At 48.6% G+C, this 142,094-nt stretch overlaps 1 protein-coding gene and 1 pseudogene across 1 annotated transcript; both read right to left on the bottom strand.

The window, feature by feature from the left end:
* Positions 1–24,516: 24,516 nt before the first annotated feature.
* Positions 24,517–110,857, bottom strand: Igsf3 (immunoglobulin superfamily member 3). The gene is made up of 11 exons (XM_038311552.1): positions 110,604–110,857; positions 60,068–60,445; positions 57,411–57,821; positions 52,938–53,327; positions 51,509–51,568; positions 48,836–49,237; positions 44,486–44,890; positions 32,674–33,084; positions 29,531–29,938; positions 26,640–27,113; positions 24,517–25,202 (listed from the first exon to the last, which is right to left on the bottom strand). Exons 1-11 carry the CDS (start codon positions 110,644–110,646, stop codon positions 24,952–24,954), a joined length of 3,633 nt encoding a protein of 1,210 aa, XP_038167480.1. The 5' UTR covers positions 110,647–110,857; the 3' UTR covers positions 24,517–24,951.
* A 16,250-nt stretch (positions 110,858–127,107) lies between these two features.
* On the bottom strand, positions 127,108–127,320 carry LOC119801426 (annotated as a pseudogene).
* Between the last annotated feature and the right edge of the window lie 14,774 nt (positions 127,321–142,094).

Below are 142,094 nucleotides of genomic sequence, written 5' to 3'. Positions count from 1 at the left end.
CTCCAAGTGTTTCCTGTGGAGGAGAATCAGCTGGCAAATTTCATTTTGGTGACAGCTGGTGTCAACAATTTGCCCCTCCCATTTTTCATCCTGGTTAACATCCTTCAAGACTTAGGGGGTTCCCCGTCAGCAGAAAAGGACAAGCTGGGACCAGGTCACCCGTCCTCAAGGTGCATGGCTTCCTCTAGAGCTCCCAGGGGACAGAGAAATGAGAAGTGATACCAGCAGGATAGCTGCATACTTCAAGTTAGCATCCCCTTTGGTCCCTGGACAACCCCTTTGGTCTCTGGACAGCCACCGGAGCCATCACATGGAAGTGGGGTGAGTGGCAGGCAGGAGAACCAGGGCTTTGGCAGAGTCTGGCTCCAGGCCAGAAGTAGAATGTGTGTTGAAACAGACCATGGTCACAGGGAGGCTCTGGAGCTAGTCCCGGGAATAGTGAGCTGTGTGCCCCCCCCATCCCCTGCCAGCCAGTCCCAGTCCCAGAAGCAGTAGCCTGTGCCCCCACCCCGCCCCAGCCACTCCCAGGAACAGTAGGCTGTGCGCCCCCCTCAACCAGTCCCGGGAACAGTAGGCAGTCCCCCGCACTACCCAGCCAGTCCTGGGACTAGTAGGCTGTGTTCCCAGACCTGCAAAATACTTGGGACTCAAAGCGCTGGCATTCTGCTGAGGGACCTGGCATGCGTGGCAACTCCAGACAACAAAGAAAACAAAAAAGCTTTTGTTTCTTTTCAACTGCCTAAAACGTCAAACTGAATTCTTCTCTGAGACATTTATTTTCTAGTCTTTGAAAAGTCAAGTTAGGTTTGAAATTAATTTTCTTAAGAAGCATTTGCATCCTTTTAAAAACAGAAAAACACTGGTCACAATGACAAGTAACGGTGCTGTTGTGAACAGTAGCCGGCACCCCAAATAAACTGCACAAGTAAAGAAATAGAATCAGCCAGGCGGTGGTGGCGCACGCCTTTGATCCCAACACCCGGGAGGCAGAGGCAGGTGGATCTCTGTGAGCTCGAGGCCAGCCTGGTCTGCAGAGTAAGTTCCAGAACAGCCAGGGCTACACAGAGAAACCCTGTCTGGAACAAACAAACAAAAGCATTAGCCAGACTCATCGAAATAGACACTGTCAAAGCTGGACATACTGCTATCCCGGCATGGAGAGACTGAGACGGGAGCATTAGTACAGAAATCATCCTGGGCTATGCAGCAAGGCCTTGTCCCTGTCACAAAACAAAACGAACAAACCACACACACTGTGGGCCAGAGAGGTGGCTCAGCGGTGAAGGGCACACACTGCTCTTCCAGGGTGGAACCTAAGTTCAGTTCCCAGTATCCACGTCAAGTGGCTTACAACTGCCTGGAACTCCAACTCCAGGGCATCTGATGCCCTCTTCTGGCCTATTCAGGTACCTGTATTCACATGTATGTATGTACACACACACACGTACACACACACGGGGTGGGGGGGAAGAGAGAGAAAGCAAGCAGCACATTCCTACTTGAAATTTGCCTCTTTGATAATATTTATGTGTATTCTCTGAATTAGTATTCACCGAGGCCATTCTCAGACATGAGCAGGGCCCCAAGTTGCCCCCAGAACCATTCTCAGCTGAGTGGAGCCCACCAAAGTGCTGCCTTTGACTTTAGCTGTTCTTAACAAGTATTGAGGTTACAGTCAGTTTAGAACCATGCTTTTTTACGTTTATGATTTTTGTGTTGATTTCTTGGTTTTAAAGGGTTCCCATGTGTGGTGCTGAGAAGGCTATCATACATTACTACAAAATAGCCAAGCTCTATCCGGCCCTAACTGTAGTGTGGTTTACTGTGAATTACTAATGATCCATTACTAATGAATCAACAGTGTGTATGTTTTGGTTGCTTTTCTCATCTATGGCAAAACACTAGACAAGAGTAACTTCCAGGAAAAGGAGGGGTTTACTCTGTCTCACAGTTTAAGGATGCAGTCCATCATGGTGGGGAAGGCGTGGATGGCAGCAGGTGCGTGAAGCCGTTGGTCACTTAGCAACCACAGTCAGGAAGCAATGAGAGATACTCATCCTGGGACCCCAGCCCTCAGGCTGATGCCACCCATCTTCAGAGTAGATTTCCTCTGTTTATGAAGTGTTTATGGATATACTCCTTAGACATACCCCGAGTTTGTTTCCATGGTGATTCAAAATCTCATCAGGTTAATAGTAAAGATTACCAATCTTTTTTTTTTTTTTTTTTTTTTTTTTTTTGGTTTTTCGAGACAGGGTTTCCCTGTAGTTTCTAGAGCCTGTCCTGGAACTAGCTCTTGTAGACCAGGCTGGCCTCGAACTCAGAGATCCGCCTGCCTCTGCCTCCCGAGTGCTGGGATTAAAGGCTCACAACCAAAAGATTACCAATCTTTAAACAGAAGCACACACAAAACAGACCTATGTGGGGATTAGCGAATGGATATGCTCTGATCAGAGGCACCTGGGAAGCTGACCCTGTGCTCCTTAGGACCAAGAGGTGCAGGGCTCAGTGATTCAATGTCCATTGTGACTTTATGGGACACAACTGAGACAGAAGAATAGACAGGTCTTTGTTAAGGTGACTATTGCTGTGATAAAGCACCACGACCAAAGACAGTTGGGGAGGAGAGGGTTTATTTGGCTCACACTTCCACATGATAGTTCATCACTGAAGAACATCAGGACAGGAAGTCAAACAGGGCAGGAACCTGCAGACAGGAGCTGATGCTGAGGTCATGGAAGGGTGCAGTTAACTGGCTTGTTTCTCTTGGCTTGCTCAGCCTGCTTTCTTATAGAACCCAGGACCACCAGCCCAGGGATGGCACCACCCACCAGGGTCTGGGCCTTCCCCATCTACCACTCATCAAGAAAATGCCTTACAGCCCGATCTAATGGAAGAATTTTCCTCAATTGAGGTTCCCTCCTTTCAGATAACTCTAGTGTGTCAAGTTGACATAAGACTAGCCAGGATAGACTCTAACTTTCCTCTGAGGCCTTAGAAAACCCCATTCCTCTCCAGACAGCTCACTGTATCCACTCCCAGAGTCTGTAGTCAGAAAACAGGGCATTGTGTGTGAGAGAGCATGTACTCTCTTTTTAAAAAATTAAAAAAATATATATGTATATGAGTGTTTTGCCTGCATGTATGACCATGAGTGTATACAGTACCTATGCAGGCCAGAAAAGGGCTTCAGATCCCCTGGAACTGCCATGTGTGTACTGGAAACAGAATCTGGGTCCTCTGGAAGAGCAGCAAATACACTTAACTACTAAGTCTTCCTTCCAGCCCACAGAAAAAGTTAGTTCTGGTCATCGGGGCACATGCACATTTACACAGGCATGCCCAAAATAAATAGATCAAAAAATATAAAAACAGTTTTTAATGGAGGGTGCTTGAGAGAGAACAAATGTATTTAAAACATGAATCACACATAGGCACATGCAGGTAACTGTGCCAGAACGCAGGAGAGTCCTATGTGTGTTTTCACCCAGTCTTATCAGAACTTTGTTGTTTGTTTTTTGTTTAGATGCCTTACCCTCCCCATACGTGCCCATAACAGCCTCTAGTTCAATAAACTGTATTTTAAAGCCTCAGTGGGTAAAGGCACCTGCTGCCAAGCCTTATGGCTTGAGTTTGATCCCCAGGACCTGCATCAGGAGAGGAGAGAGCCGACTCCTCCAAGTTGTCCTCTGACCTCTACACATGGGCTGTGACTCATATGCACTTGCACACATACACATTAAATAAAACAATTTATCTTAAACCTTAGGGTATATCTCTCATTATGTTGATAGTGTACAGACAGGTGTGTATCACATATAATACACGTGTATGCATTGTTTCATTAAAGTGGTCTTATGTATATGTTCCTTTAGCTTTCTCCTGTCTCGTGTGTGTGTGTGTGTGTGTGTGTGTGTGTGTGTGTGTGTGTGTGTTCAAAGAAAGGGTCTCATTATGCGGCCCTGATTGTCCTGGAACTCACTAAGTAGACCAGGCTGGCCTTGAACTCAAAGTGATTTGCCTGCCTCTGCTTCCTGAGTGCTGAGATTAAAGGTGTGAGCCACCACACCTTACTCTTATCAATAATCTATGACCCCACCCAGTCAAATGATCTAGTTATACAATATTCTAAGGTGTTCATAAATCATAACTTGATGTGGGATCCCCCTCTGTATGCTGTGAATGTGGTTTGTTACCATTGGTTAATGAAGAATCTGCTTTGGGCCTATGGCAGGCAGAATAGAGCAAAGCAGGAATTCCAAGCAGAGATAGAGGAGAAAAGAAGGTGGAGTCAGAGAGACACTGTGTAGCTGCTAAAGGAGATAGATGCCTGCCCTTTGGAACCTTACCAGTAAACCACAAGCCTCATAGTAAAATACAAAATAATAGGAATGGGTTAATTTAAGATGTAAGAGTTAGTTAATAAGAAGCTTGAGCTAACAGGCTGAGCAGTGTTTTATTTAATACAGTTTCTGTGTGATTATTCTGGGTCTGAGTGGCCGGGAAACAAACAAGCAGCCTCTCTGTCTACAGAAACTGGTTGGCATGCCACAATAGTGAGAATCCCCTGCACCCCAGCCCACTGATGTGCATAGTGTTTGCCTGTATGTGTGTCTGTGCACTGCTTATATACCTGGTGTCTGAGGAGGACAGAAGAGGCATTGGCTCCCCTGGACCCAGAGTTTCAGACAATTGTGAATCACCCTGTGAGTGCTGGAAACCAAGCAGCACCCGCGCTGTCAACCACTGAGCCATCTCTAGCCTGCGAAGGGCCCTTCTGTCCCTGGATTTGTTCACTGCAATAGCAATGACATAACTTTATTCATGTGTGTGTGGGCTTTGTATTTATAAAATGATGATGCCAGAGTGGGGATGGGGTTGCTGAATCAAAGAGCAAATCAATTTTGTGTTTTAATAGAAGCTGTAGTACAAAAAAGATGTTGCAATTCCCATTTCCATTAGTGATGTCTGAGACATATTTTCTCTGTGCCCTTTGGTTTAGATTCTCACACTTTGCTATTGGCCACCAGCAACTTTTTGTTGCTATTTGAAGATGTGCTTTTCTGACCTTCGGGCTAGAAGCATCTTTCCTGTTGATGGCTTATGTTGCTTTTTCTGAGATCAATCTTTTCACATCCTTTGCCATCTTTTTTTTTTTTTTCCTGTCAGATTGCTAGTCTTTTTCTCATTAAATTTGAAGAGCTCCTGGTAGAATATATAGAAAAAAAAATAGATGTATATTTCTTGTTATAAGTCTTACACTGTTTTTAAATCCAGCTTTGCCTGATGGCTTCAGTAAATGGATGTCATCTGTACAAAGCTTCTAAATCTTCACATAATCAAAATGTCTATGTGTTCTGGCTCGGTGTGGGAGACAGTGGAGGAACATGGGGAAGAGAGCGAGAGGCCAGTCAGCAGCAGGCAGATTCCGTGTCTGCCTCGAGCAATGGTCTCCTGGTCAGTCCGGAGGTGGCATGGGACTAGGATGGGTAGGCTCAAGAGACATTTGGGAGGTAGAACTGACAAGACCAGAGGAATGACAACGCGTAAGGAGGGGAGGGGTGTCGGGTACCTTTTCCCGGGTGGATGGTGACGTCATTTCCTATGGGGCGGAAGGAAGAGGCTGCAGCTGGGCTGGACGCCGGTGCTCTAAGCTAGGGTCAGTGCAAGCCTGAGGGGCCCTGTAAACACAGAGTAGCTATCTAGTGACTACTGTGGACTCAGGAGAAGGAGAGACCTTTAGGTGACTCAGGGAGAGCCTGTGAGGTCCACAACCTAGGGAGAGCAGCTGAAGGGAGACAGGGAGGCCCACGGTGCTTTCTAGAAGTTGGCTGGAAAGGAGCAAAGACCAAAAGTGATCTGAGATGGAGATCAGGAGGGGATGATTCAGTAACCATCCTAAGTGACACATTACACGGGGCTGGGGAGATGAGTAACAGATTCGGAGTTCTAGCTCTCCAGTCGTGAGGACCAGAGTTCAAATCCCACAAAGGCCTGTAACCACAGCTTCTGGGGGTGGGGGTGGGGGGAACACTGGATGGTTGTATGGCTTGCTGATTTCCGGCCTAGTCAAGAGTGAGTTCCAAGTTTAGGAAGAAAGAAACAGAAGATTGGTAGAGGGGGGTACCTAGCGCCCTCTTCTGGATACCTTCCGCCCTCACAGGCATGCACACCTAATGTACACGCACAGACACTATGCACACGGGTAAATGTATCTGAGGGAGTCAATGGAGATGGAGATAAGCACTAGCAATAGGACCTGGGAAACAGAAAAAAGTGCAAGAAAATTCAGAAGCAAGCAGGACTGAACACACACACAATATGTATTCATTTTTAACTTTAAAACCATTTCACCCACATGACGGCTCACAGCTATCTATAACTCTGGTCACAATGCTCTCTCTTGGCCACACAGACACACATGCAAGCAAAACCCCATACACATAAAATAAGAGATAGGCAGATCTCTGTAAGCTAAGTAGTGAGTTTCAGGTCCGGTGGGATACACAGTGAAACCTTGTGTCAACAACAACAAAATGTCTTTGCAACAGCCCCATTTTTATCCATCATCTTATTCATGACGTAAGTGTAATTCAGTTTTTAACTTTCTCATTTTGAAAAGTCGATCACCACCATATTCTTTTTTAAAAGATTTATTTATTTATTTAATGTACACAGTGTTCAGCCTCCATGCCTGCAGGCCAGAAGAGGGCACCAGATCTCAGTACAGATGGTTGTGAGCCACCATGTGGTTTCTGGGAATTGAACTCAGGACCTCTGGAAGAGCAGTCCGTGCTCTTAACCTCTGAGCCATCTCTCCAGTCCCCTCACCACCATATTTTTAACTCTGCAGTTAATGAATTAGAATCCCTCAGTGCTGGCCACTAATCCGTCTGTGAGTTCCTCCCTGGGTTCTGAGGTTGCAGCTGACGCTGAAGGCGGCTTCCAATAAGACTTGAGTGGTACTTGCTTAGAAGCAGGCTAACATTTCTTACAGAATTTGGAAGGCAGGATTTCTTTGAGTTTGCTCTTTAAAATGAATGAGGCAAGTGTCGGGGTCTGGTGCCAGCCTGGACCCTAAATTATTTCTCTGGACCAGACCCCAACATAAACTATCTCTCTGGCCCCGCGTGGAGGAGCAGGAATAAAGACACAACTCACATGGCTTCATCAGGAGGGAGAGTCTCAGTGATCCCTCATGAAATCCTGCGTTCACATCCTGAAAAATTCCTCTCTTTTAGTCTCCAAACAGCCTTTATACCAAAAAACGTAAACTGAGGGGGAAATTCATTAGCATTGTTTCCTAGGTAACCAGGTGAATGGCTTTAGTCACATCCGTACCTTTGACCACACACACCTTTCTGTGCCTATTTTGTCAGTCTCCCTATCTTCCTGCCCTGTATGCCAGCTCTGTCACATAGGCCTGAATTAGCATCTCTATCCCAGGCATCCTCCAAATTACAAAGGAGCAGAGCAACATCCTGATCTTTTGTTAGGGTAGCGACAGGCTGTCCTGGAAGGCTAAGTGACCACCTCAGGTGCGAACTATGGCTTGAGAGCCTGACCTCCATACCATGTAGAAATATGGGCCTACAGGCAAGCATAAAAATCTTATTCTCCTGCTCTTTGTGGCTTGTAGATTTAAGCAGCTTTGATGCTTAATTTTAACTGTCCATGGGACGCAGTCAAGAATCACCCGGGGAAGGGGGTCTCAGTGAGGAATCGTCTAGATGGTGTTGGCCTGTGGGAGTGCCCGTGTGGGGTTTTCTTAACGGCATTTTCGGGGTAGAAAGACCCACCCTGAATGGACACCACATCATCCAGGATGGACCCTGGAGTGAGTGAAAAGGAGTCAGCCCATGCACGCATGCGCTATCTCTCTGCTCTTGATCACAGAGACAATGTGGGCCGTGGTTTTGTGTTCTGGCTGCCTTGGCTTTCCTGCTGTGACAGAGGTGACCTGGAACCATGAGTGAAAATAAACCCTTTCTCCCCTAAGGTGGTTTTTGCTGGGTTACATCGTCTTTGTACCCAGGCAGGTGTGAGCAGCCTGCTTCTTCCACCAAGCTCTCCAGAAATCCATTGCTTTGAGACAGAGGCGATGTCCCCTCAGAAGCAATGTTGAACCATGGAAGCTGCACAAACATTGACAGAGGGCTCACCACGGGCCAAGCACTTCTCCTCTGAGGTTTACTTATCAGCTAATTTAATCCTCAAAGCTCGGAGAGTTGGTCTTATTCCTTTATTCATTCATCAAATGTTTGCGGAGTCCCTGAGAGGTGCTGGGCTCTGTAGTAAATGCTCAAGGCATCCTAGAGGGCCAAGAAAACAAAGCCCCTGCCCTCTTGGAGTCTACCTACAGGGGGCGCAGGGCACACAACAGCAGAGTCTCCAGTGCTGGGTGATATTAGGGGCTGGTGAGAAAAACCAAGTGAAATGGTAGGACTGGAGAGTACAAATAACCAGGGGGATGTGGTGGAGCAGAACCGAGTGACGTAAGAGTGAATCTGAGATTTAGGGGGTAGAGGGTAGAACACCCAGAGGGGGAGAATTATCAGGCTACAGGTAAAGACTGCCTTAGAGTTCTGTTGCTGTGAAGAGACCATGACCATGGCAACTCTTATAAAAAAGAAAAAAAAAAAAACCATTTCATTGGGGTTGGCTCACAGGTTCAGAGGTTTAGCCATTATTTAACCCCGCCGGCAGGGTCAGCTATTCAGGGTCCTCTGAAGGGGCGCTAACCTGCAAGACATGAGCTGAAAAAGAGGAAGGAAACCAAGCAAGATTCTATTGTCAAGGTCTCCGTTTATTGGGGTGAAAGTTACAGCTTATATACCCTTGAATGGGGTGGAGGTAGGGGGTAGGCAGGAACTCTGCCGGGGTAACTGAAGGTCATCAGCCAGCACCTGGTGTAAGCCGAAGCATGTGATTCATTAACATTGGAGTAAGGAGTGGGTTCCGTTAACAGAATGTTCTCAAGATAGTTGGGATGAGGGGTGGGTTCTCAGTAAACATCTTTAGGGCAATGACCTCTGCTATCCCTGTAAGGACGGTGGCCCCTGACAAATCTATCCTTTAGGAAAATGGTCCCTGACAATTATTGCTATGGTGAGAAGCATGGTGGCATGCAGGCAGACATGGTGCTGGAGGAGGAGCTGAGATTCCTCCATCTGGATCTGCAGGCAGCAGGAACAGAGAGGGCAGTGCCTCTGGGCCTGGCTTGAGCTTCTGAAGCCTTAAAGCCCACCCACAGTGACACACTTCCTCCAACAAAGCCACACCTCCTGATCCTTGTCAAATAATACCACTCCATAATGACCAAGCATTCAAATCTTTATAAGCCTACAGAGGCCATTCCTATTCAAACCACCGCAAAGACTGCGCTCAGAGGGACTGGGAAGTTAACAGTGAGCACTCAGCAAATCAGGGGCACAGCTGATGTCCAGGCTCTGACAGTAGCTTTGAAGCTAAGTGTCACCTTGGGTGCGGTCATCCAGGCCTTACCTTGTCCTTTTATCCTTAGTCCAAGTTCATGACTTCTCTCTGATGGCCAAAGACAGATCTGCCTGCATCAGCCATATTGTCACAGCTCCCCCACCTCGCAGTCATCTGTCCTCTCAGCTGGCGACAAACCCTTGTACCCCAAGATTAAGACTTCTGGAAACTTGCCCTACATATACCCTTGGCAATCAACTTGTTTCTTGAATGGCTCGTGCAGAATTGAGCTGCCAAATCAACATCCTTTTGTGCTCTTTTTTTTTTTTTTTTGAAAAGGTTTTTTTAAAGACTCCTTTTATAATTGTGTGGTTGTGCACGTGAGCTCACAAGACATGAGTGCATGTTCCCGAAGAGGCAGGAAGGCATCATATCCCTTGGAGCTGGAGTTACAGGTGGTTGCGAGCTACCTGATGTGGCTGCTGGGAACCAAACTCCTGTCCTTTGCAACAACAGCAGGGCATACACTCAACCCCCCTCCTCCCATTGTTCCTGCCCATTCCCATGCTTTCCTGTCTCCTATACAGCTGATTAAAGGCATGCCCCACCATTGCCCCACTCCTTTTATTTCTTATCCTTGGTACTAAGTCCTTCTTCTTCATGATGTTTCCCTTTAAATCTACATGATCCAATGCAGCAGCCACTAGCCACTCACTGCTCGGGCAAACAGGAATGTGGTGTGAGAGTGTAGCCCACACCAGACGCTGAAGGCTTAATAGGAAAGAGCAGAATAGACAATCTCTCATTAACGTTTGCTTATAACAATGTTGAAAGGAAATGCTGTGGATTGAGGTTAAATAAAATGCATCATTAAAATTAATTTTAGTGGGGGCCCACAGATGGGGGAGCCTGTTCTACCTTGACTAAAGGTCAGAGAGTCTGAGTTTATTTTTACTCTTTCGGAGTTGTTGACAACAGGTGTGGCTCCAAACAAAAGATCCTGACCTAGGGTGTGGCTAATTAGTATTTTGAGTAGAGATGTGGATCGGCTCCACCTTGCTATTCCTGCTCCTTCAAAGGCAATTGGCAGGAGGTTCTAGGCAGTGGCTGCCTGCAGGATACTTGGTCCATTCCTTATATCATGCTAATGAAGTCTGTTGCCTCCCCCCCTCCCCCCACCCCACTCCCGCCTTTTGGAGTGAAGTAAATAAACATGTGGAAAATAACCCGTGGGTAGTTCAGTATTCACTGAATTTCCCTCTCCGTGCTGTCCCATGTTTCTGTCTTGTATTTCTCTCATCTCTTTGTTCCTTTTGCTTAATAATTCTAATCCTCGTGCTTCTACCTGGGAACGTGCGAACTCTGGACCCTGACAGATGGCCCCCAACGTGGAGGCTTACGACAAATTTTACCTGCTCCATATTCTATCTGCATTTGATGGCTCTATTCCAGCCTTGTCCTTTCAAGATACTCAATCCCAGCATGCTTGAAGATCATGTCTACTTCCGACTGTTCCTGTGTTGGGTACAACAGAGCAGAGAGCTACAGAATGCCTTGGGGGATCCGATTCTTATAGGGCTATTTAAAACTCCACAAGGCGTTTAAAGTCTGTTCTCCAAAGTCTGATTCACAGCATTCCAATACATTATTGATCATTTTATTAAAATTCCTATAATCCCTGCCACTTTCCAGACACTCGGTCCCTCGTTGGGAAACTCCACGGCAACTCATTTACGATGCACGGGATCATTACCTTATTCATCTGAATGTCTTATCAGTCTCTGACTTTATTTATGGAACTTCGTGCCTTCCTCTCATTTTTAGTTGTTGCATAGGTGAAATGCACACAAAGCAATGGGCCAGCAGCACAGTGGAAACTCAGGCACACACTGGAGAGCCCACAGCCGCACTAAAGAATACTATGTGTTTTTGTTTGTTTTCATAATGCTGGGAGTTGAGTCCAGAGCCTTAAGCATGGTAGGCAAGTGCTCTTCCACTGAGCTACACCCCTAGCCCTTTTATGAAAATAAAGCGAAAATCAGGAGGCTCAAGATAAGTTCATTTCCTGAGAAGTCGCCTATGTGGATCCCTCTGATGGACATGGATGAAGAATATAATTTAATATATGGCGGTCCCACTTCGAGGCGGGGAGCAGGCATGCAGTCATTTCAGTGCCCCGAGGCAAGAGGTTCTCTTACTTGCCCTGGTCTCAGTTTGATCCGAGGAGCCACGGACTAAGGAATCATCAGCCCAGCACAAGCAAGAGGTGAGAACGGCAAGAAGCAAAAGCAGCCAGGGGCAGGGAATGAAAGGATGAGGTCAAAGATGACCTGGGTCTACAAGAGGATGCAAAGCATGTTCCTCCCAAGGAGCAGCAGATGTTGGGGGACCTCACACAAGAGCTCCACAGCTCTTTCCTGAGGGTTTCCTGGTCACAATGTGGGGGCAGCCATGATAAGCTACTATGGACAGGTCACCCAAAGGAAGTTCTTTATTTCCAACCATTATCACCTGCCAGAGTAGAATTCGGCCCCCAATAAATTTAGTAAGAGGCCCCGCATCTCAGTAGTTTACCCTGAAGCGATACCTGGTAGCAGGAACTGAGATTACCTGGACCACCACCCAAGGAGCAGACCATTCAAAGGAAATGCCTAACATTCCAACTGTGGTAGATAGGATCACTTGCCAGGGCACCTCACCAGGACACCCCTAGACAAATGTCAGCCTATCAGGGGTCCTGAGCCTCAGAAACCCCTCACCCCCACCTTTACTACTATAAAAACCCAATTCTAACTGAGCTCAGGACTCTCCAATACGTTGGACATGCGGAGAGACTGAGTTTGCAAACTTGATTAAAATAAAGGCTCTTTGCTTTTACAGACGGGACTGGGTTTCCTTGTTGGCTTGTGTGGGGACTTCGTGGAATTGGGCCTAACAACATGTCATATGTAAATGGCTGTGTCAGGGTTTCAATCCCAGGCCTGAGATGGAACGTTTGTGTCTAGAGAACGTGAAGGGGCCCCTCAAGTACAAGTTTCTGGTTACCCCACAGAAAAAGCTATGGATGGTCTTCTATACCAGAGCAGAAACTACCTAAGAAGCGAGAGAGAGTGCAAAATTGTTTTGTTTTGATAGTAGATAGGTTCATAAAATATATTTGATATCGAAAGTGAAAGATGGAGCTGGGTGTGGTAGCACATGCCTTTAATCCCAGCACTCTGGAGGCAGAGACAGGTGGATCTCTGAGTTCAAGGCCAGCCTGGTACAGAATGAGCTCCAGGTCTCAAAAACAAATACAAACAAGTGGAAGCTGTAGTGGGGAACGCCACAGCTTCCGTTCTGAATGCTAACTCTAACTGCACACGTTCATTAAGTTGAATAGTCTTTGAGTCTTTTTAATTTTGTCGTGTGATGCTTTTATTTATCCCCAAGGTTTCTTTTCTAATAAAAAAAAATAAAGGAAGAAAATAGGTCTGGGAATTTGTGTGATTGCCTTACTCATCCCCAGTGTGTATGTGTCTAGTAAATCCAGGTAATGTTGGTTTCTCTGCATCAGAGTAGGAAGTCTGCATAAACCAGCCCCGCTTGGCACAGTTTCTGCCTTTGAGGATCACGTGTAGTCAAGTGAACCAACCAACTGACAAGGGTTGTTTACATCACCACAGGTGACAGCCCAAGAGAGTTGCTGCATCCCTGAGGGTGTGCTCAGTTTCAGAGGAAAGAGCCTGGCACCCAGCCCTCCAGCCCCCAGCAATCGCTCACTGTTTTTTCTAACCCTGGGCAGAAGAGGGGGAATCCTGTAACTTTCCTAACGTCCCTTCTTCCTTCCTCTTCTCAGGAAGGAATATTTCAGCTCAGTGGACATAGCTACCTAACACCCCAGCCCTTCCTCTAGCTCACACATTCTCCCCGCCCCTCTTCCACAGTGTTCCTTAAGGCTTGGAGTGGGTAATATAGACGTCTGATTAACTTCTTCCTTTTAGCTATGAGTCTCTGTGGTAGGTACCACCTACTGCACAGAAGTGGTTTCCCTGCCTGTGCAAAGGAAGCCAGCAGCATCAGTGATCTATGGGTATAAACAAACTAGCAGAAGTCAAACAGAAGGCACATCACACCCATTTAACAAAACAGCAGTAATGGCCTCCCTGATGGGGCCTATGACCTCCCTAGTCACAGCTTTTACCTTGTTTTTATCTTACCAGACGTGAATTCCCTCCTGTGAAGTGGGCCTTAAATCCAACCAGAAAGCCACTGTCTGCATTCCTGACGATCATGTCAGATTGCACCATGCAGGCACATCTTTCCTGGCATGCTGGTAGTGCAGCAGCCAGAGTCCATAACCAAGCAGGATGGCTGATGACCACCCTCTCCTTCCCCAGTAGCACACTGGACACCATCCCTTCCCACAGACGCCATCATCCATCAGGGAGGGAGCCACCAGCTGAGTGCCGGCTTGACTTACTGCAACCAAAGCACGCGATATCTTCAAGTCATTCTAGCATAAAAACAATAACTGCAGTCATAACGTTCACGGTTTATGGAACTTCAGGGGGCCTCCACGGCTGAAACTTGCAGGGAGGTTAACTTGCCCTTGACATTGGGATTTCTGCCTAAATGTGTGAGTTTTGAGACTGCCTCTTCCCACCCATGTAGGATGCCTTGGTTCAAATACTCCAGCTTCTGTTTCTGCTCTTCTTTCAGATGCTTTCCAAATCGGCCGCTCACTCAAATGTTAGTGTTATATAATGAAACTCTTGCATGGAGCATGGGCACCAGTCTGCCAAGCAGGCTCCTGTTGATCAGGCATGGCTAAAGAAATACTAGACCGGAAGTATTAGCAAGGTCCAGGACAGCATGCCAAGGGTCCATCACTCCTGCCAATCGTTTCACCACAAGAACAAGGGGTAAAAGGCACTACCACCATCTAGCCATCCGAATCCAGTCTTTCTCCATGATGTATCCTGCTTCCTATGCCCAGTACCATTGCTCTTGCAGGGCTACTAGGCCTCTCTTCAGCAATATTGGTCTTGGTAGGGCTGGCTTATGTTGCTTAGCCTAGCCCATTGTGCCTGCTACTAGTGTTAGTCCTGGACCTGACAGACTCCAGGCCAATATTGCGGCTCTGGCCACAGCTGGCCACACCTGGCTGGTGAAAGAGCCCTGATCTAGCAAAACAATCTCTACTCTCACCCTCCGGTATACTTAGCTTTGGGGGAAGACATGTCTGCCTTACACTACCAGAGGTCACCTGTCTACTCCTCAGGCACGCTGCAGAGGACTCCACAAGAGCAGGCCCTCTCTCCCAGTAATCCCTTTCTGCTTTTATAATCTCGGGGAAGGGCCTTACACACCTTGCGACTTCCTGCATTTCATAAGCCTTGTAAATTGTGATAGTCCGTTGAGTCTTATGACTGCCCCCCATCCAGGAATGCAAAGGAAAAAGCTACACACAAGTAGGTTCAAGTTACTATGCCATTTTGTGCTGTGAGAACTAGATTGAGGTACTGAACCTGTCTGAGCTTGTTCTCTTTACCCGATATCCTGGTGCAATAGCAGGGACTTACGGCCTCGGCTACTTGGGAAGCTGAGACAGAACGACCGCTTAAGATCAGAAGTTCAAGGACAGTATGGACAATGTGGTCTGACTTTGGGGGAAAGGGCTGGGGAGGGAAGGAAGGAAAAGATAGGAAAAGGGGGACTGGAGAGATGGCTCAGTGCTTAGGAGCATTGCTGTTCTTCCAGAGGACCCAGGTTCAGATCCCAGCACCCACGTGGCAGCTCGCAACCCTCTCTAACTCCAGTTACAGGGAGATCTGATGTCCTCTTCTGACCTCTACGGACACCAGGCATTGCTTATATTATAGATAATACACATTTAGTAGACATTTCAGAGAAAAGGATTTAGCACATTTTACAAGTAAAAGGGTAAAACACCCGTACCCACAAAATAAAATAAATTTAAGAAAGAAAATGATATCTACACAAAGCGTTCAATAATATTATGTTGCTGCAAAGCACTACTAACTTACCCCGCTACAACAGTTATGGTTTGACTTTACTATTTCTCAAGAAAAACTGAAGACTCTCCGAGCGTGACTGCAGCAAATCGTGCGGACATATGTCGTGTGAAAATGTGAACTACCACAGATGGAGAGACAACAGCTGACAAGCTGGATCCTCCGAGGCTCCCATCAAACGCTGAGTGGGGACGCAAGAAACTAAAGTGAGCCAATAAAGGGAGAGTCTGAGAGAGGAATCGGTGCCTGAGTACAAGGGCTCACTTTCGAAACGGGGAGACAAAGGCAAACTCAGCCACAGCCACAGCCAAAGATGCAGGTCTGCACAAACTGATGGGTAATGAATAATAAAGCTGCTAACACTTTTTGTCAAGGTCAGGTTAACTGCTTTTGTTTCAGATTTTTTTGGCTTATATTTATAAGACTTTTCAAATAATTAGCTTTAACATTTTAAAAGCAAAAACATAAAATACCTGTGCAACAGATTTGTATGTTGTATAAGGTAACATCTGGACTCCTACTGTCTTTTAATTTTTTTATTTAAAAACATGCATATTGGTGTTTTGCCTGCATGTGTGTCTTTATGAGGGTGTCAGATATCCCGGAACTGGAGATACAGACAGTTGTGAGCTGCCATGTGGGTGCTGGGAATTGAACCTGGGTCTTCTGGAAGAGCAGCCAGTGTTTTTAAACACTGAGCCACCTCTTTTACTTGTAAAAAAATTAAAATACTCACATCATTACCCTTTCTTTTCCTCTCTGGCCCTTCCCAGGCCCCTTTCTTCAGGTTCTTTCATATCTGCGGCCCCTTTTTCTTTATTATTTGTGTATATTATATATTCACACATATATGTATATATATTCATGCATAAATATATAAATCCATCCTTTATCTATTTACTGTTGCTTGTATGTGCCTGATTTCAGGGCTGACCACATGGTGTTGGATCGTCTGTGGGGAAGACTGATTGTCCCCCTCAGCAGTTAGTCGCCAGCAGTTCTAAGTCTGAGATGGGGTCCCACAAGACTTCCCCCTTTCTACATTAGGTTAGCATGCTTACTGGTGTTGGCATTGCTTGGGTCTTGTTTTAGCAACCATACGGTTACAGCATCCTGAGAACAGCTTCCCTGTCGTTTCCAGGAGACGCGATCGCAAGGCTGACTTCCCACCCGTCCTCCCTGAGTCTGGGGTACAGAGGCAGTGTTGTGGATGTTCATGTCGGGGCAGGCACCCCATGACCAGCTGTGCTCTGTGTTTACAGTCGTAGTTTTCTATGATGGTATTTGTTGCGAAGAAACTTCTTCGATGAGGGGCTATGTTGATCAGGAAAAGATGGCTCGCGAACCAAAGCCTCCAGCTTTTAAACTCTTGCTTGGTCCTGTCCATGTGTCACTGAAGTCAGCCAGTGCCAACCCATGCCAGCGCCACCTTCATAACAAAGCCAGGCGTTTCTCACTCCCTCCAATGCCAGTCCAAGCTTCCACTCCTTTTGTACCTGTGTTGTTTCTGGGACCCCTGCTCCTCTCTACGGACCAGTCTCCACTCAGCGGTGGAATTATTAAAATACACGCACACTTCATATTGATAAGTCAACATGTGCTCTTTAAACCTGTTGATAAAAAGACTCTGGGAATGGGGGTGGGTGGGAGGGGGATCTTTTGTCTCTTCAAGATAAAAAACAAACCCCATCCTGTTCCAGGTCAGGTTGGCCCCTGACTGTCTAATGGGGAGAGAGGAAAACAGTACGCAGCTAAGGGTATTAAAAATGTCGTGTCCTTGAACACAGCTACAAAGGAATCCTTTGCCAGCAGAGGTTACTATTGCTTACTCCATGATATAGCAATGCCTGCGGGAACAGGAAGCTGCAACTCCAAATGACCGCCTCAGCTGCCCCAGTGGATTTCTGCTGAGGTTGGTATACAGCCCTGAGTGATGTTACCTCAGGCTAGTCTGGTTGCGATGCTGAGTGCCATAAACAGTTTCGAGGATGTCTTGCTACCTCTCTGCTGCTTTGTCTTCTACTGAAATCTGTTCATGTACTTCTGCTTCTAAGCACTTAATAGATTCATTTGTTCAAAACTGAAGCTACAGCTATCAGAGGCCATTTCCATACTGTAAATTTAATCCATTTAAAAGCTCTAGAACTTTCCATTTTACTGACTGATTATCTTTTTGTTGTTGTTGTTGCTGTTTTTGTTTCTTGTTTTCCAAAACAGAGTTTCTCTGTAGCTTTGGAGCCTGTCCTAGAACTTGCTCAGAAGACTAGGCTGGCCTTGAACTCACAGAGAGCCTCCTGTCTCTGCCTCCTGAGTACTGGGATTAAAGGTGTGCACCACTACCAGCCTGACTGTCCATGTTTAAGAGTTCCTAAAACTCATAGGAAAAAAAAAAGTCAGGTATGGGACTTGCGGGGCAATGAGTATATCCTTTGTGAGAATGCCCAGAAAGACATTCTCTAGCTGTGGCTGCAGGAAGTGTTGGTGTATTTGAGTCCACAAGGAAGAGGTAGGGAGAAATACTGGCTTCCTTTTTTTTTCCAGTTTGAAACCACACCCCATGGGACAAGTGCTACAGGCACTCAGGATGGATCTTCCCTGTTAAATCTCTTTGGAAATTCACTGATAGACTTACCCAGAGGTGTGTCTCCCAGGTGACTCCGAGTCCATCTGAGTTGAGAAGGAAAATTACTAACTTGGGTGATTGTCATTTGTGTTTGTGAAGTATTTCTATTCTTTTCCTTCCTTCCCTCCTTCTCCCTCTCTTTAACGTAAGTGTTATATGTTTGGTCTAACTACAGTTTTAGGACTGTTTCCTATGTTTCTCAGGTTTCTGGGGATGTACTGTGGGAGCACATTCTGATCCTTCAGCCAATAGCCTTTAAGATATCAGCCCACTTGGGCATGGTCTCTTATACTGTAAACGCAGCTGTAAAGTCTACAGCAGGCTCTCTTGCTTCCAGCTCCCACTTCCGGCTGCTAGACTCTGTTCCTGTTTGTGCAGAAGACTGTTTGTTATCTAGGACAGTGATCTTTAAGTTTTCCCCTTAAGTAACCCTTTTATTATGTATAATTCTGAACCGGTGTGGGATTGTTTTGTGATTTATGTCATCATCAGGATGCAGGCAAGTCTCCCGGAGGGCTCACCTCTAATGGGGCTACAACACTCAGTTGCAAAGATACATTACAGCTCAGTAAAGCAGACCTTACACACAGGTCTGCTGGCTGAAGTGACCTCTGAAGGGATTAATGGATTCAAAGGGACACCATTTCAGGAGCTTTTAGGGTACAAGCCTGGGTTCCAGAAGTTTCAAAAAAAAAAAAAAAGGGAAAGAAAAAAACCAGGAGTTCAGATACTCATCCCAATATGCCAATGAAGGTGGCAGAAAGGAGGAAAGGAAAGGAAAGGAAGAAGGAAATTTGATGGAAAGCAGAGGGAGACTGATTCAATGTGGTCATATTGGGAAGAGGAACAAACACAGGGGTCCAGTGACCCCTCCTAGTCCCTCTTGGGGAGTTGTGACATAAGGTTTAGTTTTAAACATCAGACGAAGCATATGCACATAGCCCATCACTTCTCCTGCTGCCCTGTGCGACCCCCTCCCACAGCCATGCCAACCCCATGAAGGCAATGAGGAGTGGAGGTTCAGGCTGGGGCTGCCACTCCCCGTAGGGCTGGCCCTGAAGAGACATGATAATACGCCAGCATGTTTCCCCATCAAGAGGTGTGTTTCCTCTTCCCCCACGACTCAACCCACACAAGATAATGTCCTTCCTACTTTTTCCTCAATATTAAAAGGGGTCCTTTGAGATAAGTGCTAGAAAGTGGGGTTCCCTGGAGTGCCTCACACACGCATGTCCTTTCCTTAATCTCCCAAGGACTACCAGCAGCCTTGGTTTCTCTCTTCCGTTGCCCTGTTGTTGGGTGTGGTCTTTATTATTATTATTATTATTATTAATATTATTATTATTTACTTTCATATCTATATATGTGTGAGTACATGAGCAACATATGTATGCAGTAGTCCTAGGAGACCAGAAGAGGGCACCAGATCCCCTGAAACTGAAATCATAAGCCCTTATGACCCACCTGGCTGTTGGTGTAAAGAACTGAATCTGTTTCTCTATAAGAACAAAGAGATTAAGCACTCTTAACCTCAGGGCTATTTCCATAGCTCCTTGTTCCTTCTTTACAGACAGGGTGTTCTGTAGCCCAGGCTAGCCTAGAACTTGTGAAAGCTATCCTTAAATTCCTGATACTCCTGTGTCTATCTCCCAAGTGTTGGGCAAACTGATTTCTCTGTGCCCCCAGGGAATCCAAGGCAGGAAGGCACTGCCAACTGAGCTCGGGCTGTCAGATCCATTCTCTCCCTTGGGAGTGACACTCCTGACCCCCAAGCACCCAGCCTGAGCCTGTTGATTTAGCTTTCACAGGCTTAGACTCTTCCAACCCACCAGATCCCAGGCCAAACGACTAGTCTCAGACTTGCCCCTCCAGATCCTTCCTGGCTGTCCCGTTTCATGCAAAGAGAAGTATCAAGCTTGGCCCCAAGCAGCTGAAGGAGTAAAGGCGTTCTTGTCTTGGGAACAGGACTCTCCGCTGTCCAACCAAGGCATGTTGCCAGTTGTGAATATGAAACACGCTTCTTGCTAGCTTCTCCTTCGTCCTTAGGTGGTGCCCCAGGCACACAGACATATGAATGGGAACTCATAGGTGTCTCAAACGTCTGTTACTGAATTCCTGGGACTGAAGTTCCACCCCATGGAAACCTTCATTTTATCACCTGTAGATCCTGGGAACTAGGCAGGTGCAAAGCGTGGCCCAGAAAGTGAGAAAATAAATTCTCCCTGCCCCTTGATTGTCAGAATGCCCCCACCTGGGGAAGGCAGAAGAGGTGTACTGGGCAGCTGTAGAAAGCCTGTCTTGGAGCTGGGAAGGAACAGCGAGTGTTGTATGTGAGCAGGGGTAAGGGTATAATCTGGCTGCTTTTCACAGGGTTGCTGCTTCTTTCTTACAAGAAAACTGACTTGGGGGAAGATAAATGGCTTGCCCAAGACACAGCGAGGGGCCGAGTCCAAAGCCTCCCCTTTGTTCTGCCACACAGGAAGGGGCTGAGAGGAATGGGGTTGGGACTGAGCTGCAAGGGCTGTCAGTACAGGCAGAGGTGAGCTGCAGAATGGTCAGCCCTATCGCCTGAGGCCGGGCAAGCGCCTCAGGTCGTGGTCTCCATTACTGGGTGAGTTTGACAGACTTGTCAGACAGAGCCCAGTGACCAGTTCCAGGCCTTTCATTAAGAGAAAGGCTGTGTTCCCATTGAGAATCTCTAGATGTGCCGATGGGCCCTGCATAGCAGACTTCAGGAATCAAAAGTGGCTTACGATGCCCCATAATGCACTTGGCAGAGAGCCAACAAACTCCCTCACAGGCTGAACTGTTTCTACTTCTCTTTCTTAAAGGATTGTTTGATGTGTCTTTATCCTGTGACTGGCATGGTGTGGTCCAGTGTTTCCTTCGTTACCATGGGGAATTATGGATGAGAAGGTAAGAAAAGATGGCCCGAGGGGCTTGGACCACATTTTTGTGGCAGGCTATTCTCTGTTGCTCTGGACTTTGGTTTCACCAAACGCTGGGAATTACAGTGTAGGAATCTGGGACATAGTGACAAGACACAGTCCCTGAGCCCAAACACACAGATGGTCATTTTCATCATAGGCCTCATGGGAGGTACACATTCGCTTAAGCCCAGGGTTTAATGGGGCAGTCTACTCCATTATACTCTACCCCCCTTGAAAATTGAGTTCCTGGTGGAAAGAGGGCATGGGGGAGGGGGGTCAAGCAAAAATAATGTGTACGACTTAGCTGGGGGCCGTTTTATGGGTACCTAAGAAATCAACAGTCACATTTTCACCTCATAAGCAGAACTAATGCAGAAGACTTAACATGGAATCACTGTGGGCACCGAGGGATCAGCAGCCGCAGTTTAAATGGGGCCAAGCTAGCGGCTGCACAAAGGCGATAAGAACACAGCAAACGGGGCTGGGAGCAGAGGACAGCGCATGGCCCAGCCTTGGTGAGGCGGACTGAAAACGGGAGATGGGAGGGAAGGGGAGGGGAGAGGAGGGGAAGGAAAGGGCGCACCTCCTCCTTCTGCGCCCTCCTCCTTTGCGTCTTCCGTGAGCTGTAAAGACCCAACAAGGTGTGACCACTGCCGGGCCTACACTATCCCAGGGCTTCGAGCTGCCCGTCGGCTACTCACAGTGACTGGTGCTCAGTCTCACTGCCTGGGACTGTCCAGCTCCCGGCCTTATGTCTACCCGGGAAAATGCCCACTTCCATTCACGAACACTAACAGGGCTTGAGATGGGACGGTAGGGTCTGCTGCAGAGGCCCTAGTGAGCCGGCAGGTTCTTTGCATCAGCGTCTTCTCACCCTAAATTTCCACCCCCCCAAAGGAAAACGAGTCACATAACCCCTCACAACGTCAGCTTCTGGTCATCCATGTCTCAGTGCCTGGGGCAGCAGTCTTAATGGGGCACGCACAGAGCTGTAATACACTTCAGCATGTGGCAAAAGGATCTTGAGAAAGATTTTTTTTTTTTTTATCATTTGTACAAAAACATAATTTAGGCTGGGCGAGGGCATGCATAGAAAAGCTACAGCTTGTAAAACTTGAATCTGGTACAGTGCCAAGGGCAGAATTCCAGGCCACCCACCAAGCACAGCCCTACAGCCGGAGGTGGCTGGTTCAGTGAGGGGCAGGAGGGCATCGGACTCCAGAAAATGTAAACAGCATATTGTCAACATAATTTACTACAGTCTCTGCCGTGTATATAAAATGTCTTAGTGCAGCGGCTTACAAATAGTTTTTCCTTTTTAAAAAACTGAAACAAACCAACAGCTCTCTACTTCATGCACGGATAGTCTTTTTAACCCATCCCTCCCCAGCAATGAACGCAGAGAAACCGTTGTTTCAAACGAATATGAAAACTTGCTACAGAAACACCCTGGTGAGAGAGGGTGTGGTCATGGAGTGTCCTGGGACAGGCCTAGCACAGTGGACAGGACAGGTGTCAGGAGTCTCCATGGAGTCCTTTTCTCTCTGAACCCAGAAGACCAAAGCCCAGCACACAATGTGCAGTGAGGTCATCCAGCCACTGGAGGGCACCATCACCATTCAGCTGACAACACATGTCCATGGAACCAGCCACAGAGAGGCCCTGTGGTTTTTGTTGGTTTGTTTTTCATAGAAAGCTCAGAGTTCAACTTTGATTGCATCCCCAGCCCCCAGAACATACACACAAAAAGCAGTTGTTAAAATACTGACTTCGGTTTCTTTGCTCCCTCGAACGTCCTGCAACCGTTTTGCATATTTATGTGAAGCATCAGTTTTCTGCGGCGAAAGAAGCCATCAGAAACTTTAATCCAGGCCAGCCCTCTGGCATCTTCCCATCCAGTGGCGGAGTCAATCTTCCCTCGCTGACTCAGCCTAAAAGCCAGGAGTCAGCAACTACCCACCAAGAGCCCACACCCATGAAATGAAGGAACAGAACAAAAGACATTCCTTTCTTCCTGACTGAGCCAATTTGGTCCCTCTATTTGTTGATGCAGCATAAATGAGAACCAGCAGGGTAGGCACCGGAGGAATTAAGGTGCCTGGACACCTCTCAGAGAACGAGAGGAGCAAGAGGGGAGAGGAAGGTTTGTCTTGCTTCCCCTCTCCTCCTCTGGCACCCTGCAAGCAGCCCACACCCAGGAGACTCCTTGAAGGACCCATAACCACATGGTCCAGTGGCATTCTCGTTAGATTTACTTCTACAATCTTGGGCAGCTTTTCCCATGGGGCTCTCCATCTTGGGACTCAGGATGCAAATGCCCATGGGAAGGTATGGCTAGTGAAGATGGGGGAGAGCAGGGTCGGGTGGGGGCTTCACAAGGTCTTCAGAGCGAGCAAAAGGCAAAAGGCAGGATTCGCGATTGATATTGAGGCTTTAGGGCATCTGGCCTAATGGGGGAGGGGCAGTGGATTTTTGGATTTGTGGGCTGAAAATTAAAAGCCACCAGCACAACCAGACAACCTGAGCACGCGTGCACATGCACACACACACACACACACACACACATATCCAGACAACCTAAACCACACACACACACACACACACCCTAAAACCACACACATCCCAACACAGGTGACTCAACACCTGTGTTCCCTTGTCTGTTGAGACTAGGGGACAGCAAAGATCACAAAAAATTGCTCCTGGTCCTCTCCTAGGACAAAATCCCCACAGCAGTGAGATTTGGGGAGAACAGTGACAGATAAGGAAGACCTCATCATCTGGAAGGAAGACAGAGAGAGGTGAGAATTCCTCCAGCCTCTCCAGCAGGCTCTAGGGACACCCCCATACCGGTCCATTCTCCCAAGCTCAGTGTGATACAGCTCAGCACCCTCCACGAGGCCACGCACAGCCGCCACTCTGGCCACAGAGCTCCACTCAGGCAGTCCCTTCTGGGTTCATTGGACCTGTCCCCTTGAAGGTTTGGCAAAGCACCTGCAGATGAAAGCTATCTGCTCAGTCAGGAGACTGAGCTTGCCAACGACAAGCCTTCTTTCCTCCCTCCCTAATCACTGGCTTTGGTCACTACAATGGTAGGTATGTATGCTCTGGGGAACCCTCAGAAACCAGGCGTCACCGTCTGAAACGCTGGACCCATCCTTCAAAGTGGTTTGCCTTTTTTTTTTTTGGCAAGGACCGGATCCCCTTTCGCCCCCCTGGCAGAGTGGCTCCCTGGACACCATCGAATCCTAATGGGGTTCCGCAGGGTTTCTTCTGCACATGCGCAGTTCTTTGAAGCAAGATTCAATGCTTTCATCTTGACTATAAAGTGGTTCCAACAACTCCAGCTGAGGGAAAAGATAAGATACAAATTGGGCCCACGCTACACATATTTTTCAAGTCTTGCTAAGAAAGTAAAAAAAAAAAAAATGTTTGGGTGTATTTTGATCCACGGGTGGCATTTTCAAATGTGCAAAAACAAAAATGTCTTGGAAGAGATTTCTTGTTACTATAAAGTCGTCTTCCTCTTGCTTTTCAGTGGTGAGAGAAACCCTTCCACAACACTGTGAGATCCACACGGAGAGGACCAAAGGGGCTTAAAAGAGTACATTACACAGAACAGGAAACCCCGTAGCACCGATCTGAAAACACGAGACAGACTGGCGAGGAGATGCGGCATCTGGAGCTACGCACTACGGTACCAAAACCAAAAACTAGAAACCCAGGATGTTGGGTGCAAAGAGCTGACCAGAACTGCCGCCTGGAGGCAGTCATCTCCGTGACCGAGATCTTCCAACACACTCCAGGTCTGACTGGTTCCTGCAGGGAAACCGCAGAGTTCGGGTGCCGTCGCCTGTCCAATCACAGAGCATGAAGCAATGAGGAAAAGCCCACAGGGCTCCTCTGACCCGACCCTGCCACGGGCAACGTCTGCTGGGGGTCACCTCCCTTAGTCTATGGCTCCGGGATGAATGCTGAGTACAGGGGGCTCCAGGCAAGTCGGAGAGTAGTTGAGGTGCGGCTCCTTGATCCACAGCAGGGGCACCCCGTTCTTGCCCTCTGAGTTCTTGCTGGAGTTCCGGCTTTTGAAGCGCACGAGCAGAATGGTGATGATGAGGATGCCGAAGATGGGGAAGGGGTAGAAGAAGACAAAGTAGAAGAGCGCGTCGTTGGAGCAGATGAGCGACTGCAGGGTGGAACCTGGAAGGCAGCAAGAACTGTCAGGGGGGAGCCTGGACTCCAAGGAATTGCTTCCTGCTCCTGAGAGGTCACCTGCCCTATGGAGCTCGTCCACACACTCTCCTAGCCCTCCCCCTGCCTCCAGTGGCCGGGAGACTTTTCCCTGTTATGTCTCTCACAACACCCAGCCATTCGTTCCTCTTCAGTTCAAATGATACGGTGCTTCTATTTCTACTGGGAAAGTCATAGACTAAAGTTGACCTTATGGACCGTGAACTCCATGGTGTCTGGGGTGGCAGAGAAGCTGACCTCACTCATCCTCACTCCCCTTTGTGGTAAGCAGGTATCTAACACGTCCTTCTGCGCCCAGTTCTGCTGTAGACGCCTCTCTCGGGGAACCTAGCACACTCCCTGCCTGCCTCAAGGAGCAACTGTACGGGAAAGACACTTGCTTAACACTCTTCACTCAGTGTGGGCCATGGACAGTGTCCAGTGTCTGCCTGCACAGGGTGGGCTTACAGCAGACATGGTAGAGAATGGAGCAAAAGCCCTGACACCAGGCCAGGCTGCGCGGTAACTATTAGCCCTTGGCAGGCAGCCGGTCTCCCAGTGAGCCCTGTGTTCACGAAGCTTATTACAGGGATCCACAGAGCAGGCCTGACACTGGAGCACATCGGTTCAGGCTCTCTCCATTTCCCTTCCGCCGGACAGTTGCACACCAGCAGAACTAAGTCAGCACGCGCTTACACGTATGGTTTGCAATTCTATCAAGTTACTGGTGGCCAACCACTCTCAACCCATAAAAGCTTCAGTTTCACGTAACATGAGGTCAACAGGAAGTGATACGGGCAGAGATTTCCGAGCAGCCTGAACCTCAAATCAAGATGACAGAAGACAGGATGAGCAAACTGACTTGAAAAGAGGTTGAAAACTTGAGATTTCTTCGGTTTCTGAACTCTAAGCCGATTCTACTGGAGCAAACACCATGCTCAGCCTCATCTACTCTACAATACTCACCCCTAAGTAGCCTCCAGAATAAAAGTGACATGAGGGAAGGCATGATTGACATCGTCCCTTCTTCCCTCCCTCCTGTAGTCTGGAAACACTCACTAAGTCACTGCAGGCTGACTTGGCATTCTAATGTGTAACAAAGAAACACCAAGTAAGACACGCCGCGCAGTGAGATCGTACTGACTCAGGTAGAGGTCAGGTTGATCACACAAGCCATATGGTATGTCATCATTTTAATTCCTAGCCCTATTTTTTTGCATGGGTAACTAAGGGTCAGTCAGCAATGTGGGCTAGTGTATCAAATTCTTCCACATCTCAAACCCTACTAGTAAGTGCCCATCGCAGTGAGGAAAAGTACTAATTAACCCACAACCAAGCTCTGAATTTACTTTCCAGACACTGCATGGACAACAGGGACACCCCTCTTGTGTAACTGGGGAGACTCACTTGTGTCCAGAACCCGGATGCCAATGGGGGCTGACTCCTCCTCGGTTAGCCGGTACCATTCCTTCTGAGGGCTGGGCAGCCACTCTTCCACACGGCAGGAGTAGTTGCCTGTGTCGTGGGGGCTTGCCTCCAGCACAGTGAGCCGGTACAGCAGCGGTGAGAGTCTCTGGAAGCGCAGCCTGCCCTCCCAGGGGCTGCCTTCGGGACCAAAGACAGCATCAGGCCCCACACTTAGCAGGACCATCCTCTCTGTTGGGTCTTCACCGTCCTCTTCTTCTGATACCGCCTCCTCCTCTTGGTCCTCAATGCCAAGGCTGCCCCTTCTTCCTCCACCTTTAGTCCTTAGAGAATACCAGGCCACGGCAAAGCGGGAGTCCTGGCTTGATCGAGACAGGATGCTGCAGTCCAGCTGGAAAGCTGCCTTCTCAGACACGGTAGCATTGGGGACCACTGTGTCCACCTGCAGGGCGGCATCTGGGGAGGGACAAGAACAGAGAAGGGAAAAAAGGCTGATTCACTTCCCCAGGAAGGTGGCTCAGAGCTGAAAGGGCTTGCTACACAGACCCGAGTTCAAGCTGTCCCAGAACCCAAGTCAATAAGCCAGATGCCAAGGGTTTGCAGGAGAAGCGGGGGGGTAGGGCGGTGCTGATGCTGGGGAGACAGCTCTGTGGTTAAAAACACTTGATGCTCTTGTGGAGGACTGAGGCCCAATTTCTGGCAGCTATACAGTGGCCTACATCCATCCTTAACTACAGTTCCAGAAAACCTAATACCTTCTGTTGCCCTCTGTAGGTACCAGGCACATGTACACGCTCGCACGCACACACACACGCACTACTCAGACACATAGAATAAAAATTTTTAAGTCTAAAAATTTTTCTTGTATGGTATGGTGGCACACATCTTTAATCCCAGCACTTGGGAATCAACAGCAGGCAGATGCCTGTAAGTTCAAGGCCAGTCTGGTCTAAGAATTCCAAGACAGCCAGGGTTATATCGTGAGACCTTGTCTCACCACCTCCATGAGAAAATTAAATAAATGCATATATGAACAAGGGAAAGGGAGGGCAGGAGGGAGGAAAGATGGAGGGGAACTCTTGACTGTGTACGGGGTCTCGGGCTTAGGGGCCACACTGGGATCACGTCTGCGGCAGGACATAAACCTGCATCCACTCTGTTGGCTCTCATCAGCTGTGCGGAAATTCTCTTCAGGCTCATTTCTCTTGTTAGAGAAATCTTCCAGGAAGACTAGACATCATTCTAACTGGCAGGGACCTAGCTGGTTCTCCATAAATGTTTGTCTCCGCCCACTCCATGGGGGGCTTCCCCAGTGATTTGCCAAATGGGTAGGAGTTGGGGAAGTGTGTCCAGCTGCAGTTCTCTACACTTTACTTCCAAGCAGCAGCAGCAGCAGCAGCAGCAGCAGCAGCAGCAGCAGCAGCAGCAGCAGCAGCAGCAGCAGCAGCAGCAAAAGGAGCAGAACAGCCAACTATGTACACAGAAAAAGAAAACTCAGGGGGTTTCTCCTCCAGCAGGGACAAGCGCAGGTGAAGTCAACCACTGCCCTCCCCTGAGACAGATGGCACACAGCACAGCTGCTGACTCCAACGCCAGCTCACATCAGATGAGACACAAGGAAAGGAACCTGCAATGCTACAAGGACCGCGGGAGTGCACATCAAGATGCCCGGAAGATACAAGGCTAGGCGTTTACACTGACAGGTCGCAAGTTCAGTTCCATGCCATGTCCTCAAGGGATGGGTGACTCTTTGCTGATAAGGCTCAATGGTGCTGTGGTGCTACAGGAGGCACGGGGACGCTGCACATCTCAGTCTTAATTATGTGTTAAATGTAACAATAATTACACCCAGTAATTATATGCGTTTACACGCTTTGGAAATGGCAACAGGGACAAGAGGAACAGAAGGCCACATGGAAAAGTCATTAGTGCCAGTGGGGTAATTGGAAGCGAGAGTGGCGGCTGGAGGTCCTTGCTGCTTCCTGCTTAAAGAAGCCAGCCTTCCTGCTGAAAGCCCACCGGCACAGCTTCTGAACGCAGGGCCAGTGTTTCAAGGTTTCTGTCACACTAACCACCTGTTCTGATCTGAATGTATGCTTTAAAAGGAAAATAGTCTTATGACCTAGAATAATTAACTGCTGGCTTTTATTCTAATTAAGAAATCTAATCACCTGAGGAGAAAGCCGCATGTGCAAGTTCCCGTTCACAGGAAAAACAAGTTGAGAGAATTTAGAATACAGTGTACAATACAAATGTTCATATGCTTAGCTGCAAACCATTTCTTCCTTTCTTTAAAAAGGGATTTATTTATTTTTATTTTATGTGCATTGCTTGTGTGAGGCTGTTGGGTCCCCTGGAACTGGACTTACAGACAGCTGTGAGCTGCTGAGAATGGAACCTGGGTCCTCTGGAAGAGCAGCCAGTGCTGCTAATTGCTGAGCCATCTCTCCAGGCCCTGCAAATCATTTCTTAAGGACTGTGACAGTTACCCTTTACTTGACTGTATTTGGAATCACGTAGGAGACACCACCTTTGAGCATGTCTAGGAGGGCTTTTCCAGAGAGGGTCACCGAGAAGGGAAGACCCACCCACTCCAAATGTGGGCAGCACCACCCTACAGGCTGGGGACCTGGTGAGCAAAAGGAGGGAAGGGAGCAAGCCAGCTAAGCAGCAGCATCCACATCTCTCTGCTTCCTAAATGGATGTCACGTGATCAACTGCCTCATACTCGATGGCCCCCCATGATGGGCCCTGTCTGTCTTCCTCCCTTAAGTTCCTTCTTGTTGGGCATTTGGTCACAGAGATGAGATAAGTGCCTATACAAGCATCCAAAATATTCTTAACATGGAAACACGGAAGGCTAGGGGCCTTACCAGGTCGCATGACGGTGACGACTGTCTGCCCAGCTGTATCCTCAGCTCGTTTATACCACACACCACTGGGGCTGGGCAGCCACTCCTCCACTCGGCAGCTGTAGGTCCCACTGTCCTGGACCGCCACATTCTGGATGAAGAGCCTATACACGCCAGAAGAGGGGCTCTCTAGGTGCAGCCGCCCCTTCAGGTTATTTTTGGCGGCCTGTTCACCATAGTGGAAGGTGGCATCCCGGCTCAGGTGGGCCACTACTTCTCGCTCTGGGTGGTTGGGCTTCCACACAAACCACTCCACCATGAGCTGGGAGGTCATGCTGGTACGGTTCAGGACCATGCACTCCAGCTGGATCTGCCGGGTCTCCAGGATAGACAGGTTCCCCTGGGCTTGGCTGAGCTTCAGGCGGCTGTCTGAACAGGGAGAAAGAGACACGGTGATGTGACAGCAGGCAATGCACAGCACCCTCGAGAGGGCAGCTAAACAGGTGTCCCTGGAGCACAGGAGGGCATCCCATGCACATTTCTCAAACATGGCACTCTAAGTATGTTGGATCCCTGGCTGTGTGGGAGTCCAGGGCCCAGCAACAGCTGCCTCTGGTCCAGAACCCTTCCCTAAGAGGTTTCGAGGTTTGGGGGAGGAGAAATGAGCAAGAAAAGACTAACGACAGAGACTCCAAAGTGCGCAGTTGACAGAAGAGGCAGTTAGCAAGAGAAGGGGCAGGCGAGGGCAGAGTGACAGCCCCCTCCCAGCAGCGATAAACGTGAAGTTGAACCCAGGGCCCTGTACATGCTAAGTATGTACTGTAATACTGAAATATCACTGCGGTGGTATGAATGAGAATGGCCCCATAGTTTTATTTATTTGAATGTTTGGTTCCCAGTTGGTAGAACTATTTGAGAAGGAATAGGAGGTGAGTCCTTGCTGGAGGAGGTCTGTCACTGGGTGTGGGCTCTGAGGTTTTAAAAGGCTACACTGTTCTCATTCTCTCGCTCTCTCTCTCTCTCTCTCTCTCTCTCTCTCTCTCTCTCTCTCTCTCTCTCTCTCTCTCTCTCTCTCTCTCTCTCTCTCTCTCTCTGTGTGTGTGTGTGTGTGTGTGTCTGTCTCTGTCTCTCTCTGTCTCTGCCTGGGGTTTGTGGCTCAGATCAGATCAGATCAGCAGTAGTTGGGAGCCATGGCTCCAGCCCCATTCCCGCAGCCATGTTCCTCATCATGATGAACATAGACTCACCCTCTGAAACTGTAAGCCAGCCCCCAATCAAATGCTTTCTTTTATATGTTGCCTTGGTCATGGTGTCTCCTCTCAGCAGTAGAACAACAGCAGACAATCACCAACCCATGGAAAACTGTTTCACGAAGTTGCCCATGCTGGCCTTGAGCTTCTATAGCCTAGCAGGCCTTGAACTTGGGATCCTCCTGCCTCAGCTGTCTAAGAACCCAGGATTATAGGCCCACACCACCAGGCCTGTGCTAGCGAAAAACTTTTAAGTCTGACCACATGATATATGGACTATGCAGAGAGCCAGAACCATAAAGGAACTGGCAAGGAAAACCCAGTTTAATATGCACAGACAATGGGCCTCCAAATTGCTTCTTTTTCAAGGCGGAGAGAGAACAACATGACATCAGCACAGAAAAGATGGTACTGATGGGGCTGGGAGCTGTAAACAGCTGCAGAAAAGGCTTCCTTACATTGAAGAAGTGTACAAACCATGGCTCTTGCTGATAGCATCCCTGAAACTTCACAAAGGACCCTTATGAACCTCTCTATACCAGAAGATGCTAAACAAAAGAGCTTTGGGACCAGCATCCCAGAGTGACTTATAGAGAGGAGAGCCTGACTTGCTCACTCTCTATGCTTCAGTGTTGTCTAAATGTTTTGTATGGCATAGAAGATTGCTGTTGCAAATAAAAGGCTAAAAAACAAAATGGTTCTATTTTTAAACAGCTTGGCTAAAATATATGTATGAGATGTTAATGCTGGCACTATATCTGAGTTGCAAGACTATGATGCCTTCTATCGTGAGTCCCTGCAAAGGCTCAGTAATGTATGCTTGCTTATCAGGAGAAAAAGACAAGAAACGGAAAAAGATAGAGATGAGGATGCGAACCATAAAATCAACTGAAAAAGCAAAAACAGTCATAGTCAGCACCCTGTGAGCTTTCTGTACTGAGTTCACTGTAGAGAGACATCACTGGGCTTGCTGACGGGGATCCTTGTGACCCTTGGCACTGTCACTTAGCTCGACAGCAGCTTTAGGTAGGGAAACCCTTTCAATATATTTAGGACCCAAGAAGACCTGATGGAGGCGGGTCTTCTATCAATCTGTTGATTTCATTGGTTAATTAATAAAGAAAACTGCTTGGCCTAATAGGTTAGAAAATAGGTGGATGGAGTAGACAGAACAGGAAGAAGGAAGTGAGGTAGATGGCTCAGACAATTGCCCTGCCTCTGCAACCAGATGCGATGAAGCTCCAGCCCAAGATGGACGTATGCTAGAAACTAAATGGTAAGGCACCACGTCGTGGTGCTACACAGATTATTAGAAATGGGTTAAAGCAAGATGTGAGAATTAGACAATAAGAGGCTAGAAATAATGGGCCAGGCAGTATTTAAAAGAATACAGTTTCCGTGTAATTATTTTGGGTAAAGCTAGCTGGGTGGCAGGACGCAGCCCCGCAGCTCCATTCTACAAAGACCTTCCTGGCATCAAACGAAAGGAAGGAAAAAAGATTGGTGACTAGAAAAGAGACCTGGGAGGTGGGAATCAGAGGGGCAAAAATCATGTTATCCTAACAGAAACAAGGTAGGATGGAAGGCAGAGGCAGAGCAAGAACTCTGGCGGGGCCTGGTAGCAGCTGTCAATCAGGTCTCAGAAGGCCTGCCCTAGTGACACACTACAGCATAGCTGTAACCACAGCCACTTGGGAGGCAGAGGTAGGAGTGCAGCTTGAGTTCATAATGTGGTCCGGCAGGCAGACAGGACCCAGGACACAGTGACCCGATGGCCACAGAAAGCACCTCGCAGTTGGACTTCCTGCTTTATGCACCAGAGGAACAGTTGGCAGAGCATGCCACAGAGCTCCCCAGGCCCTAGTCTCTGCAGGAAAGCCACAGGCCTATGCGGGCCACACACTCCATTCTTACCTGGCTGCTTCACGGTGACCTCTGTGCGCCCCGAAACCTCCTCAGCCAGCTTGTACCAGGCGTAGTTGGGGCTCAGCAGCCATTCTTCCACGTGGCAGTAGTAGCTCCCGCTGTCGCTGACCTCGGCTCTCTGCACGGTGAGGCTGAACAGACCGCCTGACACATGCCTCTCGAACTGCAGCCGGCCTCGCAGGCCCTCCTCCTCGGCGTAGGTTCCGTACTCGAAGGCTGAGCTGTGCGTGGTTTTGAGGATGAGCTTGCCGTCTGCGTCCGAGGGCTTGTGGACGTACCACAGCACGGCGAAGTGGGAGTTCTGGCTGGTCTGGGACTTGACTGAGCAGTTCAGCTGAATAGGCCGGTTTTCCACCAGGGTGAGGGTTCTCTTGGACTTGCTCACCTGCAGCTTTGTCACTGTGAAGGGAAGAGGGCAACTTGGGACCGACCCAGCCACGGAAATGAGGCTCACTTCCCAAGCTCACTTCCAGGCTGGGAGACTGGGTCTGTCCAACAGGAAATATTCCATGAAGTAGCATCCTTCACCCAGTGTCAGCCACCCATCTACTGGTCTCCTGCCACCTCCTGTGCCCATTCTCCTTGCACCATTGCTCGCCCCCAGCCAAGATGCCAAACTGACAATAACTTGACCTTGCTTTAAAAGTTTACTGGCTCCCAACTGCCGGTAGAATCCATAGAAGAAAGTCACTTGGCCAGCACAAAGCCCCCTCAGAACTTGGCCCTTGCCTAACTGTCTTGACTCATCGCCTAGGACTCACCCCCCAGATTCCTCAGCTCCCCCAACTCACCCTTTGCCCTGAGCTCTGGCCACTCCCCCTGTTCTGTCTTTTCTGCCACCTCCCTGCCAGACTCTTCTTTCCATTCAATCTCTTGACCTTTTTGCCTCCCATCCCAACAGGCACGGTCTTTCCTCCTTTGCTGCCTTCTAATACCCAGGCTGTCCCTGCACCCCCCATCTCACCTCTCCCCTAGACCCCGAGATCCCAGGAACAGAGATCAAGCTTTTCCATTCAGACAGCTGGTATTCTCCAGCACCCACTGTCCCACTAGGGCTGTAAAAAGCTGAGGACCCCCCGAGAGTGGGACAGTCCCAGAATCACAGTGCTAACCGCTGGAGGAATTCCTCATTTCTGCACCCCAGAGCCTAGCAGTGTAGGCCTAGGAAAGCAAAGAGCCCTCCCTCGATGTTTGCTGGGATGCTGGAGATGTGGCAACCGACAGTTATGGGAGGCTTGATGAGAACAGCAATGGACAGAGCAGAGCGGGCACCAGCCTTGCTACCCTCACTATCGCAGTCCAAGGCAATAGGGGTGGCCAACTCCAGATGATGATAATAGGGGTGGCCAACTCCAGATGATGATAATAGGGGTGGCCAACTCCAGATATCCCTGCTCAACAAGGGAGACAAAGTTCACCCTTTAAGCGCCAAGAAGCCGAACTCTAGTCAAATGTATCTTAGGATGATAACTGGAGACTCTTCCCCTAGGAATCATTACACTTGTTTCTCCTTTTCCCCACCAACCTCCTTACTAAAACCGAAGAAATACAACAAAAACAAGAAAGGAGAGGGCAATTCTCTTAGTAGGCTGATCATGGAAGCAGGAGTCACCCCATTCCTGTCTTCACCCCTGGTTCTGGACCACTTTGCCAGTTGAGGGTGACAGGGTATGGTACAGGTCCCACAGCAGGGGGGACAGCCGGGGCCCCTGCCGACTGGCCAGGCCCATCTCCAGGCCACGCTGGGCAGCCGGTTTCCTTAAGGCCAGAGTCCTGCAGCTAGAATGAACAGAAACTGTCCGAGTGTGGGCTGGGCCCCTGGTTGTGACCCTGGGACTCTGTCCCGTGTGTTAAGGAAGGAGAGCTCTGACAGCCATAGACTGCTCCTCTGTGTGCCGGGTAACACACAGACAGGAGTTCAGGACAGATTTGAGGCTGTGGGGAAGGCATAGCAGGTCCCCACCCAGCGCCACTCCTACAGGAGCGCCTCTGAGGACCTGTCCCGTGTTGCCAAGGCGGACTTTCTCCTCATGAAGGACCTTTGAATTCACACACAGACCTCGGGCCATGAGCAACACCAAGATGGGTCACGGCCCCACTCTCTAGTGCCCTCTATCTTCTCCAGCCTTCCACTTTCGGGACACCCTGGGACTCCAGGAGACTGGGCTGGCATTCGCCTGCTGGACAACTTTTCCGAGCGGATGCCGGCAAGGCCTGAAACAACCTGTTCCCTTTCATCCCTTCCGACCCAATTCACCACATGCAAATGGTATCTCAATCAGTGCAGACGACACCACCTGAATTATCTGGTGTACGGCCAGATGAACTGGGTTATTCTGTGTGGAGTAGAAAGAGCTTTAAAATGTATTATTAATTGGGGCCAGATTATTTTTTGCAACTGTTACTAAGGAAACCTCAATTGCTATAGTAACCGCATATGTTAAACTGGAATCCTATGACTCAACTTCAAGTCAGTCACATGGTCAGAAAACCAGAAGCCAAGGAAGAGAAATATTTCAAAGCATTTCCAATTTTTCTTTTGTGCCATCCCGTGTCAAAATATTATGAAGTGTTGGGGAGCTTAAAAGAGGGGTACTTTTGAAATCTGGTGCATGTCTGGCAGATGGGCAGCAGGTCAGCTCTTACTCAAAGCTCTGCATTTCCTTCCACGTCTCAGGGGTAGGGAGGACACGTCCTGAAGCCCGGAGGAGTTAGGAGGCTCCACAGCTAATTAGGAAGCATTCACAGGCCTGTCTCAGCATTGCCTGGGGCAAGGTGCGGCTGCTAGCCTCCCCTCACCCCCCACCCCCACCCAGGACAGCCTTGACTTTTTAAGAGCTGGTGTTTTCATCTGCCAGCGAGAGCACCAGAAGTGTGCATCTAATTCACCTAGAGCACCCGGCAGATTAAATGCAGTAGCTACAGAGTCTAGTACCAGGCTGGGGGTACCCTGAACACTATGTAAGTTTTAGCTCTTCTCAACTCCCTTTTGGTTTCTATTTCTGGTCCCTAGATCAAAGCTCATAATTAAATGGGACACTAATATAATTGGCAACCGGACTTTTAAAAGTGCTGTACATATGGCCGTCAAGTTAGCTCAGAGGATAAAGGGGCACCTGCTGCCAAGTCTGGCAACCTGAGTTCAAACCCAAGGACGGAGAGAACTGGCTCCCATCAGTTGCCCTCTAACCTCCAAGGGTGTGTGCTATGCCACATACCTACTTCCTTCTCTCACTCCACGCCCCCACCCACCCCACAAAAAAATAAATCCTAAGTCTGGAGAGAAGAGCACTGACTGCTCTTCCAGGAGGCTGGGGTTCAATTCCCAGAACCCACAAGTAGGCTCACAACTATCTATAACTCCAGGTCCAGGGACTCAAACACCCTCTTCTGGCACCAGGCATACACATGGCACACAGACATACATGCAGGCAAAACAACTATATACATAAAACAATAATAAACAAAACATTCTAAGTGCTATGGACCAGCAGCATGAGATCAACTGGGGGGGGGGGGAGGTTCTTAGAAACAGACTCTGGGGCCCACTAAGTCAGCATCTCCATTTGAAGAAGACCCTTAACAGACTTGCCTTCAACCAGAGAAACAAACGCTGGGCTTGGCTGCTCAGCAAACAGACTTGGAGAACCAATGAATGCCTAGGCAAATGTAAAGACCCTCAGAAATGAGGCTTAGTTAATCCCCCAGTCAATCACCAGAAGAGAGAATGCAGTGGGAGGCCGGAGCAGAGTCAGAGAGGCCGATGGCGGTGGCCAGCCAGGATGGCGGTGGCTGGCTGTGCAGCACACTCACACAGCGGCACCCACCTTCCCAGCAGCTCCCACCATTCACAGGAATGCCCTTTCGTGTGGCAGCTTGACAGTTTCCACCCCAGGCTTGGGATCAAAGTCTGTCAGTGGAGGAAAGGCCGCTGAGCTAAGAGGAGCAGGGCTACATGGAGGAGGGGGAGTGAAAAGGTGGATGCAGCGGTAGAGAACGGCAGCTGCCCTCCTCCCCCCCCCCCCCCCCCCCCCGCCAACTTACCCATCCTCCAGATCGGTTTCATGCGTGTGTTGCCCAGGCAGATACACTTATTCCATCAGCAAACGACTCTCCTTAAACACAACCCTAGCTGCCTCACACCAAGGGCCATTTTGCAAAGGTCTTCTCTTTTTGCGCGTCTGGGCAAAGAACTATGACCCAATCATTACTAATCACATTAATAAATGGGTGATTAAATCAAAACCCAATTAATCTTTTGAAAGAGGAGCCATTAATTCTGACTGTGATGAAAGAGATAACCTTGCAGAACAGCTGCAATCTCTGAGCTGGGCTCTGAGAAACAAATGAGCAGGTGGTCAACAGGTGAAATCGAAAGGGACCGGGCACCAAAAGCAGGAGACAGGCCAACTTCTCTGCGTACTGATCAGGGAAGAGCCAGTGGCCGGGCATGGTGGACGCAGTTTGCGAGGTCAGTGCCAAGACTGTGGGGTCCCAGGACTGGTTCTTGACCCTACCCACCTATAGCTCTCAGAGAAGACTCAGAGGATAAGTAGCAAAGCTACCTGGGAACTTGTTAGATCCATACTGGGTCAGAAACCGGGGGAAGAGGGACACCCAGGGACCTGTGGGTTTGTGAGCCCACAGGCTCTTCCAGTGTATTCAAGTGTGAGAGGCCGCAGGTGTAGAGGTGTGGCAGATTCTGTGCGGGAAGCAAGGAGAGAGCAGAGGAAAGGTGAGGAGAGATGGGTAGAGAACAAAGATGAGGCGGGGAGACTCCGTTCTCTCCACAACATCTGACAGAAATGCCAGGGACAGAGGAGGCCAGTGGCTGGGGTAGGAGATGCTTCAAGTGCAAGGAAGCAGGTCACCCAGAAGACTAGGGGAGAAGGGAGAGCTCTGGGGTACCCCTCCCTCAGCATGCACAAACACATGCGAGCACACTCTGGGAAGCAAGCAGCAAAAGCAGCTGCCACTCATGAAGTTACTGCCATGCCTCAGTTCCTCTTCTCCCTCTGCATGGCCATGACCTCCCAAGCCCTAATAAGCTCTCCCTCAGACCAAGGAGGGCTTTCTAAGGAGCAAGCAGGGGAGTAGTCACTCCCAAGCCGATAGCCGTCCCTGGGACAACAGTTCTCCACAGGCAGACAAGTCCCCTGCTCCCCTGCCACAGACTCCTCATCTTCACAGGGACCTGGAGGCAAAAAGTCTTTTCATTGTTACACTGGTTTAGGGAGTGGGAGAAATTTAATGGCTCAAATTCTCTCCAGTGAAGCTCTGTCCCGTGTCCTCTGTGACTTTCAAATGGCATTCACAGGAGTGAGAATGCTGCCTTTGAGCTGAATCCTACGTGGCTTTTATAGTAAACACAGCACTCTTTTCTCCACATTTTTAATATGTAGGTCAACCAGGAGGGATCTTTATCTTCTTCAGTCGGCCCTTTTGTAGTGGCTGTCACTCTGCAGTTAAGAGTAGCATTCACAGCCCCTCTGGCCAGGACTGGGTCCCCTAGTCACTGTCTCCGAGTACTTATTTATGATGAGAGAGATGCATTTTGCTACAAAAACTTGAATATATGTATATATATATATATATATATATATATATATATATATATATATATACACAAACACACACACACACATTCTTCCTAGCCAGATGTGGTGGCACATACCTATAATTCTAGCATTTGGGAGGCTGAGGCAGGAGGATCATGAGCTGGAGGCCAACCAAACCAAACAAAGAGTACCACTGGGGGACCCTAACCCTGTTTAAAGGTTACATGATTAGAAATATTACACTGAACTTTATATAACTTCATTACAGGCCAGTAAAGACCAACTGTCACCTAACGGGTGCATGAGGGCTGGCGAGGTGGCTCAGAGATTACACGGACTGCTCTTGCAGAGGACTTTGGCTCAGTTCTCAGCACTGGTCAGGTGGCGACCACCTGTAACTCCAGCTCCAAGGGATCTGACGGCATCTTCTGGGTTATCCAAGTATCTGTGTCCCTATGTGCACACACAGAGAGACATATACATACACGCACACAATTAAAAAGAAAATCTTAAATGAAAGGGGTATATGGTCTACACATGACCAAATTCCTAATTCCCCAAGTTAGGGTGCTCTTCCTTAACAGGCTCATCTGGTGCTACCTCCTACCCTAAGCTCTTTACCAATATTAACTGTGTTCCTCGCTAGTCCTATCAAGTAAGTATTAGTCCCGATTTTACAAAGATGCTTTCTTAGCCACAGAGCCAGTGATCTGGTAGACATGGAATCCCACCCAGGTTGTGTGTTCATACTTTTAAAAAGTATGAACTGCCCCATCCCCACATGTCCTTTCTCTGTGCTGGCTAAGTCCACATCTGGAAGGTTTAAATGCCCTGCCTTCTCCTGTCTGTAACCTCTCCCAGACAGTCTGCTCTGGAGTCCTGTGTGACAACCACCTCTGCAGTCCCAGCAGGTGCTCAGACATGCCCACAGGGGTATGGAGGGGCGGAGCGAAGGGAAAGCAGCAAGAGTTGGGAGGTGAGGCAGCAAATTAGCAGAGAGCCTGGCACACCCACCCTGCCTGACCTGTCTGCAGACAGAGCAAGGGACCCTAACTAACTGACACCAGTAACAAGCGTCAGGTAGATACCAGCCGCCACAATGGCAACGAGGCTGAAGCGTGAATGGAGGCTGAGAACTCCTCTTGGGGATCTCACTCACGTGCCCTGCAGAGACAATAGGCAGGCAGAGGCTGCGTGGGCAGGGAGGAGGAGAACCAAGGCTGCCCTGGGAGAATGTCCTGACAAGGACAGCCATGTTCACAGATCCTGGACTCATACAGTCACAGAAAGGGCCCTCAGCTAGCCCAATCTGCCAGGTCAGCAATGAGAACACAGAGAAAACGGATTTGGCAGCAGGCAGAGGGCATTAAATATTCATCCACCTGCCCATCAGTCCGATCCCAGCAGCATGCACCCACTGACAAGCAGCCTTCTACCACCGGACGCTGTCCGCCTGGAGGCTTGTTTATTGCTTTGTCAATTTTAATGCACAATATTTAATAGCCAGACCAAGGGATAGTCATAAACATTGGCTAAGTGAATGCTGACATTTCTCTTATTGCTTCTGTATTTAGCCATGTGAAACTGGAGGGTGTTTTTGGAACTGAAGAAAATCAGAAGGAAGTAAGATGATGCCTCACAGTTAAAAGAAAAAAAAAGAACTGAACAAGAATGGGACACACTGGGCTGGCTAAGTCTCGACTACGGGATCATTCAGAGAAGACTAGACTAAATCAAGGCAGAAAGGGAAGTTAACATTGCCTTGGGGAATCACAGGCTCTGAAGCATGCCTCTGGGCTGGAGGTGGCCAATGATAAATCCATGGCAAGTCACTTCTGACAGCGAGTTGCTCATGCCAGCTAACCAGAGAGCTTGATGAAGTAAGCAGCAGTGGTGTGTGTGGTCACCATCGGTGGCTTTGGCAGGAAGGAGTCTGGGTACAGACCACAAAGAACTTGACTGGGACAAAGGACATCACGACGGTAGAGGCAAATGTTAACCGATGCCTGGGTTTTTCGCTGATTCTCCTCAAATAAGAATATTCCCTAAATTATTCTTTTTTGTTTTTTGTTTTGTTTTGTTTTGTTTTTTGAGACAGGGTTTCCCTGTAGTTTCTAGAGCCTGTCCTGGAACTAGCTCTTGTAGACCAGGCTGGTCTCGAACTCACAGAGATCCGCCTGCCTCTGCCTCCCAAGTGCTGGGATTAAAGGCATGCGTCACCACCGCCCGGACCCTAAATCATTCTTTAGGGGTGGATGGCGACACTTTGGAAGATGCTAACCCGGGCTTGGAGGGAAAGGCTCTATGGGGAGGGTGGAAGGAAGGAGACTGGCACTGGTTTCCCTTGGACCTAGAGCCACCTTGTGGCAGAAGTTAAATAAAGGAACCCGAAATAGGTATATATTTGATTTTGTCTTTAACAACTTGTATCTCAAGGAAGCTCCAAATGCTTCGTAGCCTTAATGCTACAAAGCAAAAGTCCAGGGAATCCAGATGGCAAAACCAGACAGGGCATTCACAGAAAGTGCCTGGTCCTAGGGTGCAGCCATGGGAGTAGAAAAGCCCTGCATCACACACACACACACACACACACACACACACACACTGTACCAAACGATGCCATGGAGAGAAGAAAACACAAGTAAGTATAATTTTGGCTCATCGTCTACAAAGTAGATAATATAATAAAATTAAAAATTTAGCTCTGGGCCAGACTGCCTGTTTAGGCTTGAATCCTGGCTCTTCCACTCATCATGAGTCACTGGGCAACTTATTCACCCTGGGTGGCAGAGTCCTCCTCTGTAAGCTGTGTCAGGCACCCCCACACCCATTGACCCTGTATGGATTAGGGAAGAATGAAGCAAGTCATCAGAAGTAAGGCATTTTCAGTGGTGACAGTCACATATTGCTATTGTTATTTATCCTACCATTGCTGTGGCTTCCACACACCAGGGACCTGCAAGGAAAAATATTCCCCATAAAGTATGCTATGGGGTTGAATGCAGAAGGAATAAGATGTGATTACATGGTTTCCAAAAAGGGCAAAGTCTCTCCACTCCCAGCACTACACTAAGGCATACCTAGCTTCGAATCCCAATCTCCCACTCATTGCTGATGGTGGTGAGGTGGGGGTGGGGTACTATCTGACTGTTCACTTATCAAAAAGAGTCAGTGAGAAAGCACACAGCAAGGACCCAATACTGTCTCTAGCACTGTCTCCCTGCACCCAAATGAAAGCACCTGCACTAGCGGGGCATTTAGGAAGAAGCTCTTTGGAAAGTATTCAGTGCTAAGTGCATAGATAATTACCACAGGAGAAACAGTAACACTTAGGGGATGCGCTCCAGCATCTTAGTCATGCTGGGAGCCGCATACTGCTGCTCTTCCCAATCTCCAGAGAGCCAGCCACATGAGCAGGCCTTGTGACAGCTACTGCCAGGACCTTTGCCCTGGGGAGGACAAAGCAACACCTCACCCTCAAAAGGTCCCAATAGCAAAACAGAATTCAATGCTACCAAAGCTCACCTGGGAGAACCAATGATTTTATTCAGCTTACTTACAGAGTAGTAAGTGAGGGGGCTACAGGCAGGAGCGGGCCGCCTTTAAGGCAGCCACACTGGAAGGTATGCACCCAGCAGGGATGGTGGTTACCACAGCTGTGTAGATGGAGCCCACTTTCCTAAGTCTTTCGCCCAACTATGCACATATGCACTCCCACCCGCAATTAATACAGAACTGCAATACAACTAGTTGGGAGGGGTGCCTAAATACTCAGGTGAGGGTCCCATGACCCTTTCTGACCCCTCCTTCAATGAGGGAGAGTCAAGAGCCAACAAGCCCAGGTGGAATGATCTTTTGCAGGCAGGCCCAGCAGCCTCCTGAAGACAGTGGCAGTTGGGAATGCTCAAAAGTCTCCAGTGCCAAGCACTACTTGGAGACACTTCCCAGGGAAACCACAAACAGTCTCAGTGGCATGCTGATGCTCAAGCAGATGCTATTGCTGGACTCAGCCTTCTCGATGACACTCCAGGTGTGGGGAGCAGGACTGGCCCCTGCTTGGACCCCTCCGTCCCGTGAATCTCATGTGTATGAGACATGAAGGCAGTTCTCAGCCCACAGTGAGGAGACGGATGAGATGGCATGATGGGAAGGTGTGTGGAGTCGAAGGGATCTGGCCTCTCACCTCAGGCTGAGCTTCAGCTCTACCACTTAACTAGCCTTGGTCACGGCTCCTACTGGTCAAAAGAGTCACCATGAATCTGCATCAGAATCCAAGCAATGCGAGCCTTAAAGGACTAAGTACACACATGTGCTTCAGGGCGCCAGTCAATTCCAAGTAGTAACAGAAAAAGCAAACGGTAGGATCTTATTCAGAGGGACAAAGGCAAGCAAGATCTGGGGGGCCACTGTCTCTGCTACCGCTGCAAGCTGCAAAACCATGTGACAGTACTGCCACTCAGAACACTGACCTTGAGTGGCAGACAAGACAACAAAAGCGCACAATTACCACCCATACACACTCTACGCCATAAGGCAGCCAGTGGTTATCCCCGCATCTTCTACAAGTGCTTACATCAAATGGGGTCTCTGCTGAGCCCTCCATTAACCTGAACGCCCACTGAAGAGCAGCCTCTTCTTCAGCATCCTGTTGGTCCAGTTCAGCTCTAATTGGCCAGACACAGTCTCAACATCTATAAAGCCCATTTGTTCCAAATGTGATGGGGTCAGGTAAGGGGAAGGATAAACTCAGACCTTACCCCTTTTAACCTCGCATGCTAAAAACTTCCCTGTTTGTGGCCTCTGATGTGACCAGTCTGGGTACACTAATCATAATGGGAGAACAAGGTCCAAACCATGTTTGCAAAGTGAGTGGGTCAGAAAGACAGGAAAAACAAAACAAAAAAACAACCCAACTATTTGTAAGTTCTAACCACCACCATTGGCTGTGTGGGTGACTTTTCTATTCTTGGGGTACAGCATCCTAGACTGGGCTCTTCTGCTCCATCACCTTCCAACCTAGTCAGTCACAAGACAGACAGAAAAATCCAAGTTACTCCTCAAGTCAGTGGAAAGCCCGGTGAAAGTGTCTGAAGGCACCTCCGTGCAGAATGCCCCCCAAGTTAGTGACTTCTGGATGAATGGACTTCCACAAGAGAAAGGAATTCAGCCCATATGACAGGAAATGAGTTAAGGAAAGATTACTGAAAAAGACCACACGGTTCCTCCAGTGACCAGGCTTATGGCCTTAGGCTAGTCCCTTAATTATTTCAGGAAATGTAAAATTGTAATCAAAGGGCTGGTCTTCCTAATGGGGGTGGGGCAGAGAAGCTCAATAAATACCACTGTCTTTCCTTTCTCTTCTAAGTTCTCTATCTAAACATGGACAAGGGAAACCCCACACACAAAGTTATTGCCAGGACTTTAAGAGATAGGTTTAAAGATTGGAATGGCCTGCCCATATTTTAATGTCAGTGTCTACACACACATACACACACACACACGTAGGCTGGGGACTGTTCTAGATGAAGAGAGTGCAAAGAGACAGAACAACTCAAAGTGCTGTGTGCTCCCTAACTGCAGTCTCCTTAGAGGCGGCGGGGGGGGGGGGGGGGGGGTCACACTGAAAACCCCTGCTGAGACAACTGTGGAATTGTAGGTAATGAGACTACACGAATGATGAATTCCTGAGTATGGCAACGGGGCTGTGGTTAGGTAGGACAACGTCCTGTTCTTAGGGGTCACATGCTGGAGGATCTAGAAGTGTCCTAGTGCCTGCCACCTATGAACACACAGGGTGAAAACGCATGCGAAGACATGAACTAGCCACCGAGGAAAGGGGGTGCGTGTGACTGGAATTTCTCAGAGGTGGGAAGCAGATGCTGCACCAGGGCTCAGTATACTCTTTATTTTCTCACATCTCCCAGTCATGCAAGCAGACGCCCTTCAATGTCTTACCATGCCACATAAGCAGGAGCAGACATCCTCCCGGCTCATGTATCATGGAAGAGCCCGCCCTCGTATATGTCAGGGAAGAACAAGCATTCGTAGCTCACATCATATGAGCACATATCTACATATCACATACACACACATCCCTGTGTACCCCACAGCCTCCTTACTGTGTCATGTAAGGGCACATTCTCATGTATCCTACCACATAAGCACACACCTGTGTCTCTCACCATGTCATGCAGACACACACGGGCCCTACAAGAGGGAGGCCCGGGAGCCTGAGCACCCACCTGGCTGCAGCACCCGGATCTCCAGCAGGTTGGAGGTCCTCTCGGCCAGCCGTGTCCAGGTGTTGTTGTAGTTCCTCCGCCACAGCTCTGCCACACACTGGTACTTGCCTGCCTCCGTGTCACTGGCCCGGCTGATGCTCAGGCGGACATTGTTGCTGGACTCTGCCTTCTCGATGGCAGTCCGAGTTCGGAAGGTAGATGACCTGTCTCCCCACTGAACCCCTCCATCCCGCGTGAAGGTCACCAGATCGTGGAACTCGACCGTGCCCACTGGCTGGAACCGCCATGTCACCGACACAGGGACTCGGGATGGGTAGTGGGGTTTGATGATGCACTGCAAGTCAAAGGAGTCACTGTAGGTCACCCCTGGCGTCCGGGAGATGGCTGTGACTGCAAAGCCCGTTTCTGCAGGGAGAGGAGAGAGGTGAGGCGGACGCATCTGGCTTCTCTGGGGTAGTGTGTCATCAAATGTGGGTCACCTGGCAAAGCTGGCAGTCAGAGTGGAGGCTGCACGTTCTTAAGCTTTCTGGTCACGAGCGAGCTATTTCTTTAGGTGTTGTGCTGAGGCCCAACTCAACGGTTCCTAAGACTTCACACAAAGAGGGCCCAGGCTATTCTGAGCAACCCAGCCCTGTCTCCTCCCAGTGAGACCTGAGAGCCTCAGGTGGGTTTATAGCACTTCCTCCTCCAGGGTAAGACACCAAAGCCACGATCACTCCTAGCAATCCTAGAATTCTGTGCAAAGCCAGTTTCCTTCACTGCATGTACCCAACACCTAGATACCTGTCCCTGGCCGTCTAGTGCATGGTGTCCTGAAGTGGGCACGTGCAAATGGCTGTCAGCCTCTCCTCTAAGTCCCCACAAGGCCTAGGCTCAGACAGGTATTAAGGGACATATGGCAGGAGGGCCTGGTCTTCAGTAGATGGACACCTGAGGTGGGTGGGGCATCACTCCGAAACTGAGGTTCTTGCAGTCCCAGTGGGCTGTGGCCTCCCAATATTTCTTACTGACTGGGAGGCATCCCTGGCCTCTAACGCTCATTCTCCGGTACAAGGGAGGCACATTGGCGAGGATCATATGAAAGTAATGGTGGTTGGTGTGGCTGAATGCTGCGTGCCAAGCCTGGTGTGGGAGGCTCTGCTTTCAGCCCCTCACTGGATCAGCACTGGGAGTTCAGGCGGGTCTGCTGCCCCTTTTGCAGGGTGCAGAGAAGTCAAGTAAACTGCTTGATATTGAGTAGTAAATGCTAGGGTCAGGGTACAGCCCTGTGTGCACCTCACTCCAGGGCCAGCCTGGGGTTGCTGTGCCTGGGGGGAATCATCAGACGGATCAAAGGCACCAACTCTGCAGGCAGTCACCTTCTTGGGACACTTCCTAGCTGTGTGACATTGAGTAAATGATCTAAGTCTCCTCTGCTTCTGTTTTCCTTTCTGTAAAGGGTCCTTGTGAAGTTTAAATGAGTATGTAGGGCATCATATAAAGTCTAGAAAATATGCAGTTTGTTTAAGAAACCAAAGGGATGAGATACTTTAAAGTCTGCAGGTGAAACTCAAAACACAGAAAGAGTCTTGGGGATTTCCCTGGGGAGTTGTTAGAGAACAGGTTGGCAAAAATTGCTGAACTCTCTGGACCTTCAATTTAAAAAGTGAAGACACAGAGACCGCCCCCCTGTGGCCGTGATGGCCACTTAGGCAGTGGTGTGTAGCACACATGGCATCAGAGAGGTAAAGATCAGGGACCTCAGGGAACGGGTCCTGCACTGGTGTTTCCGGCCTCACATATGAAGCCATGGTGCCCAAGGCAGCACAGGCCTACACCGTGGACACAGACCAGAGTGCATATAGCCACTACATAGTATCCCTTCATAGTTACAATGGTCTGTGGGCAGCCTATTAGTTCATCCACACATCTGTGACGGTTGAAGAAGATCCATAATTAATTGTAGCAATACAAATATTTTTGTGCATCGCTGTTTACTTTAGATAAAAGACAATGGTTGGCAGGACAACCTCGGTCCTAGTTCTCCAGGGACTCTAGAGAGAGGGTCAAGTGAGCAGAGCTGGTCTCGGGAATCCAAGGGAGTGCTACTCCGTCCGTCCTGGCTGTGAGAGCAGCCATATACATGGTGAGCTCAACAACACTCCCAGGGCAGATTACCTGAAACTGTAAAATTCCTTCCAGGGAAAGCACCCTGACTCACCCTCCCTGGATATCCCTAATGTCTTCAGTGGGGAACAATCTACACGTAGCAGATCTCAGAACCATCTCCCAGGTTCCCACGTCCAAGTCCACAGTGGTGCCAAGCACAGGATCATCACTGGAGGAAGTTTCTAGACACAGACAGAAGAGCTGCCTGGTGACTGCAGAAGGCAAGCCCATCTTTGATATGAAGCATTCAGAAAGCTGATGCAATCGCATGAGGTGCAGGAGGACACAGGCTGCATCTGGGTTACATGATGCTGGGTCTATTCCAGGGCCTAGACAGCAGCCAGTCTAACCAAACAGGCCCCGCAGAACGGCAGGGGTCTAGAGCAGCTTCCTGTTTCCTGCTGTTAGCATGTTTCTTTTGACTGAATGCCCTCCTTGGGGAGACACCTTGTTACCCTGAAAAGCCCAAGGATTCCTACAACAGTGACAGGTGGCTTCCCCCCTTTGCAAGGCAGCTGGAGGGAAGCCCTGGCACGGGGGAGTTAAACATCAAATGGAAAACGCTTTATCACTAGAAAATTGAAAACAGACATTTAAGAATAAAGCCAGTTCTGCCCTAATCCCAGAAGGGAGAACAAGGACTTGGTCGTGGGCAGATCCACCTTGCACTGCTGTCTTTATTGAGTGCTCAACAGCACCACCAGCCTTACCTGAGGTGGTGACACAGTCCCCAGGAATGGGGACTCACGATGCTTCCTGACAAAATAAGTTATCTTCCCAGCAAAGCAGCAGGCTGGTCTTTTAAAACCGTGATAGATGGACTGCATCTGGCAGATAACACGGAAGAAGCCTCTTTGGCTACCCCGTGAGGCGCAAATCTAATAGTACTTGGTTTCTGCAGATCTCAAGGTATCTTTTCACTCCGTGCAAATGAGGAAATGTTTTTCTTTTTCTTAAGTGGGAGCTTCACAGAGAAAGAGATAAAAACACAGGCCTAAATGGGACAACTGAGCTGAGTACTGAGACTCGGCCAGACGTGGGGCAAATGCTGTGTCATTGGCAATGAGATTTCTATCCTGTTCAGATACTTTGGGGGGTTGGGCTGTGAGCAGCTGAGTAAGACACCCTGTGGGCGGGAGAAACTTATCACTATACCTGGTCATTCCTCTCTTCCAGGCCAGTTTTACCACAGCCGTGTCCTGCTAGTTGATGGCACTTATCCACTAGGATCTTTATACCACCCAGCTCACCCAGTGCCAGGGATGGCAACAGGAGTCCCTAGCCCCAGGTGCCCCACCCACCATCTACCGTTAGTTTCCTCAACCCTGTGCATACTATCCTAGAGTCCCTTCAATGAAACACTCTAGAAGATACCATTATCTCCAATCAAAACTAGTTTTCCTTTTTGCTGTGTGTGTGCGTATGTGTGTGTGCATGTGTGTGATGTGACGCATATATGCATGTATATGCATGTTTGTCTGTGGTTGTGTGCATATGCATGCACGCACAGGCCCAAGACTTATGTCAGGCATTCTCAGTTGTTCTTCCACCTTATTCGATGAGGCAGGGTCTCTCAATCAAACCCAGAGCTAACTGATAATGGTTGGTCTTGATAGCTAGCTTGCTCTAAGGAGCCCATGTCTGTCAGCTTCTGGGGCTAGAATTACAGGTATGTGATATGGGATTCCCCTTTGTATGTTGTGAATACTGTTGGTTAATAAAAAAATCTGTCTTAGGCCTGCACAAGTCAGAACTTAGGTAGGCAGGGAAAACTAAACTGAATGCTGGGAGAAAGAAGGTAGAGTTGGAGAGAAGCCATGTAGCCCCACTGGAGACATTTGCTGGAACTTTACCCTGTAAGCCACAACCACGTGGCAATACACAGATTACTAGAAATGGGTTAAATTAATATGTAAGAGTTAGCCAATAAGAAGCTAGAGCTATTGGGCCAAGCCGTGATTTAATTAATACAGTTTCTGTGTGGCTATTTCGGGAGTCTGGGCAGCCGGGAAACAAACAAGTGGCCTCCTACAACAGGCAGAATGCTGAGCCCACTCAACATTTTACCAGGGTTCTGTGACCCTGGACTCCAGATCTTCACGCTTAAGGAATGCATCTCCCCAGGCCCTCCAACCAGAACACTGCTAAAAAGGGAAGGTGTCTGGCAAAAAGGCATCTACCATTGTCCCACTGCTAACTCACCAAGAGCCGTGATGGAGATAAGGGTACTGGCACGGCGCTCTCCCACGATCTGCCACTCTCCATCCACAGCCCGTACCCACTCTGTCACATGGCATTCGTACTGGCCCTCGTCCTCCTTCCTGCTGTTGAAGATGCCCAGGCTGAAGGAGTTGGGCTGCACCTGCTCCATCTGGATGCCCCCGAAGCTGCTGCGCTCCCAGTAGGACGAGCCCGGTTGCACGGTGCCGTCCCGGTCTAGCCACATGACGTTGCTGCGGCGGTTCTGCCTGTCCACAAGCTGCCAGATGACAGAGAAGCGGCCCTGGAGTCTGCCCACTGTGCGGACGCTACAGGAGAAGTGCAGATCCTCGCCCTCAAGGACGACGCTGGCATTGCTGGCCACCTCCACGGAAATGCTGCTTTCTGGGGAGGAGAGAGAGTGCCACACTGGGGGCTTACGGTCTCCAGGGCTCCTTCCTCACAGATGACACCAAAAGAAGGGTGCAAACCGAATCCCACGACTCTGACAGTGAAGGTCAAAGGAGCCAAACCATTCTGATTTGCTCTGACAACTTACTGCTTTGAGATCTGGCTGGTGCAGACTGGGCACTGCCTCCTAGATCTGGTAGCCTAGAATGCTCTTTGTTTTGTGGAGTGGATTGGGATAATGAGGTCCTAAGACCTAAGAGTAAATCAGAACCTGAGAAATTCAATACAATGACAGGGTGTTGACAGCATAAAATTATTTCTGGGTGACCTGTTCAGATGCAGTTCAAGGCTTTTGGCTCGGAGTTTCGGCATGAGGAAAAACTTCCCAATCCGACCACATCTCAATCTTCCAGCACTTGGAGCTACAGCAGTCAAACAAAAGCTATAAAATCCTTAGTGTGCCATTTGAATTCTTCAGGGAAATATTAGGAAGTAGAAAAAAATGTCAGGAAGTACTTGGAAGATGGCATGTGCTTGTGTGTGGAAAATGGGGCACAGATGGTCTAGCCTTACCAGGAGTGTGTGGAGAGCCAAGTTTCATGTTTTCATTAACACAGATGCTCACCATCCACCACTCCCCTGTTCTACCCACTCATTCGGCCCTGGGGCACCTCTGCTCGCCACCCTGACAGTCTGCCAAGCAAAGGTGGGGATAAGAACTTCACTCCTAGCCTAGCTTGGTCTAGCCTTTGCCACTCCTTTGGATAGCTGGTCTCAGTCAAGGGGATGATTCAAACTCGACAAGCCTCAGCTTCTTCTTCTGTAAGATGCCACTTTTAACTTACAAAAGCTTAAACAACAAGTAAGACAATGCACACAGATTGTGTAACACACTGTGCGCTTTTGAAAGGCGGTGTCCACAATCATGATTGATTTTACTGTACTCGGATATTTCTGCTTTCATAAACAGCATGGCTAACACTTTCCTAATCATGCATATATTATTTTGTATAATTACCTACATTGAGTTTAAAAAGCTCATATAAATTAAACAACACAACACATAGTGTCATAATCAATTTGGATTCAATTTTCTAGGCACCATTGACAATCGATCAAGTCAGACCCCAGATCAAGAAGCACACCCGATCACCACAGCATTTGGAGCCACTTTATTCTCCTCCCCTTCATTTCCCCACAGACAGAAACGGAAAAGAAGAGCACCAGGCCTCAGCGCCTAGCTTTTGTCATAGTGAGGAGGCTGTGCTTGCTTCACCGGAAGTGGATCTGGACAATGTGGGAAGAGCAGCCCTCAAGAGGACAGCCTGCCCAGGGCTAGGCTCTTGTCAGCAGGGCTTCGGAGCTTGGTTGGCTGCACTGCCTGCCTCCTGACTGGAATCCTGGTGTTCTCACCAGGCCTCAGTTATCACGTGCACAGTTGGGACTCTACAAGTGTCTACTTAGGGTCACGACACCGAGAGGAGGAAATGGGAAAGTGGGCAGAACTGAGGCTGAACCTAAGGCCCACGGATGCTCCACAGGCATCCCCACCGCTGAGTTACAGCCCCAGGTGTTATTCGTCATCACCAATATCCTTCCCCTCTGTTTTCAGCTCGAGGTGAGATGCAGAAGACAGCTTCAGGATCAAGGAAGAAAACCCTCTGGTGTGTCTCATACAGAAGAACGACCTGTGGGACATCAGTTGTATGCACTACTGCCACCCCAGTGGACTCCTAAGGACATTCTGGATGGCTATTTGGAGGAAGCCTGGAAAACCTAGATAGAAGGAAAGCCTCTGGCAGCCGAGGCCTGGACAAACATGGATCTGCTTCTGTACTGCACGCTGTAACTATTTATCCAGGTTCCCAGGCTTAGAACAAGGTAAAATCCTCCGGACTGAATGAAAACTAGGACAGAATTATTCAAAATCTGAGTGTGTGTTCATAAATGAAATTTCCAATCAGGAGGCTGCCGGCGGAGCACAGGCTAAGCGCAGAGCAGCGGGTTCGGAGTTAGAGCAAATGTTCCTAATGCAATCGCAAGCTCAACCGCTAACTGAACAACCGGATCAGACACTTCCCTGTGTGTGCTCTGACGTCTCCATTCACAAGATGGATGTAACGCTAGCTCGGACGGAGATTGGAGGATTGAGAGCAGAGAGATCATTTATGCAGAAGCACTTTGGGTTCTTAGGAGGAAAGGTGCCATTAAAATCCAGGGCATTATCACCATTACCGATTGATTGTTGTTCTTCAGTAGACTTACCCAAGTGGCCTTGGGGCAGGATCTGGTGCTGCTGGGGGACTTTAACTACCCAGTTATCTGCTGGAAAAGCAATATAGCAGGCCACAGATCATCAAACAAGTTCTTGGAAGGGCTGAGGGAAATCTTTTAGTACAAAAGATAGAGGAAGCAAACAGGGTGGCTGCCCTTCATGCCATCCTTACGACACAAGGAGAGATTAGTTTAAGAGCACAGTCTGTGGTTAGGGCAGGCACAGGAAAACAGGATAAAGAGAGTGGGCATTCAATCTGATCGTTTCAACTGTACATGTATTCAGCAAGCACCTACTCTATGCAAAGCACCATGCAATTGCAAGAAAAGCACCAGAGTTCAAGTTTACATGTGTGTGTGTGTGTGTGTGTGTGTGTGTGTGCGTGTGTGTGTGTGGTAAGTACAATAAGCATGACAGAAAACAATTCCATTGATGAAAAGAGAGAGAAGGGTGACAGGCCGCCTCAATCGATTTTGGACTTCACACTTAACAGAGAAACATTTCAAACACATAAACGTGTAAATAAAAATGTAAAGGAAATCATTACAAGGCTAAGAGGAGGAACGGTCCTAGGAGCTAAGAAAAGGTTAAAGGTTAGTTCTTAAACTGGACCATCTTGTTTAAAAATCAGAGCGTTGTAAGTTTTGATTAACGTTTTGCTAAAAACAGAACTGTGAGAGAAAAGAGATTAATAAGAACGTCTCGACACCATGGATATTTTAAACACAGCATGCATGCACTCTGTTCATCGCTGAAGTTCCCAGAAGGGCACCACCCATCCTGACACTGTCAGTGTGCACAGAGGCAGCGCCCCTGGAACGGCCTTGAGAGGCCCGAACTCTCGAAGCACACTCCAGTAAGGCAGACACCCCATCCCCTGACCATCTATGTGCACATTAGGATGAACCTATCACTTCGTGCACGCTAGCCGAGTGCTCTACCACCCACCGCCTTCTAACAATGCAATTTCAGTACAGAAGAGACAATTAGGGAACTACCTGCCTTGATACCTGGAAAAACCCAGACAGCAAATCCTTCCTAACAATGCAGTTGATGATACCCAAATCCTCCCATAAGAGATGAGCTCTCCTTAAGTGAGATTTCAAGGCAGGCCTCTACCCACTTCTGGGATTTAACTCCTCCAGAGGAGCAAATGACTTCCTGGTCTTCCCCCAAGCTGAGCTGGCAAGGCTGGTGTTTTACACCAAGTTGCATGAGTTCAAGTCTGCAGGTACCATCTCCAGCCCAGACATGCCCCTGCTGCTTTGTAGACCGGGGGCTGGAGAAGGCAGAGAGGCTTCTCTCTGGTCATCTTATCCCAGTCTGCCCTTCTCCCTGGAGCTATTCTCTCTCCACTGCTTCTCCCATATGGCACTAGTCACTGCACCAGGAACTAGTAAGCGACGCACTTCTACTTACTGAGGGGAAGGACGACGATGGGGATGTTCTTGGGACGCTTGCTTTCCTTGTCGATGAACTCGCCAGTGACAGTCTTCTCTCGCTCTGTCACCCGGCAGTTGTATTTACCGCTGTCTTCCTGGCGGAGGTGGTATATCTTTAGTACAAAGACACCGTCACCCTCTTTGGCCACTTTAAGCTGTCCCTTGGCTTCACGGTGGGCAAATTCACTGTTGAGGACCGGCACAGCGTTAGGCCCCATGGTGGCGATGAGTGAGCTGTTGAAGGCCCAGGAGACGGCAAAGTACCGGTCAGGAATGTTCTGAGCCTCTAGGATGCACCTGAACTCCACTGCCTCGCCCACTGTGTGTAGCCGTTTATCTGTCTCCAGGCGCACGGTGAACTCTTTGTCTGTGAGCAAACAAATTGGATGCATTCTGGGTAAATGAGGGCTGCAACCCAAACTGCTTCAGGAAATCCCTATTTCCCAACCTTCTTCATGACACTAACCACAGAGACGACTCAGTATTCATCTTGAGAGAAAAACCCAACTCCAGCCATGCAAACTCTTAAGAGTCCCAACCCAAACCCAGGCAATCTTAGGAGCTTACCATTTGCATCTAGACCAACGGGACTCTGTCAAGGAGCACACTGCTCCAGATTAAACCTCCGGCGCCCGCCTGCAGACAAGCCTAGTCTGGCTCAGGTGGCAGCTGGCAAAGGTCCAGGCCTGAGTTTCGCTAGAGCAACATGATTACAAGGACGTTTGTTTGCTCAGCAGATCCTGTAGGACTCACCTCACAGAAGTCTGTGAGACAAAATTAGGTGCTGACCCCAGTTCTAATCAGAACTCGGGTGAATTTACTGAGATTCTTCTCTACCACTATAAGAACACTGAAAATTAGATGTGGGCAAGACAAACTAGCTGCGTCCCACAAAATGTCTTTGCACCAGCCTACAACCCACCAGGTCATGACTTTACTCAGACAGAGCAGGACAGAATCTACTTCCACTAACAGTCAAGCGCCTCTGGAAATGGCCAAGGATCAAGGCAGGAACTCTCCCAAGAGCTGGTATCTATCTAGGCCTGGTGGTATCACCACTGCAAACAATGCCATCATCTCCAAGAAACAGTAGCAGTTGGTGGTCGACCCAAGAGGCTTCACCCTGCAGCGGGAGGCGCTCACAGTGGAAGTGAGGGGACAGGAAGAGGAGTTAGGAGGAGTCGGGGAAGCGGCACTATCTCCCCTTGCCGTGGGAGCCCACAGCTCCTAACTCCTTCCAGTTCCAGCTATGCTCCTTGAAGAGACTACAGAGGGAAATCCCATCACGGTGGAGTGTGAGCGTCTAAGCACTCATCAACCTCAATGCCGTAATGGCCTTCCCTCTGCGGCATTTCCGGGCCATCACTACCATCTTTGAGATCCATGCCTCGGCTGTCCCAAGCCCATCCCACATGCTCTTCAAGCACACGAGCGTCCTGTTTCCCCGTGGAAATGGACCGTGTGTGCAAGGAAGCGTTGCTCTCCTCCAGTCCACTCAGCATGTTTTCTCTTCGTCTCCTCCTTCCACACAGACCAGTCTCCTGAGTCAGACACCATTTCTTGCCCGTGACTAGCTCCTCCCTGTATTACCCAAAGCCCTCTCGATAATACCTGCGACATGTCAGCTGTGGCCTCCGCCCCATCTCATACGAAATAGTCCTGGGAGACAATGGCAGAAAGCAAAAGGGTTTTACTCTGCTACCGTCTGCTCGGGCAACGTACCCAGATGAGACTGTGCCCATGTTATCCATTGTCATTAGCCCTCTGATCAATAAAATACAGTACTTTGTAATCCATCATCAACCCTAAAAGGCACTCCTTCCAGGAGACTGCCCGTGTGGCATACCAGGGGATCCCAGGGTCTCAGACCGTCTCATCTGTCCTAGGTTAAGTGGGCTACCGCCAGGGCTTTCCTCTTTTGGCAGCCCCGGATGCTGCCTATCCCATGAGAATGCCTCAAATTCCATGGAGCCTTCACATTTCCTGGAGATGCAAACCCCCCTTTCTGCAGAGCAATCTGCTCTTGCTTATACCCAATCAATCGCCTATGGAATTTGACGTAAGCTACTCTATATCCCTTTTCCTAGCCCACTGACATCTGGCTTCCTGATCCCTTGTCCACTGACCTGGTGAGCAACACCAATGGTTGACCCGACCCTCATCCTCCTGAGCAAGCTCTAGCCTCTGGGGCTGCTCTCCTCCCTTGGTTCCAGGACAGCATCCCTTCTGCCTCTCCCCTGCCTCGCCTGCCCATTCTGCTTCCTTCTCAATGTGGCTTGTTCTCGGACCACCTCCTACTGCCATGGGTCTCTTGAACTTGGCCCTATTCTTGCCCTAAGGGCTCTCCCGAGTCCTCCTCATTTGCGTTCAGTCTTTAGATGTCCATGTCCGACGACACAATGGGTGTGTCATGCTATGAGTGTCTCTAAGAGTCTGCTTACAGAGGACCCCTCGACTAAGTGACAGAGACAAACAGTGCTGCCACCAACAGGTGCACAGCCCTCCCAGCGGGGCTCTGCACGTCCCCATGCCCCTCCATGACTGCACAGGGCAATGCCATGTATCTTGGCACCCCTAGGGCCTTGCACCACACCTTCAGTGCTGGAAAGACTAATGTCTATTAAAATAAACATGAAGAAAAAGGCCGGAAGGTGGAGTTGCGACACCTGAGCCTGAACAGGTACACACCGTGAAGATATCAACGTTTATTTTTTCCATCAAAATTTTCCTTTGCTGGCTTAGTCTGGATACATTTGCAGGGCAAGTTCAAAATGTCCTAATTCTAAACTGGTAAGATTAAAATAAAGAAGATTAGCTGATGCAACCTAATTTAAAAGCATTAAGACTCGAAGGCCCAGACTTTTTTGACACTGATCTTAAAACCAACCAGGAAGGCAAATGATAAACAGGAACTAAAGCCTCTTGGGTAAACTTAATATCAGAAGATCCAGAAGGCACTAAGAGCCCCGGCCCTAAGTGTGGATCAAGCGTGCCCCTCTCACCAAGGACCCCACCTCCATTTGCTTTCACGCCCACTGAGTGTCCAGAGATCCTCCTCGCCTGCTCCCTCTAGAGCTGGGAAGTCCATCAGAGACACAGCTTCCCAGCACTGCCCCAGTAGTCTCTGAGGAGGGACTTCCGGAACGAGTCAGAAAGTTCACTATCAGATAACTCGGAAGCATTGCTCTCAAATGTCCCAGCACCTTCGCAAGGAGGACAAGAGACAGGGCTGACAAGAACACTGCCACCTGGAACACAGAAACATCCTGTCCTCATCAGGGCCAACAGCCCCCAGCAGGGAGAGGAGACAAGGCCCTCCGATGATAATCATCCTCCAACCAAAGCCAGGCCCACATAAGAACCCGCCCCAGCTCAGCAAAGGACGGCCACAGCGGCATCAGTTCTCAATGGAGCTCTGCAGGCGCAAGAACCTAGAGTAGAACCCGGAGTCTCAGGAAATATCAAGAGAAGCTGTGGAGGACTGCGGCTTGCCAGGCCACCATCATCACCACCTCAGCCTGAAGCACACCATTCTTCCCCCTCAGGGACCCTGCGAGGCCTTCCCTTGACAAAGTGTCCACAGCAGGAGCTAACACTTTACATGGGCCTCATGGCACACATCTGGTTCTTGCTGGGACCACACCACAGAGCACTGTATTCACTAGGCTCAACCGCAAGGTGAGGAAGCCATCCTACCTTGCCCCACAGACATAACAACATGAGTTAAAGCATTTTAGAAGTTGTAAAAAAGATGGCAGGAATATTAATATAAAAATAATGGTACACTAACATCTTCGCTTGCTGGTTCACACATCCAACAAAAGGCTCATCATCTCAAATGTCCTCTGCAATCAAAACATCATCAAGCTGGGTGACATCCACGGCTATCAGGAATGGGAACCCAGAGTCATAAGACACAGAGTTTCTATGGTATCTCTCATTTTAAAATTTTTTTTTAAAAAAAGATTTACTCATTTTATGTGCCTGCATGTACATGTGCACATCACTTGTGTACTTGGAGATCAAAAGAGGGCAAAGGATCCCCTGGGACTGAAGTTGAAGAGTTGTGAGCCACTGTGTGGGAGCTAGGAATTGAACCTGGGTCCCCTGCAAGGGCAATACGTGCTCTTGGCCACGCTTCAGCCTTCTCTCCAGCCACACTTTTCTGCAAAATCTCTCATTTTTAAAAAACAAATTTCTTATTCAAAATAAAGGATGATACCATATAGTAAAGAAAACATGATGATGAGCAGGGGCCAGTATGGACAGCTGTCTGTGACTCACTGCAAGTTGGGTCTGTGTGCCCATTTTCTCCAGCCGACGTCACAACCATCCCTAACCTCACCCAAAACCTTACCGTGTTGTCATGGTCACCAAACAAGGTGTCCCCACACCCTCCTAGTGTCTGACTCCCCACCAGGTAAAGGACAAGAAGCTGAGAGAGACTGACCGGTGGGCTGGACGTTGACCACAGCACCCTCGGAGCGCTTCCTGGTCATGGCGTACCAAGAGCCATCTGGATCTTGGATCCACTCGGCAGCCTCGCAGTAAAACTCGCCCTGGTCGGAAGGCTGCAGGTGGAAGATGGTGAGGCGGAAGGTGGTTCTCCCCAGCTTGTCCAGCCGTACCTCCCCCAGGCTCTGCCGCTGGGCGTATTCACTGCTGGAGTGCAGGATGAAGTCTCTGCTCAGGGAAATGACCTCCACCGGCTTCTCGCCACCCTTCCGCCGAAGCCAGGATACTGAGAGGTGGCTGTGCTGGTCGCTCTCAGTGGACACTTCACAGCTGAGCTCCAGTGGGTCCTGTTCCACTTTGTGCAGAGTCTGGGGGACAGCTGTGGTCTGCAGGGAATCTGGGATCACTGTAACATAGAATGTTCCGACAGAGGAAGGTTACAAGACTACAGAATCTGAGACTCACCTTCCGAGAGTCTACACAGAAACCACTATTACTGCCTCAACAAAAGCAGCCCTAACAATCAATTTGAGGCCACAGACAACCCCGAAAGGCATATAAACCCAAATACACTTTTCTTTTATGGTAGCCAAGATGATATTTTTGGCATGGACACCTGCTTGGTATTTTAATAACACTCAGAGCAAAGATGGACTTTATTTTAAAACTGTATACAACAAAAAACTTCCCTGAGAAAACTGTGTAAGAATAATCGCTGAGGTCTAATAAGATTTGATGTTGGTTTTGGCATTGCTTTGAGATACCTGAACCTCACTTCTGACTGGGAATGGCTCCTGGACCTTCCGGCTTTCCATTCCTAAACAGCCCCTCCCCTCTTCCCTTCTGGACCCTCCTTTCCATCCCATCTCCCAGTTTACTTCGTCCACGCACTGTCCTGAGATGCAGGACTGGGGAGTGGGACTAGAAAAAACCATCATCATTCCCTATTTCCCTCTTGTCCTGGGGAAAGAACCTAGGACTTTAATGGGCAAGTACTCTACCACTGGGCTACAACCCCCACAGTCTACCTCTTTAATTTGGAGACCAAGTCTCACAATGTTGTCCATGGTGGCCTCGAACTTGTGATCTTCCAGCCTCAGCCTTCCAAGTGGCTGGATTACAAATGGGCACCACTAAGCCTGGCTGCACCCCTGTGCCTTCACGGGATTCATCAAAGTGGCCCACAGCTGAACAAAGAGGACTCAGGCAAATGAAGACACTGCTGTGTCCAGTCACTGGGGTCTCCCCTCCCTGACCTTTATCTTTCTGAAGACTATACATCACCCTACTCACCACCCCTGCTGCCTGATAAAGGCACTCCAGTCATGACAGGGACATGTTTTCCTCCCTGTTCCTGACCCAAGGTTGATGTTTAAAGTCCTCTTACTTTAGAGGCTCATTACAGAAATGAAGAAGAAGCAAAGGCAGTGTCCTTATTGACAAAAGCCCCACCAACAGGTCCTGCTGAGCGCAGGACTTGGGTACAAATCAGAACAGTCTTGCTATCTGCCCTTTCTCACTGGTAATGGTAACCAGAGGGGCCCATGCTAAATGCTCCCGACTCTTCCAGCTTACATCCTCTCCAGCACAGAGAGCAAGACAGATAGGCAGTCTGTAGCTTCTTAGCACACAGCCAGGGAGGTCTCGGTACCCGGAGCCCTACTCTCTCCCCGCATCTCAAAACCTGTAATTTTTCCTCATCATTTCTGAGAGATGGAGTCCAGGGAATTGCACCCCAAAATAGGGACACTTTTCTGTCCATTACTTCACATTAAAGACAGACCCCTTGGACAGTAGTGGCTGCTTCAAGCAGCGATATTCCAGTTTGTGTCTGCCCAAAGAGCAGGCCTGCTGAAGAAGCTCTCACCTTTGGTTTCTTTGTTGGATTTTCTATTAATTAAACTCAGATCAACAGGGAAAGGAGACTAAAGAACACAACTGTTCATGGGCAGCTTCAGTCACAAGCTCCCGTCTGTCTCTGAGATCCACTCAGTTCCCAAAAGAACCATTGCTGTCTGAGAATCACTAAAATCACTTACTATATCTCAAATGGTCTCATTCCCTTCTTGCTCTCTGTCTCCTCTGAGCATCTGGAACTCACTGGGTTATCTGAGCAGGGGCTCTCCTGAGATTGCCCTCCCACACATTACTGCCGGATCCTCCTGTTAGTGGCTATCTACTACCACCGTCCCTGCCTCTGGAGGGTGGAACTTTTGCTCTTGCTCTTTTAGGGGCTTTGCTCTCTTCCTGCTGACCTTACCCCTTTACCTTCTGAGCCATCCCTCCAAATTGTCACCCACAAATGTCCTTGCCACAGGGTGGTGCCTTGCCTCGGCCTCCTGGATGCTGGGATGACAGGTATGAGACACCACTCCCAGATCTTGCCTTTATGTACTCATATTGCCTTTGACCAGGAAAGGCCTGGTTAATCACTGAGGTTTTTAATGTTTGCACAAGAACTTTCCCAAGTGTCAGCCATCAAATAGTGTTCGCAAGTGTACATGGAAATCGTGTTCACTTATGCTCCCCTATGTATTCCTAAGATATTTGGGGAGTCTGTCTTTCAGTAGTCATACGGTATGCAGCAAAGGTGCATGGCAACAGAAGAGGCTCAGGCCTGACACTGGCCACACAAAAGCAACGTCTCCTTACCCACTAGGTTCATCTTGGCACTGTAGCTTCCAAAGTAGCGCTCATCCGTGTTGGGGGTGTGACATTCATATTCACCAGCATCCCGGGCTTGCAGCTCTGTGATGTGCAGCAAGGCTGAGTTCCCCTGGATTCTCTCCACGTAGATCTTCCCACTCCGGACTCGCTGGGTGTAGATGGCGTAAGGGAAGGACGAGTCCACTGTGCTAACGATCTGGACTTCACGTTCTGGAGCGGAGGGTAGGTAAATGGACCACTGGAAGTTCTGCTCAGAGGGACCCTGGTAGCCACTCACATTGCACCAAATGGTGATGTGGGAGCCCTCTGTGCGGTACAAGGGTCCTTCCTGGACGGTGACCTGTCGCTGTGCTGACACCACACCTAAGAGGGGACAGACACAACAACCTGCTTACTTTTCTGGCCAAATGCAAAACAGACAGCACTCCCCTGAGGATCTGTTATTTGTGCAACATGATGGCAATATAAATAGGTTACTGGCCCTTTCCAAGGCACTCTGTGATTTATAAATATTAATTAAAACGCTGTAGTAAAGCTCTGGATCTAATTTGCATATATGAGCATTTGATCGCACAAGGACGTGGCTCTGTTACTTATTCAACGCTGACCCTTGTGAATTTCATTTGGTTTCTCTGTCATTTATACGGCAGTTTTATATCTATTTATTAATAATGTTTATAAAGTTTTTAATAAAATGAACAGGAAAAGTTGAATCCTTGGCACAAATCCAGCCAAAAACAAATAAAAGCAACCGCCTTGTAATCTGGTTGAAATTAAATGTTTCTCCCATGATTAGCGGGGCTGCCCAAGAAAGCCACTGAGTCTTTTTTATTTGGGGGAGGGGTGGGGCAGTGCCGCATTCTTCCATCTCATCCCAAGGAGCACAAAGGATCCCTTTTCCCTGCACAAACAGAGGCCGGCAGATCCCGCAATGGGAGTGTGCGGGGTGTGAAGCAGGGCAGATTCCCACCAGCTGGCACAGAGGGGCCGTGCACAGCAGTACTGAACCAAGGTTAGCTGCCCTTGGGCTCTTGGCTCTGCCTGGCCCATCAAGTCCCTGCCTCTTGGTTCAGGCACAGCTCTCCAGGGCCACTTCTGCCTCTGCCTACCCTATGTCCTTCACACTGCATCCTCTTGCAGGGGCAAAAGTTAAATCTGGAGACTCAAGATTCTCATCCCATGTCATCTGCTATGCTTTCGACAGGGTCTGAGTGTGCTCCATAAGGGTTTGTATGCTGGGAGACTCAAGATTCTCATCCCATGCCATTTGCTATGCTTTCGACAGGGTCTGAGTGTGCTCCATAAGGGTTTGTATGCTGGTGAGGAGAAGCAAGAGGGGTGGAACCTGTAAGAGTGGGGGCCTAGGACAAGGTCAGGAGGGCATGGGAACACTGGAAGGAATCAGTGTCAACAGCTGGGATGAGTTAGCTTCCACAAGGGTGGTGTGTGTCTGTGTGTGTGTGTGTGTGTTTAAAATTCTCCAAGTCTGACTTCCTGCCCCACTATACGATGGTTCCTCACTCTTGCACATTACACCTTCCAGCCAGGACACCATTCACCATGATGTGACACACTCAAGAGGGCCCTCACCAGAAATAGAATACACAGGGCCAACCAACCATGGGCTAAAGAAACCACTTTTTAACACAAAACACTCCAGCCAGGCAGTGATGGCGCATACCTTTAGTCCCAACACTAGGGAGGCAGAGGCAGGTAGATCTCTGTAAGTTTGAGGCCAGCCTGGTCTACAAGAGCTAGCTCCAGGACAGGATCCAAAGTTACAGAGAAACCCTGTCTTGAAAAATCAAAAGAGAAAATAAATAAATAAATAAATAAACAAACCTAAACACCCCACCTTAGGATTTTGGTGCAGCAATATAAGATGGATTGCTAGCTGGGCAGTGGTGGCGCATGGCATTAGTCCCAGCATTTTGGGAGGCAGAGGTTGATCTCTGTGAGTTGAGACCAGCCTGAGACCAGAGACAGAACAAGTTCTAGGACAGCTAGGGCTACACATGTCTTGAAAGACTAAAAAGAAAGAAGAGGAGGAAGGAGAACGAGGAGGAGGAGGAGGAAGAAGAGGAGGAAGAAGAGGAAATGGATTGCTGTATCTACCCATTCACTCAAATAAGGAGAGCCACCTTAGAAGTCAGCACAGCTCAGACCAGGTACAGCCGAGTCACCCTGGTACCCATTTTCATCTCCAGACCCTGGTCTCATCTTACAGAAGGACTTCCGAGAGGACAATGTTGCACTGCTGGCTCTGTCACTCATCAGCTGGGACCTCGGGTAAGGCACTTAAGGCCTACAAGCCTCAGTTTCCTCACATGCAAGATGAAAAAGACTGGATATCTACAAAGCACTCAATAAAAATATGCTAAGTCTCAAACTAGCTGAAGCACAGGATGGACCTGGATCTGGAGACAGACCTGGGTCAGTAACTGCTCAGGGACATTTCTGTAGCCTCCTGTGAATGACCACATCCTGGCTGCTCACACCTACCCAACCCTGCAGTCCACTCCCACGAAACCTTTCCTTTTACCCAGGAGAAACTCACCTTAGGCAACTCAGCTGCTACAGAGGTGGGACAACACCAATCCTAGTGGGGCACGGCTAGACTGAGCCCACAGGGCCTTTGGGCCTCAAAGCAAGCTAGCCTAATCTGCAGGACAAGACTCTCAAAGGCCAGCCATGCTAACAATAACAAGAAAATAATTAGCTTTTGGGGATTGGAGAGGTGGCTCAGTGGTTGAAGCACTAGCTGTTCTTCCAGAGGTCCTGAGTTCAATCCCCAGCAACCACATGGTGCCTCACAGCCATCTATAATGAGATCTGGCACCCTCTTCTGACCTGTAGACATTCAGGCAGACAGAACACCGTATACATAATAAATAAATAAATAATCTCCTTGCAAGTAGAAAATATTTTTAAAAGAAAACAATAAGCTTTTTTGTTTGTTTACAAAGTGCAGGGAGGGGTTGAGGAGAGAAATGAGGAGGCAACTGACAATAATTTCCAAAGTTAGTATTCGGCACCTAACACAAGTTGGGTACTTTTATGAAATTGAAATACACTCATACATTGTGACAGTTCAAGCAAACACTTGAGTTCTCCTGGAATGCACAACACTATGAAAACAAGTTGGCTGCAATCCTAACATTAGGTCTCCTTGACATTAGGGCTCTGTACTTCAGTGATCCGACACTTACCAGCTCATACATGCCTCGCCCATTGCAGAGGAGGCTGGGGGGGCAGGTCCGAGAACTCTAGCACCTTCCTTCCTGGACTGCTTCTCCTCTTTGGACCCACATGGAACAAGAGCGGTGGGGGAAGCCTCAGAAAGCAACAGTGACCTGATGCCCCCTATGATGCCATCACTCCGGGCTGCAGCCTGGGGGAGTTGGTTCTCTCCTGTACCATATGCTTTCCAGGTACTGAACTCAGGTCACAACGCTTGATGGCAAGTGTCCTTACCATCTCACCAGCCCCATGAAGTGTGCATAGGAATCAAGTTTTTTAAATGCCCTCATGTAATCCTAAATATGTGTCTCAGACGTAAGAACTGTCTGCCTCGGGGCTGGGGAGATGGCTTTATTGGCCACACAAGCACAAGGACCTGAGTTCAGATCCCCATCGCCCGTGTACAAGCTGACAGAGGCGCAGGCCTGTGATCCCAGTGCTGGGAAGTCTAACAGACTCGTGAGCGCCAGGCTCAGTAAGAGATCCCGTCTCAAAGGAAATAAAGCCGAGAGCAATCAAGGAAGACATCCGAAGTTGAATGCTGGCCTCAAGTGTACACTCACACGTGCGTGCACACATGCATACACAAAGAACTGACAGCCTTAAGATGTCTCTTTTCTGAATAGAGCCAGTCAGGTGCCTCCATGAATGGACGCATCGTAACTGTAGATTCCACAAAGTGCCATTCTCCTCTTGTCTTTTCTCGTCCAAAGAAAACAGCTGAGCTTCATTTCATCTGGTGCAATGGATGATAATGAGTTTAACTAGAGTTCATTCAGCTCGCAGACCTTGCACAAGCACAGATCCTATACCCCCCGCACCCAAGGGTAAACAGCGTCAAGTGCCTGAATGAGCAGGGCAACAGGGTCAGAACAAGTTGTGCAGACCGGAAGCAGATTACCATCCATCCTGACAAACACGTTAGCCGCAGCCAGCCATGCCTGTTTGTTAACCATCTCTGCCACCCCGCAGCCACCTTACGAACAGCTCTCTAGCCCTGGAAATGGGCTGTTCTTACAAAGTGGGATTTTGTTTGCTTGCTTATATTAGTTTTTCAGACAGGATCTTGTTCACTAGTTAACAAAGCTAGTTTTGAACCTTTGGCAATCCTCCAGCCTCAGCCTCTCAAATGTTGGGCTTACAGGCATGTATCACCATACCCTGCAGGGAATACACCTTAACACAGAAATAAAGTGAACTTTCTTCTCATAGACGAATCCTGCTTCCACACTCCAAACTCGCAATGCCCTGGAAAATCTCTGCGACACTAACTACTAATCCCTCCTGCCTTCCAACAGAGCAGTACCCAACTCCATCCACAGCATCCACCTGGCCATCTCCTTTCTGAGCCTACAACAGCAGGTTCCTCCCCATGAGGACCATTTCTTTAAAAAATAATAATCATAACTTAAGGTCTTCTATAAACTTCAGATTGCTATGTAATAGGCAAATTCCACTGCTGCAATGAGAAAAGAAACATCAAGTATCACATATAACAATATAAAAGGACCAGAAAATAAATACTGGGCCATAGGACAAGTGATTTTATTTTCCTTTTTATATTGCACTCCTCTGCAAAGAGTATGAACCAAAGCTTTGCTCCAAAATAAAAAAATAAAAATGGTACCTAACTGCAGTATAAAATTTCTTCTTTAGTTACTAGTATAGTATAATAAACATTTGCATGCAACATCTATATTGCAGTATATATTCATGTGATATATATATATATACATATGTGTGTATATATATTATACATGCATACACTTTATACTCTTGGTCTAAGTCCTAAGTCCTGAGCTCCTAACTCCTTTGCAATATTAATGAGAGGAGGTTTCTGATACCCAATGAGCCTCCTCCAACCATATCAGAATTTGCGTTAATGAGATGACTTAAGGTAGGTCCTTAGAGTTTCCAAAGTTGGCCATGAGTAGCAGGTTGGAAATTTCTGCTCCATCTGAGACCTACAGGAACAGGATGGGGCTAGAGACTAATTTCAATCACCAATAGCCACTGATTTAAAAAGGCATGCCCATGTAACCAAACCCTACAGAGAAACCCTCAGTGACGTCCAGGCATGGTGGTGCACACCTTTAATTCCAACACTCTCAGGAGAGAGAGGCAAAAACAGGCAAATATCCATGAGTTCAAGGCCAGCCTGGCCTACATAGCTAGTTCCAGGCCAATCAGAACTACACAGTGAGACTCTGTCTCAAAAAAGAAGGGGAGGAGGAGAAAGAACACGAGGAGGATGAAGACAAGAAGAAAAAGAACACCTCATTAATGGGTTAGGATGCCTTCTAGGTTCAGGAACACACTGTGCCAGGAGGATGTGTCCAAGACAAGCACCAATGCCCTGCCCTAGGGGCTCCATCCTTTGCCTGATAAGATGAGCAGGGTTGACGTGTGGGACACAGGAAACGACTTCTGAGGGTGGATCTCTCTCCTCTCTCAGATCACATATTCTGTGTGACGACATCAAAGCAGCCAGATGGGGGCCCACCTGAGGCTTGGTGCCACCAGCCAACACTAACCGGCTAGCGGCTGACAGAGCCACCAAGAGCGGATCTTCCAGCCACAGTCAATGCTTCACATGCCAGCCAGCTGGCCCAGAGAAGACGGTTGCTTTCTAGGACATCACAAGCCTAGAATACTACTGAATACCTGAGTCAAGAGACACCCCATGCCCTTTAAATGTAAATGTTTGTTGCTGTTATTAGGGCTAATTTGTTCTGAGCCAATACAGAACAAAGACTCCTTCCAAGCCTAAGATTAAACATAAAAGCGTATCACCTGTATTATTTATATATTCTAGGGAGACCCTCAAAAGAATTATTCAAGGCCCGAAAGAGCCATGGTCTGTGGGTAGGGGAGTCGTCTGTCTCCAGCCTCAGAAACACACGCTGTCACCTAACTAGCTTTCAAGACATTGCTTGTCCGGAGCTGGAGAGACGGTTCAGCCATTAAAAGCTAGGCTCATGACCAAAATGTCGAGACATTGTTTGTTCAAGGGTGCATCCATATTCACTATGCTCAACTTAGCCCGGCTTGGGGTGACAAGACTCAGCAGTTCAGGACCAGGGAGCGGCCAACACACTTCACATCCATTTCTTAAAACATGCCTTGGGATTCAGGCACATACATCTCTCATTACAGGATCCAATATTTTATGTTCAAGATGTATGACTGAGCAGGTAGGCAAACATCCAGACTCTGTGAATATGGCTCTTGAGGACAGCTCCACCCGCAAAGCGCTGGCCACACAGCTTGAAGGCCTGAGCTCAAGCTCCACCCCTCAGTGCTCACTGAACACTTGGGATTCTGCACGGAACTCAGACACACTGATTTACCAGAATATGGAAATAGGGCTTGACAGTCCAGTAAGCAAAGCTTGATACATAAGCATAGGGACTCAATTGTAATAATGCCCAGAACACACATTAAAAAAAAAAAAAAGCTGGGTATGGCAAAGGCCACTTGTAATCCCAGCTTTAGGAGGAGGAGGTGGGCAGGTCCCTGGGCCTTGTTGGTCAGTTAGTCAAGCCTACTTGAGCTACAGGCCAGTGAGAGATTCTATATCAAAAACCAAGGTTGATGGGGTTGGAGAGCTAGCTCAGCAGTTTTAATAATATTGGCTCTTCTCCGAGGATTTGGGTTCAATTCCCAGCACCCACACGATAGTTGACAACCATCTGTTAACTCTAGTTCCAGGGGATTCAACAACCTCTTCTGACCCCTGCGGACACCAGGCATGCACAAAGTGCACAGAGCAGTCACAACGCCCATGCACATAAAATGAAATTTAAGATAAAAAAGCTAAAAGGTTGGTGGTGCTTGTGGGACAACACCCAAGGTTGACTTCTGACTTCCAGGTGTGCACATGTATACGCATACACACACACACACACGAATGCATGCATGCATACATACATACACACATACATGCATGCATGCATGCATGGAATTAAGCATAGGGATGATGTAATGCACCACGTACCAGTCTCCTGGGAACCCTGAAGAGCAAATAACACTTGAAAGCCAACAAATGAGCATTTTAAAATTTCATCTCACTTCTACCAATTTGAGATATCGATCTAAAAATGGGTCTCATGAAAGTTCTAGGTATAGGAGTATTAAAAGGAACATTAATGTTTAACTTTGGGTTAAAGATGCAAAACAGCATATGTGCACAGGGAAATACGTTGGTAATCCTGCCCCTGGAAAGTAACAAAGCATTTTCAATAACGTATCGAGTTGCTGGATAGTAAGGGCAGGGTTGCCTCTCACTTGTTACAAGAACAGCAACATCTCCTCTTTCCCATTTTCTCGCTTTTCTCCAGTTTTTAAATTAGCAAGTATATGGCATCTGAAGATGAAGATGAACGAGGCTAGTGAAGGACCCTGCCCTCAGTTTTGCGCACGACACCTCACCTGGACTCATCCTTGACTGAATGAGGTCGATTTCATTATAGCTACACTTACCAGAAGAGGAAATGGTCTTCAAGGTTAAGTAACTTTCTCTGTGACACAGAACATGACTAATGGCTTTCCCCTCCCTGGCGCCAAGGCTGGTGAGTATCAGAGATAAGTGAGAAGGTGCCTATCTGCCTCCTAGCTTAGTTGGCACTGAAAGAAATGATGGGGAAACCTAGAAAGCCCCAGATGTCTAGGCGAACCTAAACCAGGCCAGCTGAGCAAGTCACAGCAGTCTCCAGACAGAAAAGACCAAAGTGCATTCCAACCAACACATCAGTCAGCATCTGGGAAGTCCCGACTGTGAGCTTCAGTCAGGGGAGGACCAGAAGTGGAATAAGCTAAAGTGATCCTTTGTCAGACCCCCTTCCAGGTCAGGGGACAGGCAGACACAAAGCTTGTCATTGTCAGATGGGCTCACTGAGCCCCGAACAGTCTGTGGCACTGTTCGACATCCTCTGCACAGATGACCTGATCTAATCCTCATGGCAAGTTAGGAGTTACACCAGCTTATGACCTTGCAGCCCAGAGGCCAAGGCCTGAGGCAAGGACTGGGGAGAGAACAGAGTGGGGCTCAATGTACCTGCATTGAATAAAGTACATTAAAAATGGAGGTTATGGCTAGGTCAGTGCCATGCCCGTCTGGAGACAGGCTAAGGTTAAGATAGGACATGTGGGTGCAAAGATAGCCAAGCCTCACTGTGTAAAGAAAGCCACAGGTACACAGAACTGGATCAGAGTCCTCACTTTCATCAAAATGGTCCCTTTGGAAGAGAACAGAGGTGAGGAAGGTGATACTAAAAGGGGTAACTACGTGATTTGGGCAACAAACACGACAAACACCATCAAAGTATGCAATAAATCTCTCAGCCGTAGGAACCTCCCCAGCTAAGACTTCAGCTAAGCCCACTGTGCCTGGCCCAAATTTTCCAATCCACAGATTCTGTGAGCACAACACAGCAACCGTTTTAAGCTGCTTAGTATTGGGATAATTTGTTACACAGCAAAGAGAACCAGTGCCCGAGCTACTCTTCCACCACTGTATTCTCAGAACCTGCCGGATAGCAGTGTGAGGGAAGGATAACCCAACAGCTTCATCTAAGCTGATGTTCCCGATAGAAAGACACCGACTACTATAACCCAACAGGAAGGATGGCAGCAGCGAGGTGCCGGGTGAGAGCCTCTCGGTCCATCCGATCCACAGGAGCTTCACAGGCATAGCGCATCTGAACTGTTTCAGAGGACGCGGAGCAGGGCGTGCCACATGGAAGCCTTGCTGCATCCCAGGCTGAGCATGAAGGTGGCCTGGGTCTGTCCTGTGACTACAGGACCCTTCAATTTCAGTTAGGAGAAGGCACAGAGAGACATTAATAAAGGCAATCTCCCTCCAGGACTGGAGAGCGGAGGAGGGTACAGAGGTAAACAGGGAGACGGGTCGGATTCATATTTCTGAATCCTCGCTCTAGGAGCAGCTGGAAGACAGCGCAGAGGGCAGGGCTAGAAGCGGGGATACTGAATCGACAGTCTAGGGAGCCAGCAGGAGAGCTGCCTGCCGAGAGACTCAAGGGCACGAGCTTCATCTATTCATCTTTTCAGTATTTGGGGAAAAAGAATGTGAATCTCCTCCAGTGGTACCTAAAATAGAAATGTCCTAAAGAAGATTAATAAAGGCTAAATTATTAATGCCACTTCTAAGAAGGTGTAACTACCAATGATTCATTGTGCCTCTGATGACTTCATGTCCCTGACACCTGCACTGCTCAGTGGCCAGCACACGACCAGGCCCACACACAGGCACTCAGCTGGGGTCTCCGCTTCCATGTAGTCCTTCATGAGCGAACGCTGAAGCCACGTGGCTGCCAAACCTCAGCCTGGACACACTGGGGACACTGTGCTCTTTACTTAGGCCAGAAGACTGGCTTCAGGTATTTTTTTGTTGTTTTTGTTTTTGCTTTTGCTTTTTTTGTTTTGTTTTTATTTTTTAATCAGACCATCACAGAGTCTTTTGATCGTTGTACTGATCTTGCTCCCCTTCATCTTCTCAGACTGTCTCAAATGGACTTCAGGGACGACTTTCTCAGACCTCTGATACAGGGCTGTGTGTACACAGCCACTGAAAACATGCAGTATTGCTCAGAATTCTTATCTAACTATCATACTTTAGGGGCTAGAGAGTTGGCTCAGCAGTTCAGAGCACTGGCTGTTCTTGCAGAGGATCCCAGTTCAATTCCCAGCACCCACATGGTGGCTCACAATTGGCCATGACTCCAGTTCCAACAGACTCAGCATCCTCTTCTGCCTCTGAAGGCACCAGGCATGCGTGTGATGCACATACATACGTGCAGAAAAAGAAATCTTTAAAAGATTAAATATACTTTATAATGATGTGCACTCCTTTATATAGCTACAATATTCTATCATATGGTCATTTCATATTGATGGATATTTGGATTATAGATAAACAGACAGACAGATAGATATAGAGAGATAGCTATACATTTTTTTCTTATTACAGACAACCCCTTTTCACAGTTTGTCCTTTCCTCATCTGAACTGATACAATTCCCCGTCTTTCGTCTCAGTGATCACTTAGTGGGCGCTGCCCAAGGTCCATCCCCAAAGCAACACCTGCCTTTCCGCTGCTCAGGCTCCCTTCCAGAGGACCTTGCTCATTCCTCCAGCAACAAGCTCAGCACCACACAGCCCAAAGACCACATCCCCACGCTCTCAATTCCACCCCTCCTGAAGAGGTAAGGGGAGCAGCCCAGCGTTCTACTTCTCTCTCATCCCTCTTTTCCCCCCATACCCATGCTAAAGATGGCAGGAAAGAAGCTTCCAGAAGGATGGGCAGCAGTGGACAATCTGCAGCCTGTCGCCAACCAGTGCCCACAGCCACAGGGTAGACACTTCCCTCCACCCCACTTGGAGTCAACGCAGCAGTCAATCACAGTGTTTCTGTCTGAATGTCAGTATCTGAATACTTTCTATTTCCTAGGTGGGGGAAGTTAAAAGATGGCATCAGATTACTTGCCTGTAAATGCGAGCCTTATAATCACCCTGCCCACTCTTCCTCTGGTCTCAGAAATGACGGAAACAGGCTGGGTTTGAGCTGCTGGCTGCAAAGAGCGGCCTCATGGCGCTGTTCTCTGGGAGTCATGGACCACAAACCTCGTGTGACTTCCTGTAAAGGACTGCTGCAGAGAACTGTCACAGGGCATCCACAACTCCTGCTGTTGCTATTTCGGGCTTTGGGTACCAGTCTCTTCAGATTCTCTGACTCTGGCAAGGTGGCTGCTGCGTTTCTGCCTCTTTACCAGCCCCACCAGCCCACCCAAACAGAGGTCCAGAGAAATAACTCTTCCTCGGCTTCCAGAACTTAGTCCCTCCTGTGGTCCTCCCAAAAGATGCGGGGTGTCATCAGCATGCCCTCCATGCATGACGCCCAACATGGCCACTAGAAGAAGCTGCTGAAAACAGACATGTCAAAATGTCACTCACTCACGCAGCAGAGCGAGACAGCAGGCTGGGAAGAGCTTCACCAGCGGCCTCAGGAACAAGGCCAGCTATGAAGAGGGTGGCCACTGCTCCAGGACAACTCAGGGGGAACTCAGTCTGCCACATCCATCAGCACATTGTCCTCATCCTGCCCCCCAGTACCCAGGTAGCGGAGTTAAAAACTAACGGGGTATACAGCCCTCAAGAAACACATAGGCTCTCAGTAGGGATGGTCAAAGGAGCAGAGCATTCCCTAGTCCAGGAAGCTAGACTCTCAAAAAGTGCCTTGTGCAAATCTCCAGGGCTCTTCGCACTCCAGTGCTTTCCTGACAAGGTCCCTCTGGATGCCTGGCAGAGCTGCAGTGGGCCTCTCAGTAGTGAGGTGGAATGATCAGGGATGAACCCGCACCGATAACCACCGAGTATCTGAGGTGAGGGGAGAGGCATGGGGGACAGACAGCAGACAGTGCATATAAAAAGATGCATGGCAGGATTTCAGAACAGCCCCAAGGATCACAAGAGGAAAGCTCTGTAGCTTGGATCCCTGCTCATCCAAGCATCTGTCCCCTTGTTCCTGTGCTGTTGAAGGCCCAGCTTAGAAAAAGCATTGGAGGAACCAGGCTTGCTAAACACATGGATCTCCAGAGGAAGAAATGACCGATGCCTGGTCACTGGGGAGGCTGGAGTGGGTGTTGTCCAACCTCCCTGAATCCTCCAAAATCCTGAGCATGTTCAGGTCCCCGATCCTGAGCTTTGTCTCTCAGTGAGTAGAACCCAGCCTTAAGAAACGGGTCCCAAGCACTTTGCATCCTCCATAAATAAAATCCATCCTTATGCTTATTATAAATCCTTCCTCCTTAGGGCTTGCCCTCAGCTCTATTTATCAGCCAACGGAAACTATTCTTATTTTAAGATTGGAGGTGCTTTGTTACTTTGCTAGGAAGATTCTATGGAGCGATGCCTAACGCTTTGTTCTGATAACTGTCAAGTGGAAACCTCTTTCCAAAAAGTTTTACTGTGCTTAAATGTGTAAGAAAAACTGCAAGGTCAGACTCCGGAAGGTTTAACCCCGGTCCTGCTAAAGTACGCTGACCCAAGTTTCATCCTTCACCTCACAAGGACTGTTTCCCACCCAGCGGTGATACTTGCAGAGCCTCCCCGACCCTCTGCCTTTTGGGGCATGTCTTTCCCTCAGCCAGTGTGAGCTCCAAGGGCGCTGCTTACACATGCTCACTCCTGCGACTATTGCATCTACGCATTCTCTAGGCCAAGCTCAGGCATCGAGGCAGTTTACAGCACGGCCACTAGCTGTTATCAGTGCATGTATGAATGTGTGCATGACTGTGTGGGCAGGTGTATTACAGCGCGTGTATGGAAGTCAGGGACAACTCTGGTGGGGTCTGTTCTCTCCTCCACCGTGGCTTCCAGGTCTCTATGCCGTGCAGCAGGAACTTTAGCCTACTGAGCCACCAATGGCTCAGTTTGGGGGTTCCCTCTCCCAAGCCTTTTCCTTTAAAACAATCCATTAAGGCATTATTTGTTCTGCCCAGGTCAACAAGCAGTGTGTGGTCAGATGGGCCTGGAGTCTTGTCAGCCAGATTTAACTGCTTAGGGCAGGGACTGAAGCATGGGTGGTTAGGCCTCTGAAACACTTTTAGCATTATCCAGAAAGCAAAAAATAGTCTCGAGCACTGATACAGATCTGGGGGTGGGGGGGATTGTCCCATGTACCTGTTGCTTATGGTGACTTTTGTAATCTGCTGGTCTGACCTGTTACCTGTGTACTCTGTCCCTTTAAGAGACAAGCCCTGCTCACTCCCAATCTCTCCTCCTCCTCCTTCTCCCCCTCTTTCCAGATCTCTCCCACCTGGACTCCTTCTCTCTCCCCTTCCCTCTCTTACCCTCTTCTTGAAGAGGCAGTTTCTGCCTCTCTCCCTTCCCTTTCTTCCTTTCTTCTCCTCTGTGCACCCACTTCTCTCTCCCCTTCTTCCTCCTTCCATAATCCCTTACTCTTATACCGTTCCCAATACCCACTAAATAAACTCTATACCCAAGCTCTCTCTGCGTGGGGTATCTATCTGTCTCCCACCCAGGGTCACCCTCTCACACACACACCCGCCTTCCCTCGTGGGACTGGCCTCCGGACCCTGGTCAGGAATGGTAACAGTGACATTCATCATTCTGCCCTTTCCCGCATCCCTGGTGTTCACTGTTGGTGGTCCAGGCTATTGCACACTGCCCTCTGTGGGAAGCCCTAGGGCTGCACAATTTAAGGAAGATGCACTGAGCATGACTACACACAGGTATGAGCTGTGGGCCCACCCATCTGGTTTGTTCTTCTGAGGGACACAAAGCAGTCAGCATCATAGACACACAAAGGAAACCAGGGGCAGAGATGGATTCTGCAGCAACTCAGACAAGAGAGCGGTGGATACGTGGGGCCAGGAAGGTGTTAGGCTGCACCATGGAAGGAACTCACAAGAGAAAGCAGAGGCCCGCCAAGAAACAACAGCTCAGACAGGCTGGGTGGCGCACACCTGGACGCCCAGTGCTTGGAAGACCCAGGCAAAGGGATGACGAGTTTGAGGCCAGCCTGGGCTGCACAGTGAGACCTTGTCTCAACTCCTTGAAACAAAAAGAGCAAACCAAAGAACGTATCAAGTAAATCAGCATCTGTCACTAGTGATCTGGCCACTAAAAATCACAGAAAGGATACTAGGAGTTTAGCTCTGCAGTGGAGCGTTTGCCCAGCATGCCCTGGGTTCAGTCCCAGCAATCCCCCACCTCTGCCCCCCCCCCCCCCGCAAAAAAAACTCACAGAGAAAATACAAACATCTGAAAATGCTTAAGGCATGTTACCAAGTAGAAGGGAAAGAAAAGAAGTTATAAAAAGAATTGAAAGTATTTTTCCAAATAAAACTCCTCCCCAACCTCCGAATGTATGGGGGAAGGATTGGGCTTTTAGCATCCCTAGAGAAATGCCTGGTGAGTAACAATGGACGGGCTGCTTCCCTGCGCTGTTTTCTAATTCACAGCAATGAATCATGGCCAATTTCTCAAATCACTTGCTTTTGCAGAACCCACAAAAGGAGTCACGAGACCATATTTTGATGCAGACTACCCTGAGGTTGTGTAAATGTGACAGGATTGTGATCAAAGGCTTCAGGTGGGACAGGAGAGCAGAGCTGGGAAGAAAGAGATGGCTGGAGCCAGCCTGGTCAGGTAAGCTGGGCAGGTGTGTGGGTGTCAGCTGCCCTCTGCCCAGATCCTAGCTGCTCAGGGGCCTGTATGAACAGATACGACCCCATTGGCTTATATTTTTTTAAGCTTAGTCACTTTTTTGAAAACACCTTATTTTTTTTGAGTTATTAAACTTTCAATTCTACGCTGATCCTTTCTGAGCCTTCTAACACAACCCTGCCGCTGGCATCTCCCAATCGGATGCCTCCAAGCAGCATTAACAGTCACCAGGAGCCCAGATTCCGATCAGCCTTCCAGGACATACAGAGGGTACCTGAATGGCAGATGGCCCAAGGAGTCCTGAGAAAGCAGAAGCCAGAGCACGAAGAGACAGGCTTCTTCTGACTGACTGCAGCAGGCCAAGGATGACACTCAGTGCAGGGTTATTTCTAAAGCCCTGGTGGGGGCCCTGCAGCAACTGCAAATGCAAGATTTGGGGTGTGAACATCTGCAGCAGGGGTCAACACAGCAGGAGTGATCCAAAGCCTCCACCCACCGTGATACAGCCTCAGCTGATTCCTTCCAAAAGGGGCTCCCTAAGGTGCATCCTACTACTTCAGGTTGATTAAGCCTTCTCTGGAAGACAACAAAAGATAAGAGAGAAATTATCTTGAAACAAACCTTCCCCCACCCCCCAGACTGTGTTCCTAGAGGGTTTGTTTGTTTGTCTTTGCGGGGAAGGGAGGAGGGGAATTGAGACAGGCTGTTCCTAGCCCTGGCTGGTCTGGAACTCCATATGTAACCAGGCTGCCCTACTCACAGAAATCAGCCTGCCTCAGCCTCCTGGGCATGGGGTTAAAAGAGTGGCCCATGAAGCTGGATCCTGGAAACCGGACTAGGGGATGAAGAAGGGACAAATACAGACACAGACAAGCTGGGGTAGGATGGGCCTCGAGCTCTGATGGAGACACCAGCTGCAGCTCAGGAACTCCGAGTTTATGCGGAATTAAGGAGATGGGTTTGGGTTTATTTATGCAGGGAGTGAGGAAGCAGGTTTAGCTCATCTCAGTAGGGGTCCTGGGCTGTAAACATCTGGCAGGAGGAAGCTGCAGTGGCCTTTCCAGCACAGGCGTCAATGTGTACAGGGCACGGAGGAAGGCTTTGCCATACCCAGGGGTCTGAGGCTAAAGGCGGGGAGGTTGTGTCCTTAACATGGCTGCGTTCATGTAAACACACTCATTCAACACTTCACCCACTCCCCAGAGGCATGCCTGCTTCTCCCAGCTTTTCTCCAAGGTTTTCAACAGGAGGGGAAATGGGGGCTGAGTGCCTGTCATTCTAGACCCCATCCAAACCTGTGCTACCCTAGCACTTCCGCCAGGGCCTCCGCAGGCCGATGCATTAGCATCTACAGAAAAGTAGGACTGTTCCCATTTTACAGATGACAGAAAAGAGGCTTTGAGACTCCAAGCTCAGTTCACTCCTTCCGCAAACACACATGGTGCTGCTTCTTTGCTGAACAAGATGCTAAGGGGCCAAGCTACAAGGTCATATCCTCAGTCTAGGAAGGAGAAAAGGTGTATAATGGTGCTTTGAAGGATACAGGGAAAACTAAGTAAGGAGTCTTTGCAGAACACGGGGTGGGGAAGGGATGGAGTCAGGAAGGGTTTCGCAGAAGTTGGGGGGGGGGAGGGTGCCAGGCTTAAATTCAGGAAATTGGTATTTCCACACAGGGACACAGGATCTCACCAGAAAGCAGCCTAAAGTCTAAAGAGCCACAGTGGGGGAACTGGAGGCCCAGGAGACAGTGTCTTGCACTGCTGGGTGGCAAGCACACACGGGTATAGCGGGAAACCATGAGGCAGCAGCAAAGAGTACCCGGACCCAGGTGGAGCCAGAAGGCTGGCTGACAATTTGACATTCCTTCCGCCTGTGTATAGTGGAGGGCCAATGGGGAAGAAAGGTAGAGGGTGTGCACTTCAAACTGTGTCTTAGCAGAGGGTTCTAGAAGGAATGATCAAGTCTAGAGCTGCTGAGACCTCAGCCAGAGCAGTCATGGCTGGAATGGGAGAAGTGAGTAGGCAGTCCGGCCGGAGAGAGTGGACATGTGCACAAGAGACAGGCGTACAGAGGGTGAACCGAGAGCCGCCCAGAACTCCCAGGCCTTGAGCAACCGCTGCAGGGAAGAAACCCACCCTGCCCTGTTGCTCTACATCTTCGCCTACAGCCAGTGCTCAGCAAGACAGAGGGAGCTGACAGGACGGCAAGCATTCCAACAGCCGGTGCCTTTACAGGCCACAATAACCTGCCCATCGATTGCAGAAGGATGCCAGAAGACAGTTAATTCAAGGCCGCTTTAAAACACCTGCCATTCGATCCCCTCACAGTCCAGATCACTTGTATACCCTGAAGCTCCCAAATAAGCTGTGCTGGCCACAAAGGGCAAGACAGAGCCAAAGTCACCAGGGCAGAGCCCATTCCTGGAAAGCAGTGGACTCCAAATTTACACACTCAATCAAGGAAGGGCTCAGAAAGCTGCCAGAGAGGAGAGGGGAAGGACAAAGGAGACATTCATACTGGAAAATAACCCTGGCAGGGAGGAGCGGGGGTTGGCCTCAGTGGTAGGCCATGAGCTTAGACTAGGGGAGGAGACCAGGTTCCACCTCCAGCAACATACATATAGCCCCCCCCCCCCCAAAAAAAAAAGCAGGACCAGAAGAGAAAACAATCCCATGAATGACTGACAGCTGTAGAGGTCGATACCCTGATGGGGTTGACCATTTGAAATGCCTTCCTGAGAACCAACACTCAGAACCAGTCAGCACCCCTGAGGACTCCCATTCTATCTAGTCCTGGGGAAAAAGGTTTCAGAGTTCTTCTGTGTACAGCAAGGTAAGCTAGGGATCTGAGGAGGGGCCAGCATCCCTCCACAGCAGCAAGGAGGCTGCTATCAGGCGGGCGGTGACATGAGCACTAGGGTTTAAGCAGCATCTCAGGCACCAGCTTCAAGATAAGTGCAACCCAAGGCTTCAGCATTTCAGATAAACAGCCCTGGGAGGCAGGAGGAGACAGGGCAAACTCACAGGGCAACGAATGGGTATGTGGGTCTGAAGGCTAAGCTTTCAATTGCCCCCTCAATCTTTTTCCCAGATTTGGGAGAGTAGCCAAAGGAAGTTCTGGCTCTAGGGGAGGGGGGGGAGGAGACAGAGAGAGAGAGAGAGAGAGAGAGAGAGAGAGAGAGAGAGAGAGAGAGAGAGAGAGAGAGAGAGAGAAAGAGAGAGATTATGCTCATTAATTGCTGCTGACCTTGTCTGGCAGGATTAGCTGGCCATACCTGTCCAGCCATAGGGCCCAACTCCAGCGCCTGGGGGAAGCCCAGGACAATGAAAGGCCACAGCAGAGGAGTAGACGAGGCCACCGACAGAAGCAGCTCTGGAGAAGTTCTAAATCTCCCCCTCGAGGGACAGTGACACAAGCATGTTTACTGGGTATTTGATTTACTCGCCAAGGCAAGATTCCAGAAGAAAGAGAGCCTGGGACCCGTGTAGAGTTTCCCACCACCGTGGTGCCTGCCAGGCTCATTGTAAAGTAATGAATTTTGTGGACGCTTGCAGAGAAAAATAGCTTCAAATGCTACGGATCGATGATGCGCACTGCAGAGACACAGCTCAGGGCTTCCTCAAGCTCAGTCTGGGTATTACCCAGAGTTCAGTGACAATCTGTCTGTCCCTTTGGAGGCCAGCTAAGAAGTCAGCCCCAGGCCTAGGCAGGGCACAGGAGCCCACAATTCAACCACTGAAGATGCCCTAGCTCACGCATTCCTGTCATAGCTGAATCAAATGTTTCTCTCCTCCGGCTCCAGGGTACTGGTTGGGGGAGGGGAGGTCACAGAATATCACCATCTACCCAATAAAGTTCAGCAGGGTTTCTTCAGGTTGGGGGCATTATGTGTTGCGGACACAGGGATTTGATATTATAATTTCCTTTCTAGGGATGGATTCTCTATATACCAATTTAAAAAAAAAAAAAGGAAAACAGATAATCCTTAAAATCTCTTCTCAGCTCCAAAGTTGTGTAATTCCAGGAACTGAACTGAGATTCAAAGCACCTGCCGTTGCCTGACTTAGGCAGGCCTCTGTGCCAGGAAAAGGCACTCCCTTAAGTGACAGGAGGGGGAAAGCTGCACAATCATGATCAAAACAACACCGAGAAACCATGGAAAGCCAGGATGCAGAGCACCATGCAGGGATCTGACTGGAATTAGAAGCAGCACTTAAAACTGCAGGTTTAGGAAAGGCTGTACAGACTCCAGGGCCGAGGTCATCCCTGAGCCTGCAGCTCTGCCTTCTCTGGAGGTGGGTAGCCCAGTCTGGAGGCGAAGGCCACGGCAAGGCCTCCATGCAACGGCGGCTGAACCTAAAGGCTCGAGATGAGTTCAGTTCTGCAAACGTGGGCAGTTCACATCGAAGAATTGAAAATAAAGGAGAATACACACAGAAACCATAAGGTGGGGAAGGTTAGAGAAGGATGGGAGCGGAGGGGGAGCATGAGAAGCTGATTTAATCTGTGCTGACTGCCTATTTTGTACTTTTTTTTAAAAGTAGGGTCTCACTAGGTAGCCCCTGGCTGTCCTGGAACTAAGTAGACCAGGCTGGCTTCAAAGTCATAGAGATCCACCTGCCTCTACCTCCCACATACAGAAATTAAAGGCATGGCCACCCTGCTTTTCTCTTGTACTCCTTTTAGGTAAGCACATATGTATGCATTGCCTACTCAAAAATAAATGAATAAAAATTTAGACTAAAGTAATATAGGGAGATGGTAAAAACAGACAAAGATAATTTTAAACTTGTTCCTAATAAAATATTGCTTAAAAATCTTTGGGTAATAAAAATAAATGAGGTGAGGGGGTAGCTGGAGCAAGCAGAGAAAACACTAGAAAACAAGAGCACGTGGTCCAACCACGCTCACCTTCTTTCCATCCTCACCTGCCCACAATTGCCCGGAACACCTGCTGGCTTTTCTCCTCCACTCCCCCTGCAGAGCCCTCAGTCATCTGCCACCTCCCTTCCTGTCACCAAACCCTGGGTGATGCCTGGTGATCTCCTCTACCCCTAACCACGCAATGAGACAGCTCACCTGTCATTTCCCCTCCTAGGCCAGAGTGTGCCTCTCAAGCCAGTAGCTTCTGCCCTCTCCCTCACCCACCTGACAAGTGACATTGAGCCCCGCTGGAGGGGTGGGCTCTGTGCTTCCCTCCTCTTTATCCTCATGACTCTAGCACAAGTCCCACTTCAAGCCTAGATTAAAAAAAAACAAGGCCGGGCGGTGGTGGCTCAAGTCTTTAATCCCAGCACTCGGGAGGCAGAGGCAGGCGGATCTCTGAGTTCGAGGCCAGCCTGGTCTACAAGAGCTAGTTCCAGGACAGGATCTAGAAGCTACAGGGAAACCCTGTCTCAAAAAACCAAAAAAAGAACAAAAACAAACACAAACAAACAAAAACGCTATACAACTTCTACAGGCAACCTAGGATGCGCATCTGGAGCCAGGAGCTGCTGTGTGCATTCTGACTGCTTTAAGCCCACCGTACTCTGAAGAAGCCAGAGCCAGCACCCAACTCCAGTTCCCAGTGTCCCCAACCTGTCTGCAACCTGAACCAGACCCAGTACTTCCCTCAAGTCTTATTCAGAATTCTTGAAAGCCACTAAGACCTAAGGTAGCACTAGGTAACTGTGGCCTTCGCCTCTAAGCAGTGGACCCAGAAACCTAGCCTCTTCCCCATTTCCCTTAACGGACTATTTCTTACTGGTTTTAAGGCCTTGAGCCACCAATTCCAGACACTTATTTAGATAAATTCACCACCGCAGTCTGCCTTGCCCGCCCCTCCAGACAGCCCCATTATCGCGGCTTCCTACCTCTCTCTTTCTGGCCTCCAGGAGTCTGTTCTTTCCTAAGTTGACCCTTGTCAACATTCCTCCCTGGGTCTGCTCTGTCCTAACACCTGTTGGCCCTAGCCCTCTCCTCCCTTCCCCCTCACAGCTTGGCCACTTCCCGGGCTCCAGCACCTGGGGCTGCATCAGCCACCTCCCAGAACACCATCCTTCCCAACTCCCCACACACAGAGAAAAAAGGGCTATTTTTTATTTCCCACCCACAATGTTCCAGAAAAGACTTAAGGCTACAGCTCAAGCACCAAGAATCTCCTCTTCAAACACTACAATGACCATCTTCTGGGGGCCTGAAATACAGTCCCATCATTCCAAGAGTTAAATGAACACTGGCCCATGGGTCTCTGGCCTGCATCTACTGGAGGACTCAAAGCCCCTTAAGTCCTTCACCAGGGAGAAGGCCTGTGCTCCTCTGGGCCCCAGCTCCTGACTAGTTAACAATGTAAAGCCCTTCTGTCTGCACCGCTAGGAAACTGCCCTCACCGCCTTCATCAGAAGTCCTCCTGTGTTGTGAGTTCACACCACATAAACATTACCCCATATACTACACCTTACCCCCTGGGCTGAGGACCACCACCATCCAGAGCCAATCTTGCCTCATCCTGTGGTCAGTCCCATGTGCCCCAGGAGATAGGTACCCAATATAAATACTTTTGGGACAATTCACCAATCTTTCTCCTGCCACCCCCAGTCCAGTGCAGGAGCAGAGCAAACAACAGCACCAGTCACAGGTCCTCCCAGAAGGCATCCCATCAAAGAAAACCCCTGTCCCCAGAACCCAGCCCACAACCACATTCCCTGGGAAGGAGGCCTTCAGCAGCTAGCTCTACCCGTCTCTGACTGTCACATATACCAACTCTGCAACCCGTGCCCTCATGAACGCTTCTCACTTTCCCATTTAGGCTTCAAATGCATGAAGAGCAGAGGCTAAAGATTTCTGAGCTCAGGTCCTTACGTCTGAAGAAATGCTGTACTTAAGTAACTTTAGTAAAATAATGATAATATATGTGTCTTCTTAGGTCTTAAGGCTAGAAAGAAATACCGGCACTAGATCCCCAGTCCCTAGAATGTAATGTCCCACAAAATAAGAGCTCAAACAAGCAAACAAACAGCAACAAAAACATCAGCTGAATGAATGAATGAACAAATGAATGAATGAATGAACAAATCATCATCCTGTTTTAGAGAGGATGAGGTCTGCCTAGCCCCGTCTGCACCAGGCACCATGGCAATCACCAGTAAGCCCAGAAGGGGATACCAGGTACCTCTTCCTGGCAACACAGCACCCTCCTCTGTCCAACCCCGGGTTTCTCACCACCCGCCCCTTTCAGTTCCAAATGCAGGGTTCCATGGGAGGGTCTGGACAGCATCCAGGACTCTTTATCCTCCAGGCTTTAACACAAACTGTGACAAATGGCTCTGCAGATCTACTGGGCCATGGAACAGAGCAGATGGGACTGCAATTCACACCACTAGCTCAAATTCTATCTAGTGCTGTTTCAAATTAGGGCATTTCACCTTGGACTTCATAAGAAGCATTGTTTGGGGGTAGGATCACACCTGTAAATCTGCCAGCTGCCCTCGCTGATCAGTTATCTCATTCTCTATGTTCACTGACCAAAAAAGCCCCAAGTGGAGAAGGGATGGGTTTCCGGGGTGCAGAGCCGTAACCACCACCCAAGCCTGACTGCCCTGTCTCTATAGTGACCTCTATGAAGGTAGGGTCTCTACTGACAACAGCCCTGGTGGGAAGCTCTTCTCTGGGGCTGGGGATACTGTTCAGTGGTAGGGAGATTGGCTAGCATATGGAAGATCCTGATCCCAGTGAGGGGTGGGAGGGAGAACGTGGGAAGGAAGAGGAGGAGAAAGGATGGGAGGGAAGGAGAGAGGAATACAAGGGGGAGAGGGGAAGAGAAAAGGGAAAGATAAGGAAGGGAAGGGAAGAAAAGAGAAGAGAAGAAAAGAAAAGAAAAAGTTCTCTTTTTTAACCGACACTAACAGGGCTCTGAGATCTTGGATATGGGACAAGCTCAATCTCATGTATCTATTCAGTGGGTAGCAGCTGAGTGCATACCATCAACAGGATGCTGGCACTGGCACTGAGACTCCAGGACATTCATAGGCACAGTCTGCTGGCTTATGGACCAGTTCCGCTCCCCACTTCTTGCAAACAGGCTCCAGTCTGTCGATGGCCCTCAGTGTGTAGTCAGAGCTGCATGCTGTTTCCCTTTAGGTCTGACCAGGATGGAGCAAGCAGATCCAGGGATACAAGACAGCTTTGTTTGGGGGCCTCGTTGCACGGCCGATGCCTGCCAAGTAACAGCCTCTATCTAACCCACCAGTCTCCGCCGCACACGGTGCATCTGGAGTCCGAGTCCAGCAGACCCAAACCATCAACCTCCTTACTCGCCAATCTGTGCACCTGCTGCCCTTCTTCTTTCAGTCCTGCGTGCACGGGCCGGGGGCGTGGCCTGGTGGTAGAGCGCTCAACTAGCAAGGTGAGACTCTGGGTTTAATTCCCAATGCTACGAAGACAGACAGACAGACAGACAGACAGACACACACACACACACACACACACACATACACACACATCCTCAGATTAGTGAAATCCCTACTTTCATTGAACTCACTAGGAAAATGCAGTTAAGGGTAGAATCCCTCAACACACTCAGAGAAAATCCTGAAAACACACTCTTTCTCTGAAGTCTCCAAGGTCTTACTGTATTTTGGAGGTGCTATCACTGCTACTCTGCTTTGGCTTCATCAATCCACCCCACCAACCACTGCCAGACAGATCTGCCCACGGCTGGCCACATCAAGTACAAAGTTCTCTGGACACTCAAGGCCTTGACATTTTTAAAAACAGGATCTCATGAAGCCCAGGCTGGCCAGAGACTCACTGTACAGGTCTGGTGATCTTGGAGCCCGAGTCTCTAGGAAAGTAGATCATGAGTACACACGAACATGCCTGCTCAAGGCTTGGATGTCTGGCCCTACTGCATCTCTGCAGCCTGACCCCCACTGCCCCTCCCAACACTCCTCTGTGACCTGGTGAGCGGTGCCATCACCCTCCCCCAGCCCACACCTCTAGGTTTTTCCTTATTACTGTTTGTTGGTAAACAAAAACCAAGGAGGAAAAAAGAAAACAGAAATGAAGAGGGGGCAGAAGAAGAAACAATGGGGAAGACAGCAAGGAGCTCTGACAGCCCAGGCCCTCTATGGGGGCTGTACCTGCGTGACAACATACAGCTCCACCACAGCCATGGGATGCAGACAGCACTGGCAGAGAGGGTCCAGCTGGGCCAGTCAATCTGCCCAAGCTCACACAGCATTTGCAGCCTGGGCCATTCCACCTAAATGGCTTTCTAGGGAAGTCCCAGAAAAAAGGAGACAAGCATGGGATGAAGGATAAAAGCAGATTTGGTGCCAGTGTTTGAGGTACTGTGGGAGGGTGGGTCACTCAGGCGACATCGCAACCAGAGCATGGAGTGAGCAGATGAGCCTGGCAGACAGCCCAGGGGCAGGTAGCAGGGAGCCCCATTCCATTCTGCTAGGGCTTTCAGGGCACTTGTGTAGTTAGGGGCAAAACTGCAGTCGCTGAGTTGGTGTGTGGGGTCTGCTGTTAAAGGGAGGGATACAGAAAGCAGCAGGGGAGAATGGACAGGCAGGCAGAGGTTGATGAATTGTTTGTGACACGCTAAAGACAGGCCCTGCATCAACATCTACTCAACCATTCCTTCTTGCCTATTAGCGCCTGCTATTCCTTATAGCAGAGGCCCCAACTCCTCCATACCCATCTTCCCTACTTCAGTGCAAGCCACAGGTGTGGAGACAGGTGCGAGCCACCTGTGGGTGACAGAGGGAAGCTGCCTTTCGGGTGGGTCTGATTCACAGAGGACAGGAGCACTTCTGGTTCCACCTCCTCCCTCCGCGGTTCGAACCTTCTCTAGGAGGAAGAGTGGGAGGCCATCAGAGAGGCTTCTTCCCCAGATCACTGGAGATGCCTAGCTCCCCTCTCTCTACCTCTCAACACAGACGTCCATGAAATACCTGGAGTCACTGGCCTCTTGGAACGCATTAGATGTAGGTAAAGCCATGAGCTATCATTAGGTGATGAAGAAACACATTTCCTGAGGATCAGGAGAAAAAATGCTGAGTTATCTGAACTCAGTCAAGAGACTAACAACAACAGAAGACACGGGGTCCCCATCCACCTCCCTTTTATCTGAGATAGGGATTCCCTGCGTGGCTCATTTTGATCAGGCTGGACCTAAATTCACAGTTCTCTGGCCTCAGCCTTCCTCTGGGACTGGGACTACTCTAGGCACATGCGCTCTACCCATCCAGTGGCCATCAAGCCATTGATTAATACACTATTTTTATTTACTTATTTTATTCATCTATTTGTTTTGTTTTTCAAGACCGGGTTTCTCCGTGTAGCCCAGGCTGTACTGGAACTCACTCTGTAGACCAGGCTGGGTTCGAACATAGAGATCCACCTGCCTCTGCCTCCTGAGTGCTGGGATTAAAAGCATACGCCACGGCTGGCTGGCTGGCTTAATTTTTCAATAGGGAAGATTTTTAAACATCCAGAAAGTGTAGATAACAAACACCCGTGCACACCCATGCCAAACCCTAACATTTTGCCCCTTTTGCTCCAGGCTTTTCCCCAAAGAAGAATGCATTATAGATTCTGCTCAGGTCCCTATTTTGCCACCTTCTCAACCTTGTCACTCCTGCTTGCCCCAAAGTAGCCATGTTTATCACTCTTACACACTTTTACTACATAGACTTTTACTACACAGTCATAAACAACATAGAACTCTGCATGGCTTAAAACTGTCAGAAATGGCATTGTTCTCAGGTACCATTCTGCATTTCTCTTTTTTGACTTGAGGAGACATTTTCTAGGGTAGTCCGCGTGGACGCCAGTCAGAGTGCATGTTTCAGCGGCTGGGTGTCAGCGCGCACTGGACAACCTGCGGAGCCGCCAGGCGAGCTCATCTTCCAGCTGATGAACTTTCAACTGCCTGCAGCTGTCCAGTGCAACCTAGAGTCTTCTCACTGTCCCCAAGGGCCCCTCACCCACACCAGGCATTGCTCAAAGCTCTGCTGCAACGCTGCCCTGATTTATAGTCACAGACAGCATTCCAGTGTCCCCGACTTGTGTCCCCTCAACCCCTGTATTGTTTGACATTTCCACTGACCCACTAACGGACGAAAAGCTACCTTCTTGTTACTCTGAAAATGAATTTTTTTAAAATATTTATTTATTTATTATGTATACAATGTTCTGTCTGTGTATATGCCTGAAGGCCAGAAGAGGGCACCAGACCTCATTACAGATAGTTGTGAGCCACCATGTGGTTGCTGGGAATTGAACTCAGGACCTTTGGAAGAGCAGGCAATGCTCTTCACCACTGAGCCATGTCTCCAGCCCTGAAAATGAATTTTTAAATGGAAAAATAAATGCCTAAGAAATTCAGCTTCATAGACAAGAGTCTTGAGCAGCACACGGGAAAATACTAGCAGACCTTGTATTTTCTTGGAAATCATGTTGGGTGGTGATGCACATAAAACAAGATGAACTGCAAGCTGGCAACTGTTAGAAGCAAGCGCACAGAACTCCGTTATCTCATTCCCTCTCCTTTGGTACCAGTTGACATTTTCCGCAGTAGTAAGATAAGAGAAGGGAAGGTGTGGTGCATCTGCCAGGACTCTCCAGAGGGGGCGGGGAGCAGCGAAGACAGCAGGAGGGTCGCTGCTGCCAGACTCTGGAGAAAAGCTGCCTTGACTGCAGGAGGCGGCTGATCCTACAAGGAGAAGCGGAGCCTGCTGGTAAGGCTAAAGGACAAGAAAAGGGGGGGGGAGGCAGGAGCAGTTTGTGCGCTGTCTTACACCTTCATTCAGAAGTTATCAGCGCTAGTAAATTGACATTTCTAGTGACCCTGTACAACCTGGCAGCACCTAGCAAAATGTTTTGAGATGTTTAAGAAAAACAAAACCGAAAGCTAGAGAGATGGTTCAGATGTTAGGAGCAGGCACTGTTCTTGAGTTTAGTTCCTAGGACCCACATCCCACATTAGGCAACTTACAATTCCATAGAACCCCAACTCCAGGGACTCTGGCACCTCTAGCCTCTATGGGCACGAGAATGCGCACGCGCACACACATACTTAAAAAAATCAAATGGATTTTGAAAATTACATAAATCTCTCACTGAAGCCAGGCATTGTGACACATATTTTGAGAGACAGACACATGTCAGTCTCACTAAGTTCAAGACTAGCCTGGTCTACATTGTGAGACCTTGTTGGAAGAAAAGAGGAGGAAGGATGGGAGGGAAGGAGGGAGGGAGGGAGAGAGGGAGGGAAAGAAGGAAGGAAAAATTTACTACTAAATTTATTTGAAATACAGAATATTTCATTTATTTTCATATTCTGCATTTTTTTTAAAAAAATTGTCTGAATTGTTATTTAAAACACAAAGGCCAGGGAGCCAAGATCAAGATGAGGAAATCTAGAGGACCAACCCAATCTTGTGGAAACTCACGAACTCTAGATGGACAGCCATGGAGTCTGCATGGGACTGAACTAGGCCCTCTACATGTGGGAGACAGTTGTGTAGCTTGAGGGGCCCTTGGCAGTGGGGTCAGGTTCTATCCATGGGGCATGAACTAGCTTTCTGGAGCACATTCCCTCTGGTGGGATGCCTTGCTCAGCCTCGATACAGCGGGGAGCAGCTTGGTTCTGCCTCAGCTGAATGTACCAGGCTTTGTAGACTCCCCATAGGAGGGTGGCCTTACCCTGTTGGATGGGGGTGGGTTGGGGGGGAGGGGGAATTGTGGCTGATATATAAAATGAATAAAAAAATAAAAAACACAGAGGCCAGAGACATGTCTCCACATGGAAAAGTGTCTGCCCCACAAGCCTAACAACCTGAGCACAATCCCCAGAACCCACAGATGTGCTAGGCACATCTGCAATCCCAGCACTCAGGCAGTGAGGTCAGGGGCAGAGGCAGGAGTCACCTGGAAGTTCACGGGCAGCTAGACTAGAGCATATGGCACAGCAGCAGACACAGGCGGACAGAGAGCCCACTCGCAAAAGCCTGCCCTCTGAATCCACATCTGCACACAGCCTGTAGAAGCACAAGGATGTACACACACGCATAACATGTGCGCACACACACAAACAACACACACATATTTTTAGATACAAAACTCTTCAGTTGGGGGGCATCTGAGTTGCTGGGTTCTCGGAGAGGAGGGTAAATCTGGGATCACTTGGCAAGGATAAGAAGTCAAAATGTCTTCTTCCAAATGGAAATGCGAGAATAGTTAAGAACACTGGAATTCTGGGTCCTCTTGGAAGCTGAAACAGGTGGGAAGGAGGGAACCTTTGCCTAATGAAAGTGGTCTAGGAGCTGGAGTTGGTCAGGGCTCCCAAAAGGTAAAAGATGAGTTGGAAAAAACAAAACAGTAGGGCATGGTGAATTACGTCGATGACCCAGCACTGGGAAAACTGAGGCAGGAGGCTTGCCATGAATTCCAGGCCAGCCTGGGCCACAGAGCTGAGACGCTCTCTTAAAGCAAAGATAAAAACAAAAACCAACCGAGTGGGATTCAAAACATTTTCAGGTTTTCCCTGAAGGAAACAAAATATCATCTCATACTAGTATCCTGATTCAACAGGGCTAGGAGGTACACAAAGGAAAAGCCCAGCAAGGAAGGCCCAACAAGAACTTAAACCCATGGTTTGGAACAGGGACCACAGAAACCATCGGCAGGTCCTGAAGCCAGGACCTGGCATGCAGCAGACACTCTGTGGCAGTGCCATCCATCACTTCTCCTGCTAAGCCCTGGGAGCTCCAGTAGCAGATGCCAGCAGAAGCCATCAGCGCCACCTGCCAACAAGCCATGGGCAAAACTGCTTAGCCCCATCACTCTTGGGTGCCTCTGCCTAGTGCGGCCGAGAACATCTCCCTTCCGGGACCCTATCTGTCCCGAAGCGGCAGTCCTCCATCCTCACCTCGGCCTCCGAAGCAATTATCTACTAACCACAGGGACTTCCACCCAAGAGGCTGCCATGGAAAGCGGCTCCTCTGTGTAGCTCCACTCCCCAATGCAATGAGGTCATCGACCCTTCTCTCTCATCTTACAGAAAGGAAACTGTGATCCCAGCCTGTGGAAGGTTCCCCTGGTCCTGCTGATTTCCTGAGAGGCCCGGGGAAACCTAGATTCCCTATTTCCCAAACCCATGCTCTTGTTCCTGCTCTAGAGATCCAAACAGAAGCCCCCGCCGCCCCACCATGATGCATCACAACTATGTCTCCCTATTCTTCCAGGCCGCTGACAAAGCCAAGGCAGGAGGGTCACCGGAGTGACCTTCACCTTCGCATCTCACCACTCCTCAAAGGCTCGGTTCTCCTCTGACACTGTTTATTACTGACACTGCCAGTCAGCGGCCCATCAAGACACCTCCACACCTGCCTATACTCAAAGGCAAGAAGGGAGCCTTTCTTTGCCAGAGCTACTCCTGGGCACCCAGTCCTCCTGGGTGGACAGGCAAGGGACAAACAGGATAAAGGGAGAGACAGAAGGTGGCTTTCTGAGTGCCCGCTTTGCCTCCACAGCTAGGCACATGCTCAGAGACAGAGCCACCTCTAGGTGTCACACTATCACATGGGTTAAAAGGCTTCTGAGGTGACACATCCTTTATCCTCTGTGAGGCCGAATGGAACTCCACAGTAAGGAAGGCAAAGTCCAGAAAGGCCAGGTGATCCTGCACACTCACTGATCCTGGAGCAGGGAGGGGCCGAGGAGAACTCTCACTCCCAAGGACGGGTCTGGCTGGCAGGCGAGCTCCCCTGCCTTCTCTGCCTTTTCTAAACACCCTGGGCTGGTGAGGCTGCTTCCAAACACACGCCCTGCAGGATGAGCTTCCACGGTCCACTCACCACTGCAAGGGCGGTCCTGCATGACTTGAGCTGCCCTTCACTGGAGCCTCCAATCACAGAATTCCTAGCTATCAGTGGTCCCCACTCTGGAAATGCTGCCTCAAAGGAAAAAAAAAAAGTAAATCCAACCACATGTTCCTGCTTCCCTCTCCATTTCAGACTCCACACGGAGCAGAGCTGTAACCTGATAGCGCCCCTGTCTGGTTTTGGCTCTTTCAAAACACAGGGGACCTAACAGGAAAGCAATGCAGGAAACTACAGTCTGGCTGCCAGTCAAGAGGAGCCCTTAGCAGGGAGAGCCAGGCCTAAAACGGCTATAAAACAGGACAGCCCCCTCACAGCCTGCACACCAACAGTCTCTCTCTCTCTCTCTCTCTCTCTCTCTCTCTCTCTCTCTCTCTCTCCCTCTCCCTCTTTCTCTCTCTCTCAGCTACAGAGATGCTAAGGCAGAGTCCCCAGCGTCCCATGGCATCTGTGCTCAGGTGTCTCTAACCCCAGCTCTGGCCCGGAGCCAGCATCTCAGGTGTGAACAGAAACATGGGACGTGAGTTGCACAGCACGACTGTTGCAGTGCCCACAGGCTGCAACTGGGTCCCCAACAGAGCAGAGGGCCCTCCACCAGTAAGTCTTAATGACACTCAAGGCTATAACAGAGATGAAAGTCAGCAGGAGGAGGAGGCAACCTTGGGGGAAAGCGGCTAAGGGTTTCCCCAAGGAAACATCTCCACCATCAACCGGCTCCCCGGGGGTTAGCCTCTCCCTGTACCCCATGTTAAAAGGCAGGCTCAGGGCACAGGGACACTGTAGTATTACAGGAGAGGTTCCGACTTCTAAGTCGGAAGTTCCAGGTCCTTTTCATAAAGGCCTGGGGGATGGTGCAGCCACTTTGGAAAACAGCCTAGATATCCCTTATGAAGTTAAACATAAAATCACTGGAATGCCCAGCAGTGGCACGCCTAGGTATCCACCCAAGAAAAACAAAAGCCTATGTCCACTCAAACACCTAAGTGTCACCTCATTCTTAACAGTCACAAACTAGAAACAACACCAATGTTCAGTGGCTTCTGAATGTGGTACAGGCACACCATGAAATTCTACTATGCAATACAAAGGAAGAAACTAGACACACACCAACATGAAGCATTGTGCTAGAAGACAGACCCAAAAGACAACACTGCATGACTCTGTGCATATCAGACAGGGAAGTCTACAATCGCAGGGTTCATATCCCCTGCTCCCAAGTACCTGGAAGTTGGGGAGGAAGCCAACTGCAAGGCACTACCATTGAGTAGGATCTAATATAATAGACCTAATGGCTTCCGTGTGTCCAGGCTGCCCAACCTAGCCGCCCTTCCTGCTGGTATGTGCAACTGTTCACACTTTATGATATTCAGACCACCACATACTTTTAAATCAGTGAATTCTGTTTAATGCAAACCACACAATAAAATGAATTAAAACACCAAGCTCCTTAAGCTTAGCTTGAGCGCAAAAACATGGTCATGAGTTGACTGTGACCTGAAGACATGACATGACCTTCTGGGTCTCAAGTATCTGGAAGGCTACATGGAAGAACACACGTGAACGCACATAGCCTGGACTGGCGTGGGAGGACAGGAGACACCCACTCCCACCTGCCTTCCTCATGCAGAATACCGCAGAGAGCCACAAAGCCTCTAGGCAGCTAAGTCAGAGATGCACAGGAAAACAAACGACAGACACTGAACACAGCCAGACCTAAAGAGCAGTGTGGCTGAGCCATCCTCGGGCTCACGGAGGCCAGAGACTTGAGGAAACACTGGACTTAGGGAAGCCACGGACAAGGGGAAACCGAGGGCACGTGGAAGCCAGAAAGTCACGCTGCTTGCTGGAATGTAGGGTGCAGAAATAGCACAAGGCAGGGGTTCAGTGGCAACAGCTTGACCATTTAGCTCAGGGTCAAGCACTGGCCTCAGCATCTCATTTCCTGAGGAGGGGTTGTGCACATGCCCTCCCTCGAACGCCACACAACGTTCCCTTTATAACTCGCTGTGATTTGCAGCTTGTTGCCACTGTCTCTGTCTGAAAGCCTGCGGCTGAAACATGGACCACAGGCTTCTGCGGCTCCCCATCATTTCCCATAGGCCTCGCTGCATACAAACAGAGTACTCCCTGGTCTAGCCTTGAATAACATGCTGTTTTATCCAGGGAGACAGAGACTTTAGGAGATGGGCCAAGAACAGAACAGCTCCCAACACTTCTAGGAACTTGAAACTATTAAGGACACAAGAGTTCACACACAGATCACTTCTCTTAGCATGACTTATCCATCAAGGCAAGGTCAGTGCTTGGCTTGCCAACAGTGAAACATCTTTCCTCGATTCACTAAAAGAGAGCTGGAACCAGGCAAAAGTGGTACTGAGACATATTCCAGGTAACCCGGATGGCCAGGGGCAGAAGCAAGTGAGCTGTCAGCTGTGACACTGGAGGAAGACAGAGCTCAGCTGAGATATAAAAGGCAGCCGAGAGACCGTGCCTGAGGCCACTGTCACCAGCCAGGACAGCCTGATGGCTGACCAGCGCTCCTGCCCATTACCTGCCTATGTTTTGAGCAACTTTAACTCGGGTAACAGACTCTGACCCTCCCTGCCCACCACTCAGTGATCAGTCAGGCACCTTCCCCAGCCACCTCTAAGCAAGCGCTCTGACCCTGACCTACGTCAGTGTTGCAGGGGACCAGTGCTGGTTCCAGCCTCACATATAGCCTGGGACATGATGACTCAGCCCTGTTCTCAGCATACTGGGAGAATGGCAAACAAAAGGAATTCTCACCACCATGCCAGAGAAGGACAGGACTGGCAGGAGTCTGGGGAGACAAAGAAGGGTAGAAATACACATGTTCAAATGTTGAGGGGCACTGACAAGTCACAGTGTAACAAGGTGATACTGAAGGGCAAGGGAGACCTGGGCGGTGACACCCGGAGGACGAGGCGGAGTAGCCACTTTAGAGAAGCCAGCACTCGCTCGCCCGTCACATTCAGGACTGGCAAGCACTCAGTGACAACCAAGTACGAGTTTAGCTTTCTGGAGGGCAGTCGCAATGGCCTTATCAAAACTGACACAAGAAAGACATGCCAAGGGAGATGACAATGTGGTCAAAGGTTACAACTTTATGATGTGAAACTATGCACCATGGCATAAATCCAAACTCCAATGGCCACACCATGCTGAAGGCAACCTGGGGCTGGTCAGCTGAGGAGGGTAGCAACCCTGGCCTGGCCAGCACTAATGGTGCCTACCACTGACCAGGGCAGGAACTGTGTGTGCACCAGGCCCCGTGCCAAGTGCTTTCCCTTAGGGCTCCGGCTAACTCTCACCGCCATGCTCACCCCTCCTCACTTAAGGCCCAGGAAACGAGACCTTAAAAGAGTTCAATAATTTGCCCAAACTAATGCTGCTGTCTCCAAAGCAAATGTCTGCTGAATGCTTGTTGTGGAAAAGAGGGAGGGATGATTAGAAAGACAGACAGACAAATGAAAGGCTGGGCCAAAAGTATCACCCTCTTCCAGGGATTCAATGTGACATGGGCCTGTCAGAAGAAAGAAGAAAGCTCGGGGCGTGAAAAACGAGTGGCTGCCAGGGAGCAAAATGGCCTTAACAAACACTCATGACGACACCCTGGGTTATGGGAAAGCCAAGGGAAAAGAACTCGAGCGCTCCATTAGGAAGACAGACGGTGCTGTCCCCGTCTTTAAATTTTTCAGCTCAGAGAGAAAAATCCCAAGCGGGCAATGCCATCTGTCTCCCGAGCCTGAGGGGTTTTCTTCCGGGTGCTTCGGGAGTCAACAGTGGGAGCTCCCACAGTCCGCACAAGGGAGAAGGAGAGGGTCTCGCCTCTGCCTCAGCTTTGTTTAGAGGGAGAGGCGACTCCCCCACCCGCACTCTCACTGCTGCCTGACAAAAACCAGATGCCAAGTGCCCCCGGCACTTGTGGGGCCCTGTGCTCTTAGGAGAGTAATGGGAGCCAGACAGCAGACAGACGACACCCCAACTAAGTGCGCAGTGCAGGCTGGCAGCGCCTAGCTCTGGACTCCAGAACCATTAAGAAGGGAGCCTTTTGAATGTCTTCAGAGCAGGGAATGATAAGGTGTGAGGGACAATTCGTGCTACTCAGGGACTACAGCTTCTGCTTGACTGTCACCAAACAGTGCCCTCTGCAAGACACTTGACTTTTTAGGGGCCCATGGATTGAGGGAGAACAGCCACATCACTCATGAACAAGAATTCCCTCCCCTGGATAGCTGAAGGGTCCTGAAGCCAGGACGAAAATCTGCTGTCCAAAACAATGAGAATCCCAGGGATCAAATGAAGCCGACCTGTAAACTCTAGTTCGCTGCAGAGCCCCGAGCAAACCGGGGGAAGGAAAGCAGCTACAGCCTGAAGACCACATGCCACACGGAGCCTGCACCCACGACAGCCAGAGGTGCCCACCACACTTCAGTGTGTGTCCGCTGACCGTGGCCTGGCATGTCACAGTAATTTCTGACTTCTCATTCTCAGAGTCGAGCCCATTGTCTCACTGAATTCAAGGCCTCCTGACGTGGCTTTCCCATCATTACCCTAAAGCCCCGTGGCAAAAAAACAAATAACCTCTCCCTAAAATCCAATTCTCCCAAATTCTCACTGCATGACATTTTCCACACCATTACACACATGGCCCCCAGAGTCATCGTGCAGGTTTCACTGTCCCTCAACAGCCACACTGCCTTTCGCTGGCTGTTCTCCTCCTTCCTGAGATGGCTTCCCCACCACCCCCATTCCCTACACCTCCCAACTCAGAACTCATCCCTACGAATGACTGCTTTGGTAGCTTAACCTGTCCACTTAGCTTTGACCCCCTGCCCTCCAGTCAGCCTGGTTCACAGCTCCTTACTCCTACTCGCACCCCGGGGTCCATGCTCATCAGCCTCTCCTCTGCCCAAGGGCCCCCACCCAGTACTCCCACGTATAAACCAAGGGTCAAAGTCTACACACACAATCTGAGGTACTGTGGAATCTCAATGAAACTGGGACATAATATCCCCATTCCAACAATGCCATCTCCACAGGTCTGCTCACGCTGGCCCCCTCCTCAGACGCCCCCTGCTCTTCCACACAGATCCTGCTCCTTCAGAATCCATCCACTCCAGATGCAATCTCCTCACTCGTGTGTTCCCTCACAGCGTATTTTCCGCTCTTCTTTCCGGCTTACCGCAGGGCCGAGCACTGGCTGCTAACAATATGCTTTTTGAGGACAATCTGAATGGCACTCTTTCACGAAAAGAAATCCCATTTCATGCTCACTCAGGGAGTATCTGATACAGGTTGCCTCCAACTATGAGCAGCCAAAAATATCAACTCGTCCGATAAACACGGAGAACAGAAAGTATGGGGGCTGGACTGCTCGCTCTCCAGGACCTCAGTCAAGGACCTTAATCCCTCCCAGTTTCTTCTCTCTTGACAAACTTGCCTTCCTCGTGGTGACAAAGCAGCTGCTTTGCCTCCAAGAATCTAATGGGAGGAACTTTCCCCTTTCCTATGATTATGAGAAAATGTTTTTCCCAGAATTCCCCAGCAGCCTTCTCAAGTTTCGTTGACCAATCTCATTGGCCCACATCTCAATGATGGTCTGCTGTGACTAGCTTAGAGTGATCAGCACTTATTCCAGAGCTAGAAGGAGGGTCGTTCTTCCTGGAGTGGTGTGCAGGGAGCAGTGTGACATCCAAACCAAACTGCCCCCCCCCAGCAGGCAGGAAGAGAAAAGAATAGTGGTTCCATGAGCAGTCGATTATCCCTGCACCAGCAGAGGCCAGGTCATACATCTGTGTTTCCCCTCACACTTCAGCCCCATCCTGTGCTGGCACAGGAGGACGATCGGCAAATAACTGGGCTTGAGCAGAACTAGAAATTACCCTGCGCGTGTGCGAAAACGCTGAGCCTCATAGCATGGTGGTACAATTGGACATTTGTGTACAGAAACTAGAAAGACAGCCATGAAACCCCAACAGATGCAGAGATGTTCTCATAAGAGAAGGTTGGGGTAGCTCAGATCCAACTCTAGCCTGGGCCCAACTCCCAGTGCCACAGATAGGGAGTGGGACCCCAGCCAGAAGCTGGGCTTCCAACAGGCCCAGCTGGGCCTTCTCCTCAGTTCAACTCTTGCCTCTAATGGACTGGTGGGCTCCAGTCCAGCCCATAGCTCACCACACATACGCTCCAGGCTCAAAGGAGGCTCCTGAGGAGGAGGATTTCTGTCCATCAAGTAACAGACCGTCCTGTGTGTGCACCTGTCAGTCTTCCTTTCCTGCGACAACATAGCTGGGACAATCAAAACAAGGACAGCTGTTTGGGCTCAGGATTTCAGAGGGTTCACCCCACAACTGCGGGCGCTTTTGCTTTGGGGCTTGTGGCAAGGCATAGCACCATGGCAGGGAACAAGAGTGGAGCCAAGGGGCTAACAACCTCATGGGAGACAAGGAAATAAAGACGTAAACGGGAAGTGGCCTTTTGAAGAACATAACCCCAAAGACCTAACTTCCTCCCATTAAGCCACACCCCCTAAAAGGTTCCATGGCTTCCCAATAGCATCACAGGCTAGCGACCCAATCTTTAGCATGTGGGCCTTTGAAGAACATTCAAGATCTGTCAATGAATGCACAGGTTCAGAAGTGCTGGCCTGGAGGGGGATGCCTTCTCTCCCGCCTCTTTCCTGCCCAGGCCAGCCAGCCCTACCCCGCCTTCCAGTTCAGACTTCGGGTATACTCCCCCAGCTTCTTGGGCTATCGACAGCACTGCAGGCCCCAAATACACGTGTCCCCATGTGGGGCTGTAAAGGGAAGCACACAATATCATGGGAAGCGCACAAGAAGGTTCTTCACCCCTCTGCCCTTCCAGTACCCCCAGGCTGTATCAGAAGACAACACTACTTGAGGTTTAGGAATTCCCTTCTAAATACTGTAGCTGACATTTCCTTGGCTAAAGAGAACCACATGAAATACTCAGATGTAAACCAGCAGGGCCTGCCCAACCCACAGCCCGCAGCCTGCATGCAGCTGGAGAGAGCTGAGTACAGCCCAACACAACATCTTAAAATTACTTAAACCATTATACAATTTTTAACTTGACTGCACCATTTTTTGGCATCACCTTTGTAAATGACAAGGTCACGGTGCAATATCTAAGGGCTGGACACACATAGATCATGCGTTCAACCTTCAATACAACTGAACAAATACTAGGTTGAGCCTTATGGCCCTGCTGACACTTGGCTCTTTTTCTGACCTTTGAAACTGGTAACATCATACAGTTCATCTTAGTATTAACCCTGTGCCAGGCAAGAACGGGAGTCTGAAGACACTACAACAGGTAACAGATACAATCTCTGTAAGGATGGGGGTGTACAGTCCAGTGTTAAACCATTCACTACAAAAGTAACCCACAGTTTAGCCTCAGGGTCGTCAGCAATGACAAGTGTACCAATCCTCTTAGGCATGACTTCACTGTTTGTCTAAAAATGGCATCCTTGCTGATTGCCTGCTAGGGCTGTATAGGCTAGCACAGGCAGCTGAGTCCCCTCCATACACACACTGCCAAGCGCACAGAACACATTACACATGCGTTAAACATGTTGGTTTCTATCGTGACAGACAAATACAGGTGTGTGGGAGCATTTGGAAGAGAAAACTGCATTCTCTGATACTGCCGATACGGTTGAACTAGGGTCTTAACAACACAGATCTTAACACAGCATGTAAACTCCTGCATCCGGGAGTTTCACGGGGACTATTTAAAATACTTAGGAGAACAAACGGTTCTCAGGCACAATCTAGTATTTAGGAAACTCCATTTGTATCAACAATGGGTCTGCTAATTGCAAATCACTCTTTCTTCTCTCCTATAGCGGGTCCCCCAGGGATCTTTATTAGGTTCTCCATTAGCCGAGTCTGAGTTACGATATTTACTTACAAGTAATAACAGTGAATTTCTTGAAAAATATTTGGTAATTCAGGCATTTCACTAATTTAACTAATCTTCCTCATTAGTCTACACTGTTAGGGATTTGATCATTCTACCAAGAGAAATGACGGAGGCTGCACTTGGGATCGCGGCTACCAAACTCTTTCAAAGGGTACCTTTGGTAGTGGGAACGTGAGCTCACATTCAAAGTGGGTGGAAACAGGAAATCAATACACGACAACTTGAAGAGCCACTGTAATCCAATTTAGTCCAGCACACAGATCCGTGTGAAGTCACAGCCAAACCAGAAGCAAAGCGCATGGAAATGTCAGACCCCGCACCTCTGATGTCTCAACGAACCCGATCTCATTTGTGGGCAGCGGGTCTCAGATGGGTTTTGCAGCATCTCCCTGAGCCAGCTCCAGACACACACTGCAGAATCATGAGTGAGCCAGGATGAGATCTTCACTCCAGTTTGGCTTCTTATTGTTCTGAGTATCAGCACAGAGACTTAGTAACACACTAGTCACATTCACGGGGCATCCTGAACTCTCTTGACATGGCAAATGAACATAGGGCCTTGTCCCTGTGCCAGTGACACACGAAAACCTGCCGCCGGCTAGAAAGACACCAGGCCTTTCCAAAGAATACCAGGGCCCACCCGTCCTCCTCTGCAGAACCCTTACAAATCTCCCAGATGCAGGCAGGATGCTCATGGGCTGGGGAGATTATGTTTTGAATGTCTTAAGAGATTAGTTACTTAAAATCCTCTCCGTGACTTCAGTCATCCCTGCCACAGATCACAGAGTAAAAGGCTCCTTGATTAAAGCTGAATGCTTACACACTGGCAGAGGGGGAAATATGCAGAAGGAAACAGGAGTTGGATTCCTGATGGGCATAGCACCAGCTCCAGGACGGGAGCTGCATGACAGTGACAGGGAGGGATGCACAGGAACCATGCGTTCACCAGCACCGCCAGGCTCCTGGATTCACTCCTTTCCCCCAAGCACAGATAGCAGAGATGGAAGCGAGATCTATCCCCAAATGAGGCCCTGTTCTCCCCAAAAGCCAAATATGGGAAACTGCAGATCCTCTGCGGTGGGGTAAGAGAGGAAAGAGTTTATCTCCTGAGATGTTCTAAGCACAACAGAGCCGATGTTAGGGGAATTTTCCAGCCCTCTGCCACAGCTTCACTCTCTTCCCACAAGGCCACCACCAGCCTTTTCTTCACCTCTAGAATAATTTACCTCTATAATTAAGAAGACTGCATGAGAAATCTGCTGGGATCCTTTCAAAATAAATTCAAGTCTAGGGACATATTAGTTCTGGTTCTGTCTTCTCCTTCCCAGAAGCCCACTGTTCTAGTCTCCTAGCCAGAGACCATCACTATTCCCAGGGAGGGACAGGAAAAGAGCCAAGCAGGGTGCTCGAATGGGATCTTGCTTTGTCTTAACAGTGCAATGCCACAGGCCCACAGGACTGTTCGGTCTGCAGTTTTTCATTCTCAAACACCAGAAGACAATATAAAACTGTTCAGCAAATCATCTCTAAGCAGAGTCAGAAAGGGCTGTCTAGTTTGGGGCTAAGCCTGGAACAGATGTGTAATGCCACCCCTCTCCCCAAATAACAAGTGTGTACGTGCATCTGTGCATCAGAATTCTCAGACCACAGCAGAACCACTGCCAAACAAAACCAACGAGGAAAACCAGAACAGCCTCAGGCAAGCACTGCTCACAGCGAGAAAGCAGGGCTAGCACAGAGCTCTCAGGGGCAGCAGCTGCCTGCGCTGGACCACAGCCATGTCCACCAGGCACAGTTTATAACCAGCTTGAACCTGCAGACTTAAAGATTACTGGAGGAGGGAGAAGTCCCTGGCTACCCTGGAGTCCGACAAGATCTCAGAAGAAGAGTGTAAAGGTACGCCTTCTTAGAGTCACCACCAAGGCTGTAGGATGCCTAGTAAGGGTGGGGCCCAGCAATGGTGTGGCCTGGGCTATGGACACCTTGACAGAAGTCACCCTGCATGGTGACAGGGGACAAAAGGAAGGCAAAGAAGACCAATCAACTTTATCGCTAAAACCCCAATACCAGGAGAAAGCCTGGTGTGGACACCATCTCCTATCCAATGGGAAGTGTGCCCTTTTTCTATTTCTCTTATTCTGGTTTCCTAGAAATTCAGAGTCAAAGGTGAAACTCCCAGTTCCCCAAGAAAGACAGTATCCCCAAGAGTCAATAGCAACAGTTAGTCCCCATATCCAGATAGCATCCCCAATAATCAATTGCAACAGTCGGTCCCTGTATCCAGACAGCAATCCCATTAGCCAATAACAGCTGGTCCCTCTATCCAGACAGCATCCCCAACAGTCAATGACAACAGTCAATCCCTGTATCCAGACAGCACCCCCAACAGTCAATGACAACAGTCAATCCCTACATCCAGACAGCATCCCAGCAGTCAATGACAAGTCAGTCCTCGTATCCAGACAGCATCCCCAACTGTCAATAACAACAGTCATTCCCTATATCCAGAGAGCATCCCAGCAGTCAATGACAACAGTCAATCCCTATATCCAGACAGCATCCCCAACAGTCAATAACAACAGTCAGTCCTCATAACCGAACAGCATCCCAGCAGGCAATGACATCAGTCAATTCCCGTATCCAGAGAGCATCTCCAACAGTCGATGGCAACAGTCAGTCCTCGTATCCAGACAGCATCCCAGCAGTCAATGGGAATAGTTCACAAATCCAGTGCTCAGGATACTTACATATTTTCAACAGAAAGAATTTTCTCTGTACCATCTATTACTTTCATCTCCCCACATCGGCAATATTCTAAATCCTTTCCCTAAAGGTCCTTTGTCATGGGCTGCCCTGGGTATTAGTAATCCATGGCCATCAAAGAACTGAGGAGTTAAAAAAAAAAGAAAGAAAGAAAGGATGTCAAAGTGACAGCCAGAAAACAGACTTAACCTTAAGGGATAGAAGCGGGAGGAGGAGGGAGAGGGAGAGAGGTAGAGAAAGAGAGACCCTTTGTATCAGTGTTTTTAATTAATCCTCCTATTTATTAAAGATTAAAAATACTTATCAGGTGAATGCTTAGACTGTTCGTCATGGCGTTAACTTTTAATTCCGAGGCATTTGAGATACAAGAACAATGAGCACTTGGAGTAGACATTCAAATATTTCCTGGGTGAATGGATAAAAGCTTTCGGGAAGTCTTAAAGTAGATTCTAAGACCACCTCTGGTGGTCTCGGGAAGGGCGGCAGGAGGTCAGACTCTACAGCCTAAGAGTCTCTACTCTGAGATGGGAATTCAACAACCATCTCCCCAAATAGCAGCTACTTTGGAAAGACAGTGGAGAGAAAGGTGAGCTAGGTTCTGGGAAGCCATAGCAAAGAGCCTGAGAAGAAACCCACCCTCTGAGGGGGTAACGGGCACTGCACGCAGCAGGGGAAGGTTGTCTTCCCGGAGTGGCTCCACCCCGAGCCTGCAGGCTCGGGTTGGAGGAAGAGTGTGGAAATGGAAGAATCAGTTCTTTTCCAGTCCACGAACAAACAAGAATGTCGGGTTGAGTCAGACACAAACCCCACTGTTTATGGCTGTCTCCTTAAATTCTCCATGGGTTTCGTTTATAATCTAACAGAATTTCAACATTATGACAAGCTGGTCAGTAAAACATGAATGTGCTTAATTTGTCAATTTATGTGTTTTTCAGAGGAAATATTCAGAATAAACAAGTCAATTATCCTCATTAAATACACTAACATTCAAGGCCAGGGTTTTATTATGACTCTTGGTTGCCTGATGATGGGGAGACGAAATTATTCTGTTGTATAGCTACTGAATGAGTTCACGATTCCCCGGTGACTTTACAAATTACAGCTTCAGCTAGCTATAAAATAAGCAAATCAGTTCTGATATGACTATAAAATTAAGCCTGAAAAAAAGAAGTGAGGTAAATCACCCCTTAAAAACCATGTTGTGGAACAGAATGTTCTGTTTGCCTCCATTTACGTCAGAAAAATGTGCATCTGAGTATCCACGCACAAGTGTCTGAGAGACCATATACTAATCATAAGGAAAATATATCAGTAAGGGGTGTGAGGCACACACAGGAGTCTGCACATTTTAATCTCTATTTTTCCCTTTTCTGTTTTTTTTTCAGTGTTAGGAATGACATCCAGCCACCCTGCTGGCAAAGCGGGCGCTCTACCACTGAGCCAGTCCCCAGCCCTACTTCCTATAGATCTTATGACAGTTCTCTTGCTACCTCCGCCAAAAAAACAAAAGCCTCGAAATTAAAAAATAATAAAGTAAATATACGCTATCATCTAAATTAAAACCAGTATCTCATCATCTTACTGTTATAGAATACTCTAGCCTACAGCACTTTATTAACTGCTTTAAATTATGACTTCATTCAAACCAAATGCTGTCTTAAATGAAAAATTAAAAAAAAAAAAAAACCCTCTACATTTCCTGTGGGCAGGTCCTACCTAAGAGATTGTGACATTTCATTCTCTGGAAGTCTTTTTTCCCTTTCTCTCTTGGCTTTCTCTTTGGACTGATACAATACACATATTTAAGGAGTCTGACTCTGTGTTTTGATTACACAATGTGTACATTCTCTAGAAGTCTTTTAGCAAACAGTGAGAGAGTCCTCAGGGTGGGGCAGGGAGGGGCTGGGCAGGAGCAGCTTGACCTGCAGGACTGAGTGCTAAGCTCAGCTCCAGGCTCCTCCCAGGCTCTCCACTGAAAGTGCTTCCCGGCTAAGTCAGCCAAGGTTAGTAAAGTAAATAAGGAACTCACACCATTGAGTTACCCGAGGTCCCAGTGGCCTCAAGCCGCCACTTGTGGTCAGGAAGCTGGACGCCTGGGAGAAGTCAAACACTCGAGAGTGCTGCCACTCCCAGACCAGGGCCAAGGTGCCAGCACTCCAGCACACAGGTGTGCGTGGACTTCACCCACCTTTGCAACCCACAGCACAAGCCTGGCAGCAGGATCATATAAAGCCAGCTATCATACTGATTATCACCTAGGAAAGGCACACCAGTTATTACTTAATGGACAGTGTCTCTGAGAAAAAGCTTTCAAAATGGGTGGCTCTCGGGGACCAAGGAATGCCAGAACGGGCCCTTGAGAAGTGGAGGTTGGAAGCCTGCCTCTAAACCTGCGGGGAGCAGAGGTCACCACCGCAAGGGATGGCAGCAGACAACCCTCTGGAGTATCAGACAATGGTGTCATGGGCAAAAACTGATCTGTAAGCAAAAAACAACACCAACTCAAGGCAAGCCTAGGCAAACAGCAGAGAACCACCACAGAAGGAACACATGACCAGCATCAGTTGGGTGGCATTTCTCCCTGTTGCAGTAACAAGAACAATGAAATGAGCACCAGCAAACTGGGGGCTGGGGAGGAGGGGGACACTGACTTCTTTGGATCCCCAGCTCTGTCGGCTGCTGCTTCTCTGATTATTAGGAGATGAACGCAGAGAAGTGAGAACTTTGAGAGCAGGCATTCACCTTCCCATCTTTATCTCTGGATCCCTCCACCTCGGGAGCCTGGGAGCTCAGCCACCATTTCTCCCAGGGATCCTCCAGAATTCCCACTGACAACTTTCTCTGCCACCTGTCTCTGACCCCAAAACCCAGTTTTCAGACCAACTGTCTGCTCCAGTTCTTACCAACCAGGAGGACCTGGCTCACTGACAATCTTCCCCGCCCTCCTAGAAGTCCCCAAATCCTGCCAGAAATGTCATTTAGAAAAATGTCTAAAAATTTAAGCTGCTCCAGAAAGCTGAAGGCACTTGCAGATGGACCAGTGACCAGCTTCTCCAACGTCTTCTTCGCCTGCAGTCTCTTTGCTGTTCTCGCTCCTTGACCCCCCCAACAACAGACACCCCTCCTCGAAGAGTGTGTGATATCAGTATTGGCCAGCCTATATGCCCATCAATTTACCTTTGGTTTCTCTGGTGGCCTTTGATTATCACGCCCTAGAGCAGTGGTTCTCAATCCTCCTAATGCTGTGACCCTTTAAGACAGTTCCTCATGCTGCAATGACCTCCCAACCATAAACTATTTCATTGCGACTTTATTGTTATGAATCGTAATGTAAATATCTGATATGTGGCCCCATGAAAGGGTTGTTCAGCCCCCCCACCCCCCAAAGTGTCACGACCCACAGGATGAAAACCGCTGTCCTAGAGGGCTGGGTGTGTAGGGCAAAGCCTCACCTGGATGGCGGAGAAGACACTATCTGGTGAAGTTAATTAAAGGGCTGGGCAGAGACTCCACCTGAACGCTCATTAGTATAAAGCCGTATTATAAAGCTTTTTAAAATGCATCTGACCACCTTCCAGCCGGGGAGAGCTAACATAATTCAATCTTCGATCTAGGATCTTGCAGGGCCCCAGGCTCATCATTCTCTCCTTGCTACTATAATTATAGATCCAAAAAAATTAAAAGATAAAAACGGAGAGACTGGGTGGACAACCGCTTGAAGACTAAACTGGAGAGAACACCTCCAGCTTATGAGTGTTGCCCTTCTGAAGGCGGAGTTGAGCAATGAAAACAAACTCCACTGTGGGGTTAAGGGAGGTCCGCTGCTAAGGTCTTTGTTGAGTACCTGGCTCTGTGGTTCACAATTAGTCACTTAATAAAGGGTTCTTGGTGAGGGAATTTGGCAACATGTGATTTTGACAACTACAAGCTGGATTTTTATGTAACTGCTCATTTCTTTGAAAATCAGGGGGCATTCACACACAGGTGCCCTAAATTTTCTTAAATTGAAAAATCAACGTTTTCTAAGCAAGAGCCGTGCTTCACTTCACTGGGAAGTAGAAAAGAAGCAGGTGCCTGCTTGTGGCAAGTGAGGGACTCCCAAAGGAAGCTGAACATGTGAGCGGGCCGGGGGCACCCGCGCCCAGGAAGCGCCACAGGCCACAGTTCTGTCCGGGAGCCCGTCCTCTAGTGTCAGGTTCCCCGGTGAATGAGATGAGAGCAGACCGGGCTCTGGGTTCTAAGTCCAAATCCCAAACTCACAACAGTCTACAACAATCCTCTCCCTAGCACCAGCCACCTAAACTGGAAGCTTCTACTTCAACTTCAGGTCACGGAGTCATTTCCTGAGTCCCTAAAATGTCACCCTCCCAACCCCCCCCCCCCGGCCCCATCACTGTAACTGCTGCCTGCTGCCCACCCCTCCACATCCTGCCCACTTTAAACCCTGGGAAAGACACCGCATCAGAGCCTTTAACCTCAACAACGCGTCCATACACAAGTGATCTAAATTTACTTAACTGGAAAAGCCAACATTTAGGAATTAGAATATTCGAGTTTCTCGCAGAGCACAGAGTGGTAGTGGCACAGGCCTTTAATCCCAGCACTTGGGAGGCAGAGGCAGGTGGATCTCTGTGAGTTCAAGCCCAGCCTGGTCTATAAGACCTAGTTCCAGGAGAGTGAGGACTGTTATACAGGGAAACCCTGTTGCAAAAATTAAAAAAGGAATATTTGAGGTTTCTCCCCAGCCGCCACAACTTTTTGGGTTTGCTATTGAACCCTGACCATCTGTGGGGGAATCCAGGAGGTTTGTAAACCTGAAGAAGGGGGAATCACATCTTGATTCTCATTAGCTTCTAAGTGAACCCTGACAATCCCTTTGATTCCCCCAGCAATGTTTCTAGTGTCAGTGATTCTCCAAGTAGAAATCACCACACTTTCTCAACGAAGTTGACGCAGTCTCAAAATACCCAATGCTCATCACTATCACAACACTAATGCTTACTGGATTCAACATTAGGAGCTGCTAGTCTAATGTGTTATTAAAGAGGCATGCTACTAGATCATATAGTTCTTTTTAAATATTTTGATAGTTCTCTTCGAACAGAATTGATTTCCTTTCATTTATGCATTTTTAAAGGCTATGCTTAGGATTACCAGACTGCCAAATTGGACTCACCAAGGGAAGAGAAAAGATCCAGAACCCCCTTTAGTAAACTGAAGGCTTAAAAGCCACAAACAGCAACACTTGGGTTCAAAACCAGACCCTGACTACTTCCAGCTCTTCCCAGACCAGTGGTTCTCAACTTTCCTAATGCTGCAACCCTGTAATACAATTCTTCATGTGGTGGTGATGCCCAACCATACAATTATTTCATTATTACATCATAACTGTCATTTTGCTAGTCTTATGAGTCATAGTGTAAACATCTGATATGCGACCCCCGGGGCTGAGAACAGCTGCCGTTCTAGAGTAAAACTCCTTCCGCGCTTTCAACTGTGCCGTGGTAGCCAATAGGAAAACAGTATTTACTTTGTGAGGGCTGGGAACATAGCTCAATGGTAATTAATGTACCTAGGGTGCCATGGGTCCCGGGGTCCACTGCCAGCATTGCAAAGCAAACCAAACTAAAAGATGTATACCCACCTTTGAACCCACTCACCAAAAATTAACCGAACTGCTTCTTCCTTGGTGGGAAGCCCAGAACAGTCCTGGGGCTTATGTAGAGACCATCCTTACGCACTTATACTGAAGGCCGCACTGTGGGAAGTGTTGGCGCACACCCTATAAACACAGTACTCACTGCGAACGCCACACACGTTCTTTGTAATTATATGCTGGCTTATGCTGCTTCCTCGGTAACAACTGTTGGTTCGTCTAGCTCATGTCTTCCCAATAAGGCTCCTTATTGGCCAGAGTCTGGGCCTCTCTCTCAGAAGAGACTGCTTGTCTGCTACCAGAACCCTGGATTTGGAACTGACAGTCCTGGCTTGAGCGCCATACTCTGCCGCTTAAAAGTTTGTGGCTATGGCAGAGGCCGATACTTGTCCGCCAAAGCCTGTCCTCTCCTTAATATAAGCCTAGGTTTTAAGCACGACCCCTGCACTTAGAATGCATATACTTCCCAGCTCTTCTTGCAGTTAAGTATGGCCACTATGCCCAAGTGCAAGCCAATGAGAATATACATTCATACCTTCCAATTAAGTATGCTTAACATACAAGATTCATCATGAATCCTTCATTAATCCTTTCTTTCTTCCTGACGGCCGGAGCCAGAATCGCCATATTGGACCCTGAGGTAATACTGAGAGTAAATGCCATGCACAGGAAACAAGCCTGAAGGGGCCTGAGGCCCAAATACTGTGCAATACATTAATCTAGCCAGAAATCCATTTTAGGCAAGTTACTTCATCTCCTTGGACTTCAACATCCCCATGGATGAAAGGATGGGATGTAAGGTACCCATTGCCTGAGGTTGCCTTGAGGACTGAAGGATAGGCTTGGTTCACAATAAGGACTGGAGTTTACAGAGCTGGGATTACTGTTGCTATAGCAATAACTGGAGCCCTGCTGCAATGGACAGTATAGCAAAAGGGGCAGAGCACAGCCCTGGGTACAGACAGGTGAACTCAAACCACTTTTACAGTCTAAAGACGCTATTGTTGGGATGGCAAATGACCCCTATACATCCAAAGGTTTGGGCCACAGGGTGGCGGTATTGAGAGAAGAAGGCACCTTTCAGAGGTGGGGCCTGATGAGAAGTCTTTGGGTCACTGAGAGTATGCCCTTAAAAAGCACAGTAGGACCCAGTTTCTGCCCCTCCTTTTACATCCCTGGCAATGAGGTGAGTGGTTCTGCCTGCTCCACTGCTTCGCCACCATGATGCATTCTCTGCCCCAAAGCAATAGAGCCAACCCCTAAAGCTGTAAGGCCCAAATGAACTTTTTCCAGGTAAGTTATGTCGGGTATTTTGTTATCATGATGGAAGGCAGACAAGAGGCGTCCTGGCCAGTCCAGTCCTCCCGACAAGAACCCCTTTCTCCAGCACCTTCACTGATGTACCACCCTTCCAACAGTGTAAGAACAGTAGTTCATCCATCAATCATGATGCCCTTCCCTGCTTTAGAACCCTCCCCTGAATGATGTAAACCCCTCCTCTGTCATCTGCTCCCTCCTTCTCCTCTGCCTTTGATCACCACGCTCCTGCCTCCGAGCTCATGCCTATCAGTACTTCAAAGTTTCCTGCCATCTCTTTTGGAAGCACCCTCTGGCCTCCCCCTAATAACTGGAAGTGAGCGAGTAGAACCTCATCCCACCCTGCTCAAACACAAGGCTTTCCAAACCCTACGAATCGTGTGTGCATGCGCTGGAGAACACAATGCCCACTAACCCTCCGGATGCTTTGTGTGCATGCCGGTGGCTCATCTCCCGTGTTTCTCACTGCTAACACTTCCAAAGCTACTTCATTGTACCTGCAACATCCACACTGGTCTGGGAGGTATAAGTCTTCATGGTACACAAAACTAAACCGGGCTTTCCGTGTTTACAGCCGACATGCATCTTTCCGGAGTGGCCTCTTCCCCTTTAAGAAGGCATAACCCCTACTTTCTTCTCTTCTGCCACTCCCAGCTTTCCGTGTCAGCCACTCACACAGGCTATGCCCAGGCACATGCCAGTCACCCCATCCCCCGTTCTTCACACTCAGATGAGCCTCCTCCACCCCAATATCTTCTGACCCTCTGGCTCCATCCATTCCTGTCAGCAGAGATGCTGCTCTTCACCAGACCAGGCCTAAGATGCCTTTGGAAGCGACACGAAGCCGTGGTAGCAGCCAATGGCTGCACACTGGAAGAGCCACGGGGGGTCAGCAAAAAAACAGAACACTGGGCAGTCAGAAGAACAGGGACAAACACTTGCATTATCAGTGTCCTAAACAGGCAATAAATGAGAAACCTGGCCAGGCGGTGGTGGCGCATGCCTTTAATCCCAGCACTCGGGAGGCAGAGGCAGGCAGATCTCTGAGTTTGAGGCCAGCCTGGTCTACAGAGCAAGTTCCAGGACAGGCTCCAAAGCTACAGAGAAACCCTGCATTAAAAAAACCAAAATAAACAAACAAACAAACAAGAGGATCCTGACCCAAACTCCACACCCTGGCAAAGGACTGGAGCAGAAATGTGCGGCCTGAAGGTCACACACCTCACAGTTCACCCTGCGGGCCCCATCACAGACGGTCACAAGATTTTCTAGCTCAAATCGCCATTTCTGGAAGCTGGTCCTCTGTCATTCTCACAAGCACTAAACCTGACTCAACTTTTGTACAGTTTTATTCTAGGTGTGTGACCAACACAAGCTCCAAACTGCTGGATGCTTTCCTGTTTTAGATTCACATTGATCCACATTACACAGCAAGAATGCTGACACACGAAGAGGACCACACCAGGCGGCCAGCAGGAAAGAAGACTGACTTGTGCTTCTCCCAGGATAAGACAGAGCTCCACAGTTCCAAACATCTCCACTTCGGGCCTTCCACCCCAGGAGCCTTTTACAGCCACCAGGAGACTCAGCTTCCTCAGGGGCTCCTCTTTGTACACTAGGGCCAAAGAGGGACCCAGAGAGTGAACAGCAGGGGGGACCAGCAGGCAGCTTTACATCTCTTCAACAGTCCCAAGGGTGGGAGGGAAGGAGGGAGGGAAAAAGGGAGGGAAGAAGGATGGAAGAAGGAGGAAGGAAGGAAGGAAGGAAGGAAGGAAGGAAGGAAGGAAGGAAGGGCACTAATGTCATAGTTCCATTTTCCCATTGGTGGCTCCTTCTGTCCTGAGTCCCACCCATCCATCCCCTCAAATACACACCCATGCCTGGGAAGTGGGGCAGGAGTGGAGGATATAGGGACTGTTTGTGTCCTTTCCAGTCTCCATGAATTACTAACTGCTGATTCAAGCTGAGACACAATGACAGATACCACACAACACCTATAAATACAGTCAAAGAGACCAGCCAAGGGAAACCGACCTGCTTGCTTTTCTGAACCTGAGCACACAGGAGACATGGGGATCCTGCATCCCAGCAACAGCATAAATGGACTAAACTCTCAGCCAGCCAGAGGTGTGCACATCTGTGCATAAGTGCACTAGGCAGGCAAGGGCTGGCACTTAGGGACTCACTCGTTCCTCAGCTCAGCCAAAGACTCCACTCCCACACCGGAGGAGAATCTGCTGTTGCTGCTCTGAGGTGGCTACCCAACTCTCAAGGTTTTTAAGAAGATGCCTTAAAGACATCAGCCCGTACCCAAGTTCATTCACCACCCAATGAACACATTGATTATGAGTTTCAAACACGGTGCACAGCAGTCAAGATTTTTTTTTTAAGGACATCTTACATCTCTTAATTGCAGACTTAAGATGTTTTATTGAGATTCAGATGTCAATCAAGATGAGGCTGAGATGGGAATTCAAGTCTCTAACTCCAAAGTCCACCCTCATTCCACACACCTGTCAACTTTTGTAAGGGCACAGATAATTCAGAGACAATCTCCAGGCATAAATCCCGTAAGTTCAAGACACCCAGAACAGAGAAGCAAAGGGCCAACACCAACAACTTCTCCGAATGCAGAAGGTACAGTCACACCGAGGAGGTGGGGGTGTGTCCATACTCCAGGTCTGAGATCTGGTAAAGGAATGCGCTGAGTGCCAGCTATCAAGTTTATTATAAACTGACGCATTGGCAGATACACAGTGGGGATGTGCTCGAGGAAGAACAAGAATGGACAAGGGAGTGGGGAATCTACAGCGGAGATGAGAACCTTAAGAGAGGCATTAAGGGCTCACTTCTGAGACCCCAGTTTCTTCCTCCTACTCTGAGCCTTCAGACTTTCCTCTGAGGGTATGAAAACCAATCCTCATACACCCCTTGCAGGCAGCTCCAAGGTCCCCAGCTTCACCTCCTACAAGGACCGTGAGCTCAGCTTCGTTGGTACTGAGACACAAGGCTAGTGTCTTCAAACACATTTAGCCTACACACTTCTTTGGCAAGACAAAGCCTCCCTTCAACCCGCAGCCCACCCACTCCCACTTCCCCCTCCAAAAACAACAAAAAGAAAAGACACCTTCATTCATCAAACCACCTCTCCCAACAGGGTGAGAATTATGTTGTAACTTCCCTGGAACCAACATAGACCAACACAAAAGTGAAAACCCTGGAAGCCTCAGCCCACACACCAATCTCTAAGCCACAGGGGCTTCACCCAAAGGCCCAGGACAGTAAATACTCCTGCTTAAAGACAACCCATATTCCACCATTCTTCCTGGGTCAGAAATGGACCCTCTTGGTACTTGAATCCACTCTGTCACACTCTGGCTACCCCTTGCTGTCCCCCAGAGCCCGGTGTTGATGGGAGAGAACCAGAAGGAATTAGCAATGGGAGCAGGCTAAACTTTCACAGCAGCCATAGAACTGATCAGCAGCCACTTACCCACCACAGCCAGCCAGCCCAGCACTGGGAAAAAGCACTTCATTTCGGCAGCCGCAGCAGGAAGAGGACACGGCACAGGGCACGGTGCTTCTCCCACCGCCTAATCTCTCATTACTGCCAATCCACTTATAGCTCCAGGGAACAGTTTGGAAACAGAACTTCACCGGGAAAACGAGATCCAGTCAACGACAGCAGGAGAGAGTTGGGGGCAGGGGAGGGGAGTGGCATAGGCAAGAAGAGTCCTCCAGGCTAAAAAGGCAGGGTCCAGAGTGATTCCAAAGGCGCTCTAGGCTTCTGCCACATTGTATGCCTTGCAGTCTCCACCGGAACTGTGGATTCTGGTGGATTAATCCTCAAGGAAAACGGTTGGAAAGAGAGTCTGAGAAAACCCTTTCATCCGTTGATTATACAGAAATGTCCTTGGCTTCGCAGTGAAGGTGTCTGAGATCTCTCATTCGGATCCCCTGGAGGGAACTAGGTAGGTTTTGTCAAAACCTTGGCCAGTCAAAGCACCCTGACTGGTAAAGACACTTTGTATTTCTTCATCGAAAAGTCCATCTCCATCCATGGTGATAGGTCACGGTGCTGTCACCTGCCCCAAAACCTCCCAGATGCACACGAAGTAAGCTGGCATTCAGTAGACCGGGAGCGGTCCCACAAAAGCCGGCAGATTTCTAAAACAAACACAGCAGACATTTATCCAAGGCCAACACAACCGCCGAAAAACCAAGAGAGGCCGAAGCGCCCGGTTGGCCGAGCCACCCGGGTCCCCTCCCAGGGCTAGGGGCAGCCCGTGTGTGCATCCTGACCTTGTACAAGTCTTACCTTCCGTGCCCTACGCCTCAGTTTCCCCGCCCAGAGCAGGGCAATTACGATTGTTCTCAAAACACTTTCACCAAATGCCTCTCACTCGCGGGCTTTTCCCGTCGCGGTCCACGGAGCGGGGCGCGGCGGGCAGCCCCACCCTCGGCAGCGCGGGTCGCCACGGGGCTGGCACGGGGCCGCGACTCGGGGCGCCGGCCGTGGGAGCCGGGGCGCGCCGCGTCCCAGGTGGCCCGCTATTGTTTTACCTCCCCGGCGGTTGATTCTGAGACGCAGGCAAAGAAAAGGCACCGAGAAGAAGGGGGCCCGGGGCTCCGCTCGCCGACGGCCGAGCCCGCTCCGCGCACGCCGGGTCGAACGGAGAAAGGGGCTTGGGCCCGGAGCGGGACGCAGATCCCCACGCCATGCTCCCCGCGCCCCCGAACCCCGATCAGCGCCCGCCCGCGCTCACCTCGCCCGGGGTCCCGCAGCTCCCAGCGGCCGATAGTCCGCCAGTACGTGTCCCGCACGCCTCCCAAGACGCGCAGCTTCCTCCTCTCCTCCCGCAGCAGCTAAGGCTGCCCGGCTCCCGCCCCGCCCCAGGCCCCGCCCTCCAGCTCCGGCCTGGCCTGCAGCTCCCAGCGTGGCGAGCAGGGGCGAGGGCGGTGGCCTCATAGGGACACGCCCCCGGTTCGCCCCGCCCACCGCCCCGGAGCTCCTAGGCTGAGCCGGTGCGCAGCTGCGGACCACCTGGTCTGAGCTGATGGAAAGTTAACCCCGGGTTCGCGCACCGTGGCCCCTTCCCAAACCCCAGGCCCTGGGGTCGCGTTTTTTTGCCCAATAAACAAAAGCAAAGCGCTTTGCTGGAGACTTAAATTTGTTTTTGTAGTGAACCCCCACATTGTGTTTTACGCTAGTACAGAATCTGGACCCCGAAGACAACCTTGGTTCTTGCCCAGATGTCTCCACTTCTTAGCTGGGGGCCTTAACCCCGGTTGCTTAACCTCCCTGTGCCTCGGTTTTCTCATCTAATACGGAAAGGAAATAACTTCTGCTTAATAGGATTGTGTGAGATGTTGTTCACGTCACTCTTGTAAAGCACTTAGCAGAAGGCCTCATATGTCAAAAGCACTCAGTAAAAATGAACTGTCATTATTTTAAAACAGTACTCGCCATGCAAGTGTCTCCATATTTATTCGATATTACCAAACGCAAAGTGCTAAAGCGACTCATTACAGACAGAGCAAGTCAGATCATACTGCCGTTGAGGAGCTCGTTGTCTGTTTGGGTACAGTAGCATGAGCCCTGCGTAACTGGAAAATGGGGTCAAGGAAGGCCCCCAACCCTGTGTGTTATGCGGTGGGAGGCTGAGCAGGCTAGGGCCCAGCATCTCCTAGAGAAAACTAAGAAGAATTCCATGGAACAGAATATAGAGGCAGAGGAGGAGATACCAAGGCCATCACAGGCCCCGGGAACACACCTTCAGAGGTCCAGAGGGGGAAAGACTCAGTACCTATGGCAGACAGCTCTGTGGGCCCCTAGGTGGGCTGGAAGGAAGATTGGCAGAAGGGATCTGTAACAAAGAATCAGAAGTCAGAGGGGTGAAAGACTGGGCCTCGGGCTTGGGTCCAGGGGACTCCCTTGAAGAGTTTGAGTAGGGAACTGTGGCTGACAGTTGTGTATTTTATAAAACCACACAGCTAAGGCATGAAGGGATTTTCTGGAAGACTGAAGAAGTCATGGCTCAGGATGACTGAAAAGTCCAGGAAATGGAAGTAACCAAGACCACACAAGCAGCTACAGGGATAGAGTGGGTGGAGCAGGCCTTGGGGTCACTCCGTGGGATGTCCAAGTAAGTGTGAGAGAGGCTTGGTGACTGAGATCAGGACTCATGGGATCAAGATGAAGGTTAGAGCTTGAGATTTCCAAGAAGCATCTTGATTGGATAGCCATGTCCAAAGAAACGACCAGCCGACTTCAGAACTCAGAAGGACTTACTTACTGAATTGTATGGGAGCAAAATACTGTACCAAGAGAAGACATTGCAGAGACGACTTGTTTGGTAAAGTGCTCCCTGTGTAAATCCCCAGAACCTGCTTGGGGACAATGGTCTTTTATCCTGTCGCTTGTATTATTTTTAATAAAATGCTGATTGGCCATTAGCCAGGCAGGAAGTAGAGGCAGGCCAATGGCAACCAGGCAGGAAGTAGAGGCGTGACCATGAGAATTATGGAGAATTATGGGAAGAGGAAAGTTTCAGTCTGCAGTCATTACCCAGACAGAGAGCAAGCAAGATGTGACTCCCTTGCCGGAAAAGGTACCAAGCCACAGAGCTAACACAGACAAGAATTATGGGCTAATATAAGTTATAAGAAGCTCAGGCTTCATATTAATCAGTCAGTTTGTAATTAATGCAGACCTCTGTGTGATTATTTGGGACTAAACGGATGTGGGACATGGTGGGACAGAAACCTCTGTCAACAAGAACTCACGTTAAAAAAACAAAAATGTGACCCGGGCAGTAGTGGCACACACCTTTAATCCCAACACTTTAATCCCAGGAGGCAGAGGCAGGCGGATCTCTGTGAGTTCCAGGACAGTCTGGTCTACAGAGTGAGTTCCAGATCAGGCGCCAAAGCTACACAGAGAAACCCTGTCTCAAAAAACCAGAAAAAAAAAAAGTGTGGATAACACCCAAGGGACCATGCCTAAGGTTGTTGTCCTCTGGGTTCTACATATAATCTACACACAAGGACACATACATGCACACATAGTCAACAAAAAAATGAATGTATTAGAATATACTCATAACTCACTCCCCTCCCCAAATTCAATACCTCTAATGTACAAGACAACGAAGATCTTGTCATGGGGTACCCAGACAATTGGAAAGTGTGTGTTTGTCCCTTCCCCTCTCCCTTGGTTGTAACTCCTTGAGAGCAGTCTGCCCTGTAATTATCATTTATCCCCAAACAACTCTTGGAACTTGATCTGTATATGTAATTGAACTATACATACTTCTATCATATCAAATTGAACATTTCTTGCAGATTTAAAGCATTGTATTAAAAGTCTCCTCTCATAGATTACATATTCCCTCTTTCCCCCAAGACAACAGTGGCCCTGGTGTCTCTCAGCTCTGGTGTACTAGATGCCTTTGTTTATTTCCTAAACATCTATGTGCTGAAGAAATGTCTCTGTTCTCTTAGTACATTCTCCTGAGAAAAACAGACAATGAAACAAATAAGTATATAGCACAATGACCTGTGTTCTAAAGAAAGTGAGGTGATAGAACAGTGTGTGTGTGTGTGGTGTGTATGGTGGGTGTGTGGTGTGTATGTGTGTGTGCTGTGTGTGTAAATGTAGTGTATGTAGTGTGTGTGGTGTGTAGTGTGTGTGGTGTGTGTATGGTGTGGTATGTATGTGTGTGGGGGGGTGTATGTGTGTGTGCTGTGTGTGGTGTGTATGTGTGTGTGCTGTGTGTGTAAATGTAGTGTATGTAGTGTGTGTGTGTCTGTGTGTGTGGTGTGTATATGGTGTGGTATGTATGTGTGTGTGGTGTAAAGTGTAGTATGTGTGTGTGGTGTGCGTAGTGTGTGTGGTGGGTGAGGTGAGGTGAGGAGCAGAACTCTGTTCTAAGTACACAACGAGGATCTCTCAAAGAGGAATTAAAACAGAAACTTGATTTAGATGCAGGGAGGAGGAGAAAAAACGGTGATGTCTGCGGGAGAAAGCAAGTGCTAGGCCAGCTAACACGCTCTGAAATTAAAAGATTTTTTTTTTAAAGATTTGTTTCCGAATGCTCTATGTGCATGTACAACTGTATGCCAGAAGAGGGCATCAGATCCCACTATAGATGGTTGTGAGCCACCTTGTGGTTGCTGGGAATTGAACTTAGGTCCTGAAAAGCCGTCAGTGCTCTTAACTGCAGAGACATCTCTCCAGCCCCCCCCCCCCCCATTGTTTTGTTTGTTTTGTTTTTCAAGATAGGGTTTCTCTGTAGTCCCAGCTGTCCTGGAACTTGATCTGTAGACCAGGCTGACCTTGAACGCAGAACTCAGAGATTCACCTGCCTCTGCCACAGTTGCTGGGATTAAAGGTGTGTGCTACCACCACCCAGTACATCTAACATAGCAGAAAGGAGAAGCGGGAGGAGTGTGATCCGAGAAACCACGGAGGTAAGACACAGAGGTCAGACCGGAGGACCTCGTTGGCTGGGAAGCACTTTGGATCCCGGGCTGCAACAGGAAAGGAAGCCGAAGGCAGATGATGGACGGGTCTCTGACATCGCACAGGTGAGAGGGGTTCATAGCTCTGCTGAGGGCAGTAAGCATGAAGGTCGTGGTGAACAGATGGAGTCTGGAAACCTTCTATTGCACTCTCTGAAGAACCCAATATGGAAAAAGTGAGAAAGAGGGATCAAGGACTTTTCTTGAAGGTCCATCTCAGCCTGTTGAGAACTCTCGGCCCTATCAAGCTGCCAGCACCCTCCCCCAAACTCAGTTTCCTGGGTCCCCTACCTGGACCTCCAACCTTGAACCTCTGCAGTCAGTAATTCCTTGTCGCTTTCCCAGATTTTTGCTTCTTACCCTGCCTCTCCTCCACCATCTGGATGCCTAGCAACCTCCTCTTTCAACTTTTGGCCTACATCACCATAGCGGGTTCCCAGCATCAGGTTCTTCCTACATTCCACACTTAGGAAACATACACAATATGCAAAGAATTATGCTAGCTGCTGGATAGGGAGAGAAGGCCACGGTTAAAATGCCCGTGTCTCCCAGACACAAAAGAAATGATAGGATGAAGTAAACATAACCGTGAACTGGAACCAGGGTTGATGGTGGCCCCTTCAAGAGATGAGAAGCAGGCGCGGAAGTGAGCTGAAAAGGGACTCGAAGGGGACAAAGACATCGGCTGGGAGGACAGTGCAGAAGACCCTGTCAGCAAATCCACCCTGTGTCCTGCCTGCACACTGGCTGCTTGCTTCACCTCTACACCCCAACTTCCCAATCTCCTTCTAGATTGGCCTGGAACAAGATAGGTATTTCGTGAGTCTTAGAAGACCCCTTCTCCATCAGGGAGCTCAACCCAGGCTGCCCGTGCAGCCAGATGGAGAAACAAGAAGAAGGGGAGCTGGGGCTGGGTGGGCTGAAGACACAGTCCCTAAGAATCCCAGGTAAGTACCACTGTTAGGCACGGAGGACCCTGGTATCTGAGTTTCCTACTTCGAGACAACAAGGATATCTAGACTAGATTTTCTAGAGTTCTTCCTAATTTCTAATTTGTTAAATGTTCGTTGTTTTGGGGAGATCGAAGGACAGCTTGCAGGAGTTAATTCTCTCCTTCTAGCATGTGTGCTCTGAAGATCAAACCCAGGCTTGGCTGCAACCCGCGCTCTAGGTTGTCACTTTGGCTATCTTGGGGACTGACCTTGGGGCTCTGCACGCTCAACAAGTGCTCTACCACTGAGATATGTCCACAGCCCCCTTTTCGTTTTGAGATGGGGCCACTAAGTTACCTAAGCTGATCTAGAGTTGCCTGAGCCTCCTGCGTAGCTGGTTTCAGGCCTGCCTGCACCACCAGACCCGGCATTTAAATTAAATGCTGTGGGGAACAAATTTTGTTTTAAAATAAGGTATGGTCAAGAGATTCCATGAGTTTGAGATTTACAGACCCACAGATGGTTATAATCAAAAGGATCAATTATAAACCCCAAACCAGCAAGACGTTCAAATTTTAAGGCAAAATGAAAAAGGGTGTCGACCAACGTTCTCCTTTGTCATCAGAAAGAAAGTTGGGATCAAAGCGTTTTGTCTAAAGATAGTAGGCATAGACAACACTCTCACAAGCAGCCCCAATCCCCGACTCTCCCGTGGCGCTGACTGCTCTTCCGTGTACCAGGAAGAGTCCTGTGAAAAGAGCAGAGCCTCCTACCTCACAGCTCAGCCTGAGCGAGGCTCGAAGCGTGCGCTGAACAGTTCTCCTGAAAGCCAGCTTTCCTCAGCGATTACCACCTACACAGACAAGGATCCCCGGAGCTGGGACTAGGAATAGCTTACACAGGCTGCCATCTGTCTTCAAACACAGAGACTATTATATCTGGAGACCAGGGTAGAGAGTGGGTAGTCCCCAAAGGCTTCACCCACAGGTGGGTGCTCAGAACCTTCGATGCGCCACCTAGCGTTAGAGAAGTGAGTAGTTTTGCCCCAGTGCCACTGAGGCCTGGATTACCTCCAAGGGGAAAGTCTAATTCTATTTAGGGAACATTCTCCATTCTCCACAAAAATTGAGCTTGCTTCTTTCATTACTGAGAGAGAACAGTGGCTGTAAAAGCTAAGGCATGAGTTTGGGGCCAGAGTCTGTGTTTAGTGACACCTAACTCTGTGTCAAGCTTTTTTGTTTTGGTCTTTGAGATAGGTCCTCATTGTGTATCCCAGACTGGTCTGGAACTCACTATGTGGTCCACGTTAGCCTCGGATTTGAAGCAGTTCTTATGCCCCAAGTGCAAGGATTGCAGGTTTGAGCCTCCGTTCCCAGCTACTTATCCTTTCTAGTCTGAGGTTCCTATTTATAAATGTGAGTTGAGTTACAGTACCACATACCCTCAAAGTGAGGTTGCTCGTGTTAGTGGTTTGAGGAGTGGAAAGAACCTAGCCAAATGCCAGGTTCTCAGTACTCGTGAGCTGTTCTCTATACTAATGCGTACTTCCCAACATCCAACGAGCAATGGGCCAGGGTTAGAAATTCCAACTTCCCATCCAGACTCTGTTGCTATGTTCTAAGAACCTTCTGTAAAATGAGGTTGGTTAAACTAATTAGGAAGCCTTAAACTGGCTATGTACTGGCTATGCAGACGTGTTTAAAAGTCTAGGTTCCTGAACTAAGCTAGATGACTCTATTTCCCTACCCCTGCTTCAGACTTGACTTCAAATGGCTTTTAAAGCCAAAATGTCAGGATGTGTCAGCTGTAGCTTGAATGTGGTTCCTTGGCATTTGACTGCCAATGTCACAGTGTTAAGAGGTGGAGGGAGTGTGAAGAGGTGTTTAGATCATAGGGCTCCAGTTCTGTGAGGGAGTCACACCGCAGGAAAGAAAGCAGGCTATCTAGAGCTTGCCCCTTGCTCTCTTACTGTCTCTCGCCCAGCCTCTTAAGCCCATACCTGCTTCCCCTTCTCCTTCACCAACGTGTACCGACATGCTACAGTGCTCTCACCAAAAGTACACGCCAATGCCACAGTCTTAGGTCTCCAAAACCACGAGCTAAACAACCCCCTTTGGTTTATAAATCAACTAGCCTTTTTTTTTTTTTGATGGGGGGTGCCTTACTATATAGACCAGGCTGGACTTGAACTCACAGAGATCCACCTGACTCTGCCTCCGAAGTGATGGGATTGAAGGCATGTGCTGCTTAGCCTGGTTCATCAAGTGGTCTTAGGTATCAATGTTACAGCAACGGAATGACTAAGCTCAGAGCCGCCTGGATTCACAACCACATCCTCTCCGATCAGTGTTTCTGATTTGACTAAGGAGTCTCTTGGCTACACTGCATCACTTGGAGTCAAAGAATCAAGAGTTAACCCCAACTGTGGTCCTTGGGACACCCTTGTTCCCAGCCCCAAACATTGAAGATCTGATGACTCCCTGGCTCACAATCTCAGCAAATCCTGCTTCGTTTGTTTGTAACTTAGCAGCCTTGGATCACCCCCTTCTTGCCCTTCCCTCTATGAGCGTCCTCCTTTTGCTAAAATACTGAGAAGCCCCAGACACTGTGGGTAGGCTAGGTGCCACACTGCTTGTCTTGTTGGAGTGAGTTCTCTGGGTTAAATTGGCTGACCCCCAAGCTTTCTCCTGCTCCATGTCATAAGGCTGCTGGGCCGGATGCCCAGGCTGGCTGCCACTTTCAGTCACGCTGTGGTCCAGGTGAAAAATTCTGAAGAATTTGTCTTGGTCCCTCTGGTGAAGAAAAAACATGCCTATCCTTCCTTGTACATGGTGAGGTGTTTCGGCACAGGTCTGAGATTTTAAGAATCTCAACGCTGAGTGCAAAGCCTAACAGAACCTTCTGGAAGGGGTGCTTTTTCTGAGACATCTGTTACCCCATGATCGCCAGGGCTGTCTGGGCTGATTGGGCTGGCATGCTGCCTCTCCCCATAAGAGTGCAAAGACATTGGCAAACCTCCCCCCAAATATACATGAGCCTGGCTGACAGTTTCAAAGTTCACTTGCAAGTTAATTATTTGGAACTCGGAGCATATTTTCCCATAACAGTAATATGATAGATGCCGATTATATTTCCAGAACGACACGCAAGTGTGCTTAACCCTTCGCATGCCTGAATGTTACCCACTGAAGCAGGGAAACACAGTGAACTAACACTGTAGCTGGAGCTTTAGGCATTCAGTTAAACTGAAAAGGAGCACAGAGGCAAGACTTCGGTCTTTTGGAAAAAAGAATAAAAAATATTCGGTTAACTGAAAACAGTGCCTTGGGGTGTTAAAGAAGGTAGTCTTCAGGACTGGAGCGATTGCTCAGTAGTTAAGAACTCTTTCTGCTCTTACAGAGGACCCAAGTTCGGTTCTAAGCACCTCCATTATCAGTTCACAACTACCTGTGATTCCAGCTCTAAGGGATCCAGTGCCTTCTTCAGGCTTCCACCAGTACCCGTGCACATATGGCATACAAAGACACAGAAACCCGTAGACAGATAAATAGAAGTAAATCATCATGAGCACTGAAAGAAGGCAGTCCTGTTTTCTGTCCCCCTGGGATTCTGGTATATGTGCTTCTCTGTTCCTTGTATGTCTTCCCAGGAAGATGGAAGCTCAGAGTTGCTGGAATCGCTCTGCCTGGCTCTCCGGGGTGTGCTCAACGCTTCGAATCAAGGCTAATACACAGCATGTGTTCGGCAAATGCTAGTTGAATGAACAAATAAGAAAAAAAAAAGTTAGCAAAGAGAAATGCTATCAAAACTGGATGTGGTGTCGCTTGTGTGAAGGCAAAAGGATCTCTGAGTTCAAGATCAGCCTGGTCTATAGCACGTTCCAGGCCATCCAGGGCTGCATAGTGGCTTAGTTTATGTTTTAATGACCTCACTCTCTTCTTTCTGCCCTACAAAGTATGCATCTTATCCCAGTACGCCAGGAAGCTGAGGCAGTAGTATCTTACGTTCCAGTTTAGGCTAGCCTGGTCTACATAGTTAAGATCCTGACTCAAAACAAAACAATATCCCCCCCAAAGGTGTACATGTGCGTGTTTCTAAAGCACAGATGGAACCCTTCTGAGGCTTACATAGGACCCAGATGTCCTCAGATGGGTTCTAAGCAACCCCTTAATCACCTCCACCTTCCCTATGTTCTACCAGTAAGCTGTGGCTTCCCAGCTGTGTCTGTGTGTGCCAGGGACTCAGCGAGGTGAGTGCTTCCCTCTACCGCTGCCTCTGGCTAGGCAAACTCCCACCCTTGTCATGAGTAAAAAACATCTCTCCTCCCCCCTCTCCCGGAGTGAGTTCATGTCTTAGGTGGAGCTAGAGGGGGTGATGGCCAGGGCAACGCTTTCCCACCAACTTGGGCTCTTCATTTAAAGCATGTTTTCCTTAAGAAGTTTCTTGAGGTTAGAGACAGGCTGCTGTTAACTGAGTAACCACGCTGGCACTCGGCAGGCAGTCGATGGAAGCATCACAGAATGGATTCAGGAGAATGAATTGATTCCATGAATGAATGCCCTTGAACTTACACACACCACAGAGTGGGCCTCTAGCCCCTGGGCTCTATGACACTGCGGTAGCTGGGATGGGGACATCATGTAAGTTTCCAAGTAGGGCGACTTGGTCACAGCACCTGACTCTCTTCTGAGCGCATGTGGGAGGTGATTCACGTAGACACTGAGAACAGTTGTTTTTTTTTTGTTTGTTTGTTTGTTTTTGTTTTTTTTTTTTACTTGTACAAAGAACTTTAATTATTGATCACTCCCTTTAGTTTATCCACAGGAGCTTGGAAGGACCATCTGCTGGAGATCTCCAAATCCCATACCCAGGCTCGTCTCAGGGATCCTTGGGGAGCAACCAGCAGCAGCACCCTCCTCCAGGCCTCAGTGCTGTCTGGTGTTTAGGAGCCCCCACATGGACCTTAAGTTCACCGTACAAATTACCCCATATGGATGCCAGCAAACTTTCCTCCAAGTCGCCTGTAATTTTTGCCACACTCAATGGCCCCTCATTGTCCCCTTCTCTGCAGTTATAATTTACTATTTATGGACAAGAGCTGGGAGCCACAGAAAAAGAAGAAAAGAGCTGGGGGAAGAAAGAGTGAACCAGAGGAGAATTGGATGGAGGGAATACAGAGAAGCAGAAGGGACAGAAAAGAAAAAGAGGGGCGGAGGGAGGAGGAAAGGAGAAAGGGAGAGAGAAAAGCTTGAAGTAACCACAGATATCTGTGAAATATGTCTGAAGTATTTCAAACCCAGCAGGGCCCTCCCAGCAGATCTTCCACAATTAATTGCCCAGAGAATCCGGCACAGAACAAAGCCCTCTTCCTAGCAATCTCCCATTTCATCACCGAAATACAGGGGATGCTATTTTCCTCCAGATTCTATCCACCACAGCCATCTGTCTTGGTCCCGAGCTGTTCAAAACCATTTTTTTCGCTTCACATGTGAGTGAGTGTATACGTGGGTGTGTCTGTGTGTATCAGCTATCAACACTAGGGCAGAGGTAGCCTTTACTACAATGGCTGACTGTGGAATTCCGCGGTAACCCCCCAGCCACTCTTGGCCCCCAGATGTCAGGCAGTCAAGTGGGCCGCCTTTTATCCTCGCCCACAGCGGAGCCACTTCAGCCTTGTGGTGGAGGGAGTCACAGACATTTGTGGGCTCCACCCGGGGATCTGAATGAGGGCTGATCTTGCCCGAGGCTGGCTGTGGGGGTGGAAAGAGGGAGCAAAGTCACCTGGAAGTAGGACTGGGTTTGGGGAGATTTGTGCCAAACGTTCAGCAGCGGCTGTGTAAGGAGAGCTTGCTCTGTCTGGGAGTCTGGCCTTGGCCACTTGGAGAGAATAAGAATGGACACAATACCAGGACGTGTGTGGAACGCTGTAAGCGGAGGACAAGGAGGGGAGCAGGGACTTCCCTGGGGGTGTTTGCTGTGTGGCTTTTTCTCAGCTGGACACGGGGATCTGTGTGGTCCTAGGCATCATCCCTTCCATCAGCTCCTCCATCTTTTCCCTCTTCCGGTTTCTTCTTTTTCTAATGCATGTTTTTATCCCTCTCCTCTTTCCCTTTTCCTTCCTCCTTTTCTCTCATAACTACAGATTTACAACAACAGGATCAGATCAAGGTGGTCAGATGTCCCACCACACAAAGATACTTCTGTCAGAGGCCTGGGAGCTAGTGGTCCTTCCCCAGGGATGCGAGGAGACAGATGAAGGCCGGTGACATTAAACTCATCAGTCAACTCAAATTACACACTTCCTCTGTCACCGATAGTATTGATCGTCATCTTGACAGGTTCTTGAACTGAAGGCAAGCCTCTGGCTATGCCTGTGAGGGACCTTCCTTTTTTTCCTTCCTTCTTCCCTTCCCACACACTGAAAACGTAGAACAGGATGGCCTTGAACGCACAGAGACCAGCTGCTTCTGCCTCCCTCCTGAGTGCTGGAATTAAAGACATTCAGGGCCTCCACCATACCTTACTGGGATTATCCTGATTATGATCATTGGTGTGCAAAACCCATCATAACTGTGAAGGGGATCCTACTGTATAAAATGGGGAACGCGAGCTGAGCACAAGCACGCATTGGTGGCCGTCTTGACTGCTTCAAGCTCCTGGAGCCTTGACTTCCTCACCGCAGTCCCTTGACCTGTGACCCACAACAAGCCTTCTCTTCCTTAAGCAGCCTTGGCTGGGACATTGTATTACAGAAACAGGAAGAAAAAAAAAAACAAAAACAACGCTGGCAGAGGGTTAAAAAAAAGATTTCTCCTGCCCCTCAAAGGTTCTATTGAAGTGAATCGACAATGGACAGATTATTAGAAAGAAAAGGAGTATAAATTCATGAACAGGACAGGGAAAGAAACCACAGAGCGTGTCAGCTCGGAGTCTTCCCAAGGGCCAGATGGTGGAGGCTTAAGTAACTTCTGGGAGCTCGAAAGCCGGATTCCAGAAAGGTCATCTCATTATGCAGATGAAGTCTCTGGGGTAACCTCTTGGTCTTCTTGGGGGAGAACTGACAGATTTGGGTCTAGGCAAGAGTTCTAGGGCTTAGACACTTCTTCCTCCTTCTAGTTGTTCAGGGAGATTCCTCGGGAGCAGACTGAAGACAATTATCTCCCCCCCCCCCCAAAAAAAAGCTTTCCCCAGTCCTACAGAGGCATTCCTAAGGAAGCCTCTCCCTGTGTGGAGTAAAACTCTGGAAGGAAGAGTCAGAGAAGCTGGACTCTGAGGCAAATTCAGACCGTCACTCTGAAACATCATTTGGTTTCTCGAGACAGGATTTCTCTGTGTGTAGTCCCAGCTGTCCTGGAACTCACTATGTAGAGCAGGCTGGCCTCAAACTCACAGAGATCTGCCTGCTTCTGCCTCCCAAGTCTGGGCCTAAATGTGTGCACCACCACCAACAGGCCTTGAACTATTTTTTTTTAAAGATGTATGAACTAAGTGGGGCAGTAGGGAGGCACGCCTTTAATTCCAGCACTCGGGAGGCAGAGGCAGGCAGAGACCTATGAGTTGAAGCCAACCTGGTCTTCAGAGTGAGAGCCAGCACAGCCAGGACTGTTACACAGAGAAATCCTATCTCAAAAAATTAAAAAAAAACCAAAAACAACAACAACAACAAAAAAACGTATGAACCATGATGTGGGTGCTGGGAACCAAACCTGGGTCCTAGAAAAGAACAATGCATATTCTTAACTGATGAGACATTTCTCCAGCCCCCCCCCGCCACACACTTAAAAAAAGGTTTATTTTAGTTTTATGTACGCGAACATATCTGTGTGCGTGACTGAAGAAGCGAGAAGAGGTTATGAGTCATTCAGTGTGGATACTGGGGACGGAGCGTCTGTCATCTCCAGGGTCAGCAAACGCTTAGCCACAGCACCGTCTCTCCAGGCCTGGGAAATTATCTTAGTCAGCTAGCCTGTTGCCTCATCTGCAGAGTGGTCACCGGAGCAGCTGCTTTATTGGGAACTTTCGTCAGGGGGTTAGTGGTGTGATTTGTCTTCACTGTCCATTTGACTTGGAGCCACCTAGGCGATGTCCAGAGGTGTTTCTGAGGGGCTTTCTCTGAGAAGTGAGGTAAGAAGACAACTGAGCCCTGAATACGAGTGACACCGATCCCTAGGCTCGGGTCCTGTACTGAAGGAAAAAAGAAGTGAGCTGAGCACCAGGTTAATCTCATCCCGCTTTCAGAGCACAAGCATACCGTAACCAGCTGTACCCCACACCTGCCGCCACAACTTCCTGCTGCAACAGACCATAACCCTGACAACTTCCTGCTGCAACAGACCATAACCCTGCAGTCCTTCCTTTTTTTTTTTTTTTTTTTTTTTTTTTTTGGTTTTTCGAGACAGAGTTTCTCTGTGGCTTTGGAGCCTGTCCTGGAACTAGCTCTTGTAGACCAGGCTCACAGAGATCCGTCTGCCTCTGCCTCCCGAGTGCTGGGATTAAAGGCGTGCGCCACCACCGCCCAGCCCTTTTTTTTTTTTTTTTTTTTTTGAGGTGAGTTTCTCTGTAGCTTTGGAGCCTGTCCTGGAACTTGCTCTGTAGACTAGGATGGCCTCTACCTCACGGAGTGCTTGAATTAAAGGTGTGCGCCAATACCACCCGTCCCGTGCGTGCTTCTTAAACTGCCTTTGTTAGATGTTTTGTATTGAGCAGAGTACTGGATATAGTTAGCATGGGAAATGATGGCACATAGCAAGTGTGCGGGAAATTCAGCCATTTAACAAATACTATTGATCATATTATATTATCCTATAATCATATAACATTGACATTAACAAATAAGAATAGCAGGTTAGCTGCCTACTAAATGCAGTATTCTACTCCAGGCGCTGGGAGAGAGAGAGAGACAGGAAAAAAGCCCTGCACTAGTGGAATTAGCCCTCCACAAGAAGAACCAACGAGCCAACAAAGACGTGAAACATATGACATCTTAAAGGGAGGCAACAGTAAGCACACCAGATGATGGGAAAGGCTTTGAAAAAGCCGCGAGGGATAAAAAAGGAGCAGCCTAGTACTGGGTGCAGGACAGCACGGCTGCAATTCCAGCCCTCAGAAGGCTGAGACAGGGGATTAGCATAAATCTGAAGCCAGCATGGACTATCGAAAAAGACCCCGTTTAAAAACAAACACCAAATGAACAACAACAAAAACCCAAACCAAAAATACCACTGTGGTGGTTTGAATAGGAATGGCCCCCATAGACTCCCGTGTTTGAATGCATGGCCCATAGGGAGTGGTGCTATTAGGAGGTGTGGCTTTGTGGGCGTAGGTGTGGCCTTGTTGGAGGAAGTGTGTCACTGTGGAGGCAGGCTTTGAGGTCTCATATATTCTCAAGCCACACCTAGTGTGACAGTTCACTTCTTATTGCCTGCTGATCAACACGTAGAACTCTCAGCTTCCTTTCCAGCACCATGTCTGCCTGCATTCCGCCATGCTTCTGGCCATGACAATGATGTTTTTCCTTTATAAAAGTTGCTGTGGTCACGGTGTCTGTTTACAGCAATAGAAACCCTAATTAAGCAACCACCCAAAACCCCAAACCAAAAGTACTGCCCCAAAAAGAATTGCAGAGAGAAGAGGGGCAGCCGCGCCACAGGGACAGTCAGAGATCCTGTAGATGTGATCTCTGCAATGGACAGAGGAGATGAGGAAGCCAAGAATGGTCTGAGAAGGGAGCTTCTTGAGGCTGGAGGGCTGTGCAGGACCTGACAGGATCATTTCTAGCTTAAATAGGGTGGGGCAGGAGGCCTATGAGAGAGCTAGCGTGTGTGTGGAGGGGAAGGGAGCCGAGTGATAATGTGAAGGACCTTGCCCGCCATCGGAAACTTTCGGTGGGAGCAGGAAGCGTGCCAGAATCTGGTTAAGTTTGAACAGGGCTGTTCAGGCTGCTGTGTGGACTAGAGACTATGCAGGTGAAGGAAAAGTGAAGACAGTTTAAGATCAACCAATAATCCAGGTGAAAGACAGTGCCACGTGGACCAGGTAGTAGTGACAAGCAATTGCATTCAGATTTTTATCTTTTTTTTCCTTAAAAATATTTATTTGTGGGGCTGGAAAGATGGCTCAGTGGGTAAGAGCACTGGCTACACTTCTAGAAGTTCAATTCCCAGGACCCACATGGCAGCTCAGAACTGTCTGTAACTCCAATTCCAAGAGACCTAACATCCGCACACAGGCATACACACAGGCAAAAAAAAAAAAAAAACAAAAAACAAAACAAAACAAAAAAAAAAAACACCAACACACATAAAATAAAAATAAATTTATAAAAATAAAAAGAGAGAGAAAATATTCACTGACACATGCCTTTCTTTCTTTTTTCCCTTTTCCTTCCTTCCTTCCTTCCCTTCCTTTCTTTTTTCCCTTTTCCTTCCTTCCTTCCTTCCCTTCCTTTCTTTTTTCCCTTTTCCTTCCTTCCTTCCCTCCCTCCCTCCCTCCCTCCCTTCCTTCCTTCCTTCCTTCCTGTCTTTGAGTTTTCAGTGGTCTGGTTCATCTCAGTGCCGTCACTGCCAAACCAGAGGGCAGGGCTGTTTCGACTTCGCGGCCTTCTCTTTGTCTAGGATGACCAGGATGTAAAGGTGGCTTGCTGCAACGAACCTTAAACTTCACATTATCCTTGTTATTCTTGATCTTGACAGATTTGGCATCCTTCAGCGGGGCTGTGAACAGAAAGTCCTTGATTTCCTCAATTTCCTGAGGCATGGTGACTGTGGTCAGCGCTGGAGACTATACCCAAAAACTCAGGGGTGAGAACCGAAGAGAATGGAAAAAAACGGCACATGCCTTTAATCCCAGCACTCGGGAGACAGAGGGAGGTGGATCTCTGTGAGTTTGAGGCCAGCCTGGTCTACATAGTGTATTCCAGGACAGCCAGGGCTACATAGAGAAACCCAGTCTCAAAAAATTAATTAATTAAATATAAAAACAAAAATCTGATGATCTGGCACAAAATCATGAGCAGTCCTGACAGAAGCTGGTGCGAGTGGGAACGTGCGCTATGGGGAGATAAAAGTCAAGTAGCCAATTTTAAAGCCACCAATGAAAAGGCAGAAGGGGAGCTGGTAGGACTAAGTGACCCCGAAGAAGTTTTACACATGTAGTCTCCTCAGGCTCGGTGATACACCCTTTAGTCCCAGTGCTCAGGAAGCAGAGGCAAGTGTATATCTCTGAATTCAAAGTCAGTCTGGTCTATAGCGAGTTGTAGGCCAACAAGGGCTATCTAGTGAGACCTGGTCTTAAAAAACAGTCAGCCATAGTGGTAGTTGTGGTGGAGATGGTGGCTGTGGCTGTGGCGGCAGCAGCAGCACATGCCTTTAACCCCAGCTCTTGGCAGCCTGGTCTACAGAGCAAGTTCCAGGACAGCCAGGGCTACTCAGAGAAACCCTGTCTCTAAATAACAAAGGGTAGGGGTTGGAGGGGGGGGAGGAAAAAAGGGAAAGGAAACAAATCAAAACAAATGTCTACACAAAGAAACAAAAAACCTAGCTGCCTGAGGCCCTGTGGGCTGACCCATCCCCATCTATTACGGTCTGTAGTGTTTTTACTCTAATGCATTTTGCTTGCTCAGATCCTGTGGGTCCTGGCGAAACTTCTTACTCTCAGAGAGAACAGAAGAACCGAGGTGCCCCCAGGCCAGGTGAAGCAGATTTGGGCATGGCAGTGGAATAGAACCTGACAGATGTCATACATTCTCTCTTGGGCTTTGTGAGAGATTGATACTTTAACAGGCCCCCTACCCCCACCCCAATCACTCACTGGGTTTGCCTTACTTAGATCGCTGCCTTCGTCATGTGAGAACCTCTAGCCATTCTGAAACACCATATGAGGGAAACCCTGCCCAGTAGGCCCAGCCAGTGGACCTCATAAACCACCCAGGCCCAGCACTTCTTCAGAGGACTTCAGCCGTGTGACTGGAGCCAGGGGAGATTCAGAACCATGCAGCCGAGCCAAGCCCAATTTTCCACTAAGACTCACATTGTTTTGTAGTTGCTGGCGCAATGATGTGACATCTGAGGTGTTAGGTGGACGTTTAAATTAAGGTGCCATGTAGGCAGTTGGGTGACCGAGTTTAGAATCCGGGGAAGATATCCAGGCTGTGAAGACATATTGAGAGCCATGAGCATATGGCCAATAGTTTAATCACAGGGGGGACGAAAACACCAAGGAAAGAAGAGAGGACATTTCAAGAAACCCAAGGGCAGAGACTTGGGGCGTGGTAGAACCTGAAAAGGAAGGAACCTGCACGTGTGTTAAAAAAACCAGCCAATAGGTAAAACACCTGGCCTGCGTGAGCGCTCAGGACAGAATGTGTTTCTGCAAGAAAGGGGAGCTCATTGCGCTAAGATGGCGCGATGACTAAGCTTCACCATTAGGTTTAAAACCCTTGTGGAAACTCGCATCTGAGGCGTATTTCCAGAGGGTGTTTCCAGGAAGGCTTTAGCGAGGAGAGAAGAGTCGTCCTGGCTGTGGGGTGGCTTCACCCCACATAGACTGCTGCCCGGACTGAATACAAAGGAGGTAGCCAGTAAGCTCTTTCAGTCTGCTTGAGTGCAGACACGGTGTGAACTGAGATTCCGTCATCTCCCCCACCGTCGTGGACTGTATACCTTCAAACCCTGAGCCCAGACACACCGGCTGGCTGCTTTGACAGATATTTTGTCATTTCAATGAAAAGCGTAGTTAGAATAGGTGGGAACCAAGCACTGATCACTGGTTGGCCCACGGATGCTTGGGTGCTTTGAAAGTTTCAGTGAAGCCATAAGTGAGGAAGCCGCTGTGGAGAAGTTACAGAAAGAACAAAGGGAAGGAGTTGGAATTAGGATGACTGATAACCCCTTTGAGGAATTCTAGAAATTTCTGTCTTACAAATGGAAAAAGAGAAACGGTTCATAGCAATAGAAGGACGTGGGGTTAAGAGAGTAGTTTTTTGTTTTGTTTTGTTTTGTTTTGTATTGTTTTGGAGACAAGGTTTCTCTGTGTAGCCTTGGTTGTCCTGGAACTCATTCTATAGACCAGGCTAACCTTGAACTCACAGAGATCCTCCTGCCTCTGCCTCCCAAGTGCTGGGATTAAAGGCATGCACCACCACCACCACCACCCAACTTGGTTAAGAAAGTGTTTAAGGCTGAGAGTGTGCTGTTTATGGACAGAAGTCTAGCAGGCATTTGGAAGCTGCTTTTGCTAAACTAACCCAACCAACCAAACAAAACATTGAGTTCCTCAGTTGGGTCCACAGCTTAACTAACTAAGCACAGACAAAGGCCTGGCACCTGTTCCACGTCTGGATCCCTTGCTTTGGCTCGCCCACTTCCATTGGTCAGTGTATCAGTCACTCAAGGAATGTGTATCTAAACCTGTCCCACCCTTTCAAGGCTGCGCCGACTTGAAGAGCTTCTCCTTCTTAAACTTGAAATTATCTTCAGTTCCAGGAGGAACAGAACTTGGCAGGAGGGACTATCCCCAGTTGAGGTCGGTTATCCACAAAGGGGAGGCTGCATTCTGGAACTGGAGTGACCATAGCGTAGGAACTCCTCACGTGACCGTGAGGATAAGAACTTCCTTGGGTCACTTTGCCAAACCAGAACTGAGACGTCGATGGACAGGACCACACCTTTGCCAGGACTGCTCAGTTATGGGACTTCTTGCCCCTTTTCCCAACCCTTCCTCTGTTGCAGCCGGAATCTCACGGCAACACACCCCAAAGGCAGATTTGGGGAGACAGGACTCCTCTATTTGATCTTTTCCCCGACGTAGCCATATTGACTAGATCTCTCTGCTTTTGAGTGTTACTCATCTAATTGGCTTGACGGGACAGGCGGACAGGCTTAACTCTTCAGAGCTGCAGGAGCCTTGGCCTTTACCCTAAAAACTATGGTAACAGAAGGACCTAACAGGGAGGAGAATATCAGTGATTCAGGTGACAGGAAGGAGATCAAATGGATGAGGTCCTTGAGCAGATGATTGGCCCGGGGGCCCCTGGTGTGTGAGAGCAAACACTGGCCTGAGCTGGAAGCAAGAGAGTATTGCATAGATTTCTGGAGGAAAGGCAACATGGTCAATAATATATTTAATTCCTATGTAGCTGGAGGTACAAGAATGTGGACATCTTGGTAGAGCTGAGGTTGGAGAGTGATATTTTAGGGGGTTGAGGGGAATGGAGAGAGGAACTTCTTTTTTTTTTCTTTTTTTGGTTTTTCGAGACAGGGTTTCTCTGCAGCTTTTTTAGAGTCTGTCCTGGAACTAGCTCTTGTAGACCAGGCTGGCCTCAAACTCACAGAGATCTGCCTGCCTCTGCCTCCCGAGTGCTGGGATTAAAGGCGTGCGCCACCACCGCCCGGCTGAGAGAGGAACTTCTTATGTAGAAATGTGTAATTTTCTTTCCTTCCTTCCTTCCTTCCTTCCTTCCTTCCTTCCTTCCTTCCTTCCTTCCTTCCTTCCTTCCTTTCTTTCTTTCTGAGACAGAGTTTCTCTGTGTATCCCTGACTATCCTGGAACTGGCTTTGTAGACCAGGCTGACCTCGAACTCACTGAGATCCATCTGCCTCTGCTTCCCATGTGCTGGGGTTAAAGGCATGGACCACCACCTTTATTTATTTATTCATTGCTATTACATCCCTCCCTGTAGAGGGCAAAGGTTGCCAGCGAAGGCAAGTAACTTCCCCTATGCACTAGTTTTTACTCTCCCCGGAAGCGCTACAAAATGACATTCAACTCAATAAGCACAAAAGACAGAACCCACAGGAAAGAGAACAGGGAAAACACAATAAGCAACATAATTTGGGGAACTAGAGAAAGCAGAAGGCTGGTAACTGACTTAAGCTGAATCAATACTGTCTTTGTTACTTTTCAATTGTTGGGAGAAATACACCAAGACCAAGGAAACTTATAAAAGTAAGCATTTAATTTGGGGCTCCCAGTCCCAGAGGGTGAGAGTCCATGACCATCGTGACAGGGAGCATGGCAGCAGGCCTGGTAGTACCAGAGCAGTAGCAGAGTGGTTACCTCTGATCCACAAGCATGAGGCAGATGGAGCTAACTGGGATCAGCATGGGCTTTCTAAAACCTCAAAACTACCCCCAGGGACACACCCACTCCAACAAAGCCATGCCTCCTAATCCTTCTCAAACAGTTCCACCAAATGGGGACCAAGCGTTCAAAGAGATGGACCTACAGGGCCATTCCCATTCAAACCACCACAGGCCTAAACATGCTTAGTTAGATGTGTAATAGTCATGTGTTTAGGCTGATTTTTTTTTCCTAACCAAAGCTGTTAATTTGAGTAATGTGAGTCAAGCAAAAGAATTCCAGTTCCTACGCCAGCAACTGTTTTAGGTATGAATGCATTGCAATTCTGACCAACAATATACGAGTCTTATGATTGGCTCTTGGTATAGATAAAAAGATAGTCCTAGAAATGCTGGTTTTTTGCTTTGTTTTGTTTTGTTTTTTTGTTTCTCGTTGCTGTGTGCAAACAGAAACAGGACTTGAAGCAACTACAGTGACCAAGGCTGATCAACAGCCTGACAGTCTTGTTGGTTTGTTTGCTTATTTTTGAGATAGGGTTTCTGTGTGTAGCTTTGGAGCCTGTTCTGGAACTTGCTCTGTAGACCAGGCTGGCCTCGAACTCACAGAGATCCACCTGCCTCTGCCTCCTGAGTGCTGGGATTAAAGGTGTGAGCCACCACCACTTGGCTTCGGCGTGGTAGTCTTTAGTGATGTCCCTGAACATCAGGTACAACCCTGGAGCCTCCCTCCCTCCAGATCTCTTAGTATGCAAGAAAGAGCTACATCTTTTTCTCACCGACTGTGACCTTTTATATTGACTCATGTGTGATTCTCAATTGGAAGAATAGTGAGACAGAACATCGGCCAAACAAATACAGAATCCGGCTTGCATCATTGAGGATACAAATTGAGTTTTGTGTAGACAAAATAAGAGCAACATGCCCCACGCAGTCTAGACACAGATGAGCAAACCTCCCCTCCCCTCGGTATTTCATAACAAAGTCTTTAGCAATAAGTTAGGGTGACAGTGCAGGCATTGCCGTTCTAGAAAGCAGAGAATGTTAGGTACCTTGAAAGAGACGTAAGATGGTGAAGCTGTGGGTTAGTGTTCAACAAAGGAGCAGGGGATCCCTAGAGACCAGGATGGGGCAATAACAAATATAAGGCAAATTTCTGGGTGCTCTTTAAAATCAAGTGGTCAGCCCTGATTGGCAGACCTAGCTACAAAGGAGCCATGGAGACAATGGCACAGAGCTGTTGTGGCTCAGGGTTGGAGAAGCCTCAAATTACACCGAGAAATTAAAGCTTGGTTTAGGTTAGAAACAGCGGCTGTGAGAGATTTTTGTTGTTTTGTTTTTGTTTTTGTTTTTGAGGCAAGATCTCACTATGTAGCTTTGGCTGGACTAGAAATCACTATGTAGACCAGGCTAGTCTTGAACTCACAAAGATCCTCCTGCCTTTAACCTACTGAGTTGATGTTTTTTGATTTTGTGTTTTATTTTGGTTTTGGTTTTTGGAGACAGGATTTCTCTGTGTAACAGTCCCGGCTGTCCTGGTCTCACTCTGTAGATCAGGCTGGCCTCAAACTCGCAGAGATCCGCCTGCCTCTGCCTCCTAAGTGCTGGGGTTAAAGGTGTGTGCCATCACGCTTGACTTTCTTTCTTTCTTCCTTTCTTCCTTCCTTCCTTCCTTCCTTCCTTTCTTTCTTTTTAATAGAGAAGATATATAACCTGAACTGGGCGTGGGAGACTCACACCAAGTAAGGGAATTGAAGGCACTTCTTTCTTATCTGATAACTGTTTCAGACATTAACCACACCCTCAGAGTACACAGATGTGGGAGACAGACATGCCTAAAACCTCAATGAGCATGAACATGAGAGAATCACATTTTAGACCCAAGCAATGGGAGGAAGCAACATGGGTGGAGAACTCACCCTCCACTCAGACAAGCCCCTCTCGTCCTTTTCTCTATATCTTACTGGCTCCAAGTAGCACTGTGGTTACCCATTCCAACCAAAACCTGCCTCCCCACCCAACTTGCTCAAGTTCTGCCACAAGCCTGGCTGATCAGTCACACTGTCTGCGCAGAGCCCTGTGAAATACTGATATATTCAAGTCAAGCTACAGCCTATGAATTAGCACAACATTATATAGTGAGTGCCTTTATGCTTAAATTGATTAAAAATGTTAAATTTAATTAAATTTACAGACACTAGCAGACAATATAAAACTATAACCATAAGCCCAAACACCTGTCCATCTAAAAAAAAAAAAAAAACCCAATCTGTCAAACTGAGCACCGTGGGCTGTGTTTGGTTCCATTAATATTCATTTGCTGCTTGCTAATTCTCCTTGTCATCTGCCCAGTGGACAAGCAATAACAGGTGCCAACGATTTAATAAAATTGTAGTGAGAAAAAAAGCACTAAAAGCTGAAGAAATGCTACCCATTACCTTAATTTTTCTGGGAATTAATATGTTTCTTTATTTGGTTGGAGATCGATTGAGCAGTGACCGTGTGTCAGGCACTGTGCCAAACAGAGAAGGCAGGAGGAAGTAAGACATGGTACCGGCTTCCAGAAGATCCTGGGATGAGCCCTGTCTGGTGGTGAGGGCAGACGATCCCCACTGAAGGAGGAATGTAAGATCAAGGACTGCCTGGGCTAAACTGAGTTTAAAGCCAGCCTGGGTAACTTAGAAAGACTTTGTCTCATAATGAAGAATTTCTGAAAAGAATTTCTGATACATACGTAAAATTACCTTTATATTCCTGTCTGCAATAATTTATATAGTGATATAAATTCGAATTATATTTGTTATGTTAAGTATGCTCCTATTTCAATATTTGTGCACATATATAAAGTTATTTTGTCCCATTGTATGCATGCATGTTTCTACCTCAGCTTAAGATATTTTGTATATTGATGCAATTTTAGGATATATTTGTCATATTGCATTTACATTTCTACCTCTAATCAAGATATATATATATAGGTGTATATATATTGTTTACATTTCAAACTCATTGTCATTTGCTGCACATCTGTTTAAAGAATGTTTATTTTTATAATGTGAAGCCTTAGTCTTTAAGCTATCTAGGTATTAAGAATTACAATAGTCATTCATTTTTGTCATGCTTATAGTTAGGCTAGTCAGGTTCTCCAGATGCACAGAGATTGTACTCTGCCTAGACAGGTAATCTTCAAACACTTCAATGAACTGTAGAACATAACATTTAAATAACTCAGGTTCTGTTGATGTGAGACATAATTGCTCTATTCCTGAGTGAATGTTAGGTATCAAAGACACTCCTCTTGGAGCTTGTTTTCTTCTTGGCAAAACTTGTTGGGGCAGCTGGCCCAATCCCTGTGTTCAGGGTCCAGCGGAGCAGAAGGTAATGCGGGGGATAGCAAACGGGGCTCCTCCCGGCGCCCCGATCCTTTTTAAGGGTATCCTACTCCCCTGGGGCAGCCACACCCCTGAACGCAGGGATTGGGCCAGCTGCCCCAACAAAAACTGGCCTTTTGGCAAAGAACTGTACTTGCCTCAACTACTGACAGTATGTATGCATGCATGTTGTCCAAACTGTACAAGCAGGGTACAAGTAAAATGACTGAGAACCTTGCCAAGACAGGGTAGGACAGTCTTTCGAATTTTCCTACCCCAGACAATGGTTTGCTAGATACGTTAGGCCTTAGTCAAGGTTGGTTGTCCCAACTCTGCAAATGAGACTTTTAGTGATTGCTTAGGTAGCCAGCTATCTCTTCCATTTCTTGCACCTTTTAGGAGTCACATTTTTGCACTTACTGCTTACTCAGCTAATATTATTTCCCTTCTCAGGTCTTTGATGGGGTTGAAGACTAGATTGTCATAGGTACTTTCCTCTTGTAACTTAGGCAGACATTTTAGTATAAGACTTAGACTCCTCAGTACAGGACAACTATTGAAATATTCTCTGTTATTTGATAATTACCTTAGACTGGACATTTAGCACGTGTTTCTTGTTTGATGTTGTTCTTGTTGGTTGTAGTTCTACTTTTGTGTATGTTTTTGCCTTTACTTCTTCCTGGACAACACTTGATATTTGTTCTTCTTGTATATAGTTTTGTATTAGGCTTAGAACTCTCTTATTTAGACAAAAAGTGTGAGAACTCATTCAGCCAATAGCCTTTTGAACACCAGCCCATTAGAGCATGGTCTGAAGGACTGCGTGTTGACTGATAAGCACAGACGGAAAGTGTGATCACTCTCTTGGGTGGTGGTCGGAGTTCTGTTCACAGCTTCCAGCACCCACAAAGAACTATGAGTCTCTACTTGTATTGTGAGGATTCCCCCAAATAAACATTTGCTATCCTTATTCTGGGCTCTTACAGACTTTCTTAACTATGCCTACAAGAGCCGAAGATGTGGCTTAGTAGTATAACACTTGCTCATGTGGTTCAGGCCCTGGGTTTCATCCCCAGCAATAACTATAGAAGCCCCAGGAAGGAGTGGTATATTCTGGAAGAAATACTGGAGCCTGAGGAATCAAGGGGCTATGACTAGAGTGTGGTGAGGCTCGTGAGGCTTAGGAAAGCGTGAGTCAGAAGACCTAAGTCTCTGTCAGCCAGTGTTTCTCAGAACAGGATGGCACACCCCAGGCCGTTATCCATGGAGCTGGGGGGAGGGATGGCCAGGGCCAACTCAGGGTTATCAATTTTGCTATTTAATGGGACATTAACTCAAATGACCATCTGCTAGGGTCATGATTTCCGAGAAGAAAGGGCATTTTAACATTGTCAAAAGACATAACTGGAACGAGTCTACAGCCTTCACTTTGTGAGTCTAGATGCAAGCACCTTTGCTGCCCAGAGTAAGTGTTCCAGGGGACTGAGCAGATGAGCTCAGTTTCCTAGACAGAAAAGGCAGTAGAAAGCACAAACAAAAAACAAAAAGCAGATTGCCTGTTCCAAAGCCTCAGCCTTGTAAGGCAAAGGAGAGAGACAGAACAATAGAAAAACAATGAACTGTAACTTCAGGTACTTTTGTGGGGGAATCGTCCATAAGGGATTAGGGCACAGTAGCCTTCATTATCCTGCTGACTGAACCTGGCTGGGTTGGGAGTTTGGCTATCGTCTCCGTCTCCCGATTCCTGACAAGGTCAGATAAACAGCTTAGTCTCACGTTGGTGACATGGAACTTCATTTTAAATGACTCGTTTTTATTTTTAGCCTGGTCTGTCGGGACCTGCTGCAGGAGGTTACACCAAAACAGCCTCCTCCTATCGCTTATATCTCAGCAGTGCCAAAAAGAGAAACAAAATATTAAAGGACATAACTTCAGGAAAAGGAGCTGCCCTTTAATTGTCCTTTAAATACAGCTCCGTAAAGAACCCACCGCACTACACCACAGCTACCCAGAGCGCAGTGGCGAGGGAGAGGCTTCCTCTCAAACACAAGAAAGTCAGAGCAGAGAGCCCCTGGCTCCTATCCTCCATATATTTGTAATTTTATTGTGTGTGTGTTTTTATTTTTGTTTTGTGGGTTTTGTTGTTGTTGTTGTTTGTTTGTTTGTTTGTTTGTTTGTTTTGAGACAAGGTCTTACTTTGTAGCTCTGGCTGTCCTGTACTGCAGATCAGGCTGGCCTTGAACTCACTGAGTTCTGGATGCCTTTGCCTCCAGAGAGCTGGGATGAAAGGTGTTTGCCATCGTGCTCAGATCCATTGTTGTTGTTGTTGTTGTTGCTTCTTCCAAGTTTGGGAGGGAAAACCAGGGAAACAGAACCAAAAGTCTACTTCCATGTTATATAGTTTGTTTTGAAGTGTGTGTGTATGTGTGTGTGTGTGTGTGTGTGTGTGCTAGAAAGTGAGCACAGCTTTGTGGGTAAGATTAATGAAAATGTTAAGACTGCCTTGGTGTTAAGGAAGATTATAACCTTCAGCCACCAAGTTCTTGGTGTGTGAGTCTGTGCCCCTACCTACTGCATAGGTCTACATTTTAGGCAATAGCCAGTCTTGTGGCCAGGACCTCAAAATTGCTTTGCATAGTAGAATTTCCCACAAGGCCCGTGCAGCCCATAAAGAAGGCCAGACTTGGGGGAACAGGGAACACTAGAGAAAAGCAGAGGATCAAATCCACTAGATGCCCCTGCAGTATCCACAGATACACACAACTGAGACACAGGCTTGGCCAGGACTTGTTCTCCACAGGGCACAGGGCCCCTTGCCAATGGTTGGTGGGATAGGCTGTCCACTTCTGGCCCTGGAGACTGAAAGCAGCAAGGACCTGCTGTCTAGAAACTGCCAGATGGCCCAGCATTCTGGACTAGGCCTGATCTACATTTTATCAGCCAGACCAAGCATTTCATAACCCAGAGCCGCTCCTCCCTTGAAACCCAGTTCCCTCTGTGGCCTGGGACTGGAGAAACTAAGGATTTAGGTTAGTCTTTCTGACCTTTGCTTTCATGCTCCAGGGGTCTGTGTGCGGTGGGTGAATAGTTTGCCTATGAGACCAGCTTCTCCCAGTTTCTGCCCAAAGCATCCTTTTCTAGGATGTGCGGAGCTGAAGGGCAGAAACCAAGGTCATCAAAGTGTTGGAGATGAGTGGTGGAAAGACACAAGAAGACAGAAAAGAAGAAAGAAGAATGGAAGATAAGAAGGGGGAGAGAATGAGGAAGCAGGAGACTCAAAAATTCATGTGATGATAAGCCCTGACCTGACACCAAAGCCTAAAGATTGTCATATGGTAGTAAAAGTGAGAATTAATATACATATAGGAAGATATCTTTATGAAGCCCATCACTGTGTATGGCAATAAAAAAAAGTTTGATGGAATCAGACAGGATCTGTTGCTTTTTGGAGTGGTTTGGCCACAGACTTACAAGCAAATCAGAGTGGGCAAAAATGTATCTGATCAGAACAGTGGCTCAAGCTGGGTGATGGTGGCAGCTGCGGCGCATGCCTTTAATCCCATCACTTGGGAGGCAGAGGCAGAGGTAAGCAAATCTCTTGTGAGTTGAAGGCTAGCCTGGTCTACAAAGTGATTTCCAAGACAGCAAGGGCTATTACACAGAGAAACCCTGTTTCAAACAAACAAAAACAAACAAACAAACAACAAAAAAACCTTCTAAGCCAGGCAGTGGTGGCTCATTCCTTTAAGCCAAGCACTCAGAGGCAGAGATAGGTGGATCTCTGATTTCAAGGCCAGCCTGGTCTACAGAGCTAGTTCTAGGACAGCTACACAGAGAAACCCTGTCTCAAAAAATGAATAACAACACCAAAAAATAAACAACAACACAAACTTCTAAAAAAATAAATTTAACAATAATGTAGTAGTATTCTTTGATGTAGAGTCCAACTATCTAAATATGTATTTTATAGCATTTTTATCACTCATGACAATTTGACTGTTATAGTTTAGAGTTGTTGGGTTGTTTTTTTCCCAATCTAAGAGAGCCACTGTCTCTCTTTCGCTATCTGCGTTAACAGCAGTCATTATTTAAAGAGTCCAGCAGCTGTCTTGAAAGTCCTACAATTTGGTCTTGTTCACTTGTTTTCTCATGATTACACCTAAGTTGAATGTTTGAGGCAAGAGTATGACACAGGTGGGGTGTACTCAGTGGTAGGCGCGTGCTTGCTCTCAGCGTGGGCAGCGCGCGTGCTCGCTCAGCATGGGCAGTGCCTGGGCTCCTGCCCCTGCACCACAAAACCCAGAACAAAAGCTGCAACAAGGCAGGAAAAACAATAGCCAAAATAAACACGCAGAACAGCAAACCAATGAAAACACCTGAAAACAAACCCCAAATACCCGCCCTGGTTATCCAGAGGCCAAGCCTCTCCTATGGCCTCTGTCTGGAGACCTAACGAGGCCATTTTTCCTCACACTTGTGATGGCCACGCCTGGGTGTGTGGTTTTTACTCTCTGCTGTTTGTTTGAGAAGATCCTTGCTGTGTGGCTCGGGTTGGCCTTAAATTTGCAATTCCCCTGCCTCAGCCTCCTAGGGTAGCGTGCCCACCTCACCTGGGAAGTTTAATTACTTGGCTGAGGCAGCCATCTCAGCTTTCTCCTCTGCCGTTATACCTTTAAGCCTGTGTAACGGATAGCTCACACTGTGGGCGTTAAAGTCTGCCCCCTCCAGGGAAAACATCAGCCCCCTTTCCAGGGAAAGCCCCTTCCCTTCCCCCTTCAGCACTCCCAAGGGAAGAACACAGGGAGAGCTCGCCAGCATCCAGGGGGCTGCTCCTCCCAGCACGAAGAGCTGTGAAGGTAATAATTAAGAATCATAACATTTCCCAATGTTTTCATACCATTTTACAGTTTATAGAGCTTTTTCACACATACTGCAGCCTTTGACTTCCCCCTAATTTTCTCTTCTTTGTCTGAGGAGTGGGAGCCCATTTAGAGTGATTCATTTGCTCACTTGCCCGTCCCACCCTGACCACCGATGGGTTGGTGGGCTGGCAGCAGGGCCCTGGGGATCGGATACAGTGAGGACAGTAGCCCATCTCTTCCCAGACTTCAGCAGGCACCTGAGTGGAGAAGGTCCTGGTGTAGAGATCCTGGCAGGAGAGAACTAATCAAGAAGGGACTCAAAAGCCAGATGTGGTGGCTCACACCTTTAATCCCAGCACCGGGGAAGCAGAAACAGGTGGATCTCTGTGAGTTTGAGGTCAGCCTGGTCCACATAACAGGTTCTATGACAGCCACGGCTCTGTAGAGAGACGGTCTCAAAAAAAAAAAAAAAAAAAAAAAACAACCCAGAAGTAAATAAAGAAGAGAATCACACACCTCACACACCTCTCACACACAGATACATCTGCATCACACACAGAGAGAGACAGAGAGAGAGAGAGAGAGAGAGAGACAGAGACAGAGACAGAGACAGAGACAGAGAGACAGAGAGAGAGACAGAGAGAAGAAAAGCCCACTTCCCCCTTTCTAAAGCCCTGCATGCTGGGGTCTGGTACCTGCAGCTGAGCCTCCTACCCAGTGGTCATTCTCACATGGCAGCCAGGGCATTAATGCCCCGAATTGAAGTGATCTTTTGCTCTTTGACACTTAGCTCGTATGTGTCAGGCCAAGGTTGGTTCCAAATGGCTCTTTCTTGTTTACACACTATGTTGTCTCATAGGGGCATACAGGGAGTCCCTGTGGGAGCCGAGGTCCTTTCCTGGCTGTCCTCTTACACACACAGAGCAGAAATGGCAGGACAAGAGATACAAAAGAAGACCCCTGACGACACCACTCGGGCAGCCTGAGTACCGAGAGATGGAAAGTCACTTCATTAAGTACAGCATGGTTCACCTGGACAAGGAGTAGGTGTCCCCAGTTAATCAGTCCTAACAGGTGAGCGTCCTGTCTGAGGCCACAGGGTGCCCCATGAATAATTCCCCATAAGCACAAATCCAATGTCCAGGTTTCAGAAGGGCTGACTGAATGTGTGAAAGACGACTCAGAGCACTGGAGCTAATGGCTGGGAGGAATCTATTGGGGTTGAGGCCAAAGAGTAGGCTCAGTGTAGCCAAGAGCAAGCCTTGGAGCCTGCTGTGAATTTGAAATACAGGGGCAATTAGGTATGAGCTATTTGCAGACAGAGGGAAAAGGTGAGCCAAGCAGCTCAGCGCCTTGTGCAGCTGGCTACCGAGCCCTGTCACCCTCAATAGAGGCCCTGAAGTGATGCCAAGGGGGGCACTCTGGGTCCTAAGTCAGAAACACTTAAAGTATACCTTCTGGGTTTTAAAAAAGACCTTCTATATAATGGGCAACACAGAGGTCAAGATTTCTAAAACCGTGCCTGCTAATTGTTCTATTTCACCTTAAGTAATTTAGCTACAGAATGCTAGCAACCTGTATTTGTGTGTGCGTGCGTGCATGCATGTGTGTGTGTGGTGTGTGTGTGTGTGTGTGTGTGTGTAGGAGAGGGAGAAAATTGTGTCCTTTGTTGTTGTTATTGCTAGCATTTGCCTTTTTTTTTTTTTGGAGGTCCTCCTCCCACGTGCTGTGTCTCCACCCCTACAATAAGCTGAGCCAGTGTAAGTTACAATTTATTAGCTGGTTGCCATGGGTTACGCCAGTGCTCCACAGATATTCCCTTCAGAAATAGTAACATTTAATGTAATGTAAAACAGAACTACAGCATCACCACTCCTGGCTTCTGCTGGCTTGCAGTATTACATCCTTCCCTGCTGAGATGGAAGCCTCAGGAAATTAGCTGGTCCCATTATTTTATTATGATGAGGGGTGTCTTGCATGCCCCCCCCCCCCGTTCACAGAAAGGGGAGCTTGCAAGCCAAGGGCATGCAGAAGATCTGGGGCACCCACTTGCGGGGCCACATGGTGCCCCGGATCAACACTGGACTGGTTTCACTTGCTGCTTTGTAATTTAAGACGGGGGTTTTTCTCAAAGAGAGTCCCTGAGGGCACCAGGCCCGTTATCATTTCAAGGAGGCTAGTTGTAACTACCGATGGGTTTATTTATTTTGCCATCTGGATAA

The sequence above is a fragment of the Arvicola amphibius genome, chromosome 14 (genome assembly GCF_903992535.2).
Source record: "Arvicola amphibius chromosome 14, mArvAmp1.2, whole genome shotgun sequence".
Classification (NCBI taxonomy): domain Eukaryota; kingdom Metazoa; phylum Chordata; class Mammalia; order Rodentia; family Cricetidae; genus Arvicola; species Arvicola amphibius.
Note: the sequence above shows the minus strand (reverse complement) of the source record. Positions and strands in the feature narration are given on the sequence as shown.

Coding starts and splice junctions, on each gene's coding strand:
- Igsf3 (XM_038311552.1), bottom strand. CDS start 110,646: ATGAAGTGCTTTTTCCCAGTGCTGGGCTGGCTGGCTGTGGTGG. Junction 51,569..52,937: donor CATCGTCGTCCTTCCCCTCA/GTAAGTAGAAGT, acceptor TTGCTTTTCCAG/CAGATAACTGGGTAGTTAAA. Junction 33,085..44,485: donor GATCCGGGTGCTGCAGCCAG/GTGGGTGCTCAG, acceptor TTCCCTTCACAG/TGACAAAGCTGCAGGTGAGC.